The 144,179-nt window shown below is 41.3% G+C and overlaps 1 protein-coding gene across 1 annotated transcript; it reads right to left on the bottom strand.

Moving 5' to 3' along the window:
- Positions 1-53,892: 53,892 nt before the first annotated feature.
- On the bottom strand, positions 53,893-141,438 carry kita (KIT proto-oncogene, receptor tyrosine kinase a). The gene is made up of 21 exons (XM_072569524.1): positions 141,297-141,438; positions 121,349-121,588; positions 117,272-117,562; positions 115,188-115,324; positions 104,627-104,789; positions 100,638-100,824; positions 99,289-99,404; positions 97,342-97,456; positions 93,717-93,901; positions 91,828-91,934; positions 91,617-91,743; positions 90,418-90,522; positions 90,220-90,330; positions 82,668-82,821; positions 79,362-79,450; positions 75,537-75,664; positions 75,280-75,402; positions 74,690-74,801; positions 74,485-74,584; positions 68,371-68,476; positions 53,893-58,058 (listed from the first exon to the last, which is right to left on the bottom strand). Exons 1-21 carry the CDS (start codon positions 141,346-141,348, stop codon positions 57,900-57,902), a joined length of 2,907 nt encoding a protein of 968 aa, XP_072425625.1. The 5' UTR covers positions 141,349-141,438; the 3' UTR covers positions 53,893-57,899.
- Positions 141,439-144,179: the final 2,741 nt, after the last annotated feature.

Genomic DNA, 144,179 nt, shown 5'->3' with positions numbered 1-144,179 from the left:
GTCTGTGACCAGTGGTGTGTCACAAGGATTGATGCTGGGTCCACTGCTTTTCATCATATTATATAAATGATTTGTATGTGAACATAGGAGATTAGTTAGTAAGTTTGCAGCTGACACCAAAATTTGAGGTGAAGTGGACAGCGAAGAAGGTTTTTCAGAGTACAAAGGGATCTTGATCAGATGGGCCAATTGCCTGAGGAGTGGCAGATGGAGTTTAATTTAGATAACTATGAGGTGCTGCATTTTGGAAAGACAAATCAGGGCAGGACTTATGCACTTAATGGTAAGGTCCGAGAGAGTGTTGCTGAACAAAGAGGGCTTGTAGTGCAGGTTCATAGTTCCTTGGAAGTGGAATCACAGATAAATAGGATAGTGAAGAAGATGTTTATTGGTCAATGAATTGACCAATTCCTTTATTGGTCAATGAATTGAGTATTGGTGTTGGGAGGCTCCCTGCCTCCATTCCTGATGAAGGGCTTTTGCCCGAAATGTCGATTTTCCTGCTCCTCCAATGCTGCCTGACCTGCTGTGCTTTTCCAGCACCACACTAATCTTGACTACAGGTGTTGGGAAGTCATGTTGCTGCTGTACAGGACATTGGTTAGGCCATTTTTGGAATACTGCATGCAATTCTGGTCTCCTTCCTATCGGAAGGATGTTGTGAAGCTTGAAGCGTTCAGAAACGATTTACAAGGATGTTGCCAGGGTTGGAGAATTTGAGCTATAGGGAGAGGCTGAAATGGCTGGAGCTATTTTTCCTGGAGCGTTGGAGGCTGAGGGGTGACCTTATAGAGATTTATAAAATCATGAGGGGCATGGATAGGGAAAATAGGCAAGTTTTTTTTCCTCAGAATGGGGCAGTCCAAAAGTAGAGGACATAGATTTAAGGTGAGAGGGGAAAGATTTAAAAGGAGACCTGATGGGCAACTTTTTTCACTCAGAGGATGGTGGATGTTTGGAACAAGCCGCCAGAGAGAGTGGTGGAAGCTGGTACAATAACAACATTTAAAAGGCATCTGGATGGGTATATGAATAGGAACGGTTAGAGAGATATGGACCAAATGATGGCAAATGGGACGAGATTAATTTAGGATATTTGGTCAGTTTGGATAAATTGGACTGAAGGGTATGTTTCTGTGCTGTACAACTCTATGATTCTAAAATATGCTATAATCCCAGATATGACCACTAAATTTATTTTACAATCTGGTTATGGACCAGTAACCTTTTTGTTTCAAGTGGGAAAAGCTTGAAATCCCAGTTTCTGACGAGAAGAATGTAGTTACCAGACAGCACAATTGTGAACAAACAAAATAAACTTTACTATACAAACTAAGACAAAGTAAAAACAATCTAATATCAAAATATATATAGAACGTATACTAAAATAAATTCTTATTCTATGTACTGTGATTTTTATTGAACAGAAATGTTTCTGTCCTCAACCTAAAGATACACTCTTCCTCCAGTTTTCTTGCAGTCTTGTAAATGAAAACCTACTTCTTACAGCTGCTGATGTGATATACCCAACTGCCAGGACTGTTGTTTCCTTTGTTGTAAAGGTCTTGTGGTCTTCCAGATATAACTTGAGGCTGTTGGGATGCTCCTTCAAAATTCTTTATTATTATCAGTCTTCTTACATTCTGAAAATCCTGTTCATGTTCCAGTGCCTGAAACCATTGATCTCACAACATTTCTTTTTCCCTTGTAATTCTACAAATGTTTCATTCGGTATTTTCCTTAAAGGCAAAATGCCTATCAATGTGCTGCTGGCACATCCACATAAGTACTTGTTAAGGTCCCAACTCATGTTACTATCCAGATCCCCAACTGAAACCTGGTTTGTTTGATCCTACCATTTTTCTAAGCCATGGAGGCCAATTACTGAATGAATTCACAAGGAGCTACCAGTGTGCATTTAACAGAAAGTATCAAATAATTGAAATTTTCCTGAGAAATTATTTACTCAAATTAAATAGCAAGATCTAGGTGCAGCAGAATTCCCAGCAGAATCACCAATTTCCCAGGCGCTCCTTCTGAATCTGCTGTGATGGGGATTCTGCAAGGTCCCATGTACACCTCATCTATGTCAGAAAATGACTGCCTGGCCATGGGAAAACTCAGACAAAATAGTTTCAACTGGTATCTCTTTCCAAGGTAGCTAAAACAAAACTGCTAACTAAACTCACCAGGTATTTAACTTCAGGGCAATTGCATTAGATCTCTAAACTCAGTGTCCATCAGCCTTGTCTCCATTCCTTTGTAACCACAGACACAGAGTGATTCACTATCTGGATTGTTCTGTCTTTCTAAGTTGATAGATCCCTGTCACTAAGCAATCATAATCAAAATGGACAGCCAAATGAAAGTATCCTTTGGCCATTTCAACATTGGGCTGACAAGTGGCAAGTAACATTAGCGCCACACAATTGCCAGACAGTGACTATCTCAAATAAGAGCGAATCTAACTACCTCCCTTTGACATTTAATGGCAATACACCACTGAACACCCACTCTCAATATCCTTGGGTTACCATTTACTAAAAACTGAACTAGAATAGCAATATAAACACTTCTATGACTCGAAGATCAGGTTAGTAGCAATAAATCCCACACCAAGAAACACACCTCCCAACTGCAAAGTCTATCCACCATCCACAAGCCACATGTCAGGGGGTGCAATGGAAATATCCTCACTTACCTGGATGAATGCAGCTCCAGCAACCCCAACGAAGCTTGACAGCATCCACGACAAAGTAATCTGCTTGACTGGCACCATATCCACAAATATTCATTCCCTTCACTACCAAGGCAACAGTATCAGCAGTGTGACAGATCTACAGGAAGCACTGAAGTTACCCTCCGAGTCACTCACCATCCTGACTTGGAAATATATTGCCACTCCTTCATTGTCACTGTGTCAAAATCCTGGATACCTGCACCTAATATATTGCAGTGGTTGAAGCAGACAACTCACAACAACTTCTCAAGAGCAACTAAGATGGGAAATAAATAATGGCCCAGTCAGTGAAGCCCACTTCCAATGAATGCTTAAAAGAAAAATTGGCAATGTTTGTGATGGTACCATGGCTTTAAAAGGTATATTTTGTCCTTTTTCATGAAGAAAGATTGAGGCAGGCGTTATAGAGCTGTCTGCTCAAAGCCAATATATTAAACAACTTGAGAGGTCTTGGTATTTTTTTAAAGTTGGAATAATAGAAGCAGTCAAAGTGGGTGGGATCAAGGGGTTCCTGCAGAACCAGGAATTTTGGTTTTAACCTTCAGGAGCAGCTGCTGTGGTCTTGAATCTAGACATGGAAGCTCTGATTCCTCTCTCTGTTACAGCCAAAAGCTGGGGTTCTCTTCCTAGTGCTAGAATTACATGTGAGACAATCTATTTTACTGAATTTGCCTTTGCCAAAGGTGTGTTTGTGGGATGTTACTATATTGAAATAGTTAATTAGTAGTTGTTTATATATGTGTGTATGTGTGTGTATATATATAATATATTATTTGATTAAGCATTTTGATAAAGTTACTGTTAAGTTAAAATCTTTCTTTTATTTTTACAACGTATTTTATCTGTAGTATGAAAATAAAGTGTGCTTTGTTTAACATCAAGTAGTTTGACCAATCAAATGCAACCTCTTTTGGTCTTGTCCATAACACGTTTAATTGTTATCTCAAAGCTTAGAGGGAAACTCAACTCATTATCCAAAATATTAGACTCGCTTCCACCAAATATCCTAAGTTTTCTTTATTTAGTTCAGGCTATTGTTTTCTTTCTTATTGTTTTCTTTCTTTGAAGCTGTCTGTCTTTATCTCTTTCATAGAGCATATTTTCTAACCAACCTGTTCAGAGCCATTATTGCACACTTCTGGATCAGGTTGAATTTGAACCTAGGCCTCCTGGCCAAGAGGTAGGGACGACCGCAGCAGAAGAGACCTTTTTTTAACTCAAAAATTTAGAAAACAGGGCCAAGAGTGGACCATTTGGCTCTTTGAGGCTGCCTTGCTGTTCAGTATGATCATGACTGAGACTCTTGAGCTGTCTTGTGTGCAAACATTGACAGAGTGTACTACCCTTATCACTGAACAGAATCTGATGCAACTAGTGGTTAAATATGTTGTGCTTATGATAGAATCTGCACAAGTACCAGATTTTGCAAGACATGGGAATGCAGAAAATGGATTCTGTCACAATACATGTTTTGTCTCTGGTACGCCTTCCCCCACTTCATTACTGGACGAAGCAAATCATGCCACCCTTCCTTATCTATTTATTGGGAAATTTCAAAGCAAAGAATTGATGCTGATTCTATGCATCTCATGGCTAATTAACGATGAACATTAAAACTATAATTTTGTAACAAAATTGATGTTTTGAAAATGTTGACTCTTGATTGGCAGTTTATCAATTTACAGTTGTTCAGGTTAGTTATTGGCAAAAAAAATCAATTAAATATTCCTTTCTTGATCCATTTAAAAAGCTTAGGTTATAGTGGTTTAATACTTTGTGAATTAATTGCAAAACAACTGTAAAAATAAAAAAAAGGTTATGAAAATTCTAGATATTTTCTTTTAGAATGTCATTCATATGCAGGCTTTATAAAACAATACTTCTTTCTATCACAATTTGATTGAATAAAATGTATGTTACATACCAAGAAATAACTGCAACAAATGAGAAGTTTAGATATATTTAGGGCAATTACTTAAATAGACTAAATGCTCACAACTAAGCGTTCACACTTCCCTATATACGTATTCAGATTGTTGCAGTAATGTATTGCAGAGTATATAAATTTATAAATACACTAACATTTAAATTATATAAAGAGTCATTTGTTGCCTAGATAGACAAAAAATGCTTTCAACAATGATGATATTTTCACTATTGTAAAGTTTTAATAGCTTTAAACTGTTGAAATGAAATCTCGAAGAGGACAGCTGATATAAAGTACTTGGCCTGAAATGTTAGAAATCCATCAAAATTGTAACTCTCATAAGGATGGAATGTTATCGACAGTGCTAGCAAATAGCATTTAGCCTAGTCATCAATGTTCATTCTATATAAAAGTGTTGTCTTTTTTTCCACAACTTACGCTTTTCTTTAACAAAAATAATTTCATTACGAAGATTTCATATTGGCCTGGAATCTTAAGTTATCTGAATGTGTTCTATATTTGAAGATTTACTCATGAGCGTCAAATGTGAGAAGGTGCATAACGTACATGCAAAAGAGAAGCAGGACTAAGTTGTTTGTCCTTTTGAGCCTACTCCACCATTCAAAAACATCATGGTTGATCTGATCGCAGCCGCAACTCCACATTTTCATCTCCCCTCAGTTGATACCCGTGACTTCCTTGCTAGTCAAGAATCTATCTACTTCTGACTTAAAACTATTCAGCAATTTTTGTCCATCAATCAGAGAGAAATCATTTCTCCTTATCTCTGTATGAATAGAAGACCCTTTGTTTGTAAACTGTGTCCTTTAACTGGGTCTGGTGGCAAGGCCTTCTATGGCGGTCAGCTGAAAAATGACTGCAATCTTCTCCACCATCTTGTCTCTGTCCACGATTTGGGAAACGAGGTTTCCTTTCCTCAGTGTGAGCACCACAGTGCGAGATGTTGCTGCTGTCTTGCAGCATCTGGAATGATGTGTAGTTGGGCTTTAAATATTGTCCCAGAGGCATGAATGCTGGAAGGTGCGATTCACTGTGAAAGGCACACAAGGCCATTACAGAATTAATGAGATGAAGAGTCGAGGATTCCATGAGAAAAGTTATTAGTGGACTCTACACCATGAATCTCACTCAACAAAACTCAAAAGGACAAACATAGCCCTATGTAGGTCTATTCCATGTAACCCAATACTGTAAGGAAGCCTGCAATGTTGGTGAAACTCAAGGCAAGTGAGAATGAAATATATTCTCAAAGAAATTTTTAAAAACTCAGCAGATTCCCTCACACACTGCAGTTAGTAAACACAAGTTGTTGCAAATATCCCCAGCACAAGTTTGAAAGGAGCCACACATATTGCCATTGTCACCTTCACAGCCGCTCCAATGTGGGTCTTACTTAGCTCTGAACACAGATTGCAGCTATTCCAACAGTTGGAAAACATCAGTGAGGATTTGTAATGGAAATGCAGATATCTCAAACATAGAACCATAGAATATAGGAGGCAAATTCAACCGCTTGGCCCATCAAGTCTGCTCCACCATTCAATAAGATTATGGTCGATCATCCAATTCAGTACCCTGTGCCCACTTTCACCCCATACCCTTTGATTCCTTTAGCCCTAAGAACTATATCGAACTCCTTACAGAAAACATTCAATGATTTGGCCTCAAATACTTTCTGTGGCAAAGAATTTCACATAACCTCCATTCTCTAAATGAGGACATTTCTCCTCATCTCAGTCCAAAATCACCTATCCTATAATTTTAGGCTGTTATCCTTGGTTATGAATTACTTGGTTATTGGAGACATCCTTCCTGCATTTCCCTTCTCTAGTTCCATTAGAATATTCTAGGTTTCTATGAGATCCCTCCTTCTTAATTCTAAACTTCAATTAAAATAATCCTAACAATTCTAGTCTCTCTTAATATATCAGTCCTGCCATTCTAGGAATCAACCTGTTAAAGTAAATCTTTGTTACACTCCCTGCATAGACAGAACACCCTTCTTTAGATAAGGAGACTAAAACTACACACAAAACTCCATGTGTGGTCTCACTGAGGCCCTGTATTTTTGCCGCAAGTCATCTCTGGTCTTGTACTCAAATCTTCTCACTGTGTAACCCTTCTATTTGCTTTCTTAACCATTTGGTGTACTTCATGCTTACTTTCAATGATTGGTACAAGGACACCCAGGTCTTATTGCATCTCCCCATTTCCCAATTAAGTACCATTCAAAAAGAATCTGCCTTCCTGTTTTTGCTGCCAAACCTCACACTAATTCATGTTGTACTTCACTTGTCATGCATTTGCCCACTCACTCAATCTGTTCAAATCACCATGAAGCAGCTCTGCATCCCCCTCACAGTTCACTCTTCCATCCAGTTTTTCTTTCAGCTACATTAGACATATTACTTTTGTTTCCTCATATAAATTATTGTGAATTATAAACTGTGAATAGCTGGGGTCCAAGCACTGATCACTGCAGTACCCCACAGGTCACTGGTTGCCACTCAGAAAACAACTTATTCATTTTATACAATTTATTCATAACCCTTTGTTTCCTGTCTGCTGACGAATTCCCTACCTAACAAATGCACATCACTGTCATCAGATAGAAGAATTGTTCCCCTGAATATATAGATGGATTCAGTCTCCTTCTGACAGTCCTTCCCCAACTTCTCTCCTCCTTCCTCTTCCAACAGCTTATCATGCTCTGTTCCTTCAACATATCCCATATTTCACATAGAATACAAATTACAAATCAACAGCAACTAACCTGCAATTGGTTGGTGATGCCCTTGGACAGCACTGTTTGAGTTGCTTCCTGCTGTTGAATGTGTGATTGAGAGATTGTGATAGCTATGTCATTATATTTCTAAATAGTTATGCTACATCAAATCATCATTGAGTAACAATGTCTGCCAATGCTGCAAGTTTCTGGTCACCAATCATTTACTACATGTGATGTTCACCAATGTGATGTCTGCGGCAACTTGCTCCAGAAGTCAGTGTCTCTCTAACACATCACTTTGAAATTCAAATGGCACCTGGGTTTGAGTTATAAGGAGAGGCTGGGACTTTTTTCACTGGAGCGTACGATTCTGAGGGGTGACCTTATAGTGGTTTATAAAATCATGAGAGATATGGACAAGGTGAATGGCAGGTGTCTTTTCCCCACGGTGAAGGATTTCAAGACTGTTGGTGCATATTTTTAAGGAGAGGGAAGAAAAATTTAAGAAGGAAATGAGAGGAAACTTTTTTACACAGAGTGGTACATGTGTGGAATGAACTTCCAGAGGAAGTGATGGTTGTGGGTACAGTCACAAAGTTTAGAAGACATTTGGACAAGTACATGAATAAGAAATGTTTGGAGGGATATGGGCGAAGCACAGACAGGGGGACTAGTTTGTTTTAGGATTACAGTCATCATGGGCTGGTTAGACTGAAGGCTGTTTCCATGCTGTATGATGACTCTATAAGTCTCCAACCAAAGGGTGCTGCCAATCCAAATTTTGCACAATATGAATCTTAGAATTCACCTTATTGTTCCCCTCAAGAGCTGCTGCTGTAAGCAGATATTCGGCGTTGGGTCTCAGATCAAATAACTCATGGGTAATTAGTAACTAAGCACATCATGTAAATCAACATTCCTGTGAGACTCTGATGAGTGATGCTGTCTGGGGAATTTTACTACCCGGGGCACATGAATAGAAATGAGAGATAAGCAACAATATTATTGGAAGGAACTTAATAAATAAGATTTATTTATAGCTTTTATAATTATTCAAGATTTTATGAACAACTAATCGGAAAAACAGAGGACATCAGATCATCAAGAATGAGTTATTTTGAAAGATTTGGGGAAACAATTTACTTTCAATTTCAGAATAAAGCAGATTCAAGCATTCACAAAGGTTGTTCAAACCAGAAGTAGTTTTCAAAGGCTAGTGTTGTAATTATGAAGCTTTTTCATTTCCCTCAAGAGGATATTGACAGGAGATAAGGTCTAGCAAACAAAGCTTCGATGAAATGACTTGATCCGCATCACAGAATGTATGTGCTGTGATTCAGCAGCCTTACCACAATTCTTAGATCATTTCAACAGGGTGATAGTGAGGCAAAGTTAACGTTAGGAAGGAAATGTTTGATTACAAATCTTCACAGATCCCGATTACAGTTTTGACTGCAGTTTTTATTCATAACTGCATTGGACATGCAACAGCTTGTCTGTACTATCCATAGCACAAATGCATCAAGAAACATTTCATAATAAATCAAACTATCAAAGCAGCATCATATATGAGCTAAAAATCCACTAGAAAACATTGGTTTCATCATGCCCCAATTATTAATAACATAGGAGTCATATGCTCTACCAACAAGGTTGACATGGATCAATCATCTACTCCAGAATTGTCTTTGTCTCTGTGTAAAGGAACTGCGTATATTAACAATTTTATTTGTAAATTTGTTCATTTCATTAAATATTGAAGTAAGAGAAAAATCTATTTTAAAACACCAATTTTTGGTGTATGGTTTACATTTTAGAAATCCTGAACAACTCATTATTCAAAATTGGACATGAAAAGTCAGACAAAAAGTCTGAAAAGGTGTGAGCAAGAAAGCTCTCTTTAAGATGATTAATTTCTGCTACTTCCATTTAATGTTGTAATGGTGGAGAACTGGAATATTGTAGAGGGAAGCATAGGTGATCATGCTATAAAGAGGTTAAGGTGAGTAGATCATATTTCAGTCACAAACGACATTGACCAAAATAGATACAGTGCTCTGATCTGAGCGGCACAGAAGCTGGACTCAAGAGATCCCAACAGAGAGTTGTGCAGGTGAGCATGCGGCCAGTTAATATTGCTTTATTCTTTTTATGAGGTGTCAGCATTTATTGGTCATCCTTAATTGCCCTAGAACTGAGCTACTTGCTTGGCCATTTAAGAGGGCAGTTCAGAGTCAACCACATTGCTGTGGGTCTGGAGATACATCTAGGTCAGACCAGTTAAAAATAGTGGACTTCCTTCAGTGAAATTAGTGAAACAAATAGATTTTTATGACAGTTTCATGGTCACTATTACAGAGGCTAGATTTGAATTCTAGATGTTCATTCATTCATTGACATCTTCAGACTCTGCCTCCTGCAAGTTGAAGTCCCCACCTGCTTCAAGAAGACCCCCATCATCTCAGTACCTAAGGAGGCACATGCAGTGTACCTTAATGACTACCACCCAGTGGCTCTGACTTCAATAATCATGAAGTGCTTTGACAGGCTGTTCATGGCCCACATCAACTCCAGTCTCCCAGACTGCCTCGATCCTACAATTGCCTACCGATATAGCAGGTCCACAGCAGATGCCACATCCCTAGCCCAGCACTCATCCCTGGAGCATCTGGACAACAAGGACACCTATATTGGATTAGTGGTGCTGGAAGAGCACAGCTGTTCAGGCAGCATCCAATGAGCAGCGAAATCGACGTTTCGGACAAAAGCCCTTCATCAGGAATAAAGGCAGTGAGCCTGAAGCGTGAAGAGATAAGCTAGACGAGGGTGGGGGTGGGGAGAGAGTAGCATAGAGTACAATGGGTGAGTGGGGGAAGAGATGAAGGTGATAGGTCAAGGAGGAGAGGGTGGAGTGGATCGGTGGAAAAGAAGATAGGCAGGTCAGACAAGTCCGGACAAGTCAAGGAGACAGTGCTGAACTGGACGTTTGAAACTAGGATGAGGTGGGGGAAGGGGAAATGAGGAATCTATTGAAGTCCACATTGATGCCCTGGTTGACCACATCAGGAGCAACGGATACAATCCTCTACATTGGGGAGACTGGGCGCCTCCTAGCAGAGCGCTTTAGGGAACATCTCCGAGACACCCGCACCAATCAACCAAACCGCCCCGTGGCCCAACATTTCAACTCCCCCTCCCACTCTGCCGAGGACATGGAGGTCCTGGGCCTCCTTCACCGCCGCTCCCTCACCACCAGATGCCTGGAGGAAAAACGCCTCATCTTCCGCCTCGGAACACTTCAACCCCAGGGCATCAATGTGGACTTCAACAGCTTCCTCATTTCCCCTTCCCCCACCTCATCCTAGTTTCAAACTTCCAGCTCAGCACTGTCTCCTTGACTTGTCTGGACTTGTCCGACCTGCCTATCTTCTTTTCCACCTATCCACTCCACCCTCTCCTCCTTGACCTATCACCTTCATCTCCTCCCCCACTCACCCATTGTACTCTATGCTACTCTCTCCCCACCCCCACCCTCCTCTAGCTTATCTCTCCACGCTTCAGGCTCACTGCCTTTATTCCTGATGAAGGGCTTTTGCCCGAAATGTCGATTTCACTGCTCGTTGGATGCTGCCTGAACAGCTGTGCTCTTTCAGCACCACTAATCCAGTACTTGGTTTTCAGCATCTGCAGTCATTGTTTTTACCTAACAAGGACACCTATGTCAGACCCCTGCTGATTGACTACAGCTCCGCCTTCAACACCATTACCCCCTTCAGACTGATTTCAAACTTGCATGGCCTTGGTCTCAGCTCCACCTTTTGCAATTCGATCCTCAGCTTTCTGACCCCACAGACCACAATCAGCGAAGATAGACAACTGCACCTCCTCCACAATAACACTCAACACTGGAACCACCCAAGGATGCACCCTCAGCCCCCTACTGTACTCCCTGTACACCCATGACTGTGTTGCCAAATTCCAAACAAACGTCATCTGCTAGTTTGCTGACAACACCACAATAGTGGGACGGATGTGTAACAATGACAAGTCAAAATGCAGAAGGGAGATAGGATGCTTGGTGACATAGTGCAATGAGAATAGCCTCTCTCTGAACATTGGCAAAAATGAAGAAATGCACATTGACTTAAGAAAGAAAGGAGAAGAACACCCCCCCCCCCCACCTCCTCCCCCCCCCCCCCCCCCCTCCCCACCCCCCCTACATCAACGGGACTAAGGTTAAGAGGCGGGGAGAGTTCCTAGAAGTGGCAATAATTAACAAACTGTCCTGGACTTCCCAAGTAGATACAACAGTCATGAAGGCACAACAACGCCTCTTCTTCCTCAGGCAGTTCAGGGAATTTGGCAAGTCCATGAGGACCCTCACCAACTTCTACAAGATGCATCATTGAGAGCATATTGTCCAGGTGTATAATGGCCTGGTACAGCAACTGCTCTGACCAGGACTGTAAGAAACTACAGAAGGTAGTGTGCACAACCTTCCATCCACAGACTCAATTTACCTGGCTCATTGCTGCGGAAAGGCTACCAACATCATCAAAAACCCATTGCATCCCAGTAATCATCTCCAACAAACTCTTCCAGAGGTAGAAGATCCAGAAGCCTGAACACATGCACCAGCAGGTTCAGGAACAGCTTCTGTCTGGCATTATGAGACTGATGAATGGATTATCCAGCTTCAAATAATACTGATCTTGTTAATGCTGATCTCAGCTAACACACGCTCTGTGCATTGTAACCTGTATGCCTCCGTCTAAAGCTTTTTGATCTGTATATCCTTGCTTACTATGATCTGCTTGTACTACTCAAAAGCTTGGGGAAGTGATGGCCCAGTGGTATTATCACTAGGCTATTAATCCAAGAACCCAGGTAATGTTCTGGGGGCACAAGTTCAAACCCTACCACAGCTTGAACTCAGTGAAATCTGGAAGTAACAGTCAAATTGATGACTGTGATTTGATTGTGGGGAGAAACCCATCTGTCCTTTAGGAAAGTCCTTACCCTGTACATGACTCCAGACCCACACCAATGTGGTTGACTCTTAACTGCCCTCTGGGCAATTAATGTTGACAAGGCCAGTGATGCCCTCATCCTGTGAATGCATAAAACAAAACAAAGCTTTTCACTGTACCTCAGTACAGTCAGAATCAATCAATTTACATTTAAATACTACTATCTGCCATTGTGGGAAATTGTGCGCAGTATGTGAAAAACTAGAAAGTATTATTTTTTCTGACTTAAGACTGATAAGCATTATATTATCCACTTTGTGCAATATAAATTATAATAGCATCTGGACACCACTCCCACATACTAGCTCCTGAATTCATGCAGTTTTAAGCTGTACATTAATTTTTAAATCTTCCTCTCTCCCAGTTATTTGAGTATTCTTTTGATGACAAATTTAATATTGTCTCTTTCCTGAGATACTCTCCTACTTGCAGCCTGCCCTCTGTGAACACCCTCCACCTCACACTCCCTCTCCCCTCTGTCACCCAGGACTTTTTTAGCCTTTCTCTTCCTTCAGGGCCTTTTCCCAATTTGCAGCCTCTTTACCCTCACTCAAGGAAGGCACTTGAACTACAAGAGGACCAAGGAAGTGCTTCAAAAATTCCATGAAGGCTTACCTCAAAAAATACAGATAGGTTTTCAACATCTGGGAGACCCTCATTCAGAAAAAAACTGACTTGAAGGAACCTTTTGTAAGAATTCTTCGAGCGGAAGTTTGCAAGAGGTAGAATGGAAAAGAAACAGGAGAAAGGAATGCCAATGATCTCGAGGTCAAAGACAATTCGAGCTCCTGGAAACAAATATGTGGTCAGGGATGGGATCGGGCTCATCAGCTACATAAAGACCACAGATGTAATTTCTGCAGTGGACAATCCAACTCATTAGCCAGTCGTTGCCGATGATAACCCCTGCAACACCTCCTCTGTAGTCTCTCACTTTAGATCACAATTGCAGCTTCTCCACAGCCCTTCTTTCCCTTAGGTCAGTCAGTCAGCTTTCTCCTTTATTAGGCTGAGGGACCGAGACCAGCAGCAGTGTTCACAGTGTAGAGAATAAAGGGTTAACTCCAGAACATACATAGGAGTAAAATATGAACTGTAGATGTTGGAGATCTGAAACAAACAAAAAACAGAAATTGACAAAGAAACTCAACAGTTTGTCAGCACCTCTGATGAGAAAATAGAGTTAATATTTCGAGTCCAGTGATTCTTCGTCTGAACCAGGTACATACTATCCTGGGTAGGTACATACTATGACAGGAGAGAAGTCAGAGTTAACAATAGCCAGTCATACATACTGGGTACGTGCATATTATGTACATAACAGGCTGTGTCATTGGACATCTTAAACCAGATGATTGTGAGGACAATCAGACTTGATAGAAGGGGCAACAGCTCAGCGTTTATGTTGGATTGTGATGAATATAGTTAACAACAGAAGAGTCAAAATGGTTAGAAGAGTCAAAGGCCAGTCTCACTCAGAAAGTACTCATTGAAAACATTGAAGTTAAACTGGAACAAGATTTTTGACATGGAAGCAAAACCTACAATACAAGATAATGAGCCAAGTATCCCAGAAATTTAATGAAACTGGCCACCTTATTCACAGATATAAAGCCGACATAAAGATTCAGAGGAACACCAGACCAATTTATTATGGATCTCTATGCTCTAGGTGAGAAAATTGAGCAGGAACTGAAAAGACTAGCAATGAAGGACATTATTCCCATTGCAAGCAAATAGAAGTCTAAGATTATGTGAGAATTATAACATACCTAAATCAAGTATGAGAATTTAATCCATTCACTAATTCGCCACATATCAAGGATTTGTTTGCCATCTGTGAGCATATCAATTTTCTTCATATTTAGATTTGATGAATGCCTATCATTAACTTGAATTAGCTGGTGATTTAAAGCCATATTTAGCTATTAATAGTTAGTCATAGAAAATGAGTCATTTTCAGTTCCAAAGACTACTATTTGGTGCTTCTTTAATCTCAGAAATGTTTTTAAGGGACCAAATTTTGCATGAAATTTCAAAAGTAATCTATTATTTGGATGACAGTCTTATTTTACTCCAAATAGGCAGACATGTGACAATAAGTTAAAGAAAATGTTCCGACATTTGGAAAAGCCTGGAGCATGAAGCCTCAGTTATTATGTTTTTTTAAAGAGCCAGGGCAAGCACAGAGGACTGGATGGCCTCATTCCCCTCTGCAATATTTCTGTGATAATGTAATTCTGGCGAGGGCAGTGAAATGGAGAACCTTTCAAAATTCTGATTAGACAAAGAGGAGATACATCCGACCCAGAGTGTGATTCAGGCAAAAGGAAATGCATAACATCCTCAGAATATTTCTCAGCTCAGATCTTTTTTTGGGTCCAGTGAATTATTACAGTAAATTCACTTCAAATTTGGCAACATTATTGCATCAATTAAAGGAAATTTGAGGGAGGGTGTTCTATGGTTTTGAAAAAAGAAATGTGAGAAAGCATTGAAGTTGATCAAAAATAAATGCATGTATGTTATGTGACCAAAAAACTTAAGTCAGTATGTGTTGCCTTTCCACACTGCTTAGGTACAGAGATCGCTTATGTCTTAGATAATGATGAAGCGAAACCAATTGCATGCAGCCTCAGCCTCAGAGAATGGCATTTTACTCAGATAGAGTGTAATGTATTGTCCTTGATCCTTGAAGTAAGAAAATTTTATACATACACAGCTTGACAGTGGTCTGAAAATAGATTCATGTTTTCATTAGGAGCACAGCTTTCAGGACAACACCATACAACCTTGTCAGAGTAGACGCTGCAAGATGTGTCAGAGTGTCGACACGGATACTAGCATTACACGTATGGGCACCTCCCACCATGTGCGTGACAAGTACTCATGCGACTCAGCCAACGTTGTCTATCTCATATGCTGCAGGCAAGGATGCCCTGAAGCATGGTACATTGGCGAGACCGAACAGAGGCTATGGCACCTGATGAATGGACACTGCACAACAATCAACAGACAGGAATGTTCCCTCTCAGTCGGAGAACAGTTCAGCAGTCCTGGACATTCGGCCTCGGACCTTCGAGTGACAATCATCCGAGCAGACTTCGGGACAGATAACAACGCAAAGTGGCCGAGTAGAGGCTGATAGCCAAGTTCGGTACCCATGAGGATGGCCTCAACCAGGACCTTGGGTTCATGTCACACTACAGGTCAATCCACTGCACCACACACACACACACACACACACACACATACACACACACATACACACACACATACACACACACACACGCACACACACACGCACACACACACACACAGACCAATCACATGCACACGCACTCACTCCTACAGACACACATAGTCACGCAGATCCTCTCTCATTCACAAGATCTCTCTCATATGCCCACACATACACTCCCACACTTATGTGCATACATGCACCCTCTCACAGATTTACACCCCTTTACACTCACACACATACACACTCCCTCACTGAAACTCATACCTACCCGCGCAAACATACTCACATGCACACACACACACATAAAAGTTTGTGGGGTGAATTTGTACTTGCAAAATTACATTTTACTTTGCTCAGAAGCTGCATGAATCCATATAAGATTCTGTAAATCCATTTTTTAGATTAGAATCAGTCTGAACATTGGGGCACAGACAGCCTCACACAGGACACCTCACACCTTCAATACATTATCTGGGCCAACATGGCACCTATTAACATAGAACATAGAACAATACAGTGCAGAACAGGCCCTATTGTTCAAGTTCACTTGAGAATGTAACTTTTAAAAAGTTCTGGGATTTACATATGAATGAACCAAAACCAACATGGTCATTCTAAAAGATGAGAGACTTAACAAACAATCCAGGCCTTTTTCAATATATAATTTCAGTTGCATCATACTGTAGACTTTTGCTATAAATTCTATGTCTTATGATCTTATACTCCATAACCACCTGATGAAGGAGCAGAGCTCCAAAAGCTAGTGCTTCCAAATAAACTTGTCGGACTATTACCTGGCATTGTGTGATTTTTAACTTTGTACACCCCAGTCCAACACTGGCACCTCCAATTCATTAGAAGAGAGAGAGATATGGTGGGCCAAGGGGCCTGGGCTGTATTTTTCTGTGTTCTATGTTCTATGTTCTATGTTCTATGAATAGGCATCTCACTGCTCATGAGTGAGAATCTCATCTTGACATTCAGGACTTGGTTGTTAAATACCATTTTTTTTGGGAAAGAGAAATTCCATCTGAAATACAATTTGCTTCTCATCAAAATATAGAGTGCAAAACCAAAAATGGCATCACAGCAGCAGCAAGGGAAGCTTAATGAAAGGTGAGCAGATGCCATATTGTCATGTCCCTGATGTGGTAGGAAGATGCTCCACAAGCACTACAAGTATCAGAACAGCAGACTGCCATGACGGTGGGAAAGTTGCTCATTACAAATCCATACGTCACTAACTTCAAAGCAAAGGAAAAACTTCAAGACATGCAAGAAATAAAAGAACCAGAAAGTGAAGGGGTCACATTTCTTGGAGATATAAAGGAATTGAAAAGCAAATACCGTGATACCAATGTAGAGATCAACTGACCTACACACTTTAAAAAAACACAGGAGCAGCAGTTATACATTCTGATCAGGTGGAATGGCTGATGTAAATAATTTTGACATCATCAAATTGACAATAAAGTTCAGGGGTGGGATTAAATTGAAGATAATAACAAAGCTAACCAGAAAAGTGATGTACAAAGATAGAGAAACATTTGACTTATTGTTGATTATCCAGAACTAAGAACGTTCATTATTAGGCAGAACAACAAGATACCGAATTGGATGAAATTGATGACAAGCTATGAATTGAGATTTGAACTCCTAAGATTGTTCCAATATTTGGGCAAAATGAAAATGGTGTACCACATAAAACTGAAAGCTGATACAAAACCCATTTGCCTGTTTTACTATCAACAAATTCCCAAATCCACTTTTGAAAAAAAGTGCGAAGTGAAATTAAAATGATAGGTGGAATTTTCCCACACCCTGAAGAAAGATGTGGCTATGGTGAGGAATTCAGAAATATCAGGTGAGTGTCCAGCCAAGTCTATCTTGATACTGAAACCAAAAAGTTGCATTTAAAAGCCAAGTCCTGGTTGTCAAGATGAGAGACCTATTCATAGAACATGGAACGGTACAGGAGCAGGCCCTTCAGCCCACCATGTCTATTCCAACCATGATGCCATTCTAAACTAATGCCATCTGCCTGCACATGGTCCATATCCCTCTATTCCCTGCTTGTTCATGTGTCTGTCTAAATGCCTCTTAAACATTGCTATCATGTCTGATTTGACCATCTCACCTGGCAGCGTGTTCCAGGCACCTACAACTCTGTGTAAAAAACTTGCCTTGCACATCTCCCTTGAACTTTCCCCCTCTCACTTTAAACCTATGCCCTCCTGATATTTGGCATTTCCACCCTGAGAAGAAGATCTCAATAATCCACTCTAATCATGCCTCTCTTACTTTTATATTCTCCTGTCAGGTTGACTCTCAGCCTCTGATGCTCTTGCAAAAACAATCCTCCCCATACAGCTCTTACACACCATTCAGGTAACATCTGGTAAAATTTTTTTGCATCTTTTCGAAAGCCTTTATGTCCTTCTTATAATGTGGTGATCAGAATGGCACACAATAACCAGAACTGCACACAATACACCAAATGTGGCCTAACTAAAGTTCTATACAGCTAGAACATGACTTGCCAACATTTATGTTCATTGCCCTGTCCAATGCAGGCAAGCTGCCATATGCCTTCTTTACTGCCTTATCCACTTGCGTTGCCACATACAGGGAGGTATGGACTTGCATTCCCTTTTTTCTTTGATCTCCCAAAATGCATCACCTCATACCTGTCTGGATTAAACTCCACCTGCTATTTCTCCATTTAATTTTCCAAATGCTTTATATCCTGCTGCATGCTTTGGCAACCTTCTTACTATCCACAATTCCACCATCTGCAAATTTACTAAACAGACCACCTACATCTTCATCCAAATCATTTATATAAATTACACAAGCAATGTTTTGGAACCTGGAAAGATCGACACTCTGACCAACGGCTCAATCACTTTCCAAGTTTCCACAGTCCGCATAAGTTGCAGGAGCTGCTCACTTCACATCTTGTGTTACAAAACATCATGTCACTCTAAGGATGGCTGATGAAAAGCGAACATATTTTTACAAACGTGGGAAAGTACGTACATTGACTCCAACGTGCCCTTACATGGTCATCTTTTCTCTTCCCCTCCCATTAGACCACAGTGCAGTCCCAGGTTCCATAGCTAGGGTGGAGCGGGTCTGCCGGACAGTGGGGCCTGGGGCCCTGCAAGGTTTGGTCAGGCAATGAAGAATGTCCTGAGAGGAGACCTCTTAGGGACATCAGTGAGTTTCCTCCTCCAACTGGATGCCTCCTGCTACTGCCCTGTTCATTGTGAGGAAGGGATACCTGGAGTGAGTTCAAGGTTCCTCCTCCCCCTGTCACTTTGCCTTTCCTGCTGAGCACCAGTGGCTGGAGTGATGAAGTGCAGCTCTGGGCATATACCCAGCAGTTCAACCACCTGAGGCAGCACGGTCCCAGTGTCAATGCTGCAATTCCTGCAGCCGCCGCCGTGTCAGGTTGTCTGGATACAGAATTGGCTGGCCCATAGAAGACAGAGGGTGGTAACAGATGGAAAGTATTCAGCCCGGAGCTTGGTGACCAGTGGTGTTTCACAGGAATCTGTTCAGGGACTTCTGCTCTTCATGATTTTTGTAAATGACTTGGCTGTCAAAGTGGAGGAGTGGGTGAGTAAGTTTGCCGATGACATGAAAGTTGGTGGAGTTGTGGATAGTGTGGAGGGCTGTTGTAGGTTGCAATGAGACATTGACAGAAGGCAGAGCTGAACTATGAAGTGGCAGATGGAGTTCAATCTGGAAAAGACAGGATTCTTGGAATTGTGGAGGAACAGAGGAATCTTAGGATCCACGTCCGTTGAGCCCTCAAAGTTGCCACCCAAGTTGATAGGGTTGTTAAGAAGGTGTACGGTGTGTTGACTTTCATTAGCGGGGAACTGAGTTTAAAAGCCGTGAGGTTATGCTGCAGCTCTATAAAGCCCTGGTTAGACCACACTTGGAATATTGTGTTCAGTTTTGGCCACCTCATTACAGGAAGGATGTGGAAGCTTTAGGGAGGGTGCAGAGGAGATTTACCAGGAAGCTGCCTGGACTGGAGGGCAGTCAGAAGAAAGTTTGAGGGAGCTAGGGCCTTTCTTATTCAATGAAGAAGGATGAGAGGTGACTTGATAGAGATATACAAGATGATGAGAGGCATACGCAGAGCAGATAGCCAGATACTTTAACTCAGGGCAGAAATGGCTATCACAAGTGGGCATCATTTTAAGGTGATTGGAGAAAGGGGAGATGTCAGAGGGAGATTCTTTACATGTAGAGTGATGGGTGCATGGAATGCACTGCCACCATTGGTAGTAGAGTCAGATACATTAGGGGCATTTAGCAACACTTGGATAGGCACATGGATGATAGTAAAATGAAGAATATGTAGGTCAGTTTGATCTTACAGTAGGCTAAAAGGTCAGCTCAACATCGAGGGCTGAAGGACCTGTACTGTGCTGGACTGTTGTATGTTTTCAATGTTTCTCCCTCAGCCAGCTGCAGAAACATGGCAGTGAAGTGCTACTCCCAACTCTTATCTGAATAAAATACCTAGCAAGGTACCAGTATCTGAGCTGGTTGAAGGCATAGGAAGTAGCCTTGCCAATGTATCCTCTGATGTCTCTGAGCTGTCTTCCTCAGAGGTGGAAGAGGGTGAATTGTTGCACTGCAGTCTCCTTGACCTCAGAGGCAGTTGATATCCTGCTTGTATCTTACAGAAATCAAAAAAGGGAAATTATTGTGACAGTGCAAGTAATGGGAGAGTAGCACAGAAATGAATAGCACTTCCTACTTGGTGGCTGGGACATGGTATTCACGGTCCACACCAATGAGGGCCACCACCTTCTCATCATAAAGGGTGAGGAAACAAATAGCTGGCACCCCATGACTCATTCTAACTCATTTGTCCCTGCCATGTTCTTGATTCTCATGGAGTGAGATGAAAGTCGTCAATTCAGCTGTTAGTGTTGATGGAGGTTAGGGGATTGCAGTGAGGTGACCCCAGTAAGGGAGTCAACAGCTCAGTGGGTATGCAGTGTTTGTAACCTGAGAGGTCAGGAGCGTGAGGGGAAGATGTTACATGAGCCAATGAGAGCATGAGCCTTAATGGCCAGCAGTGGGTGTGGTAGCAGACATAGAATGAGTATGATGTTGCAGAGTGAAGATAGTGGCATTTGCCCTAGCTAAACATGGAAGGTCACTGAACGTCTTTCAGTACTGCTGGGTGTTTCATCAGACCATTAGACCGAGCAGGCTCTGGTGGTGTAGCCTCCTATGGGGTTCCTGGGGCAAGAGATGCCCCTCTTCTGCACCCCTCCACCCACCAGGACCTCCAGGTCCCAACAGCAAAGAAGGGCATTAATATCTCCTCAGATGCCATGGCTGGGGTGAATGCCTCCTTCTGTGCAGGGCAGCTCCTCACCAACGTTCACCCTAAACTGTGCAGCCGCCCTGTACAGCTGCTCCTACGTTCCACAGGTGATCGGCATACCAACTCAGAACACAGCATTGACTCCAGTTTCGGAATTTACAGCTTCATCCAGACCTCAAAGTTCCGTGCAGGATTAAGAGACACTAGGGGGAATGCAGGCCCTTATTGCCAGCACAGGACTGGATATGTAGTGGCCTTTTAAGCATGGTACAAGTGCCAGTGGTCCCAGGCCATCCCAGCACTGGCATATATTTCTACCGACAGTGAGTGGAAGTACCAGGTTAGCATTGGACAAGCTTAGTGCCACGGGGCCATGCGAGGTGGTTATTAAGATTTGGGATGATCGCACAAAAAAAAGCTCAGCATCGTAGAGAAGCATTCTCTGTGAATTCCTTCGAAAATGACATTTAGCTAATTTCTTGTAAGATTCTGATTTGTGTTTCAGTGTCAGTGTTAAACTTGTCAGTAACCAAAACTATGAAGCCAGCAAATAAGGCCTAATGCAGAAAAGAAGGAACTCAAGAGTGACTGCGCCTTTAAGGTGAGGTATAGGTTCCTGGGGCATCAAAGGGACAGTGATTTCTGTCATCTGGAGGAATATTTCTCCATGACCTGGCCTTACACAAATATATAAAAATATCAAAATTATTGGTTTTTCAATGGCAGGTATTCGTGAGACTGGCATTTCTCCTTAACCAGTGAGTGGTTCACTCTTTAACATGGAGTGGCTGAGGAAAATAATGCACCTCCATTTAAAAGGTAGGTTGACTTGATTTGGAGATTTGCTAATGGAAAATGAAGTGATTGCAAACAAAATGAATAGGTAACAAAATCAGAAATTGCTGGAAAAACTCAGACAGTCTGGTAGCATCTGTTCAGAGAAACCAGAGTTACCGTGTCAAAATGAATGGATATTTTGCCTCTGTCTTCATAATAGTAGATGAAGTGGGTGCTGCAGATGCTGGAGATTAGAGTCAAGAATAAACCAGTGCTGGAAAGGCACAGCAGATCAGGCAGCATCCGAGGAGCAGGAAAATCTACATTTCCGGCAAAAGCATAATGGTAGAGACAATTCCAGAACTGGCTGGAAATCAGAAAAAATAAAGGGAAGGAGGAACCTTGGAAAATCACAGAGCTGCAGCACTGAATAAATTGGTCAAACGACAGGCTGACAAGTGCCAAAGTCTTGATGGCTGTCAGGGGAAGGGATTGTAGATTGAGGATACAATCTGATCAATCATGATCTTATTAAATGGCATGCAGGGTGAGAGGTAAATGGGCTGATCTTGCTCATTTAATTGGAATAGTGGTCGATAAGTGCATGTGGGAGAAAGGTAATGACTGGGATCAAAATGGATTTGAAGAAGCATGACTTGAAAACATTTGAATCTGTTTCTATTCTGTGCTATTTAAATCTGATATCTTTCACGTTTCTCAGGTGAAGCCTCGGGACAGTTACACCTAGAAAGTGCTACAAGACAATAAATATAAAGTGTCCAAGCATGGAGTAAATCAAATGAAAAGTGTAGTATAAGTTGTCGGCATTCTCCTCAAAATAGTGCATAGAACATTTAAGGTTTCACTAGAAGAAATTTAAAGGTGATGTTAAAGTTGATTGGTAGGAGAGTAAATTTCAGGTTATTTAAACTGAAATATTTATTTTTAAGATTTGATCATAGTTGGTCTTTCATCTTTCTGCTTACCCACAGAATGGATTCATTCCATAACATTTAAGCTATTTGACCTCTCCTTTTGCAATGAGCTGATTGACTAATGATTTTGTGTTTACATGACAAGCAACTGGATTTTACAGCAAGATTAAAGTGCAGTTTCTTGTGCTGACTTGCATGAAAGAATGGTTTGGCTATTATTGCACCATTCATTGCTATGCCCCAGTGCTCAAAAGATTACAAATCAACTGCTGGGAAATGCAGTTATAAGTGCAGATTTTAAGCACAACTGCAATGCGAGTTCTATTGAATTGTGGTGTCACAATGAGCTTGGCTCTTTTTGATAAAACTTCATTGGGAATATTCCATGAGCTAAATGTTACAAGGGGTGTGCAGCTAGAAAAACCAATTGCGAGTCTGTAAGCATTAAAAGAGGATGCCACGTCACTACTACATTGTGGATGGATTTAACAAGGTAATTCAGGCACTTAAACCCTCAGGGAAAGTTAGTCCTACCTTAAGGAACTACCACCAATTATTGTGAAGGAAGGTCACTAGACCTTAAATGTTAACTATGCTTTCTCTCCATACATGTTGCCAGACGTGCCAGGTTTCTCCAGCAATTTCTGTTTTGTTTCAGTTTTCTAGCATCAGCAGTTCTTTGTTTTCTTGAAAGCATCCAATCTGATTGGGTGACAGGGTGTAGTGCTAGCAGCAGCAGCAAACCTCTACAATGGCCACAGCAGAGGTGACAGGCAGACTGAAAAAGGTGATCCATGGTAACCGAGCTTAGATTTAACAAGCTTAGATTGTTTGGGAAGGGATCATGACCTTAGGAAGCACAGGGAGAGTTTCTGGAGGATCATCTGCCTCTAACTGCAAATACGTCACTGGGGGATCTGTAAAATTCAAGCCAATATCTCTGATTTGTCAAATTTGTAGATTAAACATAACCTCTTGCCAGGGCAACATTTTATTTATAATTAAATTTCTTCCTACTAGATTTATTACTAAGTTTACGAAAATGCATTTGGAAAGCTACCTAGAAAATGATTGGTTAAGTGGAACTGTAAAGTAATTCATCTTAAATGTTTAATAATCTCATGTAAGTTTGCTTTCAGAATTGTACAGTTCAGTCAGAGATGAGAGGTTTGACATTGCAAGCTATTATAAGGCCACAGTACTCAGCAAACCAATGCTGTATTTCATGTTACCAACTCAGACAGTGCCTAGTAATGCTGGTAAAAGTTTAGGATTTAATAGATCATATACAAGTCCTGTGGCATTGTGTATGCCTTTAGGTGCAAAATGAATTGAAACATCAAACTATGAAAATGAGAATCAACAGATTTTTAGCACAATATGATCACAAACATAGTTGAGGCTGAGCTTTGTGAAGCTGCCTGATTGTTTGTTCATTAGCTTCCTGCTATTCAATAAATGACTTGCTGGCCAAGTTAGCAATGTCAGATAGACAGCTGCCTTCTTAAGCTAATTTCCAATCTGCCTCATTTGCAGCTGAGCAACCTGCTCATGATCAAATAGATCGGTATCAATTTTCCGCTTCCTTGAGCGGCAGTGACAATGGCAAGAAAGCTCAGAAAATGTGGCCCAAATGAAAAAAAATCAGATTCTTGACATCAAGAAAAAGAATTCAAATTTTCCACTGAGGATGTGAACAGTGAGTTTTGAATCTAGTGGCTGTACCTTATTTCCATGTATCTGGTTCTTATGTTTAGTTAATCTCACCTTTCTACATTGCTCCCATTCTGCTTGTCCTCCCTGAGAATGTAGGTGGCTTGCTTGAAAGTCAAATGATTTATAGTGCTGAATGAGAGGCAGGCCACTTGACCCGGTTTAGAGCACTGAACAGTCGGGGTGGACATGTTGCTATATGGTTTTGGGCTACACCAAAGTCACACCTACTGCATGTGCCAGCAGCTAGCTTGGCAAATGCACTGAATGTGCCTCAGGCTATGTCTAAAAATCAAAAAGGGATCAGTCATTAGTGGGGTCAAGGAGCACTGCAGTCAATCAGTGAGTACTGCCGCAGTCAGTCAATGGGCTCATCCATTTCCAGACCAATCTTTGACAATAGGTTAATCTTTCTTGCCAGGATATAAAGGGAGGGATTTAGTATGGTAAAAGTTGATGGATAGTTAGAGGTGTTGCATGAGAATAGGAGGAGATAGGTGTCCTGGTGAGTAAATTAGATTAGATTCCCTGTAGGATGGAAACAGACCTTTCGACTCAACAAGTCCACACCAACCCTCTGAAGAGTAACCCACCTTTACTCATTCCCCTACCTATATTTAGCCCTGACTAATGCACCTAACACTACTGGCAATTTCCCATGGCCAATTCACCTGACCTGCACATCTTTGGACTGTGGGAGGAAACCAGAGCATCCGCAGGAAACCCACGCAGACACGGGGAGAATGTGCAAACTCCACACAGTCAGTTGCCCAAGGCGGGAATTGAACCCATGTCCCTGGCACTGTGAGGCAGCAGTGCTAACCACTGAGCCACTGTGCCACCCAAACAGTAAATGGGAAGCATAGAGGGCAGGAAAAGTTAGTAGTTTGGGAGAACGAGATGGGGTGAGCCATTGATTGGACATATTTATGGAATTGTAATCCATAAGCTATGGAGAGATGAAGTGTCAGAGTTGAGTGAGTGGTGCCCTGGGAATGTCAGGTATCATAGAGAAAAGGTCATTGAACTTTCTACGCAATGTGTTTACCAAGGGGACACTGCATTAATCCAGGTGGCTATCTCGATCTAGGCAGGCTGGGTCTGGTGACACAGATTCAGAAGGAATAAGCAGTGGTCTCCTTTCTATCACCCTGTTCACTAGCATCTCCTAATCCCTGTCTATGGAACAATTGCCATTCTGAGCCATTTCCTTTGGGATAATGGTTCTGAATGACATGATGAAGTGTAGTTCCTGGTTTTCAGCTTCTGAAGCACTGTAGAACTGGGTTTTAATTATGATGCCATGAATGTCACAAAGTCCTGGAAGCAGTGAGCACCTCCACCTCTTCTGCCACAAAACAGATGCTGGAGACGGTGGCTACAATGATCGGAGGTGCAGAACACTGGATGAGAAAAGTCGAATGGGCCACAACAACCTGTATGCCCTGAATCTCTTTAAAAATACCACTTGGCTGAAAAAATTGGAACACTCAGCTCTTTTTGTGAAAACCATTGATTACTGGCAAGATGTTAATTCTTTTACGTTGAAAGTTTTTGTTTGACTCGGATCTAATATTTAGACTATTTGAATTGAGCATATTTGAAAAGTATAAATAAAACAATCAATAGTCATTCAGCAAGATTTTGATTAAGTGATTATAAATTGTGAAAAATTACAGCATTGATAAAAAGTTACAATGTTGAAAAAATTGCAGCCACTGATCACCATCCTTGTGGGTGGTGCGATGGCCCAGTAGTTAGCATTGCTGCTTCATAGCACCAGTGACCCAGGTTCAATTCCAGCCTTGGTTCTCTGTCTGTATGGGGTTTGCACATTCTCCCTGTATCTACATGGTTTTCCTGTGAGTGCTCTGGTTTTCTCCCACAGTCCAAAGATGTTCAGGCTAGGTGGATTAGCCATGGGAAATACGGGGTTACAGGGATAAGGTTGGAGTCTGGGTGGGATGCTCTTCAGGGGATTGGTGCAGACTCAATAGGTGGAATGACCTGCTTCCACACTGTAGGGCTTCTCCGGTTCTTAATATTGGTTATTAAAAGGCATTTTGCATTCTGTGAAAATTAATATGGGATCATTCTTGTCATAATTCACAATATATTGTAATGACATTAACACAGCAAATAAAACTAATGTTATTTATGTAAAAAAAGTCTTCACTTGTTTTCATCGACCACTTTCCTCAATGTACAATGTTTCTTACAGAAGGATGAATAATGGGATCCAAGTTGACATCAGTCCAGTTATCATTAAAAATCACTGTCATTCATTGTCTGGTAAAGAGCATAGACTGCCTGGGTGAGGATTTGTCCAGGTCTGCGGATATCAGGGAGATGCAAAATCAAATATGTATGACATGACATGTCAAGAGGTAATATCAAAACGATACAATTTTTCTCATAGTAAGAGTAACAGTTTTATATAAAAGAAATTTCTGACCAAAAATAATCTATCCACAGCAGAACATAACATCTCTAGGTCAAAACCTGAGTGCTCAACTTATTTAGCACATACATACCTTACAGTAAAAACGTGCTCTTGTTTCCAGTTCGCTTTTCAAGTAGGAAGTCAATTGCAAACACATCTGCTAAAAGGTTATATCCCTGAAACTTGCTCCTCACTTCCAGTAAAATATTTTTATTAAAAAGAAGTCTACTTGTAAAAACTAGACATCAACATTTTTGAACAAATTACATCCAATAAAGTTCCCATTTTATTACTAATTCACATAAATGACTGCTTTGTTTTCCATTTGGAATTATATTTCCCTTATTTACTATCAAGTTGACACTGTTCCTTGTAGTTATAATGCAACGACATAAGTGGAGTTCTGTTTCCAAACATATCAAGCCGGGCAATTTTAGTTCCTTCTTTTCTAAATTTTTAACTACATTATGGAATAGTAAACAGTCTCTATTCCATGTTGTGGTCAGCTTTTTTTGTTCTTTTTCCTTGTCCAGAGCAGAGGGTGCAATGTTTGTAAAACCACAAACCAGAAACCGCCACAGCGAGAAGGAGTAAACTAATAAATCATAACTGGAAATGAAGTTCACTGTTTCACAAGATCCAACTGATCATCAAAACAAGGGAGGGAATTTGCATTGTCATCGCAATACTAACATCTTTCTTATTGAGTTTTAAAGGAATACAACACGTTTTTTAAATCAAGTTTTCAATCTGCAGTTTGCAAAATAAGTTATTATTAAGATTACTTACAGTGTGGAAACAGGCCCTTCAGCCCAACAAGTCCACACCGCCCCGCCGAAGCGTAACCCACCCATACCCATACATCTACATCTACCTCTTACCTAACACTATGGGCAATTTAGCATGGCCAATTCACCTGGCCTGCACATCTTTGGACTGTGGGAGGAAACCGGAGCACCCGGAGGAAACCCACGCAGACACGGGGAGAACGTGCAAACTCCACACAGTCAGTCGCCTGAGGCGGGAAATGAACCCAGGTCTCTGGCGCTGTGAGGCAGCAGTGCTAACCACTGTGCCACCGTGCCATCCAATGCATCTAATCATTATCTAATGCATTAGTCTCCGATCATCCTTGGGCCCTATTGTGCTTTAGTTAGATGCAAACATTTTGAATGGACTCGTCTCTCTAATACAACATGAAAGTATAGAGTCAAAGGGAGACAAAGCTTGATTTCACATTCAGTGAATGGAAGCCATGGGGAATAAATAATTTATTGTCTGCTCCAGTCCAGTGCACAGTTCCACAACAATTTATCATCCTTACGGCGAAACTTCTGTCCCAAGCTGGAGAGGGGAGAAGGAGAAATGTGGGGGTGTCAGGAGGTAGATCCTGTGAGTCTGCTATCACTACCTTTCTCACATCCAGTGTTACCTCCCAGGTTTCAGACACATCCAATGGCTCAGTCCTCCTTTCACAACTCACCACTCTTGAGGTAGCAGCAGAAATAGGAATTGGTCCTGTAAGAGCCCCAATTGCCAAAAAATGAGTGAGCCACCTGAAGCTCTCCTGCAGAGTGAGTAGGTGAGAGAGGCACCATGGTATTTTAACTGCACTCCCTGCCCACAAACCTGCCTGCAGGGGTTATAAAATTCTGACTTAAGAAATGGACGTAATCTTCCATCATTCAATGAAGTCATGACTGAAATGGAACCTAGTTCAATAAACCCATCTTTCCTCAATGCCTTGATTTGTCTGGTTACAAAAAATGTATGAAATTCAAATTTAAAACTTGCAATTGATCTCTACCAATCATCTGTAAAGGTGTTTCTCTTAATTTCACTCCTAAAAGGTCTTGCAATAATTTATAAACTGTGCCCCAGTCCTAAACTGCCTCACTAATACCTCATGAATATTGATCACATCTCCTTTTAACCATCAAAGCTCTGAGGATATCAACACAATTTTATAAACTCACCTCAGAATTTAACCCTGTGAATTCAGGTATCATTCTGGTAAATCTGCATTTTGTCCAATGTCAATATATTTTATCTCGGGTGACCAAGCTTTCTCACAGTATTCTTGGCATGGTCCAAACAGGGCTTTGTATGACTGAAGCATGAATTCTACTCCCTTGTGCTCTATTCTTCTCAAAATAAAGTTCCATTAGTTTCTTTGATTATTGTCTATAGTCATTAATTGCATTTTAATGATGAACATACCTACACTACAGACTCCATGCAGCTCAACAGTTTCGACCTTGTAAATATTTCGAATTTGCTCTGTTCTATCCTTTTTTGCACAACGTTTTTAGTTCATATTTACTTTGAAAGCTATCTGTCACAGTTTTATCTCTTTACTTATTTTAACATTTGTTTTGGGAGAACTAGCCACTTGGATACTAAACTGGCTCGAAGATAGAAGACTGAGGGTGGTGGTTGAGGGTTGTTTTTCAGACTGGAGGCCTGTGACCAGTGGAGTACCACAGGGATCAGTGCTGGGTCTGCTACTTTTCATCATTTATGGGAGGTATAGTTAGTACGTTTGTAGATTGGAGGTGTAGTCGATAGCAAAGAAGGTTACCTCAGAGTGCAACGGGATCTTGATCAGATGGACCAATGGGCCAAGGAATGGTAGATGGAGTTTAATTTAGATAAATATGAGGTGCTGCATTTTGGCAAAAGCAAATCTTAGCAGGACTTATACACTTAAAGGTAAGACCCTAGGGTGTGTTGTTGAACAAAGAGACCTTAGAGTGCAAGTTCAGTTCCTTGAAAAGTGGAGTTGCAGGTAGATAGGATAGTGAAGAAGATGTTTGGTATGCTTTCCTTTATTGGTAAATGCATTGAGTATAGGAGGTAGGAGGAGAAAGTGAGGACTGCAGATGCTGGAGATCAGAGCTGAAAATGTGTTGCTGGAAAAGTGCAGCAGGTCAGGCAGCATCCAAGGAGCAGGAGAATCGAAGTTTCAGGCATGAACCCTTCTTCAGGAATGAGGAAAGTGTGCCCAGCAGGCTAAGATAAAAGGTAGGGAGGAGGGACTTGGGGAGGGGCGTGGGAAATGCGATAGGTGGAAGGAGGTTAAGGTGAGGGTGATAAGGTGAGGGTGATAGGCCAGAGTGGGGGTGGGGGCGGAGAGGCCAGGAAGAAGATTGCAGTTTTGGAAGGTGGTGCTGAGTTCGAGGGTTGGGACTGAGACAAGGTGGGGGGAGGGGGCATGAGGAAACTGGAGAAATCTGAGTTCATCCCTTGTGGTTGTAGGGTTCCTAGGCGGAAGATGAGGCGCTCTTCCTCCACCTGTCGTGTTGCTATGGTCTGGTAATGGAGGAGTCCAAGGACCTGCATGTCCTTGGAGGAGTGGGAGGGGAAGTTGAAGTGTTGAGCCACGGGGTGGTTGGGTTGGTTGGTCCGGGTGTCCCAGAGGTGTTCTCTGAAACGTTCCGCAAGTAGGCAGCCTGTCTCCCCAATATAGAGGAGGCCACATCGGGTGCAGTGGATGCAGTAAATGATGTGTGTGGAGGTGCAGGTGAATTTGTGGCAGATATGGAAGGATCCCTTGGGACCTTGGAGGGAAGTAAGGGGGGAGGTGTGGGCGCAAGTTTTGCATTTCTTGCAGTTGCAGGGGAAGGTGCCGGGAGTGGAGGTTGGGTTGGTGGTGGGTGTGAACCTGACGAGGGAGTCACGGAGGGAGTGGTCTTTTCGGAACGCTGATAGGGAAGGGGAGGGAAATATATCCCTGGTGGTGGGGTCCGTTTGGAGGTGGCGGAAATGACGACGGAGGATATGATGTATGTGGAGGTTGGTGGGGTGGGGTGGGGTTCTGTCCTGGTGGTGATTGGAGGGGCGGGGCTCAAGGGCACAGGAGCAGAAAGTGGAGGAGATGCAGTTGAGAGCATCGTCGACCACTTCTGGGGAGAAATTGTGGTCTTTGAAGAAAGAGGCCATCTGGGTTGTTCGATATTGGAACTGGTCCTCCTGGGAGCAGATGCGGCGGAGGCAAAGGAATTGGGAATATGGGATGGCATTTTTACAGGGGGCAGGGGCGGGAGGAGGTGTAATCTAGGTAGCTGTGGGAGTCGGTCGGTTTATAGTAAATGTCTGTGTTGATTCGGTCGCCCAAGATAGAAATGGAGAGGTCTAGGAAGGGGAGGGAGGAGTCTGAGATGGTCCAGGTAAATTTGAGGTCGGGGTGGAAGATGTTAGTAAAGTGGATGAACTGTTCAAGCTCCTCGTGGGAGCACGAGGCAGCGCCGATACAGTCATCGATGTAGGGGAGGAAAAGGTGGGGGTGGTGCCAGTGTAGCTGCGGAAGATGGAATGTTCCACATATCCTACAAAGAGGCAGGCATAGCTGGGGCCCATGCGGGTGCCCATGGCTACTCCTTTGGTTTGGAGCTAGGAGGTCATGTTGTGACTGTACAGGACATTAGTTAGGCCACTTTTGGATTATTGTGTGCAATTCTGATCTCCCTCCTCTAAGAAGGATGTTGTGAAACTTGAAAAGGTTCAGAAAAGATTTATAAGGATGTTTCCAGGTTTGGAGGATTTGAACTATAGGGAGAGGCTGAATAGACTAGGGGTGTTTTCCCTGGAGCGTTGGAGACTGAGGGGTGACCTTATAGAGGTTTATAAAAGCATGATGGGCTTGGATAGAATAAATAGAAAAGGTCTTTTCCCTGGGGTGGGGAGTCCAGAACTAGAGGGCATAGGTTTAGGTTGAGAGGGGAAAGAAGTAAAAGGGATCTAAGGCACATCTTTTTCACGCAGCGGGTAGTGTGTGTAGAGAATGAACTGCCAGAGGAAATGGTAGAGGCTGGTACAGTTACAACATAGAGAAGGAATCTGGATGAGTATATGAATAGGATGGGTTTAAAGGGATATAGGCCAAGTGCCAGCAAATGGGACTAGATTAGTTTAGGATATCTGGTTGGCACAGACAAGTTGGACTGAAGGGTTTGTTTCTGTGTTGCACACCTCTATAACTCCATGTGCTTCTAACTATGTTATTTACAACTCTGCCAACTTTGTGTCATTATGGAACTTGAATATGTGGCTTTCTATCCCCTAAGCAAAGTTGTTAATAGATATCGTGAATAATTCAGGTTCCAGCCAACTCCTAGCAAAACACCATTCCATCAATTGAAGTACTGTATTTGTCCTTTATTCTCTGTCTCCTGATGTTCAGCCAATTTCCAAACCCAGTCAATAATTTGCTTTCAATTCCAAAAGATTTAACTTCAGCTAACAGCCTCATCTAAAAACTTCATCAAATGCCTTCTGGAAATCTATATAAATAACATACAGACATTCCTCTGTCTAGTACTGTAGAAATTAAAGAAACAAAGATTAGTGTTTACAAAGTGCCTTTCATCACCACAGAACATTCCAAATGCTTTGCAACTGATTAAGTTGTTTTGAAGTATAATCACTGTTGCATTGTAAGAAATGAGGCTACCAATTTATGTACATCCAAACAGAAACTTGATAATGACCAAATATCTATTTTTGTGATGTCTGTTAAGTGGCATTTATTATCCAGAACATGAGAGGAACTTATTCTTCAAAAAAAATTGCAAAATCTTATGTGTCCAGCTGGGAGTGTTGAAGATCCCATGTGTTATGTGTCATCTTAAAGACGATGTTCTACTCCCTCATTACTTCACTGAACAATCAGCCTTGATCTTTTGTGCTCAAATTATGGAAATATACCTGAATCTATCAGTTCACTCATTCAGAGTGTTACCAAATGAACTATAGTTGTCTCTAGTCACCTCTTTCTTGAAGAATTCATTTCTTTATGTCTGAGTAGATGAGAGAATCTATTTCTTTGCATATTATCTTGAACAGCCAAGTGAAGATATAATGAATGAATTATGGTTGTCTGGCAAGTAAGCAGTTATCTATCTCCTCCCTTTATAATATTTCCTGATAAAATCCAATGAAACATTCTCTTCATTGCACAATGGGTCACAATAATGTGAAATGATGTGGTTGGACAGTCATACACAAGAGGATCCCAATGCCAGAATGTTACATGAAGGAGATAGCCCTACCTTCCTGCAACAAGATTTGGGGCCATCTACACTTCTTGGGAAAACATAATCAAAGACTCTTCCTATCTTGATTATAATCTCTTCCAACCTATTCCATCAGTCAGAATATACAAAACCTTAAACATACGTACCAAGAGATTCAAGAACGGCATCTTCCCTGCTATTATTAGACTTCTGAATTGACCTTTCAAATTTTAAATTTAATATCAATCTCGTTCTCTGTGCACCTTCTCTGCAGCTATGACATTGTATTCCTTGCTCTGTTCTATGACGCAAATGCACTTTGTATGGTATGATCTGCCTGTATGGCACACAAAACAAAACTTTTCACTGTACCTAAGTGCATGTGACAATAATAAATCAAATCAACTCAAATAATTGATTCAAGCCAAGATTTACATCCAGTTCAGAAGGAAGTCACACTTTCATGATTTTCCAGCCAACCATAATTGTATGAGCTCTCCAATCTTGCAGCAGCATTAGGAGCAATGACCTCTGCTGGGATCACAGATACTCCCTGAGGAAGAGAATCCATGAAGTCAGACCTGCAAGGTTTCACGTGGGCCATACTGACAAGTTTGTGTAAGAAGTTTGGGGAGACGTTTCTTCAAAGCCAGGGAGCAGGGAAATTGATTGTAGATATCAATTATAGGTAGGAAAACATGCATCCAGAGAAAATTGTTTTTTTTAATCTGCTGGTTTTGTTCGGCTAATTAGGAGGAAGGTTAGTTGAATGCTTTCTTTCAGTCCCTATCCACAGATTAGGGACTTTATTCTCTTACTGCCTGAACTCCAAACAAAACAATATAACTGAGCACGCACTTCCCTGAGCAAACCATCATCTGCTAATTTTCCTTTTTGAAGAAGGAAAAATAGACTAGAAAGATGGTTCCAATACATATTACTGTTGAGCTGATCATGGACAGAAGCAGAGTTTTAGTGGGAACTAACAACTTAGAGAATCATCAACCAGCATAATGCATGCATGTTGAAGGACTGTTTCAGAGGTTTCCCCAAGCTGGGGATCCCTTACATGTCAGCCTCTCAAGATCAACTCTTGTTTGTAACATACTTTGCAACTTCACACAATGAGGAAGCTTCACAATAATCAGGGAAACTCCCCAGGTCATGCTGTACCTAAAGCAATTTCATTAAAACATAGGAGGTACCATTAGTAAGTTTGCAGATGACACCAAAACTGGAGGTGTAGTAGACAGCAAAGAAGGTTACCTCAAATTACAAGGGGATCTTGATCAGATGGGCCAATGGGCTGAGGAGTGGCAGATGGAGTTTAATTTAGATAAATCTGAGGTGCTGCATTGTGGAAAGGCAAATCAGAGCAGGACTTATGCACTTTATGGTAAGGTCCTGGGGAGTGTTGCTGAAGCGATCTTGGAGTGCAGGTTCATCGTTCCTTGAAAGTAGAGTTGCAGATAGATAGGATAGTGAAGAAAGTGTTTGGTCTGCTTTCCTTTATTGGTCAGAGCATTGAGTTTAGGATTTAGTAGGTCATGTTGCAGCTGCACAGGATATTAGTTAGGCTACTTTTGGAATTTTGAGTGCAATTCTGGTCTCCCTCCTATAGGAAGGATGTTGTGAAACTTGAAAGGGTTCAGAAAAGATTTACAAGGACATTGCCGGAGTTGGAGGGTTTGAGCTTAGGGGGAGAGGCTGAACAGGCTGGGGCTGGTTTCCCTGGAGCTTCCGAAGCTGATGGATGACCATATAGAGGTTTATAAAATCATGAGGGGAATGGATAGGGTAAATAGACAAGGTTTTTTTTCCCTGGGGTGGGGGAGTCTAGAACTAGAGGGCATAGGTTTAGGGTGAGCAGAGAAAAATTTAAAAGGGACTTAAGGACCTTTGTCACACAGAGGGTGGTGCTTGTATGGAATGAGCTCCCAGAGGAAGTGATAGTGGCTGGTAAAATTACAACATTTAAAAGGCATCTGGATGGGTATATGAATAGGAAGGGTTTAAAGGGATATAAGCCAGGTGCTGGCAAATGGGATGAGATTAGATTGGGATATCTGGTCGGCATGGACGAGCTGGATCAAAGGGTCTGTTTCCGTGCTGTACATCTCTATGACTCTATGACTCTAAGAGCAGATTGGGCTGAACTTTCCCTGCCCTGCCCTAACAGGATTAGGAGTAAGAGAGAGAGGGATTGGTAAAGTGGTATCGAAGCATATCTTCAAAGCATTCCTTCCTCCTGGGGATTTTCCAAGGGTTCATGATAACCTGAAAAAAAACTTATGGTATTTTCTAAAATAAGGTAGCTATGAATTCACACATACACTTGGAGGTGGCCAAGTGGGAGATGACACTGAAGTCCCCAACTGAGCTTCTGAGGGATCCAACTCACTCGTTTGCTCAAATGTGTTGTGAACTTCAGCAGGACAGGCACAGCACTCCCTCCCAAGCAGCTGCAGGTCCGCCTGCAGGAGGCTGCTGATAGAGCTGACAGTATTTCTGGTCATGTGAACATGCGTGCAATGTCGCCACCCATTCACCTGCTGGTACCTGCAAGCCCTCAATATGTCATGTCTCTGTACCCTGCTCAATGACGCTTAATTTGCTTTAAAAAGATAAAACGAAGGAATCTGCTATCTGCAGTGAGCACTAGCAGAAATGCCTGAGACTCAATGGAGCCAGGGAATAGGTGATGGTTCTAGGTTAGTTAAGGGTTAATTTGGTGAGAACCTGACAGGGTGGATCAGGGTGGATGAATGAGTAAACAGTATGTTGGAGAGTAAGGGATGTGAGAGCTGGAATAGAACTCTGAGTAACGTATATGTCTGGGCTAGGTTCTTTAACCTTTGGTATAAACACAGAAAATGCTGGAGAAATGCTGTGGCAACATTTGTGGAGAGGGAAACAGAGTTAACATTTCGATGGTTCTTTGTTCACTGATCCAAAAAATGAGTCAATAGGCTTGAAACTTTAATTGTTTCTCTCTCCATAGATGCTGCCAGACTTGCTGAGTTTCTACAAATCTTCTGGTTTATTTTTCAGATTTACCGTATCTGCAGAACTTGACTTTTTCTTAAACTTCTAGTATCTATCACAGAAAAATTAAGCCCTCTGCCGAGTGGAGAGACTGAGACTGCTTTGATTCTGGGCCCTGGACCTCATTTGTGGCAAAGCAGAGCGATCCGGAGAGTAAGTAAGTTCACTCGTGAGTAGGATTAATGTAGATTCGACTAGAAAGAACTGTTAGGCTTAGTGGAGAATCAGAGTTTTTTAGCCAGAATTCTAGGCCGTGGGCTGAATCTTATTTCGTTTTTGGCTAAGTGCAAGTTGTATTGAATTTATCAGTGGGACTTTGCCCAAGAGACTAGCAAGCTTTCTCACAGGAGTTTACTAAATGTGACTCATCAACTACCTACATGGTGCCTATGGCATCCCAATTGTCTAATGCTTTCCCCATCTTACCGAGCACCATTCCTGGAGCATTCCCTATTAAGCAGATATCCATCAAAAGACTGGGATTCTCTGCACATGCACCATCTTTGAAAGAATGATGTTCACCCAGGCAAGTGATGGTAATCTACTATTGCCATTTACCAGCAGTGTAATACTGCAGCTATTTCAAAGCCACACTCTGACATCACGTGGCTGGCACTCCCTCACACATACATCCCCATTCTATCACCTTAGTTACTGATTACCTGTCACTGTTTACCTCTCCATATCTATAACCAGTCTAAACACCTGCTTGTGGAAACCACCATTTTGGCCCCAATGCCCATGGACCCCACATCTTGCCACTGTCCAGCAGGAGAACATCACATAAAGGCAAGCTATGAACAAGCTTTTATTTACAGACACCAAAAGTGAACTCGGACATATCAAAACAAAGACTGCAGCTTGCCACTACACTGCAAAACAAATGCTGGCATCTTGACAAATGATTATTTTACAATTCACAATTGTCTGCTGCACCCAGCTCTCATCTACTGGATGTTAATCAGATCCCATCCAGGAATCTGGGTTCCATTCCAGCCTTGTGTGACTGTCAGTGAGGAGTTTGCACATTTCTTCCATGTTTTGTGAGTTTCCTCTGGATGCTCCAGTTTCCTCCCACTGTCCAAAGATGTGCAGGTTCAATGAATTGGTGTTAAATTGCACTATAGTGTCCAGGGATGTATGGGTTAGGTGGATTAGCCTTGGCAAATGTAGGGTATGGGGTGGGATGTTCTTCGGAGAGTTGGTGTAGACTCAATGGGCCAAAATGGTCTCTTTCCGCACCGTAGGGATTCTATGATTCTGTGATCTGGCTTGTAACACCCACTGCAGCTGACCTTTAACATGGACAAGGATGACTTCATCCAACCCCAATGTCCTCCTTCTCAGATGATGAAGAAGAAGACTGCTCCCATTTTTCAGTTCATGAGCATCCAACACACTGCCTTATTCCCTGGGCCAATTGTGCAGAACAGCAGGGCAGGAAGCTGCAGGAAGATGCAGGAATCTGCTCTATCACAGCAGATTCTATCCAGACCCTTCTGGAGCTCCCATCCTCCCTACCAACCTGAGTAGCTTTATCCACCAGTAATCAGACATGTAAGGCCCCTCAATCCTCAAATGCAGCAGGTATATGAAAGTGCTCCAGCATGTCGGAGTCATGGCTATTGCCAGGGTAGTCCGTGCACACCTAAAGGATTTGATAACAATCATTACAGATCCCTGGTACCTTAATTGAATGGAACTTCTTCTTCTTTGTAAATTCCAAGATTGCGATATGACCCTGCAACTCCACCTTCACTCTCCACAGGGTCACAGCCCCAGTCCTCCTGCCTCCATCTTCAACTTGTTTGGAAGGTGGCCGCAGGAACCATCATCCCAGCACTGAAGCTCAGTAGAAATGACTTATATTGGCAACTTAAGAAGCAAAAGACAGGTTTCAGTCTCATCACAGTAGATGGGGGCTGAACACACTCCCCTGGGCAATGAGTCATGCTGCACGCTGATAGTGAGGGCCATGTTTCCATCAGACATTCATTTAGTTCAGCTGGGTGACCAACTCATTACATAACAATGGGGTGTGTTCTGATCCTAACTCAACCCACATCCATCATTCAACTTCTCATTGCATTTAAGTCATTGCTGCTACACTCAGCATCATTGAGATTCCAATGTTCAATTTGCAAGGATCAATAGTATGGTGAAAATCTCCTTTAACTTACATTTAAACCCAAAGCACTCTCGAGTTATATGCAAAGCAAATGCATGATGAAATGATGCAAGGTAAATATGGCTAGAGTTTGCATTCAGCTCCTTTGTGTATTTGTCCGTTCAAGGTCCCTGGACAGTCAATTAACATATCCCCTGACTGGGAACAGCCCAAGTAGATGGCTGACTGTGGCCAAGTGCTGAAATGAGTACAGACTGTGTCTGTAACAAGCATATCAGGAACCGCCAACAGGCAGCAGACGTCCCCACACCCCTCCCCCTTGATTGGACTGGGTACTAGCCCCTACCTGTTACTGATTTGGCCATTTGGTTTGAACAGGCATGTAGTTGGTGTGCCATGCAGGTAGCTGGCACATGTTCGAGATGATAGATTGTGCCATAATCTATCAGTATGCCATAAGGCATGATATTCCCCACCCAGGACAGATCCCTGCTGACAGACAGACAAGTATGTGTCTGAACAAAACAGCAGAACCCCGGCCGTACCACAAATCAATACAACAATTCTGATAGCCTTTGGCATTGACAGAAATACTAATGCATTAACAGGCATGACATATACGTATGAATGGTGTAAATGTGCAAGAAGGCACTAAGTGTGTAAATGCTAAGGCAGCAAGTGAGCTGCCCTGAGATGCAGCCTGGTCCAGTTCATGTGCAGGGTGATGTCCCTGTGCACAGTGTGTTCACACAGCAGCCTTTCAATGCTAATTGCTAGCATGCCATGTGACATGAGGCAGTGCTACCTAAGTGACCTGCAAGTGGACTAGGGAAGTGTCATGATCATCATGAGGGGTTGGCAAGTGCCGGATGCCAATTCTGAGACTGAAGGGTCCATGCAGCTGATGCCTGTATATCATGCCCTGAGATGCAATTTGGTTCTGAGTAACATGTTTGCCCACAGCCAGTGAGTGTGCTGAAGTCGCTAGGTACTGACTGTGACTTCCCTGTTGAGAATTATTTAATCTATTTGATAAGATGGGAAGCTGATTATTAATGAGGCAGTTGGGACGTTAACAAGGCTTTTAAAAAGCTATAATCCCCTTTCCAGGCAAATCATTGCAATAAATTGAGAAGCTCACCACACTTGTTTGCAAAAACATAAAAGATGCAGCAAGATGCACTTAATGTTGAGACAGGCCTCACTGTGTTTCTTATCTAATTCTGCCACTCACCATAGTCCATAGTGCTCACAGCCCTATAAGATTCCATGCCATATTTCTACTCCAAAGCTGACTTCTCATTCACACTTTGCAGACAAATGATAGCATGGCCTTTAATACCAATTAACTTTCTTTCTCGTTAAGTACCATTTGGTGGTTTATTGTTCTATTGATCAGATTTGTTGTTTCCAATGTTGAAATATTTTGGTTTTCTGAATGTTGTGCTAATCCTAAAGCTGCAGTTATTTGATTACGGTTAAAACGGAGGCAGCTGATCTGAGGGAGGAAGGCATAGATTTCCCCATCACCAGTTGCATACTTCAGGAGTTGTTGCTATGTATAGAAAAACAGTCATTAACATCACAATGTTGTCTGTCATTTGATCTTGAAATGAGCTGCAAATAGGAAAGCCCATGGTTTTATCGCAAAGTCAATCAAGAAACCTGATTTTTGCCTGCTTCTGCCGGGCGGGTATGGGGTCACAGAGTCGTGGGCATTACAGTGCAACACTAAACACCATGTTCCCAAAAACCCTCTCCCATTCGCAACCGCAAAGTACTTGACAATCAATGACATAATTTTAAACTGTGTATTCAGTTCTTCCATAACACAATGGTCGCATTCTTATGCAACCCCATGTTATAGAAAAACATGGGGTTGCATAAGATGCAGTGCTTAAAGTGCTGGCGATGTAATCTCATTACAACCAACATACGTTTTAAAAGTTCACTCTTTAGGAACAACATCCCTAATTCATTAATCTTGTTACAGCGCAAATGCGTTGATGAAACGCATATTATAGCAGAACAGCCTGTAGTCACTATTGTAATGGAGGAAACACAGCTGCTAATTTGCACACAGCAAATTCCCTGAAAGAGCTCAAAAGGTATTACACAGATTGGAGAAATGTGAAGACCCTCTTTGAGTCTCCAACAGACTGATGGGAAACAGTCTATGGGAACATCTAGAAGTTCTTTATCCTCAAAGGTGTTCAGAAGGCAAGAGACAGGCGCAACTGTCCAAACTCCAGAAAACCATGCAGCTGCACCTACTCCAGCTGCAGGCATTGGGGGTCAATGTCAAGGAAGATCTCCAGGAGGTGAAGAGTCAGCAAGCCTCACTTTTTACCAGGAGGCCTGCAAGGTAATCTTCCGATCCAGGATCTGTGGAGCAGGATGAGATATTCACATTTCTTCTTCCAGAAGGTAAACATGGAGAGTTGTGTGCTTGGCAACCTGAAGGAAGAAGCTGGTTCAGTGTGATCATTTCAGTCTGACATCCTGAGGATCAGCAAATCCTTTTATGCCAGACTTTATGACACGAAGCCCACAGACAGTGTGGCATCCCAATCGTCCTGTCTTCTATTACAGAGGTCTAAGATGACAACACGTCAAAAGGCTGGGCGAGTCATTGCCTCTGGTTGAACTGAACAAGGCCCTCAAGTCTTTAAAAAGGATAAAATTTCCAGAAGTGAAAATTTGACGGCCAAGTTGTATTTAGTTCGGAGGGACTTGTTTGGTCAGGAGCTGTTGGCAGTTAATGATAGTATGTTTCTGATAGGTACTATGCGCAAACCCTTGAGGAAAAGTATCATCACCTTCATCTACAAGCAGACGGGGAGAGGAAAAAAATTAGAAATTAATGATCAATTTCATTGCTGAATGCAAGTTACAAATTCCTGTCTTAGGTCTTTGACAGGATATCGCACACCTACATGTGGGATGTGCTCTCCAAGTGGGCTTTAGGGAGGGACTCTGCAATTGGATCTGACTGCTCCCCATCAACATCACTAGTGCATTCTCAAACAATGGGTGGGATTCAGAAAGCTTTCCAACCAGATATGGCATCAGGCAGTGCTGCCCTGTCTCCCTACCTTGCTTGTATGTTGTATAGAGCCTTTTGCTAAGTCCATCAGGAAGGATGCGAGCCTGAGACGAGTGACTATTTCAGGCAGCGGAGGCCTGCAGATTAGAGCCTCCCTGCTCAGATCCGCCGTCAATTCACAAACTCATGAGCATCTGTGACTGGTTTGAAGTGGCCTTGGGAGCCAAAGTGAATTGAGGATCCAGCAAGTCCATGTTCTTGGGGAAATGGGCCAACTGATCACTTATCCCTTCACAACCAGGTCAGATAACCTGAAGGTGCTGGCTATGTGGTTCAGAGGGGCTGGACCATGTGCAAAATTTGGGAGGAGTATATCACCATACTGAGGCCATAATTGGGCAGATGGAGGCACTGGTCTCTCTCCTCTGTGGGTAAAAATCTGGTCATGAGGTGTGAGGTACTTTTTCTGCTGTTGTACATGGCACAGGACTGGCCATTTCCACAAACCTGTGCCATTGCAGTCACCCGAGCCATCTTCCACTTCATCTGCAGGTCAAAGATGGACCATGTCTGCAGGAACACCTTGTACAGAGCTTTGGATAAAGGGGTTAAAAACGTACCTAATGTCACCCTCATCCTGACAGTCTCCTTCATACATGGCTGCATCACACTACATAGACCCTCGATAAGCAAACACCAAGTGTCACTCCATACTGAGATTCTGCCTGTTGCCGGAGTTATGAAGGATGGGTCTGGACTCATTCCGTGGAATGCGCCAAGTGGAAAACTTTGCAAAGGAAATCACCTTTGACCACTGGTCCATCTGGTCAGCACATAGCATCCTCAAGACCCTGTGGGAAAAGGAGAGGTTGGATCCTGTCAGGTTGTTCACTGAGCAGACTGTCAATGTCATTTGGCAGAATATCTCCTTACCAGAACTTTCCAACAAGCATCAAGGCATAGCATGGCTGGTGGTGTGAAAGGAACTGTCTGGCAGATTCTTCATGTACTCCCAGACTCTTTCTACTACCGCACAATTTGTTCAAAGCAGCTGCACTGGTGAAGAGATGGTCACACACCTCCTTCTGCAATGCTCCTTTGCAAAGAAAGTCTGGAGTGAGATGCAGTGGTTTTAGTTGAGGTTCATCCTAAGCAACTCCTTGATGCGGGACTCTGTGTTCTATGGGCTGTTCTCCAGGGCACACATCAACTGTGTGCCTGGAAGACCATCAACTCGGTGGAAGATGCTCTTCAGTCCACCGAAAAGGTGTTGATCTTCCAGTGCAAAGAGCTGACCTCAATTAAGCTTTGCAGACTGGCTATTCCAAGATCCAGGACTACATGCTGAGGGATGCATTAAAGCTTAGGACAGCCGCCGCCAAGGCGCAACAGAGAAAGACCACTGCCTGAGGTCTTCCTGCCAAAATGTAACAAGGGTCCATTGGTTGTCAGACCCTTGCAGTGCCTCAAAATAAACAAAAATAGTTTCCTGCCTAAGCAGGAAATGCCTTTGTTTTTCACAACTGTACAGAAGCTCTGAGAAATGTCAAAATTTCAATATTTTGTTATGTTTTTTCTCCCTGATTTAGAACCTCTGTATGTAAGTATAAATGTTTCTTATGAATAAAGTATATTTTTGAAGTTAAAAATAAGAGCATGTGGAAGAGGCACTGTCAAACGATCTGGGTGCAAGCTCCTAAACAGTTCAGTACATGTTAAAGGATTATATTGGTCTGCTGCAGTACGTTAAAGGATTATATTGGTCTGCTGCATGTAGCTGAACATTGCTTCAAATTAAAGTCTCCTCCCAGGCACAAAGTTATTGGCAAGTACTACAGTGTCCAGAAAAGAAAGTGGAAGACTCATATCTTCACAACAAACATTTACTTTAATTTTAACTTGCATGCCTTTACCAAAGGGCCTGTTTCCATGCTGTATGATTTTGTGACTCTATAACATGTCTCAGTATGGCATAAAGAACCCTGTCTCCAACATCTTTTAATGAGAGAGACAGTTAAACAGATATGGGAAAGGGGCAAAAAAGTTGATACTAAATTGTACGAGGTCAGAAACTAAGTAGCTTGTGTGAGACTTTAACATTATCACTGTCCTTAAGATTCATCTTGACTTGAAACATAAACTTGCTGTCCCCATGGACACTGCCTCACCTGCTGTGATTTTCAGCATGTTTTGTTTTCAGTATTTTATGGGGCCTGTTTGATTTCTGCTGTGCACTGGTTGGACGTATTGGACTGAATCTTGTGCTGCTTTAGCTAAGTGTCAACTTAAGCAAGATTCATAAAGGGCTTCTCTCTATTCCAAATGAGTTTTCTCACACTGTTGCCCCAGACTCGCCTCATTAACTACCTACCACATCAGTATGATACCCTATTGTCAGATACTAACTGGATTCCATCAATAATCACCACTACCGGGATAACCTGGAGTGCACTAGCATCCCTGTGCAGGTGCCATCTTTAAAAGGACATTGTGCACTTGGCCATCAGTCTGGAACTTGACAGTAAATTGATGGCTGCTTTACACTTCAGGGATCCAGAGATCCTGGTGAACAAAGAGCAAGAACATTCTCATCCCCTGAGGGGGGTAGGTGTGCCAGGGGAGAAGTCACAAAGGCATGGCATGGCATGGTATGGATGATATGAGTGTCAGGGTGGGCTCAAGGTGAGTGAGTAGAAAAAGAACAAATAAGCAGCCCTGAGATCCAGAACGTGTGGCGCTGGAAAAGCACAGCAGGTCATGCAGCATCCGAGGAGCAGGAGTGGCAATGTTTTGGGCATAAGCCCCTCATCAAGATCCCCATATTCCTGATAAAGGACCTATGCCCGAAACGTCAACTCTCCAGTTCCTTGGATGCTGCCTGATCTGCTGTGCTTTTCCAGCGCCACAGTTCTTGACTCTGATCTCCAGCATCTGCAATCCTCACTTTCTCCTAGCTCTGAGATGCAGCCTGGTCCAATCCATGAAGCTGGTTAAAACATGGCCTTATAGCAGCCTTTCAGTGCTGACTGCCAGTGTGACCAAAAAGGCATCTTTAAAGCGTAAAAGCATCATATGAGTGGATCAGAAAGATGTCTGAGAGGCTGCCAGGTGACATATGCCAGTGTTCGTGGATGGCGGGTATGTGTGGCACTGAGATGGCATTGTCAGGTGCCAAATGTGGCATTCTGGAAGAGCAAGTGGTGAGCTAAAGTCATCAGATATCTGTTCAGACTTTCAGATCGGGAAATGTCAATTGTCAGGAATTTGTCCAGTAGTTGAAGAAGAAACCACACATTTGTAAGGCGCAACTTGCACGTAATGAGGCTGACAACAAACAATAATCTCCATTAACAGGCATTTCACACTCACCAGCAAGAATCCCATCTCAACACCCGGAACTCTGAGAATGCAACGGATTCCTCCAAGCATGAGAAAAAGTCTTACTCGAATTCTCATGTAGGAGGCTCCCAGAATTCTTGCTGTCATTCACATTGTTAAGGGCTCTGTAAGACTCAACGTATTGAGTATTGCTTAAGGATTCTTGAGTCTGTTTCCACAGCTTGAAGGTATTAATTGCTATCACAGAATCAATTCTCTAAGCTTTTGGTCACATTGTTTGAAACTTTCAATGATAACAAAGAACAACAAAGTCAAGTTTCAGCTTGTACTATTGAGTGTGGTAGAAATTGGAGTTAGTTTCAAAGAGTTGGCCACAGTTCAGGTTGTGTTGACCCATAGATCTGACTTGAGACCGTTTCATTCTCCTCAAAGTGAAAGATTTAACTTGAAAGCATGATGTGGATCAGCTCAATTCCTGTATTCATGCTAATTCTGATCATTCAATGTTGTGTTTCATGTTAGAAAAGAATGGAATTTGAAGTAAATCGGAATTCTAGAAAATGTGAACATGAGGGTAGAATATAAAATCATATTGTTTTAGAATCATTGTGTGATGATGAACCAATTTTACAGCATCTGTTACATGCTTTCAAAATGGATTAAGGGAGCTAGAAATGGGTCGTCAGCTAGAGAATGGGCAAGTGCTTGGAACATATTTCCAATCACAAAGGAATGAGTAAAACCACAAAATGGTCTCTTTGTCTCCATTGGAGCCTTTGTTGTATGTCTCTGGTTATATTGATGCTCATCAACTATATATAGTTGTGGGGTTGTCCTTATTCTTGAGTGGACAATGGTGAGAGGGTTGGGTTTAAAAAAAAAGCAAAAATGAAAAGAATTCAGAACCCCAGCATCAAGAAACATATTTTAAATTTTCCCGTTAAACTCTAAGCAGTGATGTTTGAATCTTATTGATGAGCAGTGACTTCTTTTTTTCCCTATGTGCAGCTCACTAGTGGCTAATCTCACCTATGTTTCTATGCAGATCCCAATTCTTTTCTCCTTCCCTGACAGAACCAGAAGGAGCCAATCCCCAATATGAAAGTCAAAGCAGTTACGAGAACAGGAGTTCATTGTTTGCTTCTTGAGACCTTCATCCAGTTCCACCATCACTACAACGTCCCTACATCCTGTCATGACACCATCTACCTCCAGCCTTCCAGCAACCTCCAGCCTCATTGCACCATCATGGCTGCTCTTGAAGCAACCCATGAGTCATATCAGCCCTTCAAGGACTTCACTTTGGAGCTCAGGAACACATGCTACTGAAAGACGCATACAGTCATCGAGTTATACAGCATGGAAACAGACAAATATGGGTAGTAGGAAGGGTTGCTAATCTGTGAGAATGAGATGTTTGAGAGCCATTAAGTTACATGATTCATATATAACTGACAGTTACAGGCCATAAGTCTTGGTGAAATGTGTTTGAGTGCAAGATTAAGAGTGAGTGGTGGACCTACAAGTGTGAGGAAGCAGAGAGAAGATGTTGGCACTATCTCTAGGGAAGATCAATAGCAGATTAGAAGAATATTAGCTCTGGTGAAGTGGAGTTTGTATAGGTAGAACTTAGAAACACCAAAAGGGCAGAAATAACATAGGAGAAAGTGAGGACTACAGATGCTGGAGATCAGAGTTGAGAGTGTGGCACTGGAAAAGCACAGCAGGTCAGGCAGCATCCGAGGAGCAGGAGAGTCGACATTTCGAGCATAAGCCTGAAACATTAATTTTTCCTGATGAAGGGCTTATGCCCGAAATGTTGATTCTCCTGCTCCTTGGACACTGCCTGACCTGCTGTGCTTTTCAGCACCACACTCTCGACACAGAAATAATATAGTTGTATAGGACACTCAAGTTGTAATGATAACTTTGAAGAAGACTTTAAACCGGAAATTGGAGATGCAAAGAATAAGGATACAACTGTAATTATGGTTGACTTTAATCTGCATATAGGTTGAACAATCAAATCAGCAACAATCCAAAGAGGATGAATTCCTGGAGTGTGTATGGGATGGTTTTCTGGATCGATACGTTGCGCACTAAGAGAACAGGCCATCCTAGATTGGATATTATAAAATGAGAAAGAAACAATTGGCATTCTCGCTGTGCAAGACCCCTTGGGGAAGCGTGACCATAATGTGATTCAATTCTTCATTAAGATGGAGAGTAACTTATTTGTTTCTGAGATTAGGTCATGAATCTAAATAAAGGAAACTATAGTAGTCTGAGCAGTGAGCTAGCTATGCTATATTGGGGAACATTACTTAAAGGGTTGACAGTGGATATACAATACCAAACATTTAAAGGCAAATGGGGGCAACTGCAATAATTGTTCATTCCTGACTGGCATGAAAAAAGAACAGAAAAGATGACCCAAACATGGTTAACAAAGGAAATTAATGATACTATTAGATCCAAGGAATGGACATACAAATTGGCCAAAAGAAGCAGATCTGGGGTTTGGGAGCAGTTTAGATTTCTAAAGAGGAAGACAAAGGGATTGGTTAAGAGAAAGAAAATTGAAGACAAGAGTAAACTTGTGGAGAGCATATAAACTGATGGTTAAAGTGTCTGTGTATGTGAAGAGAAAAAAAAATTAGTGAAGACAAATGCAGGTATGTTACAGTCAGAAATGGGGAATCTATAATGGAGAACAAAGGAGTGGCAGACCAATTAAATACATATTTTGGTTCTGTCTTCACAAAGGAGGGCACAAATAATGTCACAAAAACGTTGGGGAAAACCAAATCTTAATTAGAGAAAAGAACTGAAGGAAATCTGTAATAGTAGGGAAGTAGTACTATGGAAAATGATATGGTTTAAGGCTGAAAATCCCAGAGTACTTAAGGAAGTGGCCCTAGTTAGTTGTCATCTCCCAAAATGCTGCTGACACTGGAACAGTTCCTACAGATTACAAGGTAGCTTAATATAACCCCACTATTTAATAAAGAGGGTAGGCAGAAACCAGAGAATTATAGAACAGTCAGCCCAATACTGATAGGTAGGGAAAATGCTAAAATCCATTATAAAAGATTTAGCAGAGCACCTGAAAAACAATGACAGGGTTGGGCAGAGTCAGCATGAATTTACAAAAGAAAAATCATGCTTGACAAATAATCTGGATTTCTTTGAGGTTATAATGATGAAAATTAGTAAGGCAGAGTCAGTGATGTGGTTTACTTGGACTTTCAGAAGGCTTTCAATGAGGTCTCACATAAACATTTGGCATGTAAAATTAAAGCATAGAGGATTGGAATTTGTGTATTGTGCAGTTCATCCAACTCCAGCTCCTTGAAAACCGTGTTAGGGAATTGGGGCTGGAGCTGGACGTACTACGGATCATTCGGGAGGCTGAGGGGGTAATTGAGAGGAGTTACCGGCAGTTGGTCACTCCTGAGGCTCAGGATAAGGATAGATGGGTTACAGTCAGGGGGAGGAAAGGGCCCAGACAGACAGTGCAAAGATCCCCTGTGGACATTCCCCTCAGCAATAAGTATATTGTTTTGGATACTGCTGGGGGCGGCGGGGGGAAACAACCTACCAGAGGAAAGCTATAGCAGTCAGTTCTCTGGCACTGAGCCTGACACTGTGGCCCAGAAGGGAAGGGGGCAGAATAGAAAAGCGCTAGTGGTAGGAGACTCGATTGTTAGGAGAATTGACAGGAGATTTTGTGGTCAGGATCAGGATTCCCAGAAGGTATGTTGCCTCCCTGTGCCAGGGTCTGGGACGTCTCCGATCGGGTGAATAAGATTCTGAAAGGGGAGGGCGAACAGCCAGAAATCGTGTTGCATATTGGCACCAATGATACAGCCAGGAAAAGGATCGAGGATATAAAAAGTGATTTCAGGGAGTTAGGGTGGAAACTGCAAAGCAGGACGAACAGAGTAGTGTTCTCGGGTTTACTACCAGTGCCATGAGATAGCGAGGCGAGGAACAGGGAACGGGTACAGCTTAACACGTGGCAGCGCAGCTGGTATAGGAGGGAGGGCTTCAGATACGTAGATAATTGGGATGCATTTTGGGAAGGTGGGACCTGTACATGAAGGACGGGTTGGACCTGAACTGGAAGGGGACTAATGTCCTGGGTGGAAGGTTTGCTCGAGTGGTTCAGGAAGGTTTAAACTAGTATGGCAGGGGGGTGGGAACCTGAGCTATATACTGGTGGTGACAGTTGATGGAGATGAGCAATTGCAAGAGGTAGCAATTGATCTCAGCCTGCTTGGCACACCAGCCTCATTCCTGAAGAAGGGCTGATGCCCAAAACGTCGATTCTCCTGCTCCTCAGATGCTGCCTGGCCTGCTGTGTTTTTCCAGCACCACATTTTTCAACTCTGGTACTCCAGCATCTGCAGTCCTCACTTTCTCCTGGAAATTAGGAACAGTAAGGGAGCAGTCACCTCATTAGGGGTTTATTGCAGGCCCCCCAATAGCAGCAGAAAGATTGCAAAAAGCATAGGTCGGCAGATTTTGGAAAAGTGTGAATGTAGTAGGGCTGTTGTAATGGGTGACTTTAACTTTCCCAATATTGATTAGAACCTCCTTCGAACAGATGGTTTGGAAGGAGCTGTTTTTTGTTTTGGGCAAAAGCCATTCATCAGGAATACAGGATGTTGCCTGTGCTTTTCCAGCACCACTCTAATCTAAACTCTGGTTTCCAGCATCTGCAGTCATTGTTTTTACCAGGAGCTGTTTTTGTAAGGTGTGTTCAGGAGGGTTGCCTCAGTATGTTGACAGGCCGACGAGGGGAGAGGCCATTTTGGATTTGGTGCTCGGCAGTGAGCCGGGGCAGGTGTCAGATCTTGCGGTGAGAGAGCATTTTGGTGATAGTGACCACAACTGCCTCACATTCTACATAGCTATGCAGAAGGAGAGAGGCAGGTACAATGGGACGATATTTAATTGGGGAAAAGGAAACTATGATGCTATCAGACGTGAGTTGGGAAACATGGACTGAGAGCAATTGTTCCATGGAAAGGGCACTATAGACATGTGGAGACTGTTTAAGGAACAGTTGTTGAGAGTGATGCACAAATGTGTTCCTCTAAGACAGGCAAGAAGGGGTAAGAGAAAGGAACCTTGGATGACGAGAACAGAGGAGCTTCTCGTCAAAAGAAAGAAGGTAGCTTACGTAAGGTGGAGGAAGCAAGGGTCTTGCTCAGCTCTAGAGGATTTCAGGCAGGTGAGGAAGGAGCTCAAAAATGGTCTGAGGAGAGCCAGGAGGGGGGCAAGAAAAAGGCTTGGCAGGAAGGATTAAGGAAAATCCAACGGCATTTTGCACATATGTGAGGAATAAGAGAATGATCAAAGAAAGAGGAGGGCCGATCAGGGATAACATAGGGAACTTGTGTATAGAGTCTGAGGAGGTAGGGGAAGCCCTAAATGAGTTTTTCGCTTCTGTCTTTACTAAAGAAAAGGACCTTGTAGTGAATGAAACCATTGAGCAGCAGGTAAGCATGCTGGAACGGATAGAGATTGAGGAAGCTGATGTGCTGAAAATTTTGACAAATATTAAGATTGACAAGTCGCCAGGGCCAGACCAGATTTGTCCTCGGCTGCTTTGGGAAGCGAGAAATATGATTGCTTCACTGCTTGCGAAGATCTTTGCATCCTCGCCCTCCACCAGAGTCGTACCGGAGGACTGGAGGGAGGCAAATGTAATTCCTCTCTTCAAGAAAGGAAATTGGGAAATCTCTGGCAATTACAGACCAGTCAGTCTCATGTCTGTCATCTGCAAGGTGTTAGAAAGGATTCTGAGGGATAGGATTTATGACCATCTGGAAGAGCATGGTTTGATTACATGCAGTCAGCACAGCTTTGTGAGGGGCAGGTCATGCCTCACAAATCTTATTGAGTTCTTTGAGGATGCTACTAGTCAAGTTGATGAGGGTTGAGCGGTGGATGTGGTGTATATGGACTTCAGCAAGGCATTTGATAAGATTTCCCATGGTAGGCTCGTTCAGAAGGTCAGGGGGAATGGGATACAGGGAAATTTAGCTGTTTGGATACAGAAGACATTGAGTGGTAGTGGAAGGAAAATATTCTGCCTGAATGTCAGTGGTGAGTTGTGTTCCACAGGGCTCTGTTATTGGGCCTCTACTCTTTGTAATTTTTATTAATGACTTGGATGAGGAGATTGAAGGATGGGTTAGCAAGTTTGCAGATGACACAAAGGTTGGAGGTGTCGTTGACAGTATAGAGGACTGTTGTAGGCTGCAGCGTGACATTGACAGGATGTAGAGATGGGCTGAGAGGTGACAGATGGAGTTCAATCTGGATAAATGCGAAGTGATGCATTTTGGAAGGTCAAATTTGAAAGTTGCGTACAGGATTAGAGACAGGATTCTTGGCAGTGTGGAGGAACAGTGGGATCTTGGTGTGCAGGTACATAGATCCCTTAAAATTGCCACCCAAGTGGACAGGGTTGTTAAGAAAGCATATGGTGTTTTGGCTTTCATTAATAGGGGGATTGAGTTTAAGAGCCATGAGATCTTGCAGCTCTATAAAACTTTGGTTAGCCCACACTTGGAATACTGTGTCCAGTTCTGGTCGCCCTATTATAGGAAAGATGTGGATGCTTCGGAAAGGGTTCAAAGAAGGTTTACCAGGATGCTGCCTGGAATGGAGGGCTTATCTTACGAAGAGAGGTTGACTGAGCTCGGACTTTTTTCATTGGAAAAAAGAAGGAAGAGAGGGGATCTAATTGAGGTGTTCAAGATAATGAGAGGCATAGGTAGAGTTGATAGCCAGATACTTTTTCCCAGGGCAGAAATTGTTAACACGAAGGGTCATAGTTTTAAGCTGTTTGGTGGAAAGTATGGAGGGGATGTCAGAAGCGGGTTCTTTACGCAGAGAGTTGTGAGAGCATGGAATGCGTTGCCAGCAGCAGTTGTGGAGGCAGGGTCATTGGGGATATTTAAGAGACTCCTGGACATGCATATGGTCACAGAAATTTGAGGGTTCGTACATTAGGTTTACCTCACATGAGGCTCAATGGTCAGCACAACATCGTGGGCTGAAGGGCCTGTTCTGTGCTGTACTGTTCTATGTTCTATAAGTAGAGAATTGGTTGGCAGACAGGAAACAAAGAGTAGGAGCAAGCGAGATCTTTTTCCAAGTGGCAGGCAGTGACTAGTGGGATACAGCAGGGATCAGGGATAAGCTTGGATCCCAATTATTCACAATATACATTCATGTTTTAGATGAGGAAACTAAATGTAATATCTCCAAGTCTGCGGATGAAACTAACCTGCAGATGAGGAAATCCAGATTGGTAATCTGTAAGGAAGGTGCAGAAGCAGTTCACTGTGATTTGGGAAGTAAATGGGTAAATTCATTGCATATGAAGTATAATGTGGATAAATGTGAGGTCATTCTTTTTGGTAACAAAAATTGTATCTGAATCATTACCTGAATGGCTAAAGGTTGATAAAGGGGGAGGTGCAATGAGACCTGTGTATGTCTTCATAGTCCAGGTGCTGAAAGTAAGCACTTAGATGCAGCGGATGGTGAAGAAGACAAATGATACATTGGCCTTCAGAGTGAAAGTATTTGAGTACAGGAGCAGGGATGTCTTGCTGCAATTGTACAGGGTAATGGTGAGACCATATTGACAGCATTAGGTGTAGTTTTGATCTCTTTATCTGAAGAAGAATATTCTAGTCATGGTGGGAGTGAAACAAAGATTTGCCAGATTAATTTTTGTGATGACAGTTTTGATATATGAATATAGTTTGGATCAGCTATAACACTATATTTATTGCAGTTTAAAAGAATGGAGGAAGAAGAATCTCATAGAAACCGATAAAATTCTAACTGGACGAGACAGAGAAAATGCAGGAAGGATGCTCTGATGACTGAGGAATCCAGAACCAAGGATCACCTTTGTGGGACACAAAATTTAGGACTGAGATGAGGAGAAATTTCTTCACCCAGAAAGTAGAGAGTCTGTGGAATGCTCAGAAGCAATTGAAGCCAAAATATTGAATGATTTAAAAAGGAATTAGATATAGATCATAGGGATAAGTTGATCAAAGGATATAGGGAGGAAGTAAGATCAGGCTGATTTCGCTGCTCCTTGGATGCTGTCTGAACTGCTGTGCTCTTCCAGCACCACTAATCCAGAATCTGGTTTCCAGCATCTGCAGTCATTGTTTTTACCTTACTGAGTTGGATAGTCAGCCATGATTGTGATGAGTAACATTCAGGCTTTTCCTTTCCATTATGGGTATCACTGTCAAGGCTGGCATTTATTATTCATCCCTAGAATTCCTTTATGGTGAAGGGGTAATGTTTTTAAACCGCGGCAGTCTGTGTCCAGGATAAGTGCGTGCAGTCTATGATGTTGGAGCCTAAGGAAATCCAAGAACAGAGGATTGACGTCAGTGGGAAAGAAGGCAAGGTGGAAGTCAGGCTGTCATTCACTGTCATCTGCTTTCTGCCCAAGCAATAGAAACTAAAATTGTCTAAATGATATCCGGCCTGTCTAATTAGATAAGGCTAAAGGAATCAAATGCCAAGGGTTAAAGGGGTTGATACCAACTGAAATTGTTTCAGACTTCTCCAGCCCCTGCTAAATTATTATAGCTGCTCACATTATGTTTGCTCATGAGTTTTGAAAGAAAATTGGCATCCAAATTTAGGAGGACTGGAAGGCAGAGGACCTCTGATGGGAAGTTGCATATAACTATTTACAAAACGTGGGTGATGTCTTCACACTAACTATTTAAAGTAAACAAAGGAGTATAAAACATATCTGCTGTACTTTGTTAAACACAAGAAAAAATAGCACTGCTAAATAGCACAGGCTCTATCATCACTATCATCTCAGCAGTAGTTTGTGACATGACAGTTCCTAGTCTGATACTAAATTGTCAAAGGAATTCTGCATGCAGAGGCCGTGTGTTCATTATTAGCAAAATGGAATCCCTGTGTGTTGGTTCTGTATGTGACCAGCAACATGTTCCATAGTAAGCTCAATATAACCAAGCAAATGGAATACATATTAGCTCCCAGATTAAGGAATGATGTCTGGAACAAGGACTTTTTAAAAACTATTTCTAATAGGATATATTTAATGGTGCCTGTGAACTAGTTCAAGGTCATATGAAGTCACAGAAATCAGTTCCACATTAAAACACATAGCTGCAAAAAAACCACTGGTGGATTCACAAATTATGTTTATTTCTGAGAGACTGCACATTCTGATGGATTTTACTAAGGTTCTAGGAATCTGTCCTGCTATCAAGTTCAACACCAGAGTTTCGTAAAACTAGGTATTGAGACACCGACAAAGTGGTGACGTGTAAGTCTAGCAAAACCTGCAAGTTTAATGAACACAACGTAATTCTTTCACAATAACTGCATTCTTTATTTAAACATTTCTGTAAAAAAACAATATTCCAAATTCTATCATGAATAACCATACAGTAGCTGTATAAGTATTAAAAATGCAAAGGTCAATTAATCCATCAGAGGCAAATCTTCCTTTGCCATTGAATCATCCACACTTCTTTGCTGTTGATAGTATTTTACATTTACTAGGAAGCAAGTCGGATCAGTGACCAGAATTTATTATCGGCAATAAATGCGAGCAAAATTCTCCACCTGATCACCCATCACAGAGCAGCAGTGAATTTATTATTTTGACAATATTGGACTAGAGAAGCTATCCTAAAAGAATATATGAGTGGGCAAGACCACAAATTGACTGCACAGATGTCCAGGGCTACTGAGCTGTGCCAATCTAAAAACAAAAGCAAATGATAAAGTGAAATCCATTTGCTGGCAACCACTGATCAGCCAGCTCCTGGCAAACATCGAAAAATTTTGATTTACTTTGTTAATTTGCAGGTTGGTTGATGAAAATTCAGTTTTAAGAACATGCATGTTTCAGACAGAACTCTTAATGGAAGTTCTATGACACTGTCCTGGTAAAAAATGTTCGTGTAAATATCCAAACACTGCGGTTGTCATATTGGACTAATTGTAATGTAATCAGGTCACAGGAGGGAAGATACAATGAAACATGTTCGTGGAAATGAAAGTCAGGGGAAATGCAAAATAGATGATTTATTATTGCCTGCTTTGTACCAGTGCCCAAAATATATTTCATAATATGTAGCAAACATCAATTATTTCAGATAGCTTCCCTCATATTTTTCAGTTCTTCCTCAAATAACCCATCTGAAAACTGTGGCTTGAAGGATGTTACTACACAAATCCACTTGATATGCAACAGTCTTTTTTTGTCTGTTTTTCAGCAAAGAATTTAAACATCATTAAGATAATGAGCCCACACGTTTATACAAATGTGTTACTGTTAACAAGAGTGCCCTGTGCAAACATTGATTCTGAAACCTATTAATACACTCCTATTTGAATTCCACTCAGCAATAGTTTACCTAACATATTTTCTAAGTTATAAATCTGGATATTTTCTAATAAACTGTAGTCTAAATTAATTATCGCCACATACACAAATATTGAAACACAAGTAGGAACTTGTAAAATGGACCTGAAAGGAAAAAGATCACAAGTGCAGAATTATACAAGATACTTAATTTTCATAAATAGTATAATAAAATGAACAGTACAGCATCACTGCAGTATTAATGATGCTGGATCCTTACACAATATTATTTTAAGGTGTCACTGACTTCCTGCAATACTCTGGAATGGTACATCTGTCCTAGAATTTCCCCAAAAAAGCAATTACTGCCAGTTCTCGAAAAATAAGTGACCTGAAAACGCTTAAATCTTGCAACAGCCCCATTTATTAAAGGTTTAAAAAGAAATAAGATAAGATTCATCACATATAAGTTATTTTTCTGGACACGTATGCAATAAAAATGTAGAATAAACCCCAAATAAAAGCAAATACAGCAGATGTTGGCGATCTGAATGAAAACAGAAAGTGCTGGAGAAACTCTACAGGTCTGTTGAGAGAAAAACAAAGTTAATCATATAAACCTTCTTCTTACTTGTTCCTGTTATTCTTCTTTAGAACCAGAAGATCACAGCAGCAACCTACTCTTTAGTTACATCAGACAGTTTTCTGTAGCTTCCTGGCTCCATAGAAATTGCCTCATTAGGTTAATAATGGGTTTACCTCAGGCTTCATCATTAAGGCACATTGATTGACACATCCAAATTTCTAAGCCAATCTTTGTTCCAGAGATATTTATAAATCAATGATCCACATTTAAAAGCAACATTCATCTAAACATTTTGTCAGGAGGGCCTGCATCTTTAAAATCAGAATGAATCACTATTTGACTCGTCCAATAAATTGTAAATATAAGCATACATCATACATATGTTCTACAATCATACCCATAATTTAGTAATTCACACTAAGATTGTGCCTTAAAGGTATAGGGTGTAACTTATGAATATACATTCCAGCTAAGGAATTTTGTCTTTTGGGTTCTTATTTGTTACATTGGGCATTAAGGTGAATAAACCCTGTAGTCTGTTCCACTCATTCATTTCAATAGCAATAATAAAAACTGACTAAATCTCTTTGACTATTTTAGATAAATTATTTCATTTTTAAGGTGATTGATGAATTGTTTTTTGCTTCCCAAGATAGACATATGACACATGCACATTCAGATATGAGTTCAATGATCTGTAATGTGGTTACAATTCGGTGGCGCAACCTACATTGTTGGGCAAACAAAATATGCTGTTTACTAATTTACCAATGCCTTAAAGCAAATGCAATCAGTACAATAGCATTACATGTTCAGAAATAGTTTTCCACTGCATGCACACATTGCAATTACTCTTCCCTTAAGCTAGCAAAGCCTTACCAGTTTGTATGGTTGCAGTTTTTGTGCAAAGCTTAGTAAAACAAAACTGCTAGATGGAATTTGAAGCTAACTTCCTTAAACTATAACAACTTAATTGAAGACAATTAACCTTTGTCACTGTACATACAAAAAAAAGAATGAAAAGGCGCCTTATGGTTCAACTTCTGTAATCTTGCAAATACCTTCAGTAGATATCAGCAAACATGTTATGCAATTTTGACTGATAATGGTGTGAAACAACATCTATGTTAACTTGTCGTCTTGACAAGATTTGTACCATTGTTCACTCTCACCTCTTGTCAACCTTGACAACATATGCCAGTAGATAACATTAATATGTGGCTACACACTTGGAAGAGGAATTCCTCATTTATTTCAGAATGTAGTGCAGTTTTATCAAAACTATAAATTGAGAAGGTGAAATATTTCAATCTCAAGTTGCAAAGCATTCATTGACTATTTCTATTTCACTCTCTGAGATCATGTTCAACATGATTGGACAATTCGGTAGCAATATTATCCTCCCTTATTAATGATAATAGTTTATTTCCCCTTTCTTATGCATGCTGATAAAAAATGCCTTAAATGTTACTCAGTAAAACTGTAACTTTGTGTCTGTAGAGATTTGTGTATGAGTGTAGTGTTCATCAAGGCAAGAGATGAAGCAAGTTGGAGAATATCTGACATTCTGAGTTTTGCATTTACTCAGTTTGTTTGCCATTTCTCTGAATTACTGTATTTATGTAAGATTTCCGATTCGGCATTAGGGTCAATCACTACAGTTCTGGAGCCAGAAAATTTAGCTAAAATAGAATATACATCTGTAATCAACTGTAGAATCTTGAACTCTCTGTGTTGCTTTTTACATATGATTGTGTAATTGTAATAATGTCAATAAACACTGACAGTGAAGATCATATTAATAACATATTAGTGCATTCTGTTCTCACCCACATGGTTAGACTGAGTAGTGAACTGAGGCATTTAATTGTTCTGGAATCAACTCAGTAATAGAACATGTTAGAACATTAAAAATTTGCATAAACCAGAAAATAAAAGGTAGGCTTTTAAAAGATGCAATTCTGCCTTTCCATTGATGCTACATATCCTTCCATCTTAAAACCTAGCTGGTTGCCTAGCACTTTCTATAAATTCAGTATCTTCATTTATGATTTAACAGATAAATTAGCTAAATCAACAGAATCTTGCTTTGATCCAAATATTCATTGCAGCAAAATAAATGATGGACACAATTGTATATAATTCAAAAATAAAAATTTGAAATGGCATTTTCTACAAAATTAGAAGCATTACATGTGAGAAAAACACTCTCAAAGAGTCTTGCAGCAATAGCAAACAATCACTCTGGTGTATGCTAAACCAGACAATATAACTTAGCCACACAGGACTACAGCAGAGCGGTTTCCAAGTAAATACATGATTTCAACATATATAAATGTTAATAAAATCTACATTCAGTCATTTGTCTGTATATTAGCTTCAGCAGGGTGTAAGTAGTTTGGATTTTGATTCAAAATCAATTTTGCATGTGTTTGTTTTCATCTTCAAAGAACACATCGTCATTCATTAGCAGCGGTTGGTCAGAAGCGTTGCTGCTGCCGGCTGAATTTAGACGTGAGGAGTGGCTGGGGAATTTCAGCCTGATGGTAAAATTTGACTCCAAGTTGGAATATTTCTGTCAGCACAAGAACAAAAATGGATTCATCAGTCAATGTCATGTATCTTTATATCTGCTGTATCTGACTTTACTTTTCCGGTCGAAAATAAAATGCTGTCTGCCCAGTTTCGTTCTGCTTTTAGAACCTTGCCTGTGATTTTGGCTGCTGATTTTGAAAATGCTGGTGGGACACTAAATTGCTTTATGGGGATATTTTAAAACCATTTAACTTAAGGGAGTCTGTTTGTGCGTGTGTGTATGTATTTCTCTGTCTTTCTATCTGTTTCATCACATGTACGTCTTTAACCTCTTGCTGTGAGTGGTCTAAGCAATTCAGGAATTCCAATCCTGAGAGAATAGATGGGTAAAACTGACAGACTGGTTAGTAACGTTTGCTGTGACCTACAGTGATATGTGGTTTTCAAATCTATATGAGGAAACGGTGGGAGAGAGCCACAGAAGTGAATCAAAGTTATCTACCTTTCTATGTTCATAATACTTACTCAACTTAAAACTGTAGTGATCAATTCTCTACTTACCAACTTAGGTTGTCACTGAGGTGAGAATTATCCTTATTGGTTCGCAAACTGCATTTTTACCACAAATATGAATAATTAACTTCAGAGAAAAGTTATTGTGACTGTGCACAAGAAAATGCATTCCAATCCAGGGGCATTCCTTGACACAACAGTTTGATATTTGCTTTTTCAAAGTAGCATCTTTGCAGTCTGTTGGAGAAACATCATTAATTGTGTGCCAGTGCCAAATTATTGGCACTTTTACAAAATAGATTTGTGCCAACTGTATTGATTTAGAAGAATTACAGGAATCTTTCTAATTCATTCATGGGACAAGGGTGTCGTTGGCTAGGCCAGCATTTATTGGTCACCCTTAACTGCCCAGACAGCAGTTAAGAGTCAACCAATTTACTGTCTCCCATTTAAGTTGAAAAATGTGGTGCTGGAAAAACACAGCAGGCCAGGCAGCATCCGAGGAGCAGGAGAATTGACATTTCAGGCATAAGCCTTTCTTCAGGAATTATCAACTTAGGTTGTCACTGAGGTGAGAACTATACTTATTGGTTCGCAAATTGCATTTTTATCACAAATATGAATAGTTAAGTTCAGAGAAATGTTATTGTAACTATGCACAAGAAAATGCATTCCAATCCAGGGGCTTATGCCCGAAACATTGATTCTTCTGCTCCTCGGATGCTGCCTGGCCTGCTGTGTTTTTCCAGCACCACATTTTTCAACTCTGGTACTCCAGCATCTGCAGTCCTCACTTTCTCCTATGTCTCCCATTTAAGCCAGACCAGGATGGCTGTTCCCTTCCCTAAATGCCATTACTGAACCCCCAGCTGGATTGTTCACTAACAAACTCATCACCATTTATTAGACTTCTAACTCCAGACTTCAAATTCCACTACCTCCTGCAGTAGGATTTGAACCCAAATCCCCAGAACATTACCTGAGACCATCAGTCCAGTGATAATACCAGTAGGCCATTGCCTCCCCATAGGAAGTGAGGAAGTTAGATTTGCATCACCTAACCACTGATCAACACTGGATTCTGGTTCCAGTGTTGACATGACAGTGTTCTAAATCACTGTACCAGTTTCCCTTACATACTGTAGGATGCCTGCCTTGAAGAAGTTTTCCTCCTCTCTCTACAAGAATCTCAGGGAGTCCCTCTCCCACTGCAACTCCCAGGTCATTTCCTATGCTACTTTCTCCCCACCCCCACCCTCCTCTAGATTATCTCTCCACGCTTCAGGCTCACTGCCTTTATTCCTGATGAAGGGCTTTTGCCCGAAACGTCAATTTCGAAGCTACTTGGATGCTGCTTGAACTGCTGTGCTCTTCCAGCACCATTAATCCAGAATCTGATTTCCAGCATCTGCAGTCATTGTTTTTACTGCAATGAGAGCTTGTCAACTGCCATAGTCACAATGTAAATGAATTTGAAAGGAACAAGATCAAAAATGGAATGATTATTAGATAATGCATTAAGGTCTATTGCAAAGCCTAGATATAATTGTAATATTAATGAGTGGTTGCAGTGGGCAATGGTACATTATGAAAATGTGCCTATTGTGCAGCATTTTATTTAAAGATGAAGGCTTATAGAAGAAGACTGCTCCCTGCCAGACCTGGTGGATGTGCAGTAACAGGGGCAATGAGGGTCACCCACTGTCTGAATTTCTTTCCAGAACACCACAAGACATCTTGAGAGTCCTGCAGATGACTGTACATAAATACATAAGGTAAGTGATAGATGGGTCATTTACCAGGGCTGGGAGTTTTTACCTTTCTTTGTAACTTATCAGAATGACCAGGCAGTCAAATTGACAGCTTTGGCTGATTCAGATGCTATTGATTCATATATCTGCCAATGACAGCACCAGCAGAGTAACCAGAGTTTTTATAGTCCACATTGTATTGGTGTGAAGCTAGTGCAGCTGCAACTAGAGGTTCATTGAAATCTGCATGGGATTCCCTGGGCACTATCCCATACTGTCATACAGCAGCAGTCCAACATGTTCGACCTATACATTTCAGAAAACAAACTAATGGACTGGCTCATAGGAATCAACCATTTAAACTCAGCTCATAACAGAACCCCAGCAATGAGATGCAGGAGCATGACAGTGTGCACAACATGACCAACAGATATGCCACAGAACAAACCATAAGAATGCTAAAGATGTGTGTTAGGTGTTTGGTAAATCTGGGGCACCTTCAGCACTTGTCATTGAATGTCTTCAGAATATTGATGATGTGCTGAGAGCCGCACAAGATTGCACTGTGGAGAGGAACCTAGCAGGAGGACGAGGGGGAGACTCATCACTCATCTTCTGATGAAGGAAACCTAGAGGAGGAGGAGGAGGAGGAGGAAGATGAAGTTAGGGCCCACAACTCCAGAAAAGCATTTTACATGGATGTCTGGATGCCAGGATGCTTTAATATCTGAAAAGTTTATCCAGTGTAAAATACAAGAAATGCAATTCTTCAATTTGTTCCTCAGGCCACTCCTTTTGCAATAAAATGAAGTTTGCATATCCAACACTTATTGAATCATTTATTGACATTTACCACCAAATCAGTGAAATGGCACTTGGGATAATGGCAAAGAAATGGAAGCAGCACTCGCGAATAAATTCAGAGAAGTTTTATGAGAAAAGGAAATTTCTTTAACTTAAGTTTCCTAATGCTGCTGTCTGATGCATCAGAAAAATGGCAGACAAGCGAAATAAGTACCTCATGTAGATATTTCACATAGGAAGACCTAAGATGTCTTCCTGAAATAATTGAGATTGAAGGTTCTGTGATCTCAGTGATGGTAGAGTAGGCTGCACAGATTCCTGCCTTCACTGTTGACCTAGGCTCCCTGGCTTTAATAGCCCCTGAGAGCTCTGCTCGAGATGGTACCATCTGCATTTATGGGATGTGCAGAGCAGTCTCAGCTTTCAGCAATGAAGTTCCATATTGTCTGAGGGGGACAGTGGCTGAGAAGTTTAGGTACTTTAAGCAGAGTTCCATCTTCAACGTCCCTTTTCACCATCATCCTTCTCATGGGCCAGTACCACTCTAGTCCTATCATTTGGCTTGAGGCCAGCCAGGGTAAATCAATGATATTTTAAAACACTGTCCCATTGGGGATACCCTCTATTGTGATGTGTGCCATGAACACCATGATGAAGAGAACAGATTTCAGATAGATTTAGCAAACCAAAACTGGGCATCGAAGAGATGCTATGGGCCATTAGCAGCAACAGAATTGTATTCTTTAACAATTTGTAACCTCATGGCCCTGAATATCCCCCACTCTACCTTTATCATCACAAACAAAATAGAAATTGCTGAAAAAGTTCAGCAGGTATGGCAGCACCTGTGAAGAGAAATCAGAGTTAATGTTTCAGGCACTGGACTAACAGAGTTAACTCTGATTTCTCTGCACAGATGCTGCTAGACCTGCTGAGATTTTCCAGCAATTTCTGCTTTTGTTTCTAACTTCCAGCATCCATAGTTATAGAGTCATAAAGATGAACAGCAAAAAAACAGACTCTTTGGTCCAACTCGTCCAAGCCAACCAGATATCCCAACCCAATCTAGTCCCACCTGCCAGCACCCAGCCTATATCCCTCCAAACCCTTCCTATTCAGACACCCATACAGATGTCATTTAAATGTTGCAATTGTACTAGCCTCCACCACTTCCTCTGGCAGCTCATTCCATACACACACCACCCTCTGCATGAAAAGGTTGCCCCTTAGGTCTCTTTTATACCTTTCCTCTCTCACCCTAAACCTATGCCCTCTAGTTCTGGACTCCCCCACCCCAAGGAAAAGACCTTGTCTAATCATCCTATCAATGCCCCTCATGATTTTATAAACCTCTATAAGGTCACCCCTCAGCCTCCGACACTCCAGAGAAAACAGCCCTAACCTATTCACCCTCTTCCTATAGCTCAAATCCTCCAACCCTGGCAAGATCCTTGCAAATCTTTTCTGAACCCTTTCAAGTTTCACAACATCTTTCCAATAGGATGGAGACCGGAACTGCACGCAATATTCCAAAAGTGGCCCAACCAATGTCCCGTACAGCCGCAAGATGACCTCCTAACTCCTGTACTCAATATTCTGACCAATAAAGTAAAGCATACCAAATGCCTTCTTCACTATCCTATCTACCTGTGACTCCACTTTCAAGGAGCTATGTACCTGCACTCCAAGATCTCTTTGTTCAGCAACATTCCCTTGGACCTTACTATGAAATGTATAAGTTCTGCTAAGATTTGCTTTCGCAAAATGCAGCACCTCACATTTATCTAAATTAAACTCTATCTGCCACTTCTCAGCCCATTGGCCCATCTGATCAAGATCCCGTTGTAATCTGATCTAAGCTTCTTCGCTGTCCACTACACCTCCAATTTTGGTGTCATCTGCAAATTTACTAACTGTATCTCTCATGGTCGCATTCAAATCATTTATATAAACTATGAAAAGTAGTGGACCCAGCACTGAACCTGGTGGCACTCCACAGGTCACAGTTCTTTTGTTTTTTTTATCTACCATCACCATCAGGCCAGAGAATCACTCTTCAGTGAGGAGGGCATGCCAAAAACAGTACCAGCATAACTAAAAATTGAATTTTAACTACAACACAGCTGAGCTACCACATAGCATTGCTTGCATGCCATACAGCATTAGTAAGATATGATAGCAGGGCTTAGCCACCCCACAAACAATGGATCAGATCTATGCTCTACATTCCTGTCATTCCAGTCTGGCATGATAGTGTATGATTAAACAATTAACAGGAGGAGACAACATAAATATCCTCACTCTTAATGGTGAGGGAGCCCAGCAGTGCAAAAAGTCTGCATCTATTTTCAAACAGAAGTGCTGAGTGGAATGAACCAGGAAGAAGTTACAGATTAATGTTAAAAAAAGCAGAATTAAAGGCCTATTATTAGATCAAAGGAGGAAGCTTATGAGGTTGCCAAAATAAAAGTGATAAACCCTTATATGGTGGGACAAGTTTAGAATTAGGGGGAGAAGCATGAAATAGATAAAGAAAGAGAGAATAGAATAGGGATGTAAACTAGAAGCAAAACAAAGTAAGAAACATAAACATAGAGCAGAATTCACAACAAGGTAGGTGATTTTTGGCATTCAAAGAAGGAAAGGAGTATGATTTAGTTGCCATTTTAGAAGCATGGCTGGGGTTGACCAGGCCTGGGAACTGAATATTAATGAATATTCAACAAGTGAGAAATACAGGCAAATAGCAAAAATTGCTGAGAATGTGCTTATAAAAAGGAATGCTATCAATGTATTAGTGAGAGAGAAATTTTCATTGGAATTGCAGAATGTAGAGTCCGTTTGGGTGGAGCTAAGAAACAGCAAGGAGCAGAGAACATTGGAGTGGTTTATAGGTCATCAAACAGTCATAGTAATGTGGGGTATGGTAAAACTCAGAATATTTGAAGTGTATGCTACAAGGCAAATGCACAAATCATGGATGACTTCAATCTACTTATGAAGTAAGTAAATCTCATTAGCATCAAAACTGTGGAGGTAACGTTCCAAATATGCCTGAGATAGTTTCCATTCTGCATGATAGAGATGTAGTTCAATCAGTAACTAACTTCTTAAATCTCAATAAGAGCAATTATAAAGGCAGCTGAAGGTAAATTGGATGTGTTCAATTAGAAGAATACATTAAAAGGTTTGATGCTGGATAGGCAATAGCTAGCAGTTAAAGAATTAATACTTAGTTTTCAAACATGTGATCCTTTAAGGTGAAAATACCCAACGGGAAATGCAAGAAAGTCAAGGCTGAAAAGGGAAATTAAATATATTACTAGATCACAGGAAGAAACTTATGAGGTTGCCAAAATAAATGTGATAAACTTTAAATGATGGGGAAAGTTTAGAATTAGGAGAAGCATGAAATAAATAAAGAAAGAGAGAATAGAATAGGAATGTAAACTTGAAGCAAAAAAAGTAAGCAAGAAACATAAACAATGCTTGTAAAAGCTTCTGTAGGTATATCAAAAGGAAAAGATCAGCAAGAAGAACTGTAGACCCATTACAGGCAGAGACAAGAGAATGTCTAATAGAAAACAAGGAAATGGCAGAGAAGCTAAAGAAGTACTTCACATAGGAAGACATAAGATGACCCCCTGAAATAATTGAGATCGAAGGTTCTGGTGAGAGTGAGAACCTGAAAGTGTTAGTATTATAAAAAGATACTAGTGGAGAAAGTAACAAGATTGAAAGATGTCAAATCCCCAAGTTCCAATATTTATTCCAGAATGTGGAAAAAAAATGGCTACATAGTGGATGCATTGGAGATCACCTTTCAAAATTCTACAATTGCTGCAATCCTACCTGCAGATTAGAAAGAATACCAGTGTGTAAGAAAGGAAAGAAGGTGAAACCAGAGATTTACAGATCTGTTGATCTAATATCATGTGGAATCTTTTATGTAGACTGTGACTATTAGATATTTCAATTATAATTGCATGATTGGTTAGAAAGAACATGGATTTATGTTTGACAAACATGTTAGCATTTTTTGTGCACGTTACCAGCAATGTCTATCGGCAGAACCAGTGGACGTGGTTGGATTATTGGACAGTTGTTGATAAAGTTTCACAGGATGTTAGTAAACAAAAATAAAGCATAGGGGATTGGGCATAATATAGGAACAGGGATAAAGGACTGGTTAACAGGCAGAAAACAGAGTCTAAATAAATGGCTAATTCTCAGCATGATAGTCTGTGAACTGCAAAGATCAGTGCTTCAGCCCCAATTATTCACAATCTATATCAATGATTCGGATGTGTGAACCAAAGGTAATATTTCCAAATTTGCAGAAAAGACAAAGCTAGGCAGGAATGTGTGTTGTGAGGAAAACACAAAGAAGCTGTATGGAGATTTAGATGGACTGAGTGAATGGCCTCGAGCACGACAAATGAAATATAATGTGGATAAATGTGAAGCTATCTGCTTTGGTAGGGGAAACTAAGGTGCAGACTATTTCTTAAATAGTATGATATTGGCAATGTTGATTTTCAAAGGGACTTAGGTGCCCTTGCTTACAAGTAAATGAAAACCAACATACATGTGCAGCAAGCAGTATAAAAGGCAATGGTATGACAGTCATTAACACAACAAAATTTGAGTCCAGGAGCAAAGAAGGCTTATTTCAAGTGTATAGAATAATGGTGAGACCACAGCCGAAGTACCTTGTACTGTTCTGGTCCCCTTCCCTAGGGAAGGAGATACCTGCCATAGAGGGAATGCAGTGGACGATCACCATAGAGCCATGGAGATGTACAGCAAGGAAACAGACCCTTCTGTCCAACTCGTCCATGCCAACGAGATATCCTAAATTAATCTAGTCCCATTTGCCAGCACTTGACCCATATCTTTCTAAACCCTTCCTATTCATATACTCATCCAGGTGCCTTTCAAATGTTGTAATCGTACCAGCTTCCACTACTTCCGCTGGCAGCTCATTCTATACACACACCACCCTCTGTGTGAAAAAGTTGCCCCTTAGGTTCCTTTTAAACCTTTCCTCTCTCACCCTAAACCTATGCCCTGGAGTTCTGGATTTCCCCAACCCAGAGAAAAGACCTTGCCTATTTATCCTATCAATGTCCCTCATGATTTTATAAACCTCTATAAGGTCACTCCTCGGCCTCCAACGCTCCAGGGAAAACAGCTGCAACTTACCCAGTCTCTCCCTGTAACCCAAATCCTCCAACACTGGCAACGTTCTTGCAAATTTTTTTCTGAACCCTTTCAGGATTCACAACATCCTTCCTACTGGAGGGAGACCAGAATTGTAAGCAATATTCCAAAAGTGGTCTAACCAATATGGACTGATTCCAGGGATGGTGGGACTGCCCTATAAGGAGAGATTAAGGAAACTGGGCCTGTATTCTCTGGAGTTTATAACCATGAGAATCACTCTCACAACACACATTCCTAGATTTAAAGTAGTAAATAGTAAATTTAAAGTATTGTCCAAAAAAACCAAGGGTGATGTGAGAAAAAACAGTTCCACACAGTTCATAGTTTAGTTATGTAATGCTTTGCCTGCAAATGCGGTAGAGGCAGGTTCAATTGAGGCATTCAAGAGAGATTAGGTAATTATTTGGATTAAAATGGTGTGCAAGGGTATGGGGAAACAAACAGGAGATTGGTATGAGGTTATAATGTTCACTTGAAGAGCCGACGTAGGTCCAATAAGTTGGCTGACTTCCTTCTGCACTGTAACAATTCTGTGAATTTACCAAGGCTTCTTTTACAGAACCTTTCAAACCCATGACTATTGCCATCTTGAAGGATGAGGGCAGCAGATGCACGGGAACACCACCACTTGTAGATTCTTCTGAATGACACTCACCATCTTGACTTGGAAATATATTGCTGTTTCTTCACTGTTGCTGGGTCAAAATCCTGGAACTTCTCTCTAACAGCATTGTGGGTCTATTCACATCAAATGGACTACAGCAGTTCAAGAATACAACTCACCATCACCTTCTCAATGGTAACTAGGAAAGGGAATAAATGCCAGCCCAGCCAGTGATGCCATATACCAGACATGATTTTTTTAAAAATAACCTGGAGACAATGTTCCTGCTGCTCAACAATCTCTTCACCCACCTGCTTGGTGACGGTCATATTGTTCCTCACACAACTATGAAAATATGCTACCTGCAGCTTGCTCCAGCATAATTCCAAAGTATTGTAGGATTGACAGTGAACCATGTGCAGCATTCATCATTGAAACGTCCAATTTCCATTTGTATGCTGTTTACTTCAACAAAGTTGAGATCATGTCATTTGTGCAGTTTACGGACATGAAAATCCAGCATTGGATTTTATTTTGGGCCTTTTGTCAGTAGCCTGGGGCAGAAGGGCTGGCAAAATGCCACAGGATCATATTGGTACGGTGCCTGATGTCTTGCTGCCTCTGTGCCATGTTGCTAGTAGCAAGAAGATTGTTGGATCAAGTCCAACAAGTGGCAAATTGAGGTACCTAGGGGGCAAATTCAGAGTCATTTCAGACCAACCTTAAATGGAGCTGCAGCCCCAGCAGCAGCCACTTGAATGCCCATTGCCAGCAATATGGCACCCTGAGTTCTGCTGGTTATAGGAGTGGGATCTTACAGATGCATTTGGCCACAGCAGCTGTCTCAACAAAACTCAGTTCTGAAGGTCAAAAGGAGTTGTTTCAATTCTGCTTTGAGTTTGAAGATTTTGACCCACTAAGTTGACTTTTGGAATTCACTGACATAATGCAACCACAACCCCCCCCCCCCCCAGCAACTTCCTTGACCCGGGAATCACCTTCAGGTTAACTCTGGGCGGTCTATCTCAAGTAAGCTTGTTATACATTACTTATTCATAAGCTCAAGATTTTCCTTCAGTCTGATATTGACATGATTGCTGTGCTTAAATCAGAAGCCACAGGCAAAAAGCAAGATAGCTTTCAGAATCTGGGCGGAGAAAGTCAAGTTATTTTCATAGCCGTTAAAAATTAGAAGCCCTCAATTATCTCAGGCTATTGGTTGACTGAATTTTTACCAGTTTTTGTTCTGTTGATATTTAAGCTGTGTTTCCCCTATTAGAAATTGTAACTTTAATTTACTGCTGATGGCAAGCGTTACTCAAACAGGCTGTGGCTGGATATAACTTATCTTGCAACTACCATATTGAGGAAATAACCAACCACTCTCGGTCATATCTGCCCACACATATTGCAGCAACAACACTGCTAGGGGTCACACACTGTCAGTTGCTTACATGTTTGGAGGGCTCTGAAAGCTGCTCTTCAATCATCTCCACGACTTGCTCAAATGTGGGTCTTCTTAAAGCGTCAGCATCCCAGCAAGCCTTCATGATCTCATACCTTTGGGATTGAAACATTGTTCAGTGAATGGCAATGTTACATGGAAAACAATTACATGAAAGTAACTGGGTGTAACCCAATGGTTTTCAACAGGACCTAATGAAAATGTATATTCTTTTCATTCTTTTAGATGTTAAATGAGACAGAAAACAATTACAACTGAAACAAATGAGAACGGTCAAAGGGGATCTGGTTTCATTTTAAGATAAAATTCTTTAGCATGATTTTATAAGACTATTTTTTCTCTCCCATTTTTCTAATTTCATCAGTTTACTATTTGCCAAAAGGAGGCCTGTCCTAAGAGTTTATTGAATTAGATTTAGTCTACAGCACAGAAGTAGTCCATTGTCTCAACAATTCTGAGGTGGCATGTATGATCTACACAAGGCTTCTCCCATCCCTCTTCACCTAACCTTCTCAGCATATCTTTCTTACTCTCTACTTCCTCACATGCTTATCTAGCTTCTCCTTACAAACATCGATAATACTAAACTCAATTACTCCTCGTGGTAGGGGGTCCACTATTTTATCATTCTTTGGATAAAGGTGTTTCTCTAGAATTCCCTTTTTGGTTAATGGTTATGACTTGCATTTGATGTCTTTATGTTTGCTTAAAAAATGTAAAATGTTTTCTATGCTTGTCCGGTCAACCCTATCACAAAGGTTTCTTTTTTAGGGAAAGTAGTCAGATGGAATGTGGGTCTTTTAAATTGAGTTCTAATTTAATTTAAGGTAACTGATCATAACTAACTAATTAATAAAGTAAGACAACACTATATGATTGTAATAAATAGGAGCAGGAGTAGATAATTTGGCCCCTCAAGTCTGCTCCATCATTCAATAGGATTCTGGTTATTCGACGTTCCTCACATCCACTTTCCCACCTTTTCCCTGTAACCCTTGATTCTCCAACTGGCCAAGAAACTATCTGTTTCAGTCTTACATACACACAAAGACTCTGCCCCCACAGCTCTCTGTTACAAGAAATTCTTAACACTCTCAAACCTCTGAGAGAAGAAAAACTCTGCCTCATCTCAGTCTTAAGTTGGTGGCTCTTTTATTTTGACACTATGCCCTCTGATCCTAAACCCTCCCACGAGTAAAATATTCTCTCAGCATTCACTTGTCAAGCCCCTTAACAAGCCAACATATTTTAATGAGATAATCTCTCATTCTTCTAAACTCTAATGGGTATGCTATACACTCCATAGATTCCAAAAAAACTGAAGTCATTTCGTTAATTTATCATGTAAGACAACCAATGTTTAGTGCAATATGGGCTTCAGAACTTGACAAGCAGCTCGAATCCATATCATGCATTTGTGAAGCTGGGAAGTTCATGGACAACCTTTTTTAAATTCATTCATGGGATATGGGTGTCGCTGGCTGGGCCAGTATTTACTATCCATCCATGTTGCCCTTGAGAAGATGGTGGTGAGGAGCCTTCTTGAACTACTGCAGTCTATCTGCTGTGGGTAGATCCACAATACTTCAGGTTGTTCCAGGATTTTGAGTGACAGTGGTGGAATGGCGATATACTTTCAAGTCTGGATGGTGAGTGCCCTGGACAGAACTTGCAGATGGTGCTGTTCCCATGCATCTGCTGCCCTTGTCCTTTCAGCTGGAAGTGAGTTTGGAAGGTGCTATCCATGGCGCCTTGGTGAATTTCTGCAGTGCATCTTTTAGATGGCACATGCTGCTGCAAAATCCAATGGTGGAGGGAGTGGATGTTGGTGGATGTGATGCCAATCAAGTGGGCTGCTTTATCCTGGATGATTCTTTGTCCTGCACTCATTCAGGCAAGTGGGGAGTATTCCATATTCCACCACACTCCTAACTTGTGCCTTGTCGATGATGGGCAGGCTGTGGGGAGTCAGGAGGTGAGTTACTCACCGCAGTTTTTCTAGCCTCTGACCTGCTCTTGCAGCCATTGCATTTATATAGTCCAGTTAATTTTCTGGTCAGTGGGAAATCCCAGGGTATTGATAGTGGGATTTTAATGATTTTAATGCAATTTGAATATAAAGGGGTGACAGTTAGGTTCTCTTTTATTGAAGATGGTCCTTGTCTGGTGTTTGTGTGCTATAAATGTTACTTGCCACTTGTCAGCCCAAGCCTGGATATTGTCCAGATCTTGCTGCATTTTGACATGAACTGCTTCAGTATCTGAGGAGTCGCAAATAGTGCTGAACATTGAGCAATCATTAGTGAACATCTTCATTTCTGACCTTATGTTGAATAGAAGTTCATTGATGAAGCAGCTGAAGATGGTTGGACCTAGGACACTACCCTGAGGAACTTCTGCAGAGATGACCTGGAGCTGAGATGACTGACCTCCAATAACCACAGCGACCTTCCGATGTGTCAGGTATGATTCCAACCACCAAAGAGTTTGTCCCCGAGGCTCATTGATTCCAGTTTTGCTAGGTTCCTTGATGCCATCATTGGTCAAATGCTGTCTTGATGTGGTTGACACTCTCACCTCACCTTTGGAACTCAGCTCTTTTGTCCATGTTTGAACCAAGGCTGTAATGATGTCAATTGCTGAGTGGTCCCGGCAGAACCCAAACTGGGCATCACTGAGCAGGTTACTGCTGAGCAGGTGCTGCTTGATGGCACTGTTGATGACACCTTCCATCACTTTACTGATAATTGAGAGGAGCGGTAATTGAGGAGAAAGTGAGGACTGCAGATGCTGGAGATCAGAGCTGAAAATGTATTGCTGGAAAAACGCAGCAGGTCAGGCAGCATCCAAGGAACAGGACAATCGACATTTCGGGCATCAGCCCTTCTTCAGGAATGAGGAAAGTGTGTCCAGCAGGCTAAGATAAAAGGTAGGGAGGAGGGACTTGGGGAAGGGGCATTGGAGATGCGATAGGTGGAAGGAGGTCAAGGTGAGGGTGATAGGCCGGAGTGGGGTGGGGGCGGAGAGATCAGGAAAAAGATTGCAGGTTAGGAAGGCGGTGCTGAGTTCGAGGAATTTGACTGAGACAAGGTGGGGGGAGGGGAAATGAGGAAACTGGAGAAATCTGAGTTTATCCTTTGTGGTTGGTGGGTTCCTAGGCGGAAGATGAGGCGCTCTTCCTCCAACCGTCGTGTTGCTATGGTCTGGCGATGGAGGAGTCCAAGGACCTGCATGTCCTTGGTGGAGTGGGAGGGGGAGTTGAAGTGTTGAGCCACGGGGTGGTTGGGTTGGTTGGTCTGGGTGTCCCAGAGGTGTTCTCTGGGGGTGGGGACGGAGAGGTGGGGAAGAAGATTGCAGGTCTTCCCGACCTCTCCGCCCCCACCCCCTCTCCGGCTTATCACCCTCACCTCCTTTATTAAGGACCTCCCCTACCTCCTCCGACTCCAGACACAAGTTCTCAGCACTATCCCTGATCAGCCCTACCCGCACTCTAGCCAGCGACTTGTTCCTTACATAAGTGTAGAATGCCTTAGGGTTTTCCTTAATCCTACCCACTAAAGCTTTGTCATGCCCCCTCCTAGCTCTCCTAAGTCCATTCTTCAGTTCCTTCCTGACGACTTTGTAACCGTCTAAAGCCCTGTCTGATCCTTGCCTCCTCAACCTTAAGTAAGCTTCCTTCTTCCTCTTGACTAGATGTTCCACATCCCTTCTCACCCAAGGTTCTTTCAATCTCCCATCCCTTCCTTGCCTCAGTGAGACAAACCTGTCCAGCACTATCAGCAAGTCCTTCCCAAACAACCTCCACATTTCTGTCATGAATTTCCCTGAGAATATCTGTTCCCAATTTAGTTGCCCTTGTTCCTGCCTAATAGCATTGTAATTCCTCCTTCCCAAAGTAAATATTTTCCCTTACTGTCTGCTCTTATCCCTCTCCATGAGTTAGTAAAGATCACCATCTCCAAAATGCTCTCCAACCGAGAGATCTCACACCTGGTGTCATTCATTGCCAAATCCAAATATGGCCTCCCCTCTAATTGGCCTATCTAGATATTGCGTCAGGAGCCCTTCTTGGACAAAAACTGCTCCATCCAAACTATTTGAACTAAGGAAACTCCAATCAATATTAGGGAAGTTAAACCCAGTTACTTCTGCACATTTTCAAAATCATTGATTTCCCACGCATCCCTTTTGGAGAATCAAATGTGTCTCCTTTAGTTCTTCAAATATTTTGCTCTACAAATAATTAACTCGAATTCATCAATGTTAGTTTTAAGCAAAGAGAAGGGGAATATTTATATCCTATAATGAATTTTATTCAACTGCAATTCTGTTTAGTTTAAAATAACCTTTCAAGTTTTATAGCATTTCAAATTGTCAATTAATTATTTTGAAGTATATTCACTTGCTAAAAAGGTAAATGTAGCAGCAAATTTGGATAGCTAATCTGCTTTAGTGGCATTTGTTCAGGAGTGTCTTTGAGTGATGATAATGGATGAGTCTTACCTGCTGCCTTTTGAATACAATTGAACAGAGAGGATCATATTATGTCAGATGTCACACAACACCAGGTTATTGTCCAACAGGTCGATTGAAATCAGAAGCTTTTGTCTCTCGTAACATCTTTTTTTTATTTTTCGTAATCACCTCTCAGCCTTAATTAATTGATGCATTGGTCATCCCTTCACTTGTTATTCGGCTGTTGACACTTCACTCATACCATCTGACATCTCTGATCACCTGCAAAGACTTGTTATTCAGCCTGTTGACACTCAATTCTGATGAAGGGCTTTTGCCTGAAACGTTGATTTCACTGCTCCTTGGATGCTGCCTGAACTGCTGTGCTCTTCCAGCACCACTAATCCAGAATCTGGTTTCCAGCATCTGCAGTCATTGTTTTTACCCTATTCATATCTTTTGTACCGGTATATAATTCTTTATCCGAAATTCCGAAATTCAAAAAGCTCCCAAATCTTAAGTTTTTTTTCTCATTAACAAGGTTGTTTAATCGACCCACATCACTCAGATGTGACATAACGGCGTGGCCTGGCACTGGCAGGTGTCAATTCTGTCTCAGTGCTCATAGTAAACACAGGTTGGTCCGCTGTTCGGTAATTTTTTTTACTATGAAAATGTCAGTTAATCCTGTATCCGAAAAATTCTGAAATCTGAAAGGGAGCTGGTCCCGAGGGTTTCAGATAAAGGATTGTCTACCTGTACTATCTTTTGATACTGTTAATTACCTAGAATTATCTTGCAATAATCTTTCCACCTATAAATTCTGTGCCTGTGCACTTCTCTCCACTTCACCTGACAAAAGAGCAGCGCTTCAAAAGCTTGTGATTTCAAATAAACGTGTTGGACTATAACCTGGTGTCAAGTGACTTCTGACTTTGCCCACCCCAGTCTAACACAAGCACCTCCACATCATATTATAAGAGCAGATCTGACTCCAATAACAGCAATCTTCACTACTACACTGATTAATATCCTCAAGTTCTGGAGCAGAGTTTAAACCATAACTTTTTAAGTTAGACAGCCTATCACTGAACCAAATTAACATTGAAATGGTCATACTGCATCATATTTATTAAGCAGCTCACTGTGATAAAAAAAAATTACATTACATAGATTTAGATCTGAACAGATCAATTTGAAAATATCTAAAATTAGATGGTTGAACAAGTTAGCAATTGGTTTGGATGGACATTTGCCTCCATTCATAACGATCACAAGGAAATACAAGCAAGAGGAAAATGATTTACTACAAGTGGTCAGAAAAATCACACATACACAACTCATAATGAACTCTGCTTTTGTCGAAACTGACAGCTGGCTGCAGAATGAGGTCGTAACACCTGAAGTGATGTAAAATACCATGATGTCACATCCCCTCAACAAAAGAGCTAATCTGCAACACAAACAATAAGCGTCACACGTGTGCTTCCTTTGGCTTATTGACAATGAACTGCTAAACTGGATAATGGTGACTGTTGCAAGCCTGGCAAGATATCAAGCTGTGCTAGCCCTTACACGCAGCAAAAGGATATTCCCAAAATCAAAGGCTGCTTGTGCTGTAACCAATTAGAGAAAATCGCTTACTTACAATTCAGTTGGTGCAAGTTCAGGACTCAACATCCGGTACCCTTCCTTGATCATTTTATAGAACTTGTTGTCCACAGGAATACCAGGATAAGGGCTGCTCCCTATAATGAAAGAATGTGAAACCATTCATTACAGACTTCTATACAAGTATATACAATTAAAGCAATTAGTACTATAATGAAAAGGCAAAAGGGATGCAATCTTACCTAATGAGAAAATTTCCCATAATAAAATGCCATAAGACCAGACATCACTCTCAAATGTGTACACACAGTCAAAAATACTCTCTGGAGCCATCCATTTCACAGGGAGACGAGCCTGGATTTAAAAAGATGGTTTAACTAACCGCAATCCTCAGTATGTAATGAACTTATTTTTAAGACCATCAACACAAAATAAATCTAACTGTCTGATTATTCATGTAGTGATGCCTTGTCATATGGAGTGTGAAATATTCCGGAGATCAATGGCCAAATTGAGATGCTGGTTACAATCATGCTATTTGAATGAGTATTGCAGAGGTATCAGGATGCTTTGCAAAGGAGAGAGTGGGAGAACGTGATGAGCAAGAACAGTACTGCCAACAAGCAGCTCATGGGATATTGCTATGATATGTGTTTGAATCCCTGCTAGTCCAGTGCGGACTTCTGTCTGAGTTCTCGGTGGTCAGGAGCTGATGTGTGGTTGTGTTGCCACAGTTACATTTTGGATGTTCTGATGGTCTAGTGCTGCACATGCCAGAGTTCCTGTTGGTTGTGTCTCAGACACCAGTGGTTAACCCTCCAGAATGACTTACATTGCCTTTCACCACATAGTTGGAATCATTCCTGATATCTCGAGCCAGACCAAAATCACATATTTTTGCAATTTGTCCATTGGTTAGAAGAATATTCCTTGCTGCCAAGTCTCTGTGAATGCACTGTAACAAGTGAAATATGTAATTTAATACAACATATGTAATTTATAACAATTATATCATTCATATTTACACTTAATAGAGTAATGAATCTGAAATGGTCATCACCAACAGTTTGTTCAATAATATAAGCTTACATTCTTAGAAGAAAGGAAGTTCATTCCCTTTGCAACTTGATAAGAAAAGATGAGAAGATCTTCAATTTCCAAAGCCAAGTTATACTCTTCAGTGACATCATTGTTGTTTTCCTTATCACTGTATGATTCTAAACAAGAAAATATTTGACATTAATTGAAAATGATCATTAAAATGCAAAAATGAAAATATAGCTTGCATTAATTTACAGTTTTTTTAAACAAATAGTCTTAATTTTTGGTGCAAATGGAAAAACTGTACTTGTTCAATTTATTTACTGTCTCTTGTGACATCAGGGAATCCCAAAGTGCTTTTACTGCCAATGAAATCTTCTATATACTGTTGAACGGTCAGGTATAAAGGATAGATTAGAACAATGTCCATCATATCACACAGCTGTACATGAAGGGTCCGAGAATGAACAAAATCTCTGGGCAAGCCAGAATTTTCCACAACATGAATATCATTGTGAGTAATAAAGATGCACAGCACAGAAACAGACCCTTCAGTCCAACTCATCCATGCTGACCAGATATCCTAAATTAGTCTACTCTCATTTGCCAATACTTGACCCATATCCCTTTCAACCCTTCCTATTCATATACCCATCCAGATGCTTAAATGTTGTAATTGCACAAGCCTCCACCACTTTCTCTGGCAGCTCATTCCATACATGTACCACCCTCTGTGTGAAAAAGTTGCCCCTTAGGTCCCTTTTATACCTTTCCCCTCTCACCTTAAACCTATGCCCTCTAGTTCTGGACTTTTGCCAACGCAGGGAAAAGACCTTGTATATTTATTCTATCCATGCCCCTCACCATTTCATAAACATCTATAAGGTCACCCCTCAGCCTCCGACACTCCAGGGAAAACAGGCCCAACCCATTCAGCTTATCCCTACAGTTCAAACTCTCCAACCCTGGCAACATCCTTGTAAATCTTTTTTGACCCTTTCAAGTATCACAATATCCCTCCGATAGGAGGGAGACCAGAAATCCACGCAATATTCCAACAGTGGCCTTACCAATGGCCTGTACAGCCACAACATGACCTTCCAACTCCTGTACTCAATGTTCTGACCAATAAAGGAAAGCATATGAAATACCTTCATCACTATCCTATCTACCTGCAACTTCATTTCAAGCAACTATGAACCTGCACTCTAAGGTCTCTTTGTTCAGCAACACTCCCCAGGACCTTACCATTAAGTGCATAAGTCCTGCCCTGATTTGTCTTTCCAAAATGCAGCACCTCACATTTATCTAAATTAAACTCCATCTGTCACTCCTCAGCTCATTGACTCATCTGATCAAGATCCCATTGTAATCTGAAGTAACCTTCTTCACTGTTCACTACACTTCCAATTTTGGAGACATCAGCAAACTTTCTTAAACCCCAGTTAACTGGATTGCTGGTTTGTGCTGCAGAGTGGTGACAACAGCTTGGGTTCAATTCCCTCATTGACTATGAAAGACTCTCAACCTCTTCCCCTCACCTGAGGTATGGTGACCTTCAGGTTGAGCAACCGCCAGTGGTCTCTCTCCAATGAGAGAGCAGCCTTATGGTCTAATAAGACTATGGTGACTTTATATTTGAGGTGTCACTGTGGCTCAGTGGTTAGCACTGCTGTCTTGGAGCACCAGGGACCCAGGTTCGATTTGCACATTCTCCCAGTGCTTGTGTGGGTTTCCTCCAGGTGCTCTGGTTTCCTCCCACATTTCACAAGATGTGCAGGTCAGGTGAATTGGCCATAGTGTTAGACACATTAGTCAGGGGTAAATGTCGGAAAAATGAACCTGTGTGGGTTACTCTTCGGAGGGTTGGTGTGGACTTGCTGGGCCGAAGGGCCTGTTTCCACACTGTAGGGAATCTAGTCAACTTCCTTGCAGAAATTCCTTGCTTAACAGTGGCTCCTTTCCTCTGACAGTATAGTTACCATGATAACATAAGCAGCATGGCAACTAATTTACAGTCTTATTTAAGCTTTTGCAGCATAAAATAATGAAAACAGTGAAATCCACTCATTTACAATTCAAATACATGCAAATGTCAGCTCTTTGCATGCTTTCCTAATATACTTTCTCTACATAACTCTTCAATTTAAAATGACAGTTTGCATGCCATGTAGATGTAATTCGATCCAAATAAATCCTTTGCATGTTTACAAACTCAAATTACAGCATTTGGTTATTCTTTGAGAGCTTCCAATATCAGTTTCAAAGAAAACATTATTTACCCACATGCAATGACGATCCATACTGTCAAACTCGACTTTCGTCTCACAATTGCAACATGGAAAAGGAAGGTCAGTGTTGCAGCTATGTAAGTGCAGCAGAAGCATCAACATAATGTTTAAAGTTTTCAAGCCACTTCCACTTGTTGCAACAAGCTATTAGATAGTTACAGTTGATGCACTAGCTGTGTCTTAATAAATAGCGTATTTGCCTGTGAATCAATAGCTTCTGGTGGTTGAGGCCTACTCCAGGGTTTGAATAAAAATTCAAGCCTAACACTTCAATGGAGTACCAAGGGAATGCTGCACTGTTGGAGGTGTATAGCATAGGTAAAAATATTAAACTAAGATCAGGTTTGCCTGCATATTGTTCAAAACATCCATGGCATTATTTTGAAGAAGAGTAAGGAGTTCTTCCTGGTGTCCTGGTCCAAATATATCCCACAACAAAAACAGATTATCATGTCATTATAAATTTGCTGTTTGTGGGAGTTTCATAAGCGCAGATTATGTGGCATATTTTCTACATTAACATTTATATTTTTCTCTTTTGAATTGAAATCCTTCAAAGATTGAGTAAGGCCTTGAGTTGGAAGATGAGATTTTCTGCTTTAATGAGATCAGGAACCACTCCTGCTCTGCTCCCCTCCCATGCCAGTTCACCACAATTCTGCCAGTTTTCCCATCTGTCAGCAGCCTGGAATGGCAGACAAATGGCAGCTGTCGATTTCAGGTACTCTAACAGTTGGATATGGTTAGTTGCCAGTGGGTGTGCTGAAGCAAAGTTGGTGATCTCTGAAAATAAATCAACAACTTCATGGAACAGATTCTACACAGTCCTTTAGGAAAATATTCAACATTTAAATCATCTCTGAAATGTTGGGTGCCAGGAACATGGAGAAAGTGAGGACTGCAGATGCTGGGGATCAGAGCTTAAAAATGTGTTGCTGGAAAAGCGCAGCAGGTCAGGCAGCATCAAAGGAGAAGGAGAATCGACGTCTCGGGCATAAGCCCTTCTGCAGGAATGAGGAGAGTGTGCCAAGCAGGCTAAGATAAAAGGTAGGGAGGAGGGACTTGGGGGAGGGGCATTGGGAATGCAATAGGTGGAAGGAGGTTAAGGTGAGGGTGTTAGGCCGGAGAGGGGGTGGGGGCGGGGGCGGAGAGGTCGGGAAGAAGATTGCAGGTCAACAAGGTGGTGCTGAGTCTCCCAGGATCATGCCTTGCATTCAATATTGCTACGGTTCTAACCATAGAAATTGTACTGCATGATATGACTCCATCACTAACATTCATTACACCTGCCAGTATTTGGACAGATTCTGCTGGAACGTTCTGAAAGTTAAAGCAAGCAGTGGTGAGTGATGAAAAGCAGGTCACGTTCCAGTCCTAGTGGATCTCTGATGACCCTGCATTCATATCTCTATTTACTGAGATCTCCTTCCATTGTGGCAATGCCTGTAGCAAGACAACTGAGTAAGCACATCCTCTAATCAGGAACCTTGCATTGTATGTAAATAATTTTCTTTCTCTGACATGATACTTCATGCATGTATCTACTGACTTATTATGTTCTGCACATTCACACACACCTTACCCTTGCTTGGGGATTTTCTTTTGTCTACATGGTTCTGTGGCAATGCTGTGCAACTTGGCTTCATTTCCATATATGATCCAGAACCATTACTGTAGCAAGAAATCAAGTGAAATAAAACATTGTTATTAATCTCTAGCAACTGGTGAAGCAAATCAATAATCGTTTTGTTTTCAAGCAGATAGAATCTCTTGAGTTTTGTTATCATATGCAATAGTTTGTCTGACATCCAAAAATGTCCATGAGCTAGTCTGCAAACTATGAATAAGACTGGAAATAAGGAGGTAACTAATGTGCAGTTCATTAAAATTCTAGTGATCTATGATTGATGATTTACTGAAGAAAAAATGTTGAAAGATGGGCTGGCAGGGGTTATTGAAGTGCAATACCAAATGGACAAATAAAACAGATTGCTTTATGACAGCAAGATAACTATGCTTTAGAAGTGAATGCAATTAGGTTGGTAGTACCTACAATATTTTGCCTGGAAAATGATTTAATTGTGAGGTTACATATCACTATGTGCACAATAGAATGGCCCACTCCAATCACAAAGGACAGGATGGTAAGTTTATGCACTTTTATAAAAAGGCACTGAAGCATGTAAATGAGCAACAACAATTTTTACTGGAACTCTTGTAACCTATAGTTACTGGAACAATTCTTTCTCATGAACCTCTATTTAAATCTGTTTTATCTGTTCATACAGAATAGATGTCCAAATTCAGTAACCAACATCATCTACCACCGGAATGCCTGAAAAATAGCCAACCCAAAATTAGAAATAAAAACAAATAAACACTGGAAAGCGATCTGCAGGACAGGAAGCATGGACAGAATTTTCCATGAGAGGTCAGAGTCCCAGCAGCAGCTGGAAATGCACAGCAAATTCTGGTTGGTCAACAGGACATTCACCTGGTGTAGCTCATGAATAAGCTGCCACTTAATTAACCAGCAACTGCAGGAGATAAGAACACAAGAACTAGGAGCAGGAGTTGGTAATTTAGACCCTCAAGCCTACTCCACCATTCAATACAATCATGGCTGGTCTCATCTCATCTCAACTCAACTCTATTTTTCTCTTTACATTACACTTTAATGCACGACTAATTAAAAATCTATCTCCTCCCTAAATATGCTCAATGTCCTGGCATCCATTACAGTCTGGGATCATGAATTCCACAGATTTAGGACACTTTGAGAGAAGTCATTTTTCCTCATTTCTGTTTCAATCTGTCACCCCTTACCCTGAAATAATGACCTCGATTGTTCCTGATTGCCCACATGGTAAATTATCCTCTCTACATCTATTTTGTCAATTCTCTTTGTTATGATATGGGGTAAACCCTTCTGCTAAGTTAAACCAGATGCACAGACAAGCTCACCTCGTAATCTGTAAAAGCATGAGTGACAAAGAACTACCAAATCCAACTATATAAAGAAAAATTAACAATTTGTTCTTTAACTCCAATCAAAAAAAGAGAACATTAAACAACAACTATTTACACTGTAATCCTCCTTTGTCTGAACTATTTATCGGCCTCCCACTCTGCAACACTATAATGATCAAATAAAACCCCCTGATTAGGTTTTACAAAAGAATTCAAATTTCAAAACCAGTCAGTTGTGTCGATTCTCCTCTGCACCTTCCTCTGTAGATTTTTCTGGGTCTTCGGTCTTCTGCTACACAGGTACCTTTCATTCGAACAGGTACCTTTCAGAAAGTGGTTCTGTGAACAGTCTATGTTTATTGGTGCTCTTTGCCACTCTGGCTAACAGTTCAAAATGCCCGATTTTTATATCCCAAAACATCAGATCACCTCATTGGTTTGATGTTGTCAAAATAGTAAAATTCAAATTCGATTGAATTTTGGTATAATTTAAATTGATTGGCCAAATTCAAATTTGTACCATTACAACTCAGCTCAGCTATTTGTTTCACAGCCAAATGTTACATTTTTAAACTTTTCAGTACAATCTGTGCTTGTTAAGTCCTTGCCAGCTTTCATTCTCTTCTAAAGGTACAGTACACACCTCCAACTGCGTAACACCTTTAATACCTTACATGCCTCAATTAGATCTCCTCTCATACTTCTAAACTCTGGAGAATATACACCTAAAATGCTCAAGTTCTGACAAACCCCTCATCTCTGGAATCAACCTAGTTAATCTCCCCTAGGCTGCCTCTAATGCAACCAGACTTTTCTCATATAAAGGGGCTAAAAATGAACCGGATACTCCAGGAATGATTCACTAATACCTAGTACAGTTGCAGCAACACATCCTTATTTTTATACCATATTCCTTTAGTGATAAATAACAAAATTCTATTTGTTGCCCTTACTAGTACCTGCATACCAGTTTTCTGTGATTCATGCACAAGTGCGCCCTCTGCACCAAAGCTCTCTGAAATTTCTCTCCATTCAGATAATAAGTTGCCTTTCTCTGCCTCCACCCGAAACAGATTAACTCACATGGATTCAGATGTATCCAGCCCAATAGAGCTGCCAGTCCAATCAGAGGACAGAGGAACAGTAACTTTAGCAGCACTGTTAGGAACTGTGGTCAGTGCTGAGGAAGACAGGGACCTTGCAGCCTACACTGCATTGGTCAAGGACATTTTGAGAAAGTTTATATTGATGGAGGAAACACATTTCTGGGCTAAATGCTCGGGTAAAGGGCTTTTGCCCGAAATGTCGATTTTCCTGCTGCTCGGATGCTGCCTGACCTGCTGTGCTTTTCCAGCACCACTCAAATCTTGACTCTAATCTCCAGCATCTGCAGTACCCACTTCAGCCTACAGCCCACTCTTTAAACAAATTCTTCAATGATGAGTTTGTATCTTATTAACCTCAAACAGCCCCGGCCCTGCCTTCTGCAGGCCTGTGAAATTCTCCTCATATGTGAAGATAGGAAGAACAGAGTTAGTATTTTGGATCGATGCCTTTTCATCTGGACCAAAATTAGGTTGGGTGACGTTTAAGATATCCTGCTTGCTACCAAATCAAGTTTTAGAGCCCACACATGTTATTGTCAGTGCATGAGCCTTAGACAATAACATTGAACTCTACATTAAAGCATTTGAAACAAAAAGGGAATAAAATGGAATACAGAGACTGGAAATTTTTGAAATTTTGGCTATTCAATGTGGCATCCTAAAAAAATAGTACATTTTATCATAAGGACTTATACGTAGGATTCGTTAGAATATAAGTTAGTGTAAATAAAATATTATGGTAGATGAAAGCAATAAAATGTGCACTTTCAATAACAGGTCAAAGACATTCATAGTGTTAGTTTCTTTTTTACCTCTCAGGGTCCCTCAGACGTGGAACATTCTCATATTGTGTCTTCACCATATCCTGTTCTTTATGTTCTGGCCAAACAAATGAATCTCGTTTCCTCCTCAGAAAGTTCAGAAGGTCACCAAAACAGCAGTACTCAGTGATCACCAGAACTGGGCCTGGAACATCATCAATGCATATAAGTCAATTTATAATTCCCAGCAAATTCTTTAGTATTACTTGAAGTCCCCAGAATTTGTCTAACTCCTATTCGCAGATGATACAAAAATAATTGAAAGGCAGGTTGTGAGAGGGATTCAAACAGATTACAGAGTGATATTGATAGGTTAAGTCAGTGGGTAAAAAGTTGGCAAATGGAATATAATGTGAGAAAATGCGAAGTTGTTCATTTTGGAAGGTAGAACAAAAGAATAGAATATTATTTAAATAAAGAAAAGCTACTGAAAGCTGTAACACAAAGGGAATTGGGGCTATGACACAGAAAGCTAGCACCCAGGTGCAGCAGGTAATCAGGAAGGCTAATGGAATGTTGCCCCTTATTTCAAGGGGGTTGGAGCGTAAGGGTAGGGAGGTCTTACTGCAACTATACAAGGTGTTGGTGAAACTATATCTCCAGTATTGTGAGCAGTTTCGGTTCCTTTATTTAAGGAAAGATATAATTTCATTGTAGGCAGTTCATACAAGGTTCATTAGGATGATCCCTGGTATGCAGGGACTGTTTTATGAACCAAGATTAAACAGGTTGGGACTCTATTTATTAGAGTTTAGATGAATGAGAGGTGATCTCATTGAAAAGTATAGAATTTTTAAGGGACTTGACAGAGTAAATGCTGAGAGGATATTTCCCTTCATGAGACTATCTAGGACCAGAGGGCATAGTCTCAAAATAAAGAGGCACCAATTTAAGACTGAGACAAGAAATAATTTCCTCTCTCTGACAGGGTTGTGAGTCTTTGGAACTGCTTGCCATGGAAAGCTGTGGGGGCACATTCCTTATGTATATCTAAGGCTGAGATAAATAGATTCTGGATCAGTCGGGGAAAGGGTTGTTAGGAAAGGGCAAGAAAGTGTACATGAGCAATGTTGGATCAGCCAGGATCCTACTGAATGACGGAGCAGGTTCAAGGGGCCAAACAGCCTATTCCTGTTCCTATTTCTGATGGTTGTGTGGTGTACATGTTGTTGCATGTTCTCAAATTTCAGTATTGTTGACATGCCCTTTTCTGGAGGTGTAAATGTAGCTGACAGACTGGATAGCATGGGAGCAGGCAAACAATAACATACACATATGGAACAAATACCCTTTTGCAGAATATGCAAAATGAAAATTTGCAAATATGGCTGTCATATAATAACAGCAGTTGTTAGACAAGTTAGTCAGATTTGTTTGTGGAATGCTGCACACCGCTGTTAGGCCAACTGAGGAATATCACTGGCTCAGGATAACTTTGCAAGTTTCAATGTCATTGATTTCCCTGTAATCAATGGATTCATGGTGAACAATGACTATTTTGATTGCTGTCAAGTATGGCCAATGATTCCTTTGTACTGCAGTTAAATGGTTTCTTATTGGAAATGAAGTTTCCTTATTTTCATAAGTAGCTTTCCTCAATAGTAGTGAAATTGACAACATATGTGAGTCTTCAATATCAGACTGGTCACTCCAAAATCTGAACAGAGAGATAACAAAGGATAGCAAAGATGATTCTCGATAGGAGTGAGAAAGGCAGGGTAGTTGTCTTGGTGGACTTCAACTATCCAAATATTGACTGGGAACACTACAGTACGAGTACTATAGATGGGTCAGTTTTTGTCCAGTGTGTGCAGGAGGGCTTCCTGACACAGTATGTGGACAGGCCTACAAGAGGTGAAGCCACTTTAGATTTAGTACTGGGTAACAAGCCTGGCCAGGTGTTAGATTTGGAAGTAGGTGAGCACTTTGGAGACAGCGATCACAATTCTGTCAGGTTTACTTTAGTGATGGAAAGGGATAGGTGTACTCCACCGAGCAAGAGTTACAGCTGGGGGAAGAGAAATTACAGTACAATTAGGAAAGACTTAGGAAGCGTAGAATGGGGAAGGAAACTGCAGGGGATGAGCACATTAAAAATGTGGAGCTATTCAAGGAAAAGCTTGTGTGTGTCCTAAATAGGTATGTACCTGTCAGGCAGAGAGGAAGATATAGAACGCGTGAGCCATGGTTCACTAAGGGAGTGGAATCCCTGGTCAAGAAGAAGAAGAAGGCTTATGTTAGGACAGAATGTGAAAACTCAGTTAGGGCGCTGGAGGGTTACAATGAAGTCAGGAAAGACCTAAAAAGAGAGCTCAGAAGAGCCAGGAGGAGACATGAGAAGTTGTTAGTGGATAGGATCAGGGTAAACCCTAAGGCTTTCCATAGGTATGTCAGGAATAAAAGAATGACGAGAGTTAAATTAGGGCCAATCAAGAATAATAGTGGGAAGTTGTGTGTGAAGTCAGTGGAGATAGGGGAAGCACTAAATAAATATTTTTCGATAGTGTTCACGATAGAAAATGAAAATGTTGGCGAAGAAGATACAGCAATACTTGCATCTAGACTAGAAGAGATTGAGGTTCACATGGAAGGTATTAGAAATACTGCAGAGTGTGAAAATAGACAAGTCCCCTGGGCCGGATGGGATCTATCCTAGGATCCTCTGGGAAGCAAGGGAAGAGATTGCAGAGCCTTTGGCATTGATCTTCAAATCATCATTGTCTACAGGACTAGTGCCTGAGGACTGGAAGATAGCAAATGTGGTTCCCTTGTTCAAAAAGGGTAGAAGAGACAACCCTGGGAAGAACAGACCAGTGAGTCTCACTTCAGTTGTTAGGAAAGTGTTGGAAAAGGTTATAATAGAAAGGATTTATAACCTCTAGAAAATAATAATCTGATCAGGGACAGTCAGCACGGTTTTGTGAAGGGTAGGTCGTGCCTAACGAACCTTATTGACTTTTTTGATAAAGTGACCAAACAGGTAGATGAGAGTAAACCGGTTGATGTGGTGTATATGGATTTCAGCAAGGCATTCGATACGGTTCCCCATAGTAGGCTATTAGACAAAATGCAGAGGAATGGGATTGTGGGAGACATAGAGTTTGGATCAATAATTGGCTTGCTGAAAGAAAACAGAGGGTTGTAGTTGATGGAACATGTTTATCTTGGTGTCCAGTTACTAGCGGCGTACCAGAAGGGTCGGTGTTGGGTCCACTGTTGTTCGTCATTTTTATAAATGACCTGGATGAGGGCTTAGAAGGGTGGGTTAGTAAATTTGCGGACGACACTAAGGTCGGTGGAGTTGTAAATAGTGACGAAGGATGTAGTAGGTTGCAGAGAGACATAGATAGGATGCAGAGCTGGGCTGAGAGGTGGCGAATGGAGTTTAATGTGGACAAGTGTGAGGTGATACACTTTGGAGTAATCAGAATGCAAAGTACTGGACTAATGGTAAGATTCTTGGAAGTGTAGATGAGCAGAGAGATCTCGGTGTCCGTGTACACAGATCCCTGAAAGTTGCCACCCAGATTGACAGAGTTGTTAAGCCTTTATTAATAGAGGGATTGAGTTCTGGAACCAGGAGGTTATGCTGCTGTACAAAGCTCTGGTATGGCCACACTTGGAGTATTGTGTACAGTTCTAGTCACCGCATTATAAGAAGGATATGGAAGCGTTGGGAAAGGTGCAGAGGAGATTTACTGGGATGTTGCCTGGTATGGAAGGAATGTCTTACGAGGAAAGGCTGAGGGCCTTGAGGCTGTTCTCGTTAGAGAGAAGAAGGTTGAGAGGTGACTTAATAGAGACATACAAGATAATCAGAGGGTTAGATAGGGTGGACAGGCAGAGCCTTTTTCCAAGTATGGGGACGGCAAACACGAGGGGACACAACTTTAAAGTGAAGGGAGATAGGTATAAGACAGATGTCAGAGGTAGTTTCTTTACTCAGAGAGTAGTAAGGGTATGGAATGCTTTGCTTGCAATGGTAGTAGATTCGCCGTGTTTAAGTGCATTTAAGTCGTCATTGGACAGGCATATGGATGTACATGGAATAGTGTAGGTGGGATGGTCTTCAGATTAGTATGACAGCGCAGTGCAACATCGAGGGCTGAAGGGCCAGTACTGCGCTGTAATGTTCTATGTTCTATATGTTCTATAACAATATCTGAATCAGAAGGAGAGGCTGAGTCTCTATTTCTATGTCAAAAAGTGTGGCACTGGAAAAGCACAGCAGGTCAGGCAGCATCCGAGGAGCAGGAGAGACTATGTTTTGTGCATAATTCCTTCATCAGCTGTCTTCTCCTGCTGCTCAGATGCTGCCTGACCTGCTGTGCTTTTCCAGCACCACACTTTTCGACTCTGGTTCTCTAGCATCTGCAGCCCTCAGTTTCTCTATTTCTATGGGTTGTGTCACATATCAAAAAAATCTCTGGGGATGTGGGTTCCAATCAGACAACAATTTTATTTAATTTAATAAATAGCTAGCCTTTGACAACCATGTAAACATTACCAATTGTCGTAAAGACTCATTTGGTTTGCTAATGTCCTTAAGGGAAGGAGTTTACCATCCTTACCTAAAGACTCACAACAGTTTGGTTGATTCTTCACTGCTCTCTGGATAATTAGGGGTGGGTAATAAATGCTAGCATAGCCAATCACTCCCACATCCCATAGAAAAATAAAAAACAAGCCACATAAAAAACAAATTCCAGAAATTGTTGTGACAGGTTGATCCTTCTGGAAAACTTCAAACACAGTTAATAATTCAATGTCACATCTGGGAAATATGGGGCACCTCTGCATGCTGTCTTGCTTGAGCAGACATATTCATTTCCCTTACTGATCTTAAGGCTGGTCTGACTGATACAGCTAGACTGAAAAGGTAAGAATTGATAAAACATATCTTACACTACAGACTGATTTAATGTGTACAATGTAGTAAAGAACTCCACTGCAAGATTTTTGATGTGACATCCAGCAAACCACCAAATGTTAACCAAGTAGTCCAGGGTCACAGCCAAACCAAACTTTGGCAGTGTAGTTTGCTCATTCAAGGTTTTTTAAGTTAAAAAGGAGAAGCAGTGGTTACAATAATGATACCTCTGAGACATAAGTGGGTGAGCATACAAAGGATGGATGAAATAGGAGCAGAAGTCGTATTACCCAAAGACAGCACTATCTATTCATACCCATTGCCATCATTCAGAATTATGCTATTGCTCAGACAGCAGCTAAAGAGTGCAGTTTACTAAAACATTTTCATTGATAAAATTGGAGAAAACATGCGGGCCTTACAGCTAACATAGCCCACATGTTATCTGTCCCTGGCGGATCAACAAGGTCAGTTTTATGTTTCAAACAATTTTTGTCATTTTTGGAATAATTCTGCAGATTATCATGCGTGTCTCTTAAGATTTTTTTCCTTCATTCACAGGTTGAGGGTACCACTGACAAGGCCAGCATTTATTGCCCATCCCAGAAGGCTGTTAAGAGCCAGACACATTGCTGTGCATCTGGATTCACATGCAGGCCAGACCAGGTAAGGATGGTATTTTCATTCCCTAAAGGACATTAGTGAACCACATGTTCATTTTTCTCCCTAGAAATCAGCAATGGATTCATGGTCATCATTAAACGCCTAATTCCAGTTTGATTGAATTCTGCCAAGATGGGATTTGAACCCAGATCCTTAGAACATTACCTGGATCTCTGGATTACTATTCCAATGAAAATACCACTCAGCATCACTTTCCCTTATTAAGGTCTTCTTAATAAACCTCCAAGTTAAAATATGTTAAAAGGTGCAACTAAGCCAGATTATTACTGTTTGTAACACTGTGGATTTTTTTACATTTAACACCTACGAACTATGATTTATGATTCACATTGAGGGTACACTGATTGTATAAATCGGCAGTCAATACATGCTAGCTCAGAATCAAAATAAATGAAACTTACTGAAGGTTTCCCTTGTACTCTCTCAGAAACAATTTTAATCTAAACACTTAGAGAGCTTAGACTGAATATTAATACCCAAAATATAGGTAGGGATAATAAGCTATACTACAAGATGTCTGGAACAGGAACAGAACCCGCCCATTCCCAATTTTAACACAGGCAGCATGAGAGGCAGGTGATCAATCCATTCCCATGAAGTGGATTGGTCACTTCATTGCTATAATGAGGCAGCTTGGCTTCATTGTAGCCTCATTCTGTTTTAGACCAGGCCTCAGGAAATTCAGGAACTGAGAGGAGGTGGTCAGGGGAGGTTTCTACATCACAGAGTGTGATCTCGAAGGAACAGGAGGGCTTCGTCAAAGCTCAAAACCACGAGTAAGTCTGCCCCCACAATTTGTCTGCACCACTTCCTACCATGGCTGGACCCCCACCCCCATCCCTAACTTCTCATTCCCAGCCATTGTCAGATTCTCACAGAAACACAACTTATCCTTTGAGGTCCAGTGGATTGTCCAGCTGTCATTGGATTTTCCCATAATCCACTACATTAACTGGCCACAATCTGCTTTACCCTTATCCCCAAAGCACTACCCACCACCCACCTCCCCAAACACCATCAGTCATATCCCTGTAATTAGATTGTCTAAGCTATCATTAGACTGCCCCTTCCCCTCACTCTCACATTTATCGAAATTAAGCTCCATTTGTTGTTTCCCAGCCTATTGGGCCAATTGATCAAGATCCTTTAGTGCTCTTAAGTTACTTTCTTCACAGTCTACCATATCACCAATTTTGGTGTAGTTCAAGATTTATTCACTAAGAAAAAACAACATTATGAATAATCTCTCCAAACCACCTGGTCTACAATAAATGCTATCAATACAATAAAATTACAAAATAGCTAGAATTTATCACAAAGGCTTTTATTTCCAAAACGTGCAATGGAAATTGGACCTTTCTCCACCTAAAATGGTATCAACTGACATTTTCAAGACTCAGCTTGATAAACCTTTGTTATGTGAGGGAGCATGATAGCAAAGAGTAAGATCCTGTATTTTTATCGTACCTTCCACAAACTCAGAATAACGCAAAGATCTTTGCTGCCATGGAAGAACTGCTGAAGTGTAATTACTATTACAATGTAAAGAACATGATGGCCAATTTGAGCACAGTAACTCCGATGAACAGCAACGATGTAATAATGACCAGATCAATTGATTTAGTAACACTCTTTGAGGACTAAGCATTAATCAATATGAAGAAAGGGCAACTCCTCTGTTCTGCTTTGAATAGTTATGTGATCTATGGGATCTTTTACTTTCTCCTGAGGGAGTATGCTGGTGGATATACAGCTTCAGTTTAACATCACATCAGAAAGACAGCACCACCAATAATGTAGCATTTTGTCAGTCTGCTTTTGAATGTCAGCTGGACTATGTGTGCTGACATGGAATTTGAATCAACAACCATCTAACTGAGAAAGCAATAGTGTTACCACTGAACCACACTGACAATTTCACTACTCCAAAAGTAAATTTGTTTTCAGATGTTAAGTGTGCAACGGCTTATACAAAATACATGGACTGACCTCCTACAGTGCATGCTCCCAGCAGGTTGACGATGTTGATGTGCTGCCCTAGATGACTCAAGACTTTCAGTTCTGACATCAGAGCTTCCTTCTCCGTTGAGTGGGCACTTGCTGCAAAAGCAGATTTGAAGTTGTCATTCCACTAATTATGGCACATCAATTTCTAGACCACACAAAACGTCTATCACATATACTTACGTTTAAGCATCTTTACTGCAACAGTCATAATAGAATCAGCTTTTGTCAATCCATAAACAGAAGCCTCCACAACCTTCCCAAAGGCTCCGGCACCAAGTGTTTTACCTAGAAACAGGAAGCACTTACTTCATAAATGAATATCCATGTGCAGAATAATCAAGTTATGGATTCTTAACATGGGATTGTTTTATTCACACGACAGCTATTTTATCTTTTCTGATGAGGTAATCCTCTTACTCTTAATATACTGCTAAGTTTTTGCCAACTCATTTAACCTGTTTATATCCCTCTGTAGACACTTTGCCTTCCCATTTATTTTTGTGCCATCTTAAAATGTTTTGATAGTACTTTCACTTCCTTTATGCAAGTCATTAATATATATATTGTAAATAATTGTGGCCCCAGAACTGATCCCTGTGGCACTCCACTAGTTACGGGTTGCCATTCTGAAAATGCCTCCCTTATCCCAAATCCCTCCTATTAGTTAGTTAATCCTGGATTCATGCTAATTTACTCACCCCAAAACCAAGGGTTCTATACTATTAAATAGTCTTATGAGCAATGTCTTATTGAATGCCTTTTGGAAATCTGAATATAGTGTATCTATTTGTTTTCCTTTTATCTAATTCGCTTGTTGCATCCTCAAACAATTATAATACAATTGTCAGCCATTGTTTCATCTTCATAAAGTCATGTTGACGCTGCTTGATTATTCTATCTCTAACTGTGCTGATATTTGTCTCTCCCAACTCTGAATTGAGATCCCATGCTACCCTGATAACTCCTCACCCTTATACTCACTCACTGTGAATAACCCTTTCTACAATATGTTCTGGTCTACTCACCCCAAACCTATTCTCCAACAGCTCTGCCTTAATAATCTTATAAAATGTCTGCTGATCAGCCTTTCAGTCTGCTGAAAAAACATCTTTCCATACTCAAACTCAGATAAGCTGTGGCCTATATTCAATCCTGACAACCCATTCACTTGACTAGTTCTGGTAAATAATCCGAGCTTTCCAAATACATCCATTTCTAAGGCCAAGTCACCATTTCAGCTGAATAGCAGAATATTTCTTTGAACATCTTTTTTGCGAAAGATCTATTGTTTTAATGGGTTCATTGTTAATCAAATGCAGCTTAATTGAACGCTTTAATACAAGAACAATTTATGCCAATCAAGCAAAGTATCCACTAACCAAACCGCAGCTTATCCCGGGGAAATTCCCACTTATCATCGTACGGTAATTGTGTCGGGTCGATGTACGTGTAGTTATTCCCTTGAATTCCCTCAACGACCTTCCACTGAATTTGGTACCTAGGTTTCTATCAAAAATTATAATCATATTAATGACAACTTTTATAAAGTGCAGTGAAATATTGGAAATATTAAGCTTTGCTGCACTTTACCTGTTGATACTTGTAAAACAGGATCACTAAGATAATGCAGAGTACACCTGCTGCTGCTGCAAACAGGGTCAATAGTGGTGTAAAGAGATGATGTGTCTTTGGCATTCCTGTAAGTAAAGAAGGAAAATGACGTGATTGCTCACAGAATATGAGTGCCTGTTCTGAGAAAACAACCTCCATTAGCTAGTTCCAGACCATCCACACTCAAATCTATTTGACTACTGTCACTTCAAGGTTGTGTGCATGAAAACAGACATCACCAAGGTGCAAGGGTGAAAATCTACCTCAGCCACTTGTCAATTCCTGAGCAAAAGTCCAGGTATAGTCAAGCTAGGTTATTCACTTTTAGGCATCATTGCAAAACTGGAACAGAAACTGCTGGTATGAAAGCAAGTTTGTGTAATGCTAGTTAGGAATCAAAAGCAGAAGTAATAATCATGTATGTAGGCCTAATGAATTTTATTAGATTTTAAAACCTTTCATTGTCTTGTTGTTTAAAGATGGCGATTTTCTCAGCACTATTTATTTGGGCTTGAACATGGTGAGGTTGGTGGAAGGCATAGGAGTTCTGGGAAAATAAATGACAGTCGCATCAGGATGCTGTCTGGCAGTTGCATCTCCAAAGGGCTTTTCCCAGGTGCAACTAGTTCAGCTGCTTGCTTTTTGGAGGCAGCACACCAATTACTTCAATGAGGCTTAATTTAATCAGAGATTTCACCAACATCAGCATTTCAATGACATCACAGTAGAGCACCAAACCCCAACCCAAGATGATTAGAGCCCCCCCCCCGCCCCCCTCAATGGTGCATCAAGACCACTGGCTCCAATGGGACAGCATAGTGGTGTTAGACCAGGGTCTGTCAGAGCTAAAGTTTACGTTCTCCAACAGACAGAAAAGAGAGTGCAGGGAGACTCACAGCCGAATAGTTCTCCGTAGGGAGTTTCCCTCTAACTCATTGGCCTTACCAACTTCAGGCCTCTTCAATTTATAGCATCCTGTTGGGGCAGCTCATCAGACATCACTGCTAGCCACCTGACAGAGCTTGCAGTAAAGGGAGCCTTAATAAGATGGTGAGCACGGAGGTAGTCAAATATGAGCCCATCATCTGGAGGGTTGTGGCAAGGGATGCGCTGATGCCATAGGCGGGCAGTCTGTGAGGACCCGACATCAGCTTGCTGACACCCACAGAAACATCCGACTCCAAATCTCTGCCAACTTATTCTATTAATCATAATCTATAAGCTATAGCCCTAACTGAGAGTGAAAAGTGAGAAGATGGGGTACTTCAATAAGTGACAAGAATTTGAACACCAGCACTAATCAAGAGACCATCAGAAGCAAAACATCAAAGTAATTGCTCTCCAACGAACATTATGGTTAATGTCATTTCCCTATCTTTTCACCATACACTTGCACATTATTTCTATTTAAACAATCATCCAAAGAATGCCCTCTTGAATGCTTCAATTGAACTTGCCTCCACCATACTTCACCAGGCAGTACATTCATCAGGTAGGCAGAGTGACCACTCTGTCTAGCTACCTCAAACTGGCTTCATTTAAACAGAAAAGGCAACTGTTCACATTAATCACATGTTCACATACTTTAGAAGGGCAAGAAATCCAACAGCTCAGGTCCTGATATTGACCTGCACCAACAAGTTAAAAGGAAGGATGGAAAGAAAATCAGGAGATCTACACAGCAGTTTATTTAAATGGAGGGGAATGCACAATATTAAATTGTTTAGACATTTTCCAGATATCTGGAAAACGGCGTTGTGCTAAAATAGCACTAAGGTATGGCATATCTGAACATTTTCTCAATATTTTAGCAAAAATGCACAACAGTACTTGGTTTTGCTAAGTATTTCCACGAAGAATATTATTACCTCCTTTTATCTGATAGGTTGCATGACTCTCGCCAACCCTGTTGGATGACTGGCATTCCACTGTGATGTTCAGTTCATTGGTATTAATTGTGCTTTCTACTTCAATCCTTCCAAAGCGAGGCTGACGCATTATTGTGTTTATTGGATGCAATTCCTCTGTTACTATTGTGGTTGAGTCCAAGCACCTGTAACAAGGACATAAGAAGTTGGTGCAAGAGTGGGCATTTCAATCCTGCTGATTCATTCATAGTCAATCTTCTACCTCAGCTCCTGTTCCCACACTTTCCCAGTCACTTAATTCCTCCAGTGTCAAAAAATGTCAACCTTTGACTTGGGAACTATATTCAAAGACAATCTTCTAAAATTAAGAAATGTTGTTTAATTTTAGCGGTAGGAATAATTCCTTCAATTTCATGACAATTTATATCAGCCTCTCGTGAACTCATCATCTGAGCCGAACCTTCTCAAAAAACTGTGGAGAAATAGTGAAAATGACTTTAAGTATTTTCTGTACAGCATTTCTCATGAAAGAACTGCACTGAATTACAGGCAAAGCAGTTTGCAAGCTACTTGCATTTAAAAAATCAGGACCACAACCTAACACAATACAAATACAATACAATACAAATATGATAGTTAAATTGTCATTGATGCTGCCAGTTGGAAAGGGACAAAATAAAACTGCAGATGCTGGAATCCAAGGTAAACAAGCAGGAGGCCGAAAGAACAAAGCAAGCCAGGCAGCATCAGGAGATGAAGAAATCAACGTTTTGGTTTTGAAAGGGAAACCACAGCATATCAAAAATAAATTCAGTATATCACACATTCAGCTACTTTTAAAGTTAGTTGACAGTAATTTGAATGCATTACCGTTTGGTTGGTTTTCACATTGGGAATTGTTGCCTTGGTAAGTCAATTTGAAATTCCAAAAAAGAAGTGTAGGCCAGTTTGATTCTACTGCTGCTAAGTGGTAACTCTGTTGTTCAATCAATTTATCTGATAGTTAAAATTTAAAATTCTTGATGTTTTGACATTTATTTTTCAAAGATGTGTGTAAGTTATTGTGGAGGTGCAAGATGGACTGGCATAAAAGCATTGTCTATCTGTTATCCTGGTTAGCTCACTGTCTGAAGATATTGTCAAGGCTGAAAGGAGCTGGGAGCTTATAGATGAGCAATCTGCAGTATTGCCTTTCTTGTGCCTTTCTTCTCCTTGTGCACGCTGAGTGAATAAACATCAAGGCACCAACCACACATAAACCATTTGTGAACACAAAAAAGTAGGTTCATTTATTAAGGATTAAAGAGGCTTAATAAAACCAAGCTAGATTTGTTTCAACTGGTCTGCTAAACATGAATTATTCAGCTGACAGAATGGCTGCGTTTAGAAATAATTTCCTTAGATCCATTGTGGAAACATATAGAACTTATTTGATCTGTCAGCACTTTCGAATTAAAGATTTTACCAGACGAATCATGGATGGTTACCACAGAGATGGTTTCACCATGACAGTTGATTTGCAATCATTGATTTCTATTTCATAAAACATCTTTGACACCAGGAAGGCTGGTTCCGTTTACACTATAACATTACAGATATCGCACACAAAATTATTTTGAGCTGTAATATGGAGAAATCTTCAGGTTAGCCCGTTTTGCTGGGGTCTTGTATTTCTGTGGTTACACTATTTGGAGAATTCTCCTTTGGTACTTCCTCTTGTGTCTATTTTTGCCAATAACAAATGCTCCCTGACATTCTGACGCCAAATAATCTGAACAATGGCAAATATTTCTGATTGCTTAATAGCATCTATGTTTTTGTGACAACAACAGCGTAGAGTGTACGCTTATCGCATCTCACTACATCTTAATTTTATCTGGCCTTGTTCATTTCTTGACCAGTGTGGGCATGCTATGGAGTCTGGTATGGTCAGTGTTGTTACTCAAAGATATGGTCTGTTTATGTTCTCCTGAGTCTTTGCTTGACTTCTCATAGCTTCTTTAACCTTCTACACTGTTGGTGACCCTTTTAGCCAAACAATTAGCAGAAATCATGAAATGCTGGGCAACTCTTTCATACACACAGAAGTCTGTATCTTACACATGTTTCGCAATGTTTGGTTGGTCTACTCAGAGCGCACATGACAACCAATTCTATAATAGAACAGTTGGAATATTGCAACATCAGAAACTAATTGAAGTATGGGTGGTTCTTTCTTCTAATGCAAATCTGTCTTGCGGTATTTGACTGATACCATGGATGGTTACCATCTTAAGATCTCATCGTTACAGCTGATTCATAATCTGTGGTTTCTTTTTCATAAAACAACCAGGTTGTATCCAGGATGGATCCTGCACATGGAATTACTGAGCCATTCTAATCATGTCATATTTTTGCATATCTTTAAGTAACTCATCAATGTTTCAATTTTTGGGTTTGTCAAACAGATCATTTTTGAAATGTATCTATTGGACTGGGTGCAATCACCAATTTTGAAACTCTCTCCACCAGTTCCATTTCTGAAACAATGCAGTACTCAAACTTTTCTCTACATTTACTAACAAAATGACCAATGGATTCCCTAGTCTGTTGACAATTAAACATTCGCTGATCAATATGGAAATTCAATGTGACTTTGAATTGGTCTTCTAAACTTGCCCACATCTTTTTGGGATCATTTTGGTCTTGTTTGATGAGCGTCCAGCCTCTATAAATTTTCATTTCCAATGGGTAAATGGATCTTTATGGCCTGCTGGTTCAGTCATGCCTGAGTCAACAACCAATCATGCAGTGCATTGTTTAACCTCAGATAGGAGGTCAACAGGCTTGCAATTGAATCTTGGGAATTTTGTGGATACTTTTGCCATATTCCACGGACTCTCTTCTTCGCTGGCATTAAAATTAATATTTGTGCTGGTTTAGCCTTCAGGATTTTAATCCTACAAACACTGTAAATGCACCGTGTCCAATTTCCAAGCTTTTTTCACCTCTCCCTGCCCTCAATCATTCCATCCTGGGTTGCAACTACTCACCTTTTCCATCTGAGTCCTGCTTGATGATGAACCTCTCGATACCCTGAAGCACCCTATAGAACTGACAGACTATGCCCTCTGATCTCCAGTTAGAGACTAACAAATGTTGCATTAACTGCAATCGAAAGCCTCCCATTCTCCTATTTACCAGCTCCTTCTGTCAGCATGAGTTCCACATTGTGTTTGATGCATTTGTAAATGGAAAGTTCTTCACCACAGGTTTCTTATTATACTTCTCCCCTCTTTATGCCCACTTAAATAATCATCAAAGCACCAAAAGGATTTGGCAACACAAAACTATGTAGATTCATTAATTGGGGATTTGAGAAGTTGGTAGCAGTACCAGTTGGAGAACATGTGCAATGTTTTAAGTTGGTTACTTCCACAGAACAAACTGCAAATAATATATAATACATTGTATCAAGATACAAAACAAGCCTCACTGAATAGCCACATAATAACATTACCAGACCACTGGACATCACAAATACAAATTTATTGCAAATCTTATTGTTCCAAATAGAAATGCAAAGGCGTACGGAACATTCCTTTTAATCCTTTAAATAAGACAAATTACAGCTCACATCCCTTACCTTTTCTGTGATCCATGGCAGTGAAGCCACTTTATTTTTGGCTCTGGAAACCCTACAGCTACACATCGAACTTTACCTGGCTTGGATTCTTCAATAATAATTATCTCTGGTTTGCCTGAAACATAGCAAAATAAAGAACATTACTGATGGATAATAAGTATCAATGCAAGTCAATGCTGCTTCTTATATCCCTACCATGATGTACAACATAGTAAGGGGAGGACGAGGCAACCATGGCTGACAAAGGATATGTGAAGCCAGTGGATTGTGAATCCTTTAAAAAAAGCAGCAGAGGATAACTGAAAAATTAATAAATGGGGGGGATTAAGATGAAATATGTGGGGACCTTAGCTAACTGTATAAAAGAAGAATGCAAGAGATTTTTTAGATATGTCAGCAAGATCATTATTCAAATGGAGGAACACGAGTAAATTATGAGGTCCAGTGGGACCAGGGGAGCAATCTGTCATGTCACTTCTTAGGATAAAACAAAAGGAGAAGGAAGAATGTAGGTGCAAGTTGGACGTGGTGGGGCCTAAGGACAGCAGTGTGATAAATTATTAATTTACTATTTTGTGGCTTTTTTAAATCACTGGTGTGGAAAATAGATACCCAAGTAGAGGAAATGGTTTCAAGGAGAATCATAGAATCCTTTCAGTGTAGAAGCATGCCATTTGGCCCATCAAGTCTACACCAAGCCCCCACAAAGACTATCTCACCCATACTCTGTCGCACTACATTTCCCCTGGCTAATACACCTAACCTGCACACCTTTGGACTGTGGGAGGGAAACATGAGGAGAAAGTGCAAACTCCACACAGTTGCCCAAGAATAGAATCAAGCCCGGGCCCCTGGCACTGTGAGGCAGCTAATCACTGAGCCACCATGACTCCCTAAAGGTAGCTTGTGGTTCACTAAAACATGAAGTTACACCTGGACAACTGATAGCATTATAGACAAAAATTCTTATCTTTGGCCATTGTCACAGGAGGAAGGTGTATCAGAGGACATTCTCTTGGGCTATATAAACAGCCATTCGTAGGTTCAAAACGAGAAGATAAATTTAAAATATTTTGTGTCACAAGGGGAAGTATAAAACATTTGAAAGGATGCTGGTGGAATTATCTGAAAGTATGCTTTCAGTCTCTAGCAATTCAAGTTTTTCCTCAAACCTCATTGATGTCTATGGGAATTATAACACTTGGAGGAAATAATTTTGAAAACATAATGTGACAGAGGATGTTATCTACTTAAACAATGGAAATCATTCCATGATCACTCAGCTTTACAGTGTTTGGTTGTGAAGTAATGTTAATAATGTCATGTAAAGTTCTTCGCTATCATTGAATTTATCAGTAATTGAATTACTGAGTAAAGTTTAGAAGATAAAATAGAGTCAAGAAAAGAGCTATATAATAAATAGCTTAACACATCAGCAATGGTATTTTACCAGAATTTCTTCAATCAGCTAAGACACTATTGCTTATCTGTCAGACCCATTCTATCTAACCATTATCATAAGAGTCCATCAGACACATTACAGGAGAATTGTTCAATTTCTCCCTTTTCATGAAATGAATAATGGGTAATATAAAATAATCAATTTTAGTTCAAATAAATTCAGACTGATTGGAGATAACCAAAAAGGTATAGTGGCATATCAAACTGAGAAGAGGTGAAAGATCTTTATTGAACTGGATGTTAGTGCTTTTGTTCAATAATGCAGGCTATTAGCATCTGTCAATGGAATAAATATGAAAAGTGTCTACTACCTCTTACAATATCACGACATGATTAGAGTCTGATTGATTACAGATGCAGTTCACAGATAAATCTATAAATAAAACGTATGGCAAGAAGGGAATAATGTTTAGAATGGAAGACTTAATAATCCAACTATATCTTCCTAATATTTGTTACACGACATACTGCATTTTTTGAACTTACTACTGATGTGGACGTCAAATGAAACTGTTGAGTTGGAGTCAGAATTCGAAACAAAAAATGTATAAATTCCACCTTCTGTTCCCTTCACACGAACCAGATGAAGTTCACTGGAGTATCTATGAATAATATGGAAATAATAGAATACTGACTGTTAGAAAGTTAGAAGCTAGATTATATTTCTATTGATTGCAGCAGATACATTTCTTTTAATCATATCAATATAATTTTGGGGCCAAATTTTGCTGTAAAATTAACATTGAGATTGTGAAGGCCCAGTATTAACCAAGAGTGAATCAGGCACAACCTGTGCTAACTGCACATATACATTTACGCACTTTTAAGAAGTCAGGAAATTGCTGTCTGAGATTCCCTGATGCTCAAAAAAATGAGCAATAATGGCATCTTGCCAAGAGGTGCTCCATGGATAAAGTAATAAAACAGTGCTAAACAGTGATAATAGTCCCATTATGGAGGTAATTGAAGGAGAGATGTCACTGCCACTGATATTCTGCTTTTGCCTCAGAGAATTGTTACACTACAGAAGGAGACCATTCCACCCAATGAATCTGCACAAGGTTTCTGAGCATTTTAGTATAATGTTAATTCCCTGTCTTTTACCCATCACCCTGGACATTGTTTCTGTTTAAATAATCATCTGATTCAAATTAATTCCGGACCTAACTGCTCACTGTGTGAAAAAGTTTTTACTTACCTTGCATTTGCTTCCTTTACAAAACAATTTCAATTTGTGTCCACTAATTCTCAATCAACTAACAAGTGGAACCAAATTCTACTGAGGCCGGAGTCCATTAACTATCTTTGAGGTGGCTTCATGGTGGTAAACTTGGGGTGGAGGTGTGGTGGAAACCGACTCTTCCTCTCTCACCATCCCAGCATAATAACGTCTGGAGTGAGCAACTGAAGCTTCAGCTACAGGCCATCCTGTCAGGAATAGCACCTCCACAATGATGGTCTGACAGTGGTTCCATGAGGGATTTCTTAAAATATTACAATCCTTCAATAAAATTCTCCATTTTGAGGTATCCACACAGTCTCCTGTCTGCTTCATCAGCTTCCACTTCTTCCATTGGGGCTGCTGACCAGACATTGCTGGTAGCATTCCTATTGAGCCTCCATCTTCATTGGGTTGCTGGCCATCATTAATTTGATGGGGCTTGTAACATCCCAATATGGTCATTTCCAGATTCTCAACCTGGATTGGGAGCATAACCCAACTGTGACTGTCACTAGCCTAATGACAAAGCAACTGATGAACTAATGAAAACTGTTGTCATTCACAATACAAATATTGCATACCAGTCTTACCCATGAGCAATCACATTTGGTACCTGTTTCCAATTTCTGCAGATTTAATATAATGGTCCGATGTGTTAAGTAACGTCTCATTCATGAGAATCCAGTATTGCTGATCAGGAGCTGGATAGGCATCAAACTCCACTTTTAGCACAAGGTTTTTCCCAATGTTAACATGAAGCACAGTGCTCTCTGGAGGTAACAGCTTAATAAATCCTTCAGCTGGTTGAAAACATATAAAATAAAAATGAGAAAAAGGTCATCTAATAATGTTAATGTAAGCAATTTGCTAAAGTTTTCTTGCACTTATGATATTCAATATTTTAAAATTGCAAGGGTATGATGGTGCAACGACATGCAAGTACTTTCTATCTTTATTCAACTTTGTGAGTTATACTGCACTCTAATCCAACTGAGACAAGTTATCCTGGGACAGTACAATAGGAACTCAGGAGTCAAGGTGGAATTTTGCAGTAAACAATCCACTGCATAAGTTCTTGGAGCAGAATCTTTAAGCTTTTAATTCCTATTTGCAACTTTACAACACCTGAACTTGCAAAGCACTAACACAAAACTGGCAACAGAATTAGAAAATACATAATTTAAGAAATGAACAACCACTTTCTCAAGTTCAGAGGACTGATATTACATTAAATAGCAATTATTGCTGAGGACTGAAATTCCCAAGACCAGAAGGTGTACATCCTAGGATTTCAAAGTTTTTGTGTAAAGGTAGTGAACGCACTGATAATAACTCTCCATCATTCCTCAGCTTCTAGAATGTACCAGTGGATTGGAAACGAGCTAACATAATAAAGCAATTGAAAAGGAAGGAGAGAGAAACCATGAACTGTTGTAACGTATTCTGATATCAGTTATTGCTGGAGTCTATCATTAAGCAAGTCTTAGCCGTGCACTTAGACAATCGTAGGTATTCAGAGTCAACATAATTTTAGGAAAGAGAAATTGTGTTTGACAAATTTATTAGAGACTTCTGGAGGATGACCTAGCAGAGTTGATAAAGGATAGCAAGTAGGAGTGGCATATTCAGATTCCCAAAAGGCATTCAACAAGTTTTCACAGAAATAATTAGATTAGATTAGATTCCCTACAGTGTGGAAACAGGCCCTTTGGCCCGACAAGTCCACACCGACCCTTCGAAGAGCAACCCACCCAGACCCATTCCCCTGCATAATGCACCTTACACTATGGGCAATTCAGCATGGCCACTTCACCTGACTTGATCATCTTTGAACTGTGGGAGGAAACCGGAGCACCTGGAGGAAAACCACGCAGACACGGGGAGAATGTGCAAACTCCATGCAGAAGTTGCCTGAGGGGGGAATTGAACCCAGGTCTCTGGCGCGTGTGGCAGCACTGCTAACCGCTGTGCCACCGTGCCACCCATGATCATACCCAATGACTCATGGGGTTGCAAGTAATATCTGAATATTGTTGGATGGTTGTTTAATGGGCAGGAAGCAGACAGGAGAAACAAATAACCTATTTTTTGGTTAGTAGGCTGAAATGAGTAGGATGCCACAATAATCAATTGTTTCTATTTGTTTTTGGGAGGTGATTGCCATTGGCCAGACTGGCATGTACTGCTCCACCCGAATAGAAATGGAGAAGGTGCTGGCAAGTTATCTCCATAATCTGTGTGTTCCAAGAACATTCATGTTGCTATTTTTAAGAGATTTGAAACAAGGGTCAGCATGGACAAGTTGGGCCAAACAGTCTGTATGTTTCTATAAATGATTGGGTTTGCTATGCCATTTCAGAGGACGGTTAAGACTCAACAGCTTTGCTGTGGATCCAGAGTCACATTTTGACCAGCCTGGATGAGATAACACATTCCCTCTGCAGAAAAAATTGTGAACAGGATGAGTTTTATGACAATCCAGTAGTTTCATGCTCATTATTAATGAGACTAGCATTTTATTCCAGATTGTTTTCATTAATTAATTGCATTGACATTTCCCCAGCTACCATGGTGGGATTTGAGCTCTGGCTTTTCTAGCTTCAGTGCAAACTTCTGGATAATTAATCACCCAGCCTTACTAATATATTATTCAGCTCTTCACAATCTATATTAATGTCTAAAAGGAAACAGTTTTGCTCATGGTAAAATGTCAGGTGGGAATGTAAACCATGAGAAACACAATGAGGCTTTGTAGAGATATAGATGGGGGTAAATAAGGTTAGCAACAAAAAAACTGCAGATGGTGAAATCCAAGGTAGACAAGCAGGAGTTGACGGGTATGGTGCTGCAAAAGCACAACTGGTCAGGCAGCCTTTGAGGAGCAGGGGAATCGATGTTTTGGGCAGAAGCCCTTCATCAGGAGTGAACCTCATTCCTGATGAAGGGCTTTGGTCCGCAATGTCATTTCTCCTGTTCCTGGATGCTGTCTGACCAGCTGTGCTTTTCCAGCACCACATTCTTCAACTCTGATCTCCAGCATCTGCAGTCCTCACTTTCTCCGAGACAAGCAGGAGGCTGGAAGAACACAGCAAGCCAAACAGCATCAGGAAGTGGAGATGTCAACGTTTCAGGTGTAACCCTTCTTTGAGGTAACAGGTGCAGAATAACATGGAGAAGTGAGTCACTTTCAAGCTTAATAAGGAATCATTTTAAGTGATATCATTGCACAAATATTTAATGTGCTGATATCAATTTTTTCACTTCATTGTTTTATAAAAATTATTAACACAGATTTAATGCTTCACTGAAGAGAAATTTAACACTGATGCATTGATCATCTGCCTGTCCAGCTTTTTCTTAAATGCATGTGCCTATCTAGCCTTCTAATAAATGCAGGATGCAGCTACTGTGGAGCGTAAATGCTGGCACAAACTAGTTGGACCAAATGGCATGTTTCTGTGCTACAGACTCAACTTAATTAGTCACAATAATATCCAAACTGTATTCACTCGCATAATAAGAATGAATTATTCCAAAATAGAACCTTATATGTCACTCAGAGTTAGTCTGTGACTTCACATTTAGTATAGATCCAGGAGGAAGGTATAGGTGGTCTGATTAGCAAGTTTGCAGATGACACTAAGATTGGTGGAGTACAGATAGTGAAGGGGACTGTCAGAGAATACAGCAGAATATAGATAGATTGGGGAGTTGGACAGAGGAATGGCAGATGGAATTCAATCCAGGCAAATGCGTGGTGATGCATTTTGGAAGATCCAATTCAAGACAGAACTGTACAATAAATGGAAAAGCCCTGGAAAAAAATTGATGTACAGAGAGATCTCGGTGTTCCGGTCCATTGTACCCTCAAGGTGGCAACACAGGTCGATAGAGTGATCAAGAAGGCATATGTGGTCACCATATTACCAAAAGTATGTGGATGCTTTGGAGAGGGTGTAGCGGAGGTTCATCAGGATGTTGGCTATGAAGAGAGGTTGAGTAGATTAGGATTATTTTCATTAGAAAGATGGAGGTTGAGGGAGGACCTGACTGAGAGGTAACATCATGAGAGGTATAGACAATGTGGATAGCAAAAAGCTTTGTCCCTGAGTGGGGAGCTCAATTAGTAGGGGTCACAAGTTCAAGATGAAAGGGGAAAAGTTTAAGGGAAGTATGCATGGAAAGTTCTTTACGCAGATGGTCGTGGGAACCTGGAACATGTTGCCAGCAGAGTGGTAGAGGTGGGCATGGTAGCAACATTTAAGATGTATCTAGACAGATACATGAATGGGCAGGCAATAGAGGGATACAGGACCTTAGAAAATAGGTGGGAGATTTAGATAGAGGATCTGGATTGGCGCAGGATTGGAGGGCCGAAGGACCTGTTCTTGTGCTATAATGATCTTGGTACCTTGTAAAACCGGACAGAATAACCTGTCAAGGAGACTGTGGGTGACTTCATTCCCAAATTGCTTTACATAATTTGTATTGATACAAAGAAGAATCACTTTGCATTGACCTGTTTAAAACTTTCCATATGAACTTAGATAACATTATTTCATAATCATTGAGCTTTTGCTGAATTGTAATCAAGTATTTTACCTACAACCTGCAGAAACGCTGAAGCATTTGACAAGCCAAAACTATTTCTTGCAAAACAAGTGAAATGTCCGGTATCATTGACTGTCACTGAATCAATTCTCATTGTTTGTATGGTTTGATAGTAGCTGGGAAAGTTGTTGGAAGACTTTGTCACTTTAGCTGCCTGGAAATAATATGTAAGAAAGAATAATGTTATTAGATGCAGTCCGTGGTTTTCTAAATTAACAGTATTAATATAAATGATTTGAATGCGAATATAGGGGGTATGGTTAGTAAGTTTGCAGATGACACCAAAATTGGAGTTGAAGTGGACAGCGAAGAAGGTTATCTCAGAGTGCAAAGGGATCTTGATCAGGTGGGCCATTGGGCCAAGGAGTAGCAGACGGAGCTTAATTTAAATAAATGTGCGGTGCTGCATTTTGGAAAGGTTAGGATTTATACACTTAATAATAAGGTCTTGGGGATTGTTGTTGAACAAAGAGACCTTGGAGTGCAGGTTCATAGTTCCTTGAAAGTGAAGTCACATTCAGATAGGATAGTAAAGAAGACATTTGGTATGCTTGCCTTTATTGATCAGTGCATTGAGTATAGGAGTTGGGAGGTCATGTTCCAGCTGTACAGGACAATGGCTAGGCCAGTTTTGGAATATTACACACAATTCTGGTCTCCCTCCAATAGAAAGAATGTTATGAAACTTGAAAGGATTCAGAAAAGATTTACAAGGATGTTGCCAGTATTGAAGAGTTGAGCTATAGGGAGAGGCTGAATAGGCTGGGACTATTTTCCTTGGAGTGTCGGAAGCTAAGGGGTGACCTAATAGAAGTTTATAAAATCATAAGGGGCATGGATAAGTAGACAAGGTCATTTCCTGGGGTGGGGGGTCCAAAACTAGACAACATAGGTTTAAGGTAAGAGGGGAAAGATTTAAAAAAGACCTAAGGGACAATATTTTCATGCAGAGGGTGGTGCATGTATAGAATGAGCTGTCAGAGGAAGAGATGGAGGCTAATATGATTACAACATTTAAAAGGCATCTGGATAAATATATGAATAGGAAGGGTTGAGAGGGATATGGGCCAAATGCTGGCAGATTGGATTAGATTTATATAGGATATCAGGTCAGCATGGATGAATTGGACTGAAGAGTCTGCTTCCGTGCTGTATATCTCAATGACTCTAATTACACTTAAACTCAGCACCACAACTCTTCACTCTAATCTCATTTGCAGAATTTCGTACAGTAATTCCTTTTCCCAAACACATTGTGATAAATCACTGCATTCCAGATATTGTAGTTAGTTTAAGACATTAACTTTCTTCAAACACAAGCTTAATAATACATGCTAACGATATATCATATACAATATATATGTGTACACTTATATTCATTCATGCTGCAGCATGGTCAATTGCAAATTTAATTGTAACTTTAGACCACATTAATTTGATTACAGTCTGAATAAGCTGTTGAGTAGAACATTTCCATTTTCAGTTCAAGGCTCATAGCAATGATTTTTCATGCAAGTTTCCATCCTTCACCTCACTCATGTTGCAATTAACCTCTTGGATGCCGTTCTGAAAGAATTATGCAGTCAGAGAAGCAAAAGAGCCCACCACTGATAAGACCTTCCAGCTTTCATATCGCTGGCACCATATTTCAAAACCAGCTATACACAACGTTTGAAGCTGCAAACTGGCCCTTCTACTGTGATATTTGAGTCTCAACAATCAATACATGGCCTAAAGGAAAGGAAAATATACTGCCCATTTAGTGGACAGAGACCTGGACCTCTGAGTGACATGGTGGGGAGGAGAGCCATCCTTTATCCTGTAGCTCAGGTAGTGCTGGATCCAAATGAAGAGCATCTCCAGCAGTACAATTAATGATTTCTGAGCTCCACAAGGGTAAATGTCAAAACCTTCCCTCTGCTATTTCAACCTCAAACACCACCACTCACTCTTGCTCTAACATTGCATAGACTTCACTCCAAGGCTTGTGACAACTCTCACTGTTGCACATCTTGACAATTCAGCAGCTCGCACTGTCCTCATACTCCTAAAGAACTAATCCTCCCTGCCCTCTGGGCTTTCCATTCATTCAGTGGAGCACCACAAAAACCACTCCTGCATCAACTGCCCTTCCATCCAATTCTTTCATAACTAATTCCGCTCTTTGTCTCATGGTGTTCATAACTGGGCCAAGAGGGCCAGGACTGGTTGTCGGGGATGGTGAGGGGTTGGGAGAGAGCGGGGTGATACGAGAGAACACGCAAATGTATTGACATCTTGTCCTGGAAGCCCTTGCCACATACAGACTTCAGAGGTACCTGATCCCTGCACATCCCCCATCTGTGATCCCAAACTGATGAGAGTGAGCTTATATTTGGGCAGGGTCTGTCACCAGATTTTGATTCTCTAGGCCCAAAGGCACCAAATGATAAATACTACCATGGAACTGGTTCCCTTGACTCTAGCTGCAGAAGTCAGGACAGCATTGAGACACAGTGGGATGCGGATGAAGAAGAAAACTGACTTAAGGCAACATGTGGGACTGTAAAACATTGCTGTTAAATAACCTTATACTTCTGTAAATATGCATTTACTTAAACTGTTAAAATGTCTGTTGCTGTATAATCATTAGCATCAAACCCAATTAGATCACACCCATTAAGTGATGAGCAGTCTCTTCAGACATCTCAAAGATGAAAGAGGTTGTAATGTTCGAGCATTGCTCGTGTCTTACAAGCAAGCATCAGGCACCAGGGATCCTTGACCATAACCCTGAAGACTGCAGCAAAGGTGTTACCCTTTTGGTGGCTGGACCCAAAGTGCAACTGATATGAGGAGAAGTTTTGTTCACCCAGAGGGTGGTGAGCCTCTGGAATTCATGACAACAGAGAATTGTTGAATCCAAACCATTATGCGTTTTCAAGAAGAAGATAGATACAGCTGTTGTGGTGAAAGAGATCAAGGGACATGGTGGGCGTGGGGGGAGGACAAGATCAGGCTATTGAGTTTAATGATCACCAGCTGTGATCAGATTGAATGTTAGAGAATGAAAGAATTTTCAAACCCAGCTTATTCATCCTCGAAACAGCTTTCAATGGTTTATCACTAGCCTCTCAGGTGCAATGATGCATTGCTCTGTTATGCTGTCTTGAATGATGCTCTTGGTCAATATGCTGATCCTCAGCATCATCTTTCTCCTCAGAAAATTGTTCTTCTTCTCCCGTTTCATCTGCATCCTGAATATCTTCCCTTTGTCAGCTCCAGTAGTGAAAGGCACAGGTTGATGCATAGATACAACACATCCTTTCTGAGCCAAACTGCAAAACCTCACTGGAGCTGACCAGAGACCAAAATCCCATTTTGAGGAGAACTGTGGTTTGTTCCATTATGGCCCTAGTAGGAACATGAATAACATTGTATCTCCAATCTTTGTCACTCTGAGGGTTACATAAACATTTCATTTGGAGTGGGTCGCCCTTGTCTACCTGCAGCCAGTCTGTGAGTGCTACTGCTAGTGCCCCGCACCTGGGAGAAGGCAATAATGGTAAAATATGCCATTGGGACATCCTTAATTTGCACCCACACTGTGACAGTGTGGGCCTGTAGAGCTCGGGTCTCATCATTCTCCTCCATGTCCGTGGTGCATCTTCACCTCTGCTTCTCTGACGGAGACACAGTAGCTGCTGGAATCACTGCTCTTGCTGACAAAGTTGCAATCAATATCTCCTACTACGATGTCTTTAGAGTAATACCAAGACCGCAATGAGTCCAGTGATGGCTTTCTCCAAGATCTGTGAGCAAGTAACTTGTGGAGAATGTCAGAAATGTAAAGTAATTTTATTAATGGAACTCCTGCACTCTCACCTCACCAAAATGACCTCTCATGTTATGGCCTCACATAGTGCAGCATGCAGGCTTCCTGAGGAGTTCACTATCATGCCTAAGGAGCTGAGAGGTATGTGAACTTATCCAACTGCACATTGCATCACCAAAGTATGCATGCTAAATTGGGAGTAGAAGTCTGCCAGTAAGTCACCAGAATAGCACTACCATTTCACCCTTACCAAACAAAATGGCTTCCTTCTGCATCACTAACCACATGCTTGCATATTTACAGTTCTGGGTGTGAATCAGAGATCTGTAAAGTGTTGCTTCCTGTGAAATGTTTGTGAATTAGAAACCTCAGATTCTGCTTTTAAAGTGCCTTTTCCATATTGTGGTTGATTAGCTGACGTGACAAAGAAGAAATTAGTGCACACAATTTAATGGATATGATTGCTTGAGGCCATACTTTTATCTGCATTCTCAGACAATGAATGACCTCCTGAAGAAGTACAAATTCAAAACAGATGGGTGGCATTACTGAATTAGAAGATACATGAATAATGCAATTGCCTCTTTCACGGCCTCCAATTCCAATGGTTTTACTCCACTCCTGGAAGGAAGAAGTGATTTATTCCACCCACTCTGCATGTGGAGTCATATAGTTATTGTGCCATTGACTACTGATCCAATGTTAACTCTGTTTCAATGTGAGTAATGTACAGGCTCCAGTCAAAGGTGGAGCCTACATCCTTTATGTTCCAATTTGTTTTGTTGATCCTGTGACGTTTAATGATCCTGCAGTTTCAAGTGGGGCAATAGTTAACTATTCGAGATGTGCTTGAAAATCAAGTTGGGCAAGCCTCAAGAAGGCAAGTAGAATGTAGCATTTTGAAATTACATACATCAACCAGCCTGTTTCTCAGTGTAAATGAGAGGACAGGTACACTAAGGGCAGTATTTAATATAGGTGCTGGGGTTCTCACTTGAACTCATTAATGGGTCAATTGACAGTAGGCAGACAGACCATTCATTCATTCCTGATGAAGTGCTTTTGCCCGGAATGTCGATTTTCCTGCTCCTCATTTGCTGCTTGACCTGCTGTGCTTTTCCAGCATCACATTAATCTAGAAAGACCATCCACTAGTCTTCCTACTATCCTAGTCCTAACTGGGGCATAGGAGGGAATGTTGCAAGATTTCCACCTATCACTTTCCCACCTGATTAAACTCTCTCCCCCACATTAAACATACCTGAAAGGATGGCCTTAAATAAAGCAAATTATATTTGATTTGAGATCCACCCAATGGGAATGTAATCCACTTCAACTATTCTAAAAGTCAATAAATCTAAGACTTATTAGATTGTTACATTTTGAAGCTATGTCTTTAACTTATGGTGGAACGAAGGAGTCATGTGACCTGTTCTGAAATCTAACTAACAATGGGTCTTGGTTATCTGTGCAATGTTCAATGTTGAAAATAATGGCAACAACATTTATGTTTATTGTGGTTAGATTCTTCAACATCCTTGAGGATTTCAGGCGTTAATAGTTATGTTATAAGCTGCTTTGTTATGAAAGAGACTTGGATGCTAAAGAATAGCTAATTAACCTTTCTACCTGGATTCAAGGCCTATGAGTTTGACATTGCATTGGAATTTGACGTGAGATGGGAAATGTTTCTTATGCATACCTGAAAAGTCACAGTACAGCAAGTGTGCCAGGTTCTGACAGCGGGGAAGCTGCTAGGGGCTGAATATGTCTGGGTAAACATGCAATCATGGAAGGAGGTTTACACTTGGATTGGAAAAAAAAACAAATTCATGAGGATTTGAAAGGGTGCTATGAGTTTTGCTTACTTCTGCTAGTGGGAAAATTGCTAGGAACAGCCTTCAACTTGCAAGATAGTTTAGAGTTAAAAATTGACAGGAAAGAAAAGGGAAAGAAGAACGTTAGTAGCTGAGTATCAGTCTGGACTGGGTCTGGGGAAATCAAATGGCTACCAAATGGATAATACAAAGTATACCTGTGAGATGGATGCTTTTTTGCTGTATTAGAACTAAAATATTGCGTTCTGTAGTTCAAGAACAACTAGTCTACAAAATCATGTTTACCAATAGTCTTTTTAGACTTGTTACATAACCGTGAAACCTTGTCATGTCATCCTTTCAGCTATCAAATGGAAATTCTAATTTATTTCATAATTGTTGGTCTCTACCGAGATTGTAAGAAGGATATGTTAATTTGTAACAGGTCCCTTATTTCATGGTTACGAACAGCATGAATGGCAAGAACAACATTTTCATGTTGAGTTACTAAACTGCATCACCACATGAGTATCTAGTCATTTAGCCATCAGAGATTTAAGCTGATGGTGCAATTGATCCCCAGTGAAGGAACTATATCTAGTTATGTAGATTGTACACAAGTATTTATATTATATATATATATATATATATATATATATATACATCTGACTAGTAGAGCAGGGTAGCATTTCTGTCCAAAATTATAGAACTCCTACAGCATGGAAGCAGGCCATTCAGTCCATTGAGTCCACACTCACCATCCAAAGAGCATCCCACCCAGACCCAGCCCCCTTCCCTATCCCTGTGTACTTGCATTTCCCAAGGCCAATCCATCTAACGTACACATTTTTGGACTGTGGGAGGAAACCGGTGCACTCTGAGAAAGCCCACACAGACATGGGGAGAATGTCTGTATGCAGCATGCACAGTCTACTGCGGGTGGAATCAAACCCAGGTCCCTGGCACTGGAAGGCAGTAGTACTAACCACTGAGTCACCATGCCATCCTCTAAATGGGGACATTGGCCTGACATGAATGAGAGCAACATGATTGAGGTTTTCAGACAGCTACTTAGATATCAAAGGGTGAGATTCAATCATCACTGACTAATTATACCTCAAAGTTCTTTTAAGAAATTATTCTGAAATATTGCCTGAAACTACTGGTGTTGAGTAATTTCCTTTGATATTGTGGGCAGGAAGTGTAAATTCATACCAGTGTAACAACATAAAGACAGTTGCATCAGTTGTTTAGAAGTTATTGGAGAACTATCAGGAAAAATGCAAAGAGGTCATGCAGTATAACACAGACTGGTTGTTGAAAATTGCGGTTTATTTCATAAGATTCAGGTTAGTAACTCAATTACTGCCTTATTTACTTTGCTAATGTCACAGACAATACCAATAGTGCTCCAAAGTGAAAAAGATCTAGCAAAGGCAACAATGAGCCAAGTTCCTGAGATTTTATTCATCTGAACACACTGTCCTCTTCATTTCCCCTCCAATCTCATTCCTAGTCTTTGTGTTTTATATCCACATATTAATCTATGACAATACACTTTTCAATATTTAGAAAGGTCTCTCAATCAGACTTGTAATAAATTTCACCCAAGATAGTTGTTTGCAAGTTTAGACCATTAATCTCCAAGGAAGAAAAGGATGAATTGAGAGAACGTTATCAACGAACCATCTATAAATCATCTGCGATTTCACAAGCACTTTACTCAATGGCTTTGTAACTCTAATAACTCAGGAAGCTCAACTGGAAAGGATCATTTGTTGTTGAACACCAAGATAGAGCCATTACTCGTGATGTACATTGGCTAGTCCCAACCTGGACAGCCAGTTCTGCAAGCCCATCTCTAGGTTTACTTTACTTTTTTAAATCAACCTGTTCTGTGATCTTATTACACATCTCTGGAGCAGGTGGGACTTGAAGTCAGCACACATAGCTCAGAGAAATGGGCACTACCACTCCCACTCTTAATTCCTATGTTCCTATGATCTCCATGAGAAGGTTAATTAGTGATTCCTCATGGGCCTTAAAGGGGTTATCACAATTCATATAGAGGTAAGTTTGCCATAGTCCTTTCAGATCATATAGCTGCTCTCTCAGCCAACTGAGCTAACTAATCCCCAACAATATACACATAGTTTAGACCTTTTGAGTTAATAATGCATCAGGAATATGTTATTTAGACTCTCAATTTAATGGGATCAGGGCATCCGACACCATCTACCCATTTGCCTCCATAATCCCTAATATCCTAAGCCAGCAAAGATCTCTCAATTGCAAATTAATCATTATTATTGTGTCAGCATCAACTGCAGTTTTTTTTGTGTGGGAGAGCCCCATGCATTTCCCATCTTTTTATGTGAAGATGTGATTTTTAATTTCTCCCCCAGTGGGTCCAATTCTGATTTTAAAGTCAAGAGTCTTTAATCTAGATATCACAACCAGTGGAAAATGTTTATCTCCTTCTAGCTTATCAGTTTATTTCAAAGTGTTAAATCAATCATAAAATTATGGCTTTAATCAGGATTTTTTTTTTAAATCAATGGGAAGAAACCTGCTTTACATAATTTCTGTTCATAATCCAAACCACAGAGCCTTGGTCATAATCTGCAGAAATAAAAATCTGACCTACAATCCTTCCAATTCAGTGCATCCTTCGAAAGGGTAGAATCTATCTAACCAATAGTATCCCATCAGTCTACTCTTGATAATCCATAAAGTGATGGAAGGTGTCATCAATAGTGCTATCAATAGTACCTACTTGATGGCGCCCAGTTTGGGTTCCACCAGAGCCACTCAGTCCTGACCTCATTACAGCCTTCGTTCACAGCTGGACAAAAAAGCTGAATTTTGGATGCAAGTTGGCAGTGACTGCTCTTGACATCAAAACCATATTTGACCAAGTGGCATCAAATAAAACTAGAATCAAGGAGAATTTTTGGGGGGTGGGGGAGGGAGGGAAGAGCCTTCACTGCTTGGAGTCATAGCTGGCAGAAAGGAAGATAGTTTTGGTAACTGGAGGTCAGTCATCTCAGTTCCAGGATATCTCTGCAGGATTTCCTCAGGGTAGTGTCTTAGGCTCAACCATTTTCAGCTGCTTCATCAATAAACTTCCATCCATCATAAAGTTAGAAGTGGGAATGTTGGCTGATGATTGTACAACATTCGCAATTCCTCAGATACTGATGTAGTCCAGGTTCATATTGAAACATATAGGATTCTTAAGGGGTTTGACAAAGTAAATTCTGAGAGAATATTTCCCTTGATGGGAGAGCCTAGGAGCAATGGTCTCAGAATACCGGGGTGTCAATTGAAGTCTGAGTTGAGGAGTAATTTCTTTTCTCAGAGGGTTAGGAGTTTTTAGAACCCTTTGCCACAGAGAGAGCTATTGGGGCAGGATCATTGTGCTGAGATAGACAGATTCTTCATCAGTAGGGAAATCAAGGGTTACAGAAAAAGGGCAAAAAAGGTGAATGTCAGGAATGTAGGATTAGCCATTATTTTATTAATAGAAATGGGCCACTCCTCTTCCTCATTCTTACTTTTTACCTCCTTTCCTTTTTGAAAAACGGTAATACTTTTTCTGGAACTTTTCTAGAAATCAGCGAATATTATAACCAATAATCTCTGGTGCCACTTCCTCTAAGGCCCTAGGATATAGGTCGTCAGTCCCTGGGGACTTCAGTGCCTTTAGTTCCAATTATTGGCTCAGTACATTTTCCCTTGTATTTCCTTCAATGGTTTTAATTGTGAGTGATGAGAGACCCTTGAAAGAACAGCAGCGTTACACAGACCCCCACCCACTGAAGCTGAAACACTCTCATAGGTTCTAAATACTTTTGAGAATCTTAGGTATCAATCTGCTATGTGCAGTCATATCCTGGTCAAGGCACCCCGACCATCTCATACAGCAGCAGATATCAATCCCACTAATGAGTGTGATTCACAAGCAATGCATTGGAACCTGGAAAGACTGACATTTCTGACCAAAGCAGCAATCACCTTCCAAGTTTCCACATTACAGGAGGTGAAGGAGCTGCTCACTTCACAACTTGTGATATAAAACATCATGCCACTCTAAGGATGGCTAGACTGTGTGTCTTTAATGTTGTAGACAGCAAGGCAGGTATTCATTCATACAACTGATGAAAAGTGAACATATTTTTACAAATGTGAGAAAGTATTTACATTGACTCCAACCTGCCCTTACTTGGTCTTCTTTTTTCTTTTCCTCCCCACAGTGCAGTCCCAGGTTCCATAGCTAGGATGGAGGGGGTCTGCATGAGAGTGGAGCCTGGGAGCCTGCAACATTTAGTCAGGCAAAGAGGTATGTCCTGAGGGGAGACCTCTGAGGAATGTCGTGGATTTCTACCTCCAACTGGGTGCATCTTTATGAGGAACGCGGCACCTGGAATGAGTTCAAGGCCCCTCATCCCCCTGTCGCCTTGCCTTTGGTGCTGAGCACCAGTGGTTGAAGCGATGAAGTGCAGCTATGGGCAGGCTCTGAGATTGCTGGGTCTGGCTCTCCATGACACTGCCAACTTGTCCAGCTGCTGTCCAACCTGCCAGGAGATGGGCAGCTGCTCAATTGTCTGAGGCAGCAAGGTCCCAATGTCAATGCGGCAGTTCCTACCCATTGCTCCTGTGTTTATTTGAGCAGTTGTATGAAATCACACCTTGCCAACACCATGGGGTTTGGTCCTGCCAGGGGCTGAGCAGGTGCTCATCCTCATGAGATTAAATTAGCTGGAAGTAATACATGAGATGTCAAGTGTTGTGCCATTAACTAAAGGAATAGACCTGAGAGCATTTTTCTTTTCATACATGCATTCTTACCAGTAAAATGATCTTCAAACAAACTGAATTTTCAATTAAGAGAAAACAGGCAAATGTTCACTGTACTTACTGAACTTTGTGGATGAGTCCAATTCACAATTACTGCATGGTTGATATTTTTAATTATGCACGCCATCTGAAATTTCTCTCCTTCCTTCAGCAACTTTTTACTTATCTCCACATTGATTTCTGGGACGCTCTTGGGCACTAAAACATTGCGTGAACACGAGTTATTTATGAGTTATTACTGCTTATATTGCCTCTTTCTGCTCCATAGCAATGAATGTACATCCCATTGGGAACTGACCAAAGGCACTTTGTTGTTGAATTTGCAAAGTGCTGCAAGTCTTCACCTTATAGTTTGTGCAATTAAATATTTATTTAACTAATGGGATCCATTATTCATTCACATTATTTTTTAAAAATGCTGATATTTGCTGAAAATATCTTTGCGGTCTCAAATATAGAAATTAAAGTTTAAAGCTGAAAGTCTTGGAAGTCTGCAAATTTCACAATACATTTTGCTGATTTTACTGAAAAATTCAAAAGAGAGCAAACTTCCTTAATTCAGCATTGTGCTGGCATGTGTGACAGAAATTGTGTTTCCTTCCGAGAGAGATTTGTAGAGTTGAATGAAATACTGTGTTTCACATACTATTTTCATACATGAGAAAAACACAAAGAATTCTCTCTGCTTTCTGTGAGAAAAACATATTTCATCCTTACCCCAATGCAATAAAAGAATATTATTTTCACGCATAACTCCCAGTTCATTGGGTCAAACCTACACTCTCTCAAAACATTGCTGTTCTGAAATGTTATATAATTAATGTGTCCCAGTAATAAAAATCGCAACTAAAATATCTCTTTAAAATGACAAAGATAGCTTGGTTAACTTGCTAATGAAAGCAAAATACTATAAAAGTAAGAAAGTTAAAATAAAGCCAGAAAGTGCTGGAGAAATGCAGCAAGGTCCAACAGCATCTGTGGAGACAGAAACAAAGGTAGCATTTCAAGTCCATTATGACTCTTTTTTGAAAGTTAGACTAGTTCAGAATCCCATTCTTCTGGCATTCTCCCATAGCATAAATTGCCCATAGTGAGAGGAGCATTAGTAGGGAGTAGGGAAATGGGTCTGGGTGAGTTACTCTTCCGAGGTTCGGTGTGGACTTGTTGGACTGAAGGGCCTGTTTCCGCACTGTAGGGAATCAAATCTAATCAAAGCAGGGAACCTAGTCTTGCTTCAGAGTCATATCTTGAAAAAATTGTACCAAAACTAAGTCCAAAACCTGAGTAGGCAAGGCTGGAACCCGTGTAAACTGTGCTGTTACTGAAATGCAGCAAACCCTGACAAAATTATTTGATGAATTTAGGTTGATTTCAAAAGATTATTCTGTGGGCATATATTTCATGCCTAAGTCATCATCTAACTTCTAGGCTGAGGCTGCAGATATTATCTCCAATCTCACTAGCAATATAAAAGCCAACTCAGAATGTAAATGGCAAAAGAAATAACAATAAAAATATCAATTTTCTCCAAATAGCAACAATAGATTAACTACACTGCAACAGGGAACTGTGAATGGCTAGATAAAATAACATAAGGATTCAGGTATCACTTCAGTTGCCTATTTCTGCTCTTGACTATGGCATACAGCAGTGTTATTTATCCTCCAATGGAAAGAGCTGCTGAATATCAAGTATTACTGACTAACAAGCTCTCAGGTCCAGTACTACGCACTCGGGAATACAGAAAAGCTGAGGGCAGCCATTGCAAAAGCTAAATAGGAAAAGGCCACTGACTAAGGCCATCCCATAATACTACAATAAGGGCTGGAAGTAGTGCAATATCAATCTGACATCTGTTGTATACATAGCTGTCTAGATTCACGTTATTTTCTCCCTCTTTTATCATCCAGGGGGCTCTACCTGTCTCTCTCATGGGAATTTGTCTGGACTGTACCTGAATAATCTTTTCTCTAAAGTTAATCTTTTAATCCTTTCTTATTTAATTTGCCAAAAATTGATTCCACTTTATTTGGGGCAGATCCATTCCCATGGCATTGAAATTAGCTTCACTCTAATGAAAGATTTTTACTTCAGATTGTATCTTGTTGCTTAATGTAATTTGCATGATTCTAAAGTCTTAATTACCTGGTATTATCTGCAGTTTAAATTTGTCTGATTCTCTCACGATTCCATTTCTTACAGCGGTGCACACATAATACCCTTCATAATGTCTCTTCAGGTTAGTGATGCTTATGCCAGCGTAAATGTTGGCAGTGTAAGACAGGTCTTTGGGGATGGATGCTCCGGTAACTTTCGCCAGTCTCAAGTTTTCAATCTTAGGGGTTGTAACTCGACAAGGAATGACAGCCTCACCTCCTTCTATTCCGCCAATGAACTTCTGCTTCAGTGATGGAGTTACAAACAAATTCTTAGGGTCTTAAAGAAAACATAGGTGATGTTAAACTTGGAAAACAACTTTTATCAATCACTCGGATAGGTAAAGCTACAATATCATCACATTTTGGCTTCATGACTTTGGCAATGGTAAATGTTATTAATCACTTGCACAGGAGATACTAAGATTGTTCCCATGTACAGAACCAGGAATGTTTCATAACCATGTAAAGTGAGAATGTTCAGAAGGTTATATTAATCACAGGATTTTAGTTGCCAGGTGTTTTTATTTCATATGTCATCTGCTTAAAAGTGCTCTGCTATATCACGAAGTGATCTAATTCAGCATTGTCTCAAAGGCTGATCACTTGCACCTGGGGTGAATCAGCTATATTTGATGCTCTTCGCTTTAAATCCACATAATACTGAGCTTGCAACAGTCAGTATGAGTGGCACGCAATAGGTTGCTACTTGCCATTGATCTTGAACAAGGAGGTATCAACTCTGTTGATGTCAGACAGGAGTCAAATATAGGTCAGATCACGACTGTTTTTCAGAGTATAGTTCAGTTGTCAGAGTTCTAATGACCTGGAACCTGAAGAATTATTTGTTAAATGAATAATTATTTTCTGCTTTAATAATGATTTTCTTAAAGTCTGTCTTCTTGGTTCCTGCTCCCTCTGGATGCTTCTAAATGGTGATAGATTTTAATCTGTGATAAGGTCTGCGCCCTGTTGTGGTCAGCACAGGGCTGCAACAGCTCTTGTGCAATGTCTTGATGGTATTTTTGCTTTTACCTGTGTTCTATGCCGAGCAAGATAAAACTACAACATTTACTTTGCATGGCTGAAATGGTATCATATTTGGTAATATAAATGGATGACTGAAAGAAATAGACTACTTTGGCATAAAGGGAAAGATTATGAGGGGTTGGCAATGATCAAAAGACCAGTTAAATGTCCAGATACTGGCCTGGATTTTCATCTCGACAAGAAGCTCTCTGGCACGGCTGACAGTCTGGAAATCATAAGTATCCCACCACCCCCAAACACACCACTTCTGATTTTCATAGGATTGGGAATGGGGTCAAATCACAATTCATGCAGGCACATTTCATGGAGACAGCTGGCCATTTAAATCTTCAGTAGCTTTCAAAAAAGGTTGGATATTGTTAGCCCTAGGGTATGAACCAACATCCACCTTATTATTAAAGCAATTCATGGTTTAAACAAATCTTTCAGATCTCCAGTTGCAAAGAAAAGAATTTCATCCTGTCCAATCTGAGCCTCTCAATCAGGTAACATCCTTGTGAGTCTTTTCTTCTTCCATATCCTTTTTGTAATATGAAGAGCAGAATTACATAGAACATAGAACAATACACCGCAGGACAGGCCCTTCAGCCGTCGATGTTGCGCCGACTGTAAACTATTCTCAGCTCGTCCCCCTACACTATCCCAAAATCATACATGTGCTTATCTAAGGATTGTTTAAATCTCCCTGATGTGGCTGAGTTGACTACATTCGCAGGTAGGGCATTCCACGCCCTTACCACTCTCTGCGTAAAGAATCTGCTTCTGACATCTGTCTTAAATCTATCACCCCTCAATTTGTAGTTATGCCCTCTCGTACAAGCCAACATCATCATCCTAGGAAAAAGTCTTTCACTGTCTACCCTATCTAATCCTCTGATCATCTTGTATCATACAGTATTGCAAGTGTATCTAAAGTAATATTAAGACAACAAAGCCTCCTTACAATTGTAATTCTATTCCTTTTGAAAAGAGCATTCATTTATGGTTGTATTAATCTGTACATTTTACGTGATAGTAATTGTATCTATTTTAGATCTCATTGCTCTTCACCCATTTAGCTTTTTATTTTCCAAGGAACGAATGACCTCTTTATTCCTCCTTCCTAACTAAAGTACGTGCGCACTATGAAATCACATTTGTCATTTGTCCATCTGTGCAAGCCTACTTCTGTACTTTGCAGCAGTCTTCCACATTGTTAACTATTTTACTCCATTTAATATTATTTGAAACTCTCAACATCACACCTCCAATTTCTTAGACCTAATCATTTATGTGTAGGGTAAACTGCTGAAAGTGGTAGTGCCATTTTAAAATTGCAAATAAAATATTTGTTTTATTTTACTTATAATTCAATGATCATCAGAAGATTGCAGAGCATGAGCATTACCTTCCAGGTCTACATGTGTGCATGCACCTTAGTTGAATGCGAAATTTGCATAAATAATAATAGTTGTGGACTTACTTCTAAAAGGAAATTCTTAAAATAAATGCCAATAATATGTTAATGTGAAATACTGTTGACTTGAAAAAAAAAGTGGCTTTAACTTGTGTCTTTACAAGGCTCAAACATAAGGAGAGTTCCTTATGTTTATATTAAGAAGAAACAAATAAAGACATTAGTGGCCCCAGCTCCACATTCTGCAAAAATATAGTGAAAAGAAACTAAGCCTACTGAGTGCACTGAGAGCATTAACCAAGCTGTTATTACACATCCTCTGGTGCAGAGGAAATTTGAATCTATACCTTCTGATCTAGGGTGGGGACACTACTACAGCACCACAAGAAATCTTCTAACTGCTTTCCTTTCATACAATGTACATCCAGTCCAAAATGCTTTCAGACTCAACAGAGTAATGCTCAGGATATCATTTTCAATCTTTGCACCCCATATTCAACCTTATCTGTCAAATGCACATATCAGAAAATTGCATGTATTTTCAAAACCTCATGCATAGTTATACAAACATAAAATTACTAGAACTTAAGGGAAACATGCAAAATTTGTGCAAAACTACATCTCCATTCATAAGCATAAGCCACTTTTGGCATCCAGTGCTGGCCTTTGTCTTGAAGACAGCAAGCAGAACTGCAGATTTCTGCTGACAAATGCATGGCCAAACATGTCTGAAGGTAATATAACTCCTTTAAACCCAAAGAAAACTATGTGAAAGGTATTATTGTAATGTAAATTAATATTACTGCTTGTCAACTGATTGAAGACTGCTGTTCTGAAAGCCAGTGAGTGAACTCATTGTACCTCACCTACAGCATGGCATTCCTTCAGTGATCCTTCTCATTCCAGCAGTTCAAAGCTTGGAGATTTCTATTCAGATAGTAATTAGTGCCAGTGTGGCTAATTTTCTTTTTTACAAGTGGCAAATAAGGCTGGTGAGAACATAATCTCCAGGCACAGTTACAATTAGATTGGGCAATAAAAGCCTTCCTCTGTCAATACAATGAAGCATCACTGCAAACTAATGGGGATGATGTCCTCGAGTCGCATGATGCAATGTTCCATGTAATCACCCCATGCAGCATTTAGCACTTATCAAATAGGGTACTAGGGGTGCTACTGCCTCGTGTGTGGTAGATTCCTGCCTGTATTTTCAATTTGCTTCAGATTCATTTCAGTTCATTACTTCTTAATTATCTGCCAGATGAGTATTAGCAAAAACTGCTGAAGACTTAAGATGAATTTTGAGCTTTTCTAAGATCTTTTCAGAATGACCTTGCCCTTGTTATCACAACATCATTAAACTCCCTGCAACTTCTTAAATTTAATTTACCTGCAGTTTTACATTCCATTTACCTGGCCAATCAGCACCTGGATAGTAGATAATCATACAAATTGTCTGCCCTTGAAATTTGAGATCTATCAAAGTAATTTCATTCTGTTGAGATTACCATGATTATTCCACATCAGCAAGTAAAAATGAACTCATTAAATCTGAGGTATGGAGATAGTTCCATTTCAAAATCACTTGATGAAAGACTGTTATTAATATGGCCTAGTTACCTTCCACAAATATGTAAAGGGAGCTGTTTGTAAAAGAGACGGGATTTTGGCATATATATCGGCCCGTATGCTTTGGTTGTGCTGAAATTATATTGACCCTGTTTTGATTGATGTTTCTCTTTGCACTTGACGGAGTTACCCATTTTACGCTAGAGTGGTCTGTACACTGAAGATCGATGTGATCACCCTTTTTCTTAATCAGTATGTCATTCTTCGGTTGAATCAAAGGGATAGGTAAACCTGCACAAGAAAAGAAAAACAATGTTGCTAGATATAGCAGCCACCTACTATTCTACAAATGTTTTATTTCTGATTTTTTTTAACATCACAGATAATTAGAGAGATACGTGTAGACAGATTTCTGAAGTAAACAATTTCCAAGGCAACTTTTCTCCAGATCTCATTTTAAGTACTATCTCCAAGGAAGTTTCTTAATTTACTCAGAAATGTATAATTCAGAAATAACATCAAGTGGTCACACAGATAAATGATGTTGCATTTCACAAGATATTTAGGCATATATTTAACTTACACTTCCTGGTGGCAATCTTGTCACAAAATGTTTCATTAAACATTATAATGCACTTGAGGATTAGTAGTAAAACAGTGGTAAAAGGTGGAATAGGACTGATTATAGACCAAAAACAGATTTACCGCAATGAATTCAGAGGATATAGCTGAGGTATTAGGTGAATACTTTGCAACTGTCGGTACCAAAGATGAAGATGCCACCTAGGTCTTGGGAGGACAAAAAATCATTCAGACACTCGAAGGGGTTAAAATTGGAAAAAAGGAGGGATTAATTGGTTGTTTGTATTTAAAGTGGACAAGGTACCTGAACTAGACATGATGCATTTAAGGACACTGAGAAAAGTGAGAGTGGAAATTGCAGAAACACTGGTCACAATTTTTCTGCCTTCCTCAGATGCAGAGGCTGTGTCATTCAGTTTAACTGCAGAGCCACTTACACAATCAGTAATTCAGGATAAAATTAATAAGCACATGGACAAATGGGGACTAATTAAAGAGAGCCAATATGGATTTCTTAAGCAAAAATTATGCTGAACTATTTTGCTGGAATATTTTCAAGAGTAATGATGAAGTTTAATGAGGACACCGCTTTTATTTGTTGTACAATCAACTTTCAAAAAAGCTTTCAAAAAAGTGCTGCACTGCAGATTTGTGAGAATAAAAAGAGCAATAGCAACATAGATATGCAATTGGCCGAGTGACGGGAAACAGAGAGTAACGGTACATGGATGTTTTTGGGGTGGATCAGTGTTTATCAACCCTGGGCAGCCCGATTGACTGTGCATGTCCAAGCCTCAATATCTGCACTTGTTTGAACTCTGCACCTGCTATTTTTCCTAATATTGGTCATGACCTAGGTTGTGGTGTACAGGGCACAGCTCCAACATTTGTAGATGATACAAAATGTAAGAATTGTGAACAGTGAGAAGAGTATTGCAAAAATTTTGAATCATAGAATTCCTACAGCATGGGAGTAGACCATTCAGCCTATCAAGTCCACACTACCCTCCAAAGAGCATCCAACCCAGACCGACCCTGCATTTCCCATGGCTAATCCACCTAACCTGCACACCTTTGGACTGTGGAAGGAAACAGGTCCACCAAGAGGAAACCGATGCAGACATGGGGAGAATGTGCAAACCCTATACAGACAGTCGCTGAGCATGGAATCAAACCCAAGTCCCTGGTGCTGTGAGGCCACTGAGCCACCGTGCCGCCCAACTTCCAAAGGATATAGACAAGTTAGTGGAACAGGCTATTCAGAGGTAAACAAGGTTCAATGCAAGAGGTGTGAGTTGATGCATTTTGGTAGGAAAGACAAGAAGATTGCTCTAAAGGGGGTGGAGGAGGAGAGGAACCTCGTGTACATGTCCCTAAGTCATTAGAGGTGGCAGAAATGACAATTAATAAAGCATGGAGTAACCTAGGCTTTATTAACTGTGGTACAAACAAGGAGAACTTGTTGAACTTGCATTGGACGTTAGTTCAGCCTCAGCTGGAGTACTAGATCCAGTTCTGGGCACTGGGCTTTAGGAAGGATGTCAAAGATTTACAGACAGTGCATAAAAGAATTATGACAATGGCCCAAGGATAGGCCTTCATTTATGCAGATAGATCGGTGAAATTAGGATTTCTTCACCTTGTGAACAAAAGGCTAGGGGAAATCTGTTGGAGGGGTCTAAGATCTGAGGGGTCTGACCAGATTAATTACTGAGAAACAATTCCCATTCAGGAAAGGACCAAGAACTAGGGCACAAATTTAAAATAATTAGTAAAAGAAGCAAAATGATATGAATGAAAACTTCACACAGCCAGTTCCGAAGTTTGGAATTCACTACCTAGGAGTGCAGTGAAAGGCAGGTTCAATTTAAGCATTCAAAAGGAAAGTAGATTCTTATTTGAAAGGAAGAATATGTATGATTATAGGCATATGCCTAGAGTGTGGTATGAATTGAATTGCTTATTCAGTGTGTTGGTGCAGGCACAATGAGCGGAATGCCCCCCTTCTGTGCTGTTCCAATCTGTGATTCCGTTTCCTTTTCTGTTAGACCTTTAACATAACATACAACCCATTGCAAATATCTTAAATACAGCAAACTCCAAGCCACTTCCAGTGACATTTTTAGAAATTTGTAATTGCAGCACTCGTACATACAGCTCAAGTTCAGCCACATTCTATCATGTTTGCTGTGAAAAGATAGGATTGATTTTAAATCAGGACTGGAATTTGTGCTGTGGGAATAAAGTTGATGGGTTACTCTTCAATCAGACTGTAAAACCTACCTCTGATTTGCATGCCCCAAATCATGAGTCCTGTCTAAACCTGGAGCAAATACAACAGTCACTATTATTAGATACGATCAAAATTGGTGAAAGGTTCAGCTACCATCAAGGTGAAAAATTGCCCTGGAAGCAAGGGAGCAGTTTGGCAAGTGAATAATTGAGGAAGATGGAATGAGTGATAAAGATGATAGAGTTAAGGTCACTCAACAAGTTCCTGCAATTCTGGAAAGTCACCATCTGATAGTTTCTTTTGTTCATTCACATGGTGTGGGCATCACTGGCTAGGCCAGCATTTATTGCCTGTCCCTAATTGTGCACAGAGCATTTAAAAGTCAATCACACTGCTGTGGATCTGGAGTCACATATAGACAAAACAAGGTAAGGTAAGGATGGATATTAGTAAACCAGATGAGATTTTTTGGAAATTGAGAATGGTTTCATGGTCATCATTAGACTCTTAATTTCAGATTTTGTTTTATTTTATTGAATTCAAATTCCATCAGCTGCCATGGTAGGATTTGAGACCAAGTCTGCAGAACAATCCCTCTATTTAATCCTGCTTTGAAGTAGTTATTTGGAAAGATTATATGTTTACATTTGTGTTGTGAGTCTGAATTTTTCTGTGTGAATTATGGAATACTGTATGTTATTCAAATCTTATAAACTATGTTCAGTGTAACCTAGATCACAATATAGCCAAAAAATATGAACAAATACTCAAACAACGAAAGCTGAAACAAATTAAATGATGGAGTAGGTTTCTGGTATTAGGAGGAAGATGACATTTTCATTTTGCACATAGTTTATGAGGAGGCCATTAATCACGATACAAATCTATGTTGTGAACTGCCATATCTCAATGTAAAGTATCATTTGAAGGATTATGCACAACCAATGCACTTTTGAATCCAATCTGACAGCTCACTTAAGCTACATAGCACCTTTTTTTTGAAGTTGGATATTGCAGAGAGATGCACTAAAGAGATGCTGATCCATCCATGCTGAGCAGGTCCTTTGATTAACGGGCAATTCCTCAATGGGGTCAGCAACTGGGAATGTAGAGGACAGGTCTGGGTCTGTTAAAATTATCCACCTAGTGCTTCTTCAGTTTCAGGGCTTTGTTGGTTGCGGCACAATGAAGGCATTGTGATGACCTTCTGAGAAAAATCCACTGACATCAAAAATGCTATTTCTGTGATTAGTCACTTGAAAAACAGGAACCTTTTGTCCTGGAATTTAGGCAAGGTATGCCCACTTTCCCAAATAGCTTTGGTAGAAGATCAGTGGACACTCCAGAGAAGTAATGTAGAAACAACATAACCCATATTATTCTTCAGGGTTTCTGACAAGCATTACTCAATGTTAAAGAATATCCATGGAAAGTTAAGGCATTCATTTTCATGTGAAGAAAAATCTTGCATTTATATTGTGTATTTTTATCCACATGTTTCCTGATGAAATGTCTTTGAAGTCTAGTCATTGCTGCAATGCAGGAAAGTCAGCTAATTTGTACATTATGAGATAAAAGAGCAGATCATCTGTTCAAGAGAACGAGGCACCACCCACCCCCCCCCCCTCCCCTGCTTTACTTCAAATAATCCAATATGTCCTTTAATACAGAAAAAAGACTGTTCTCAGTTTAATGTCTCATTCAAAAGACCACCAAAATGGTAACCTTTGTTCGGTCTTGCCAATAAGTTTTGCCGACATCTTGCGCTCAATTCCCAGATGTGACCTTGAAAGTGTAACCTACTGACAGCAACTAAAGAGCTACTTCTGAACCAAAGCTGATACCCAGGTCAGTGCATTGGTCTGAAGAGATCCAATTGTGTCAAAGTCTGCACTCAACAGAACTGCAACATGCAGTGAAACATTGAATTCTATCCAACAATTGCACTTTTCCAAAGGAAAAAGGATGAAGACATTGTCCCCTGTAAATATAAGAGTTTGGCAATTGCTTCGTACAGGTGTGTGCTACACATTGTCTGATCTAAAAGTATCACTTGGTTGAAGCTAGAAGAATACAGCAACATGAAATCTGCACACTGTGACAGCTTTTCATTCTTTTTAAAGAACTGTCCTTTATCCAAGTGTAGTCTGAAATATGTGCTCTGTCAGATGGTACAATTCTGTGACATTTGTTGTTAAGCAGAAGCAACTAAGCATGCTTATAATGCAGAATGGTCTGAATATTGGGTATCGTTAAACTCGACAATACTTTGTGAACTTTCTTTGACACCATAATCTTGAGGTCAACTCTCAAAAGGGCTATCCATCACTTTGTAAGGTGACTTTACCACCAGCACCATTCCAAACAAAGAAATCATTGGCAGGCAAAACCAACAAATGCATACTGCAAATGTCACGTAAATAATTAAAAAACAGGTCACGTACCAGGACTACCATCATTACAATAATGAGGATGATAAATTTGTTACATTTTGGGATTGCACCTTTCATTTAGAGTAAAATGAAATGTATTAAATTACCTGAAGTCTGCCCAACAGCAAGACTGAGTAGTTTGATTGTTCAATATTTAAATGAGCCCAGATTATTTCAATGGGAAAAGGCACAAGATGTTAGACAACTACAGCTTTTGTGTATTAAAAATAAATCAGCTTCTGTGGTAAAAGTGGAAAGACATTGAGATTCCAAAGTCCCAGAAAAAGGTTGAGAATTTTGAGTTATAAACCATTGTGTGCAAAACTTTTAGTTTTGTTTTAACATTTAGTTTTAAGATGAAAGATATTTGGTCTCAAAGATAATTAATCAACATCACCATCTGCATATAATGTCTATGAAACCAGGCCCATGCTCCAATAACTCTCAAGTAATTTAGCACCATCAAGGACAAAGCAGGTTATCTGATTAGCACCACATCTACAAATATTCAGTCACTCCACTACACAATGGCAGTAATGTGTACTATTCACAAGATCCACTGAAACAATTTACCACAAGACTCTTTAAACAGCAACTTCCAACCCTGCAACTTCTACTAGCTGGAAGAACAAGGTTAGCAAATACTGTGCATGAGAACATTACAACCCACAGGTTCCCCTCCAAGACCATCATCCTGACTTGGATTGACGTTGCCATTTCTTCACTGTACCTGGGTCAAAATTCTGGACCTCCCTTCCAACAGTACTGTGAGGGTTCAGAAGGAAGCTCACTACCATCATCTCAAGGGCTACGAGGAATGGGCAATTAGTGTTGGCCCAGCCAACGATGCCCACATTTGTATGTGTGAATAAAACTAAATCTTGGAGTGGGATTTAAACCCAGAACCTTGTCCTTCTGAGACAAAGGTGCTACCAGTACAGCCACAGATAACACAAACATTTGTTTATAAGAATTTAGATATCTTTCATTACAGTTTTTATGACTATGAGACAACTAAGTAAATACGATTTTACTTCTTGTAGCATAGCATTAAGGTTGCTGTGTTCACTTCTGTTATTACAAGACAATCACGCAAAACCTTTAGTGCTTACTGTGTTTACAAGCCCCATTCTGTTATCAGCCAATGAACCGTGATCCATCACAGACTGAATATTGCATGCCCCCATCATTCCCATCCATCCCCTGGGTTCACCTCCAAAATATGAAGTTGGTGGGCAGTGAAATCAACACTGGATTAGTGGTGCTGGAAGAGCACAGCAGTTCAGGCAGCATCCAACGAGCAGCGAAATCAACGTTTCGGGCAAAAGCCCTTCATCAGGAATAAAGGCAGTGAGCCTGAAGCATGGAGAGATAAGCTAGAGGAGGGTGGGGGTGGGGAGAGAGTAGCATAGAGTACAATGGGTGAGTGGGGGAGGAGATGAAGGTGATAGGTCAAGGAGGAGAGGGTGGAGTGGATAGGTGAAAAAGAAGATAGGCAGGTCGGACAAGTCAAGGAGACAGTAACTGAGCTGGAAGTTTGAAGCTAGGGTGAGGTGGGGGAAGGGGAAATGAGGAAACTGTTGAAGTCCACATTGATGCCCTGGGGTTGAAGTATTCCGAGGCGGAAGATGAGGCGTTCTTCCTCCAGGCGTCTGGTGGTGAGGGAGCGGCGGTGAAGGAGGCCCAGGACCTCCATGTCCTCGGCAGAGTGGGAGGGGGAGTTGAAATGTTGGGCCACGGGGCGGTTTGGTTGATTGGTGCGGGTGTCTCGGAGATGTTCCCTAAAGCGCTCTGCTAGGAGGCGCCCAGTCTCCCCAATGTAGAGGAGACCACATCGGGAGCAACGGATACAATAAATGATATTGGTGGATGTGCAGGTGAAACTTTGATGGATGTGGAAGGCTCCTTTAGGGCCTTGGATAGAGGTGAGGGAGGAGGTGTGGGCACAGGTTTTACAGTTCCTGCGGTGGCAGGGGAAAGTGCCAGAATGGGAGGGTGGGTCGTAGGGGGGTGTGGACCTGACCAGGTAGTCACGGAGGGAACGGTCTTTGCGGAAGGCGGAAAAGGGTGGGGAGGGAAATATATCCCTGGTGGTGGGGTCTTTTTGGAGGTGGCGGAAATGTTGGTGGATGATTTGGTTAATGCAAAGGTTTGTAGGGTGGAAGGTGAGCACCAGGGGCGTTCTGTCCTTGTTACGGTTGGAGGGGTGGGGTCTGAGGGCGGAGGTGCGGGATGTGGACGAGATGCGTTGGAGGGCATCTTTAACCACGTGGGAAGGGAAATTGCGGTCCCTAAAGAAGGAGGCCATCTTGTATGTTCTATGGTGGAACTGGTCCTCCTGGGAGCAAATATGGCGGAGGCGGAGAAATTGGGAATACGGGATGGCATTTTTGCAAGAGATAGGGTGGGAAGAGGTGTAATCCAGGTAGCTATGGGAGTCAGTGGGTTTGTAAAAAATGTCAGTGTCAAGTCGGTCGTCACTAATGGAGATGGAGAGGTCCAGGAAGGGGAGCGAGGTGTCAGAGATGGTCCAGGTAAATTTAAGGTCAGGGTGGAATGTGTTGGTGAAGTTGATGAATTGCTCAACCTCCTCGCGGAAGCACGAGGTGGCACCAATGCAGTCATCAATGTAGCAGAGGAAGAGGTGGGGAGTGGTGCCGGTGTAATTATGGAAGATCAACTGTTCTACATAGCCAACAAAGAGACAGGCATAGCTGGGGCCCATACGTGTGCCCATGGCTACGCCTTTGGTCTGGAGGAAGTGGGAGGATTCAAAGGAGAAATTGTTAAGGGTGAGGACCAGTTCGGCCAAACGAATGAGAGTGTCAGTGGAAGGGTACTGTTGGGGACGTCTGGAGAGGAAAAAATGGAGGGCTTGGAGGCAGCCTAGTTAGAATACATAAATAAATCATTTTTATTTGATTCAAGATCTTTATTCAGATTGCCTTTTTTTAAAAATGGTTTGTAAAATGGTGACACAAAATTATTTTCTGAACAAGAAAGTTTTTTTGCTGCTCATCAGAAATCACAAGCAACCCACAATGGCAAATGGTGAAATTAAAATGCAATAAAAACAAATCTGGAATAAAAAGCTCACCTAATGGCAATCATATAACAATCGCTGATTGTTGTGAAAAACCATCGAGTTCAGTAATGTTCTTGAGGAAAATAAATCTCATTCCTTTCCTGATCTAGCCTGAGTGATGCCAGACCCACAGCAACATTGTTGAATCTTAACTGTCCACTGAACAATGAGGGATGGGCAATGAATGCTAACTTAGCCTACTGATGCCCACATGCTGAGAATGAACAAGAAACATTTCAGGTGCAGGCTCACATAACATTCCAAACCTCGGAGTTCAAACTAGACATTTCCACCAATTGTACACCATTCTGAGATGGAACTGTATCACCGATCCTTCACTGAGTCAAAATCTGGATCTTCCTTTTTAATAGCCTTGAGGGTACAACTAAACCAGAGAGACAACCATAACTAAAGAAGTCAGCTTCCCTCCTACTTCTCAACAATAACTTGGGAAGAGAAATCAACTCCTTTTCGGGGATGCACAAGATAAATAGAACATGGAACATAGAAAAGTACAGCACAGAACAGGCCCTTTGGCCCACGATGTTGTGCCGAGGTTTAATCCTAATGTAAAATATAGTAACTTAATCTATGCACCCCTCAACTCACTGCTATCCATGTACATGTCCAGCAGTCGCTTAAATGTCCCCAATGACCCTGCTTCCACCACCACAGCTGGCAACGCATTCCGTGCATTCACAACTCTCTGCGTAATGGATCTACCTCTGACGTCTTCTCTATACCTTCCTCCCTATCTGCTCAGACTCCATGCACAAATTCCCTCCGCTATCCCTGATCGGCCCTACCTTCTCCCTAATCATTCCCTTATTCCTCACGTATGAGTAAATTGCCTTTGGGTTCTCCCTAATCCTTCTTGCCAAGCCTTTCTCATGCCTCCTCCTGGCTCTCCTCAGTCCATTTCTGAGAAAATTTCTGACAAGCCTGTAATCCTCTAAAGTTGTGCCAGATCCTTGCTTCCTCCACCTTACGTAAGCTGCCTTTTTCCTTTTGACGGGAAGTTCCTCTGTTCTTGTCATCCAAGGTTCCTTAACTTACCCCTTCTCAAATGAACAAATTCGTGCAACAACTGCTCCTTAAATAGTCTACACATGTCTGCTGTGCCCTTTCTGTGGAACAATTGCTCCCAGTCTGTACTTGGAATAGAGTGGTGCTGGAAATGCACAGCAGTTCAGGCAGCATCCGAGGAGCAGGAAAATCGACGTTTTGGGCAAAAGCCCTTCATCAGGAATCGGATGCTGCCTGAACTGCTGTGCTTTTCCAGCAACACTCTACTCCAGAATCTGGTTCCCAGCATCTGCAGTTATTGTTTTTACCTAGTCTGTACTTCCAAACTCCTGTCTGGTAGCATCATAATTTCCTCTTCCCCAATTAAATATATTCCCTCGGTAACTGCTCCTTTCACTCTCCAAGGCTATGCTAAATGTGTGGCAGTCGTGATTACTTTCATCAAAGTGCTCTCCCACCGCGAGATCTGACACCTGTCCTGCCTTGTTGCCGAGCACCATATCCAAAATGGCCTCTCCCCTCGTCGGTCTGTCTACATACTGAGTAAGGAAATCCTCCTGAACACATCTGACAAAAACGGCTCTATCCAAATCATCTGCACTTACGAGGTTCCAGTCGATATTGGGAAAGTTGAAATCACCCATAACTACAACCCTGCTACTTCTGCATTTTTCCAGAATCTGCCCGCCTATGAGTTCTTCAATCTCTCTACTGCCATTAGGTGGTCCGTGGAAAACCCGCAATGCGGTGGCTGTTCCCTTGCTGTTCCTAATTGCCACCCAAAGTGACACAGTAGACAAACCTTCCTCAACATCTTTCGTTTCTGTAGCTGTGATGCACTCTCTGATTAGCAATGCTACACCCCCTCCTCTTTTTCCACCCTCCCTGTTCTTTTTAAATGTTCTAAACCCTGGAACTTCAAGCAATCATTCCTGCCCCTGTGAAACCCATGTCTCTGTTTTTTTTCAGATTAGATTACTTACAGTGTGGAAACAGGCCCTTCGGCCCAACAAGTCCACACCGCCCCGCCGAAGCGTAACCCACCCATACCCCTACATCTACATCTACCCCTTACCTAACACTACGGGCAATTTAGCATGGCCAATTCACCTGACCTGCACATCTTTGGACTGTGGGAGGAAACTGGAGCATCCGGAGGAAACCCACGCAGACACGGGGAGAATGTGCAAACTCCACACAGTCAGTCGCCTGAGGCGGGAATTGAACCCGGGTCTCTGGCGCTGTAAGGCAGCAGTGCTAACCACTGTGCCACCATGCCGCCCTAACATCGTAGCCCCAAGTATTGATCCATGCTCTATGTTTGTCACTCTTATTTTGGACACTCCTTGCATTAAAGCACTTACCAACCAATAATCCCGACCAAGCACACCTCATGATCCATACTCTCATCTCACCCTCTCCCCACTTTAACCGATCCCTCAGAATGTGAACTGCCTCAGCAAATTAAAGGAGTGTTTATTTAGTCTCGATTAACAGTATATTGTATATGGATCCATTTTGCATCATCAGCTTACATTCACTAAATCCCTTGAAACACATTGGGAGCTATCAATCAGTTTAGTCTTATTCACATTGAATCAAGAAACCTTTCCCAATAGCCCAACAGCTTTGATGGGACTGTAACCTCAAGAAATGAAATGCAACACCTCAGGTCTCCTGATGCTGATTGAATTACTTTGGCTGTGATACATCATGCAGGCACTCAAAGGAAGTGCAACATGCAATATGCCAGCACCCAGCACTCCAATGCAGGCAAAATGTGAACTTCATGCTGTTTAGTTTAAATAATTTCAATCTGCAGTCAAAGCTACGCATGCTGTTGAGTGGCTGCACTCCAAAGACACAAACTTATGATAGGCTCACCTGAGTGCAAGTTAGCAAAGAACTATGCAGCGTAGAAACAGGCCCTTTCGCCGACCATATCTATGCCAACCAACAAACCCCAAACAACATTAATCCTATTTACCTGCACTTGGTCCATAGCCTACAGTGCCCCAGCATTTTTAAGTGCTCATTCAAATGCTTCTTAAATGTCACAAGAATACCAGCCTCTGTCACCCTTTCGGGCAACACTTTCCATTAATTCTACTACCCTTCTGTGAAAATTTTTCTCAGATCTCCTCTCAACCACTTGCTCCTCACCTTAAACTTATGCCCTCTAGTCTTGGATGCATCTGCGATGGGAAAATGATTCTCACGATCTATTTATCCATGTCTCTCACAATTTTGTGTACCTCAATCAGATCCCCCATTAGCCTCTTCTGCTCCAAGGAAAACAAGCCCACCTTATCCAGTATCTCCTCACATTAAGATGTTCCAACCCAGACAACATTCTGGTGAATCTTCTCTCCCCGCTTTCCAGTGCAATCATATTTTTCCGATAGTATGCCGATCAGAACTGCACAGCATTCCATCTGAGGCCTAACCAATGTTTTATGAAGTTGTCACAAGACTTCCTTGCTCCTTTATTCTATGCCCTGGCTAATGAAAGCAAGCATCCCATATGCCTTTTTCACCACCCTATCTACCTGTGCTGATATCTTCAGAAATCTATGGACTTGTATATCAAGGTGCTTTTATTCCTCACTGACTTCACAGACGTAGTCAATGAATCTTCAAGCAATATCCTTATGACTGAAGCATGAGTCTCACACGAGTATACCACCTTCCCTTCACTTACCAACCAACAATCCCGACCAAGCACACCTCATGATCCATACTCTCATCTCACCCTTTCAGATTTAGCACAGTTGTAAGTCTCATGCCAACAACTCATGGTTTTCATGCACTAGCATTCAACTATGATAGCAACAGCATTCAGACTGCACCATGTTCACTGACACACATCCCTTCCTCTCTCACAAAGAACATGGTGACACATAACCAAATGGAGATGGTAAGAACAGGCATGGCTCCAGGTTCTCACCTCAATGAAGGAGAAGGCTATCAGAGTGGCCACAATTGAATCTGCTGCTGGTGGTGGGACTGAAGGAATTAAAGATGATGATATCCAGATATCTAATTCTCCTTCCCACATTTTTCTTTCCCCTCAACCCACAATTCCTTTCTGATATTCAGTGTCTGGCTCACACCCCACTCTCGCCTCACTTGTTCCTTTCTCCTTTCTGATAGTTAAGAATAGGCACTGGACTAAAAACTGATGCAGGATCAAGATGTGAAACAGGAAGAAAAACTGATGATGAAGAAACACCATCTCATAGCCACCAGCTGGAATTCCGGCACCATATGTACTTTGAAGGGTAGATCAGAGGTGGAATCGACATGAGAAGACACATGAGAATGAGTGGCATTGAGCCAAATTCGGGGAATGAGTAGTTTACTGATGGGCAATTTCACACACGGCTTCTACTGCTGAGAACGCAAGTGAAGATATCGATGACAGTAATGTACATAATAGTGTGAACATGGGAATGCTGAGTGCATTGACAAAGCTGACAGAATGTTTACTGTTACTGTCAACAGGGTATGTTAAGAGTCTGGCATCAACCTTCCATATGGCATTCTACTGAACCTGGAGCTCATACTTCCCAACAGAGGATTGTGGAGGTGTTAACTCAATAAAAACACATTGCCTTCTCTCAAAGTGGCAACATTTGTCTTCCCATCATTATCACTCTGCTAGTGATTCACTCTGAAGCCAAGCCTTCCAGGGCCAGAGTTTCTTGAGATTAGTCCCCATAACTATCACCCAACTCTCTTTCCAAAAGTCATCCACTTTCCACCAGCTATGCTACAGTCACTGAGCTAGCAACATGCACAGGGACTAGGACAGGCAAAAGCACATGGAATACATTAGGGAATACACTAGAGTGATCAGTTGACTTTTCAGTAGATTATTGAATAGTTTGACTAATAAAATGGAATAGGGATTTTAATTTACTAATGGTCAGTAACAGAGGGAGTGCTGGGTAAGGCAAAATTAGGGTTGAGTTCAGTGGACACACAATCTGATGACATGTGGTCAGGCGGCCAGGTAAGAAAGGACTCTGATGAAGAGTCATCGAGACTAGAAATATTAGCTTGCTCTCTCTCCATGAAAGCTGCCTGATCCGCTGCGATCTCCAGCATTTTTTGATTTCCATCAAGAAAGGGACAGTATTGCTTTCTTAATCCATTCCTACTTGTCCTTTTTAGCCACTGTATAACTTGTGGGAAGGGCTGTGCCCTCATGATAGTCAACTCATGAAAGAAAGATGCAGGAGGCTATTCTCCAAATGGTACTGCAGGGCTCTAACAGTGTGGCAGCAGGAACATTGCTCTGGTACATAAATATATGAGGGAGCGAACCTCCTTACAGTGGCTCCTCTGAATTTGGGTGGAGCAGCTGCAATGTTATGTTTTTACAATCATGCACTACTTTCCTGACAGAGCTGTATGCTGGCTCTTCCATCTGCCTTCTGGAAAGAAAGAACACAAGACATTCCCATCCTTTCCATACGGGGTCTTAGTGATCTGCCTAAGATAGCATTGAATGACAAGCTGCAGGATTATCGAGATGTTGTCAGCTCTGACCTGCAAACAACCTGGCATGGTGCCTCAGTGGTTAGCACTGCTGCCTCACAGCACCAGGGTCCCAGGTTTAATTCCAGGCTCAAGGTAACTCTCTGTGTGGAGTTTGCACATTCTCCCTGTGTCTGCGTGGGTTTCCTCCCACAGTCATTATTTTGTACACCTCCATCAGGTCTCCTCTCTTCCTCCTTCTCTCCAGAGAGAAAAGTCAGAGCTTATTCAACCTTTCTTCATAAGGCAAGCCCTCCAGTCCAGGCAGCATCCTGGTAACCCTTCTTTGCACCCTTTCCAAAGTCTCTGTATCTTTCCTATAGTAGAGCGACCGGAACTGGACACAATATTCCAAGTGCGGTCTCCCCAGGGATTTGTAGAGCTGCAGCAAAACGTCACGGCTCTTAAACTCGATCCCCCTGTTAATGAAAGCCAAAGCACCATATGCTTTCTTAACACCCTATCCACTTGGGTGACAACTTTGAGGGATCAATGAACTTGCACATCCAGATCCCTCTGTTGCTCCACACTTCCAAGAATCTGGTCTTTAATCCTATATTCAGCATTTGAGTTCGACCTTCCAAGATGCATCACTCCGCATTTATCCAGGTTGAACTCCATCTGCCATTTCTCAGCCCAGCTCTGCATCCTATCTATGTCACGTTGCAGTCCACAGTTGCCCTCAATACTATTAACAGCACCTCCAAGCTATGTGTCATCTGCAAATTTACTAACCCACCCCTCAACCTCCTCATCCAAGTCACTTATAAAAACTACAAAGAGCAGAAGCCCTAGAACAGAGCCCTGTGGGACCCCATTCAACACTGACCTCCAGGCAGAATACTTTCCATCTACAACCACTCTCTGCCTTCTGTCCACCAACCAATTCTGAAACCAGATAGCAAATGTTCCCTGAGGATCCCAAGTGGAGGCAGTGATGATTGCAGGGGGGTAAGAGGGGATTGGTGATGGAACAGGGTGATGATCCCAATTAACAGAGGTGTTCAAACTCAGGAGGAGCTTGGACAGAATGGAGAAGGAGAAGCTGATTCCATAATTAGAAGGATCAAGTACCAAATGGCACAGAATTAAGTTAAATTACATCAACACTTAAAGATGCGCATTTAACTTTGCTTTATTTGAGCATTAGTAAGTTCATGGAGTCTGGAATTCCATTGAGCATTGTGGGATTCATTTTAACATTGTTTCCTGTGTAAATGGAGCCATCTTGGAATAGTTGGCCCTGTTCCATAACCTACTAACTTGGCACGTGTGCTGATGCCCAGCCCTTTGTGGCCTCCTTCTGTACCTCAGCTTCTGACTTGTGCCCTCTCGACCATGAGTGCAGTCCAGGCTCCACATCACCTGCCTGACGGCATCATTTTGTCAGCCAGCAGTAAGAGATCACAATGTTTCTTTCTTCCTGGCTGTCACCATGTGCAGGATCTTCTCAAACATGATGGATCAATTCCTCTTCTCTGGGCAGGGAATTCTCTCTCTCCCCTTTGCCAGCAGGATCAGTCATAACCGAGTTTCCCCTCTCCAACTCAGTGGAGGTCATAAGTTTTTTTTGCAAAAAATTCAATTTAGAAGTTATTTCATTCACTAATATATGAATGTTTCAGTGTAAAATATCACAACATGCTAAGGGTAATTTCATTCTCTGTGATATGGAAGGCCATAGAGATGATTTCAGTGTTAATATTGTTATACTAAGTTATATTCTGAATGAATGTTATATTAATACTGTTATATATGTCTATGGGAAGGTACAAAATTCTGAAACACAACCACAATTTTAAGTGAGGATTTAGTATAATTGGAAAAAGAAGCAATGAAGGAAAGACTTTGTCACCAACAGCGAGTGGTTAGCATCTGGAATGGATGGTGGAGGCAAGGTCAACTGAGACTTTCAAAAGGGAAGACTTTATCTGAGAAAAAAGGAATATGAAGCATTACAGGGAGAAAGCAGGACTGTGGCACAATGTGAATTATTCCTTTTGAGGACCAGCAATGGGCACAATGGGCCAAATAGTCTCCATCTGTGCTATAGCCATTGAATGATTATATGACACCCACCTATACATTCCCCCACCTTAACTTCATTTACTCCACTGAACTGAATGCATTTCTATTTGTCAGACTTTCAATTACAGTTGCTCCCAGGTGAGCTCCAATATGAATTTGCAAATTCAGAATCAATCCTTTGCTCCTCACTCCTAATAATAAAAATGCATTCCAAGCTTCGAAGAACATTTCCAAGTCAGGCCATCCTTAGACCTTTTCTAATAAATTTGCCAAATGATTGCTAAATTTTTGACACCTCTGGGAAGTGATGCTTTTATCCAAAATAATTGAATTTGAATGTTGACTGGCAGCAACAAGAGACTAGACTTTCATTCATCAACCTGAGCTGGACTGACTCAGGAGGGATAATATCCTCATTCACTGCAACCAACACACAACAAACTCTGTACAAAACAAAATCAAGCCACTTCAGTTGCTGGAAATTTGAAATATTAATAAAAAATGCTAAACACAAAGACGGATCAGTCAAAGAAAAAAAGAGTTCCATCAAACTGAAACATGAACCCTGTTTCTAACTTGCCATAGACACTGCCTGTAGCTTGGTTAATATTCCTGATAAACCTGGTCAGCAGCAAATACCGAAAGGTTATAAAGTGATGGGCTGGACTTTCCAAGGAGTGGTAATCTCACACTGAAAGAAAGAAGGGAGCTTTGAATTCCTCAGAAGAGATTCCACTCAGGAGTATCTTAGAAGTGTGGTGTCATACTTCAATTCTGATGGTTTCAATTAGATTAGATTACTTACAGTGTGGAAACAGGCCCTTCGGCCCAACAAGTCCACACCGACCCTCTGAAGAGCAACCCACCCAGATCCAATCCTCTGCATTTACCCCTTCACCTAATACTACAGGTAATTTAGCATGGCCAATTCACCTAACCTGCACATTTTTGGACTGTGGGAGGAAACCGGAGCACCCGGAGGAAACCCACACAGACACGGGGAGAATGTGCAAACTCCACAAAGAGAGACGCCTGAGGTGGGAATTGAACGCGGGTCTCTGGGGCTGTGAGGCAGCAGTGCTAACCACTGTGCCGCCCATATGGTTATTTTGGCATGAAGAATTGTCAGTGTAAGGTAAACCATCCTCCCTTCTCATAGCAGTTAGCTGCTCTATTCGGACATTTAAAGGTCCTGCCAGCCACTTTGACATCTGCTGTTGAAAGGTAAATATATAAAGTAAGTGTAAGGTTGGAGTCCTGGGAGGGTAGAGTCATAGAGTCATAGAGATGTACAGCACAGAAACAGACTTCTCGGTCCAACCTGTCTATGCTGACCAGATATCCCAACCCAATCTAGTCCCACCTGCCAGCACATGGCCCATATCCCTCCAAACCCTTCCTATTCATATACCTAATCAAATGCCTTTTAAATGTTGCAATTGTACCAGCCTACACCACTTCCTCTGGCAGCTCATTCCATACACATACCACCCTCTGCGTGAAAAAGTTGCCCCTTGGGTCTTTTTTATATCTTTCCCCTTTTACCCTAAACCTATGGTACCAGGTAAGCAGTTACTTATTGGGTAGGGTGTAAGTTGCCAGGTAAGGTGCCAGCTTTGTAGCAGATAGGATGCATTGTGGATAGGATTCCAAGTGGGAATGGTGCCAAGTTTCAAGGTGACAAGGGGACTAGATGAGTGATGTACAGTTTAGAATCGGTCAGGGTAGATAAAAGAAATCAGGTCTAGAGGTAGGATGGGGGTGGGATGGAGAGGGTGGGTGATGACCCTAGGGTGAGCATGGGTCCAGAGGCAGTGGCAGAGGAGAGAGGGTTAATCGGAGTCAAGTCTTGACAGGGGCTGCCGACAGGTTTCGGGTCCCACAGCAGCAGCAGTGGGAGCAGGGTGTGGGGGTCAGGGACTGAGTGTGGGATCAGACCATGGAATGATGGTGGCAGGCTTTAGTCTGGGAGTAGTGGGGAGATCAGGGTCAGGCGGTGGTCATGGGGGACAAGAAGGGGCTTTGCCACTCAGGTTCAACACAAGCTGGGGGGTGTCAGATCCAGCCGCCTCTGGAGGTATGGGAGGGGGGAGGGAGTCAGCTCCAGCCACTGCAGGGAGCTGGGGGCTTGGGAGGTGAACAGGGCCAGGGTTTGAGTTCTTTGTGTGGGAAAGTGTGTCGGGGGGGGGGGGGTGTTGCTAGGGGAAGGTGTAGTAGTGGCTGTTAGAGCTAAAGAACTGGGTATGTCAAATGTTATTCAGGAGTTTAACAATATATATAATAGTCTAACCTTTCCTGAGTAGTTATTTTACTTAATGTTACTTAATTCCTTGGAACCCTTCAAAGTCTCCGATTTAAATTGAGACGCTCAGAGGAGTCCAGGTGTAGAGGAGTTACCCAACAGAAAATTCCATTTCCGGACAATTCCTTCGGAATCTGCAACAATGGGGATTCTGGAAGGTTCCCAGGTGCAACTCCAGACTACTCTGGAATAATGACTGTCTGGCCATCAGGAAATCCAGGTCACAACATTAAACACAAACAGCAGCCAAACCAGCGCATAACGCGGGGAAAGCGTCCCAGCTCCAGGATTCACGGCAAGTACTCATCCAGGCTCCTTAGACAGCAGCCTCCAAACCCGAAACCTCTGGCAGACCCTCGGGCAAGGACATGGGAACACTACTGCCCTGGAAGTTTCCCTCCCATACCATCCCAACCTGGAAATATATCACTGTTCCCTCAGCTGGGAGAGACCCATGGCGCTGCTTTGCTAACGCGGGTCTGGCTGTTCCTCCAGCCCCTCAGCACTGCAGCTCCCCCGCCAGCTTCCGCAGCGCTTTCAGGGATAACCCTAAACATTGGCCCAGCCACTGACGCCCAGATCCCGAGAAGGAAAACTTCAAAAATTACTCTGAACTGTAGCATAGATGCACGTAAAGTGGAGCTTAGTAGAAACACGAGGGAGAAACAGGAATGAATAGCAGGATGAGCTGAAAGGTTAAGATGAAGATGAGTTGAAGAAGGCATAGGCATCAGTAAGAACAATACATTCTGAATTGTTAATTCCAAATTAACATTGTGCTCTCAGTAACACCTCTGACTTTCACCAGACTTGGGCTGGCGTTAGGCAACCCTCTGGCGTGACTGTTCTTTGTAAAAGCCAAGTGGGATAAAGACGATGTTGGTGCCCCAGGTAAGAACAGGTCACAGTGTCAGGGCTGAGGGCGGCAGCTTCACTCGTGAAACCCAGGATCCCTGCACGGTTTCATTCACCGGAATTTACCGTTTCTAAAACTTCATCATTTGGTGCAGCACTCCCTCCACTGACCCCTTTGAATATGAAAAAGACAGCAAACTTCAGACAGAGAGCCCCCATCAGTGCTGGAAGCCTCCCTCGGTTTCTGTCTTCATTCTCCATTCTGCATTCTCAATCTGTGTTTAAAGTTGTTTTTGTCCTGGGTGGTTTTGTTTTTCGCTCTCCGTTTGCACGGCCTGTCCTATGCACTTATTTCTGTAACTTTCTCACTCCGAGACAAGAGGTTCTCCCTGCTCCCGGGGACTGTGCAGAGGCACGCAACAGAAATACTCTCACCTCGTCCCTTCTCTGTGCATCTGTCTCACAAAAAATAATGTCCTTCCATCTGGGATATACAGCAGTCTCAGGAAAGTGAACCTGAGGATGTGAGCAGGAATCAAAATGCTCAAGAGATCGGGATTATGAGAGAGAGAGGAATTAACAGGGACGTTAGGTTTAAACTTTAGATACTCTCCAACTAATGCTAAAATCCAACTTCCAACATCTTCCTAAATCTAAATGCAGCTGCAACACGTTTGGTCAAATGTCAAAGACACATGTATCCCTGTTAACTGGCGACAGTCTGAAAGACCGAACCTCCAGTCCAATGTAATCGGTATGTGGAGGCTCATTCATCCAGACCTTCCCTGCTTTGTTTCTCTTCCATTGCTCCACAGTTAAAACCGGCCTTTCCCTGACAGACAATGTGACGGTGAGCTCTTCACGAAGCGAATTAAACAGACCAATCGTTCGGAAAGTGAGAACCCCCCTTTTACCTTGATGAGCAGTCAGAATCAGCAGGAGAGCAGCAGCCCAGCGCTGAGCCATGGGCAGCCGGAGCCGCACAATGTGGTGAGCCGCTGTTCCGCTGGGAGATTACTCAGTGCCAAGCCCACAAGCCTCTGGTCCGCCTGTCTCCCCTCACACCGGTTTTTACACACTGCTACCACTGACGCGCTTCCCCCTCGCTCCCCATCCTGACTGGAGCAACGAACTCGCTCGTTCATCTGACACTGTTGTTTCAATGCTGTGGATTGATTTGCATAACCGCCAGATCGGCGTTAATAATCTCATAAAGTTGTCCCAAACTGACTGCCAGCTACACAATGAATTCTTGAGTTCAGGATATCCCCAAGCACTTACCTGTATTACTGGTTTATTGTTCCTATCCAGTTCACCTCCAAACCCAGCACCAGCTCAAATGCTTATCATTCTCCCTAGTCTCTCTACTTCCCAACACAACTCCCCCGACTTCACAATTTTTCTCAACATTCCTTAGCCTGAGTCAATATTCAGGAATCGCCAATTCTCTGATAGCAGAAGCAACTGATATAATCTCCGAAACGTTGTAATAGGTCCCGAAATTTTCACAGGAGCAATAACATTAAAATTAAAATTAAACTCCAAGCTACGTAAGGCTACATTAGGGCAGATCCCAAACAATTTAATCATAGAGTTAGGTGTAAAACTAAAGGCACTGGAATATTGTGAATAGTTTTGGTCCCATTATCTCAGAAAAGTTTCAAAAGGCTTCCAATAAATAGAGATAAGCATGTAAAACTAAAGCGCATGAGATTGGGGGTAGTATACTACCATGGAACGAGAACTAGTTGGCAGACAGGAAACAAAGAGGAGAAATAAACAAATCTTTTCCAAGAAGCGCGCAGTGACTGGTGGCCCACTGCAGGAAACAGTGCTCGGACTCCTAATCACCCTGAACATTCGCAATTTAGATGAGAGAACTAAATGTAATCTCTCCAAGTTTGCAGACCACACAAAGTTGGGTGGGAGTGTGAACTGTGAGAAGGATGTAGAGAAGCTTCAGTGTGATTTAGCCAAGTTGAGTGAGTGGGCAAATACATGGTAGATGCAGTAGAATGTGGATAAATTAAAGGTTACCCACTTAACAGGAAGGCAGCTGATGGAGATACATTGGGAAAAGGGAGGTACAACAAGACCTGGGTGTCCTTGTATTCCAGTCATTGAAAGTAAGTATGCATTGCAGTGGAGAGTGAAGGCAGCAATTGATGTATTGGCCTTAATAGTGAGAGGATTCAAGCACAGTTTCAGTCTGTCTGCAAACATATAGGGCATTGGTAAGATCACACCTGGAGTGCTGTGTGCAGGTTTGGTCTCCCTACCTGAGGAAGGATGTTCTAGCTATGGAGGGAATATAATGATCGTTTTCCAGACTAACTCCTGGGGTGGCAGGACTGACATATGAAGAGAAAATAGATCACTTAGGACTATTTTCACTTGATTAGATTACTTACAATGTGGAAACAGGCCCTTCGGCCCAACAAGTCCACACCGACCCGCCGAAGCATAAACCCATTCTCCTATATTTACCCCTTCACCTAACACTACGGGCAATTTAGCATGGCCAAGTCACCTGACCTGCACATTTTTGGATTGTGGGAGGAAACCAGAGCACCCAGAGGAAACCCACGCAGACACGGGGAGAATGTGCAAACTCCACACAGAGAGGCGGGAATTGAATCTGGATCTCTGGCATTGTGAGGTAGCACAAACTTGAATTTAGAAGAATAAGGGAGCTCTCATAGAAACTTATAAAAGTCTAACAGGACTGGCAGGGTAAATATAGAAGAATGTTCCCTCTAACTGGGGAGCCAGAACCAGAGGTTTTAGTCTAAGAACATGGGGCAGGCAATTTAGGACTGAAATGAGGATGCATTTCTGCACCCAGTGCATGATGAGTCTGTGAAATTCTCTGTCATGGAAAGTAATTGAAACTGAAACATTGAATGTTTTTAAGAGGACACCAGGTATATTTATTAGGGTCAAAGGCATCATTGTGTTTGTGAGAAAGTAGGAATAGATGAGTGAGTTGGATGATCAGCCATGATCATGTTGAATAGCAGAACAGGCTCAAAGGACTAAATGACCTATTCTTGCTCTTACTTTCTATGTTTCTATGTGACAATGAAAGGTATCCTAGTATTGGAGGCAATCCAGAGAACGTTCATCAGACTGATCCCAGGTATAGAGGGACTTTCCAATGAGTAGATATTAAGTAGGTTAGGCTTATACTAAAAGGAGTTTAGTAACATTACTCTCCTGGGATTACAAGATTTCAGGGGTTAAGTTATGAGGCAAGATTATACAAATTAGATCAGTTTTCTCTAAAGGTTAAGGGGTGATCTGACCGGACTTCAAGATTTAAGAGGACAAGATGGGGGTCGATAAAAATATACTATTTTCATATTTTGGAGTTTCTAGAACTAGGAGGCACATTATAAAGTTTGGGACTGGACTACTCAGAAGAGTTGTTGGGAAGCAGTTCTACACACAAAGGGTGGTATAGGTTTGGAATTCTCTTTCACAAACAACAGTTGATGCTGGATCAGTTGTTAGTTTTAAATCTGAAAGAGATAAGTTTTTGTTAAGCAAAGCCATTAAAGGATATGGACCAAAAGCAGGCGTATGGTGTTCATGATCTCATTGAATGGCAGGACAGTCTCAAGGGGCTGAATGGCCTACTCCTGTTCCTATGAACCTATGTAAATACAACAGATAGAGAGCAAAGCCCATGGACAAATGGTTTTTAGCTAGTTACACTATTTCTCAAGTTTCTGTGGAGAGTTAATTACAATTATGGCTGGAGATCAGGCAAACTTCATCAAGATTCAGGGCATCTG

Source organism: Chiloscyllium punctatum, chromosome 1, assembly GCF_047496795.1.
Source record: "Chiloscyllium punctatum isolate Juve2018m chromosome 1, sChiPun1.3, whole genome shotgun sequence".
NCBI classification, from domain to species: Eukaryota; Metazoa; Chordata; class Chondrichthyes; order Orectolobiformes; family Hemiscylliidae; genus Chiloscyllium; species Chiloscyllium punctatum.
This window is presented reverse-complemented; position numbering and strand designations above follow the sequence as displayed.

Excerpts from the sequence above, each read along its gene's own strand:
- kita (XM_072569524.1), bottom strand. The coding sequence starts at position 141,348 with ATGGCTCAGCGCTGGGCTGCTGCTCTCCTGCTGATTCTGACTGCTCAT. Across the intron at positions 117,563-121,348 it reads CCTTTACATATTTGTGGAAG|ACCCTAAGAATTTGTTTGTA; the intron begins GTAACTAGGCCA and ends GTTTTCTTTAAG. Across the intron at positions 58,059-68,370 it reads TTTCAGAGCCCTCCAAACAT|AAATATTCCAACTTGGAGTC; the intron begins GTAAGCAACTGA and ends TTGTGCTGACAG.